Raw genomic sequence first — 144,179 nt, forward strand, 5'->3', positions numbered from 1 at the left:
GACAATACATGGAAATCGTAATAGTCCAACAGTTTGGGTTTGAAAACATGCAGTTGAGTTTAACATTAGAATTTCAGTTTTCATTTTCAAGCTATGTTTCAAGTAAAGGATTTCTAGATGACCCTACAGGTTGACCCATTCACTAGTTTGAATAATAACTAGAATTACCTTCTCATCATGTTTAAAATCAATAATATAATTTTACAATTTTATCAAATAATATCCATTATTAATTAACTTTAATTAAACTAATTTTAATTAAATTAATTAATAATTATTGATCGAAAAACTTATATTAATATTTTCATTAATTGTCAATTTATTAATATTTAACCAAAAATTATTAATAAATTAATAATTACAAAAATAATAATATTAAAATGCATTAATATTTTAATTGACAATTAATAAAATATTATTAAGTAATAATAAAGTTTACATTATAAAACTTATTAATAAAGTATCATTACTTAATAATAAATTTAATATTAAAAATCTATGAATAAAAATTATTAAATAATAATAAAATACATTTATAAACCATATTAGTTAAAAAGTTATCTAATAATAATGACTTTATATTATATAGCTTTTAAAAGAATAATACGTAACAACATAATAAGTTATAAATTTTAAAAGAAACTTTAAACATAAACCACCCCTACATATATAAATATGGCTGTGGCTTAAATTAATGCAGGGGTCTATACACCAGTGAATGGCCGCACACTTTATATGCTCGGTTATATCAGCCGCTAAATATGGTAAGGTGGGTATGTTTAATTTGTTATTTTTTAAAAAAAAATTTTAAACTTTAGAAGCCCCCTCCATAATAAATTATTATTATTATTATTAAAATTTCTAACATATATAATATGCATTTTATAATTTAATTTACTCATTTTTAAAATTTTTTTATAAAACAATAACCCCATTTCAATTTAAATATATATATATATATTTTTAAAACAAACAATTTATTATTATTAATATCATAGCTCGTTTTTAATTAATTTATTTTATGTAATATTTAATAAATTTTAAATCTTAAATCAAGCAAAATTCTCCTTTTTAACTAAAAAACATACTTTTTCTTCTTCATTTTTTTAAAAAAATGATTTCTTCTATAGTCTGATGGAGAAAATATTATCACCGTCCAAATTTAGAATTTCATCTTTAGATTCAACCCCTTCCCGATTAAATCCTATGTTCTTTAATTTAGGAAACAAGGGTTTTTTCGATTTCTTTTATGATCCCTACGTATACAGAAGTTAATTGACAAGCATCTAATAATTCACAATATTGAAATGTTTCAATTTCCATCACAAAGAATTCAGATTTACAATCCATAGACACGAAGAAGACATGAAAGAATTTTTGCATAATTAATCAGTGATCAAAACACAAGACCCTACCTGAGCCTGATGCTAATATGCAATCCCCAAAAATTGTGAGAAAATTCGCTCCTCTTTAAGAACTTTTCTCTGATAATCTTTCCTATCATTCTTCTTCTGAATTTGCTTCCAAAAATTCATCTCCAAATTCATGTCCCTCAAAAATGAACCCTCTAATTGTGATAAAGAGTTCTCTCCTTAAATCGGGGCACTGATTGTGCGTTCACCTGGGAGAACTCCGTGCTCACAAACCTTAACTCCATATTAACTTTTTATTAATCTTTTATTTTATTTTGCATTCATCTTTTATGCACATTAAGTTGATTTATTAAATAACTTTATTTAAAATTCTACTTGACTTCTATTTTAAATTAATTTATTACTTTAATCTCATGTGCACTTTATGAAATTAAAATAACATTATTAATTTCTATAATTTAATCTTTTAAATTTATTACTCAAATTTAAACTCATGCTTAGATCATGCGATCTAAAATCCTTTAATAATTTAATGTCTTTTCCACTTTTAATTTATTTACGAAACTTTAATTGATAAAATATTTATTAATTCAATTAATAATAATATTTAGCATTTATTTAAAAATGAACTCTAAATATATATTATTATTAAATTAAATAAATATTATCACATTCTAAAATTATACTTAAAACTTTTATCTCCAAATTTAATTCTTTTATTTAATTAATTTCTCAATTAATTAAATATTAAAGGTATCATATTAATTCTCTATTAAATTAAATCATTAATTAATCTTTTTAATTAGATTTTAATTAATAGAAAATACATCAAGGACTCATAAAGAAACATACGAAAACCCATCATAAAAAAACACATACTAAATCAAACAAAAAGGGTTATAATCACGAAATTACATCATTTGATGCATTCGGAGGGTACTTAACTCAGACACTTGTCCTAATTATCAATTAGGACAATTGGCTAAAGGGTTTAGGAATTTGGACTTAAGAGTTTATCTCCCCTCTCTTACCATTGAGACAATGCGATAGGGTACGCTCATCTTGGCAATTCAGGGAAGTCGATACCCGGTACCTGCAACCTGCATAAAATCCATGCATGTACAAACACAATATTCTAAGCTAAACAGACAATGGTAGGAAGTGGTGCATCGTGTAGATCTCGACTAGCAGGTGACTACGACTCCCTTCCTTAACCACATCAGAAACACCATACATAAATAAAACAAACACGCACACCATACACATGCAGTATGGGGTAAGTATCCATAAGAAAACACGTACAATAACCATCTAGCTAATCATCATCAGTAACTGCAAACACTGTGATAATCATCATACATACATGAAGTATAGAGTATCAAGTAATCTCATCATATAATCAACTGAATGTAAAACAATATCCGATAATCTAAGAGTAATGCTACTAGACATCATGCATAAAACTAGTCTAGAAGAGATCAACAATGATAATAGAAATGCGAACTAGGGGCAGGCACTACATTTGTGTACTAGAGGTGGAGGGGAACAATAGAGCAAGCCTTTCGAGAGGGGTGATATGCTTTGAGGCACTCAAAGTAGATGTTGGATGTGAGGCTATCTTGGTGGATGCATAGAGAGTTCGGGAGGAGCTGATTATCCAGTTGAAGGCAGTACTGCAACACTTGGCTTAGTGTACCCAGGAGTTGCAAGCAGAGAAAGCAACATGGATGGCTATCAAGGTCAGCTAAGGAAACAATATTGTGTTAGGAAAGGTTGCAGATGCAATATATTTTGGAGAACAATTTGATGTAGGCACAAAATAAATGTGAAAGTGGTGTGATGGAAACATATCTATCTTGTTATAGTTAGTTAGTTAATGTATCCCGTTTTGTTAATTTGTCTCGAATATTTTGTAATTGTCATATGGAGACAACTTTTCTTTCTTTTTTTTTTTTTTGGGGGGGGGGGGGGGGGGGAGGATAATGTTGTTGATGATAAAATTATAAAACAACCTACAGGTAGATTAGCATGTAATTGGTAATTGTTATGTAGCCAACGAGCCCCTTCGGGAAGGTATATGTACACCATCTAAGATGGTTGTAATCATCATTGTAAGCACTATGTAATCTCTCCAGCATATATGCGAATAATAAAAGGAGTATTGTTGTGTTACATGTTCTTTTCTATTGCCTGTATGCATTAAAATATTTACTCCATACGATAAACATTGTCTAAGTTATTCCTCACTTCATCATAAAAAAGTCTTTATGAAGTCCACAAATTCTACTACTTCAACACTATCCTTTACTTCAATGTTCAAGTTCCTCAACCTACTAGTTCCTCTAGGGTGAATGTCATTTACTATCTCAAAAGGTGTCTTCTTAGTACTTTAGTTTATTGTGTTATTATATGAAAAAACTACTTTGTTTGTTGATTAATTATATGAAAACTCTACTTGTACCAAAATCAAGTCCCAATTTGTAGGCTTATCTCCAATTAAGCATCTCAACAAGTTACCCAAACTTCTATTCACAACTTAATTTTGTCTATCTGTATGTGGATAAAATGTAGAACTAAACTTAAGCTTAGTATTCAACTTCTTATAAAGTGTCCTATAAAAGTAACCAGTAAACTTAGTATCTCTATCTATAACTATAGTCTTTGGTAATCCATGTAGTCTCACAACCTCTTTGAAAAATAATTCTTCTACGTGTACTTCATTTGATGTCTACTTACATGGTATGAGATGTTCCATTTTGGAAAAAATGATCAACCACCACTAAAAGAGAATCAATACCTCTCTAAGTTCTAGGTAATCCAAGAATAAAATCCATATTGTTATCTTCCCAAGGTTTACTAGGGATAGACAATGGTGAATATAAACCCACATTCTAACTAGTTCCCTTAGCTACTTGACAAATTATGTAACTCCTTATCATTTTTTGAACACCCTTAAACATATGTGGCCAATAATATCTTTCAAATATCAACTTCATTGTCTTATCAATCCCAAAATGTCTTGCAAGTCCACCACTATGTTTCTCCTTAATAATGTTATCTCTCATAGATCTTCTTGGTATACACAACTAAATTCCTTTGAACAACATATCTTCCTGAATGAAATACTCAATCCATTTGTTTTTCTCATCTAATAGGTAATTCTTAAAAGCCTTCCATGGTTATGAAAAATTAAGATCAATATTATCAAAGCCAAGTACTTCAACACTCATCTCTGTCAACATGCTTCTTGTTTTGGTCAAAGTTTGATTGTCCACTTCTATGTTTCAACACAGAAGAAAAGTTCTACATATGTTCTACCCATTTCATGTGTCTCTGATTCAATTTGTTTTAACTACCCAAGTGCTACAGAGCCTTGTGATAAGTGTACAATAATAATTTCTTAAACATCAAATAATGTGTCCATTTCTTCAAAGATTGAACAATTGCATAAAATTCTTGATCATAGATTTGATGTTTCCTTTTATCATCATTTAGCTTTTCACTATAGAAAGCTATAGGCTTACCTTCTTGACTCAAAATAGCTCCAATTTCATTTCCACTAGCATCACAAACAACTTGAAAAACTTTGGAAATATTATGCAAAACAAACATAGGTAATTCTACTACCTTTTGTTTTAATGTTTCAAATCTTTTGTTTGCTCCATGTGTCCATCTGAACTCATTTTTATCTCCTCTCATAGTTTGTGTCATAACATTGCATGGTAAATTGAAATTTCTAATAAACTTCATGTAGAAAACTTGTCCATCCATAAAATTATTCAACTTCCCCAAAATTCTCAAGTGTAAGCCAATCAAGTATAACTTTTACCTTTTTAGGACTCATCTTTAACCCATCAACGAAGATCGAAAAACCAAGATATAAAATCTCTTCTGTCGTGAAAGAACATTTCTTTAGATTTGTCAAAAAAATTTCTTCTTTTAGCTTCTGCAACACTTGTCTAATGTGCATTAGGTGTTCTTCTTTGGTCTTATTGAATATTAGTATGTCATCAAGATACAAAATCACAAACTTGCCCAAAAATTCTTCAAAACCTCATTCACTAATCTCATGGAAGTAATAGGTGCATTAGTTAAACCAAAAGGTATAACCAACCATTCATACAAATCCTCATTAGTCTTAAAAGAAGTCTTCCACTCATCCCCTTCTCTAATTATGATATCCATGGTGATATCCACTTTCAAATCAATCTTTTAGAATTATTTTTCTCCATTTAAACAATCCATAATATAATTAATTCTAGGAAAAGGAAGCCTACACTTCACAATTATTCTATTTATAGCTATGGAATTAGTGAATATTCTCAATTCTCCATTCTTTTTAAGTGTCAATATTATAGGTATTGCACAAGAACTTCTTTTGATTAAACCCTTCTCAAGAAAGTCTTGCACTTGTTTATTCAATTCTTCATTTGTTGCAAGTGTTAACCTATGTGGTGCTTTATAAGGCAAAATAGCTCCAAGTATTGAGTCCATACAATGACTAATTCTTCTCACAAAAGGTAAACCATTAGGTACATTATCAAAATTAATGTCTTGGAATTCTATCAACAAAAATCTAATCTCAGGTGCATGCTCAAGATCATCTTATTTCTCTATCTTTCTAGGGATCAAAGCAAAACATATATTCCATTCATTTACATCCTTGACAAATTGATTTCCTTTAACCAAACGAATTCTAACTATGGTACAATTTTTTTTTTTGGGTTTATCTATCAAAGGTAGTAAGACTTCCTACTTCCCATTATCCCAAATAGTATATTAATTTAATCTCCCATCATGCAAAGCTTATCCATCACACTGCCAAAGTCTTCACAAAAGAATATGACAACAATCCATAGGCATAATATCACACAAGACTTCATCATAATAATTTCCAATCTTGAATTTCACAAGGCATTGTTCACTTACCAGTAACTCATGTTCATCCTTGTTCCAAGCAATGTGATAAGGCTTTGTATGCTTTGACCATTGCAATTTAGAAACCAATTCTTCTGATGCCAAATTATTTGAACTACCAAAGTCAATGATTACCTTGCGATATTTCCCTGCAATTTTATATCTTGTCTTAATTTTTTTCCCCTCAAAATAGGATCCTCATCCAAATTTTCATTCCAAAAAGTTCTTTTTATCATCAGATTATCTTTATTTATTTTTGTTTATTAGGTGAATAAATACCCTCTTCTTGATTTAAGACATTTTTGCTAGTGCTTCCTATATTCTTGCTATAATAGGTACATTCAAAGGACTTATTTCCTTCTTCACATTTGAAACAAGTTCCCTTAAACAAAGAGTTACCTCCCTTTCTGCCATTATTATTATTTTGAGTAACTAGTAAAATGACCTCTAGTATAGTTACCTCTTCCTCTACTAGTATTTTATTCCTTTCATTTTCATTTTCCTTTACCTTGTGTTGCATTTTTAGGTCTACTACCTTCTCCAAAGGATCTACCTCCACCTCTATGAAATCTTCCTCATCTTCCTCTTTGTCTTTTCTCATGCTTTTTGACCAACTTTTCCTCAGCTTTTAAGGCATATTGATATGCTTCCTCCACACTTTCTATCTTCGTAAATCTATTTTTTTCTTGAATTGAAGTCCTTAATCCATTCAGATACCTAACAACCTTTTCAACCTCATCATCAACATGTTCAAATCTAATCTCTAACTAATAGAATTCTTTAGTGCAATCTTTCAAAATCATGTCTTTTTGCCTCAAATTTCACATTTTACCCAACAAATTAACTTGATAAATCAGTAGGGAGAAATCTAATTTTCAAATTGCCAACCATTTTTGCCCATGTCTTGATATTTTCCTTTCCTCTTCTTTGTCTATCAATTTGTAAATGTTCACACCAAAGAGAAGCACAACCCTTCAACTTGGCGATTGCTATCCTTACTTTCCTATGATTAGGGGTACTTTTAAAATCACAGTACTTCTCCATTTCAAAAATACAATCCAACAAAGTATTGGTAGATCAAGATTTCCCAAATAACTAGGAAGTTCAATAGAAGGTATGAAATTTCCCCTAGTCACAACTCTCAAGAGTCTTTCTTCATCTTGTTATATCTTAGGTTTAGAATGAGGTGCAATTACTTCTTCATAATTATTAACATCATCGAGATGTATTCCTCTCTTTTGGGTTGTCTCAATAGCTTCAAGTCTTGTTGTAATTTATATAAACATGTCCATAAGAGCATTATCTATATTTCCTCTACCTTGAACCATTTTAATAATAGTTCTTGAAAGAATCGTAACCCTGTACAAGTTATAGGTTAAAACCAAGTCTTCTACCCTACAACTAATCCAATTTAGGGTTCTCTACAATCCCAAATCTTCATAAGATAAGAAACCTCCACTCTAATACCACTTGATGCAAGGATGGTAGGGAAAAGGGACCAAATACCACTCTCCTAACCACCTTTCTAGAGATACACATAGAAGCTAACTCAAATATGGAAGAACATGTAATTATATGTTGATTCAAATGAACATATGTTGAAACAAATCTTCTTACAACATGGTAGGCATACAACCTACCTAGTTGTTGCCATTACAATATAATTACAATCAACAAGCTTAGAAGCTCTTCGTCCATGAACCAAATTCTTTTTATCTAGATTCTATCAACCTAATTGCTACCAAAAACTATCATAGATCTAAAACTTATAACCATCAAGACCCTGCCTCGAAGAAAGATTCAGGAACCATATAAATAACAAAATAAATATCCACGCTCTTAGGAATAGGTCCACACGTGATCCAATAAGAGACCCCCAAGGTCACAAAAAGCCACAAAGTATATAAACTTTGCCAAAGCTAATTTCCACACACTACACATCACATCATTTAGGAACACAACCCGAGAGAAGATGAAATATATATTCTGTGAGAGATGGAATTAAATTTTGTGATCATAGGGTAAGAATCCAAGATAGGTCCTATTAAGACATCAATTGTGTCAAAACAGATAACGCAAGAAAAAAAAGGTTGCCCCACAAACATTAGATTGGAACAAAAACAAAGGAAATAGTTTTGGTTGGTGCAAGGTTTCCAAAAAACCCAAGATGCTCTTGCATCATATAAAAATCTTCTTTGTCACGACTATTATTTATTTAGAACCTAAGAGTTTTTTGGGGAAAATTAACACAACCAATGTAATTATGACATCACTATCTTCTATTTTGAGCCATAGAAACTACTTATTTAGATACTCTTTTCAATTTTTATAATACGTCCCACTCTTCCTTGATTAAAACTACAATCTCCTCATTTCCACTACTTATTTCTGACCCTTCATTCCATACAAAGATATTAGTGTAACCTTCAAATTCTAGAACTTTGCAACTCTCATGTTCATGTATTTTTGTAAGAATGATGATGTTTTTCCCTTTTGCTACGGGCCCCAAACTTGGTCCTCATCTCCATGGGAATCCTCTACACTTTTATCACATGTAAGTACCCTCGTGAGGCCTCACATCCCTATTTATTGTGAAAATCTATCATTGATTTGAACTTTGTCATTCTTTAGTCAAGCTCATTCCTCCTATTGTTGTTTTTACTTTCTTCCATTCTTTTCTTCACTCTTTTGGTTGTGCAGATGCCATTCAATACTCTTCAAAGTAAAAATGTAGGCCCCTTAGCATTCCATTCTTACTTAGGATTGCATTCTTATTTTCCAAGCACTTTAGTGACCCTTTCATGCCTAAATCTATTGACATTCATCTTCTTTCCAATCCTATTTGCCTATTGAAATTATCTAGCCAGTTCAACTGATCCCTAAGAAAATCTCTTAGTAAAATATTAGTCTTTTCTTTCTCTCCAAAATCCTTCAATCCTTTGATTAAGAAATTAGTAGCCTTATCTTGTTTGTCCTTATTTTCTCTTATTTGTTTCATGATGAGTTATTCTATGATTTCTATTGCTCATTTGAAGGAGGACCATTCATGATTTCTGCCCAGGATTTGGTTGCCTCTATTTGATCCTTTAAACCCTTTGTTTCATCCTACTGTTCTCCATTGTTATTTATTTATCTATTTTTCCATTTATTTTGTGCTACTAATCCTTGTTGACTCCAAACTCTCCTTTGCTGATCTAGTTTTGTGTAACTCTTGTTTTATAGAAGGATGCCCCTCTTGTCCTCTTTCCATGGTGTTTTGTAATTTTACAACTTCCTCTTTGAGTATCTTGTTTTCTTCTTTGAGATTTTGATCAACTTTTATGATTTCTTTCATGTTAGATTCCTTGATTCACTCCTTTGTTTCTATAAGATCTACCTATTCTTTCAATAACATCAATTATTTACATATAACTCACAGGGCTAAAAAAGTGGAGAGGTAGTAGGACTCCATATGCCTTCATGATCATAATATCTATTTTCCATTTCATTCTTGTCCACATTGGTTATGTTGCTTTTACTTTGCTCTGCCATAGCCTCCTCTTGAATTGAGAAAAAACTTTTTTTTTTTTTTTGTATCTTTAGTTCTCATACTTTTTTGATTGACCATTTGCAACATGAGATGCTTTTGGAGTAACATTAATGCTACTTCTAATTGTTTTTGGGAGGATCATAAACATTTTACTTTTTGGTTGTTTTAACTTGTGAATTCGCCTACGACTTAAGACCCCTCCACACTGCTTTGGATTTATGAAGATTGACCTCTCTTTCATTACCACCACATTATCTCCATTAAGCTCTGTCCACCAAGAGCTTGAGGCCCAAGGTTTAATTGTGCTATTTGTTTGCACATTAGGATAAGCTTGACTGAGTTCATTTGTGATCTAATATGTGTGACTCTCAGACTTCATTACCCCTTCTTGACATAACCACCTCAACCAAGACTCAAGGGTTTGCATGCTATAACCAATTATAGCTAGTCCAAAGCATACTAGACGTGTTATTTACTAACACCCTATCTTTCCTTATTAGAAAAGGTGGTTTTATTGTTGAAAAATCTAGAATGTTTTTGGTTAAAGGGTTTGATAGTTTTACTTGTTGCATCATTAGAACATGCTAAGAACCATTATCAAGATACATAGATTATAACAACATAAACCATGTTCAAAGCAAAAGAGGAGAAATAGGAAAAATAGATGTCAACCATGCTTATGTCTGTTAGGACCCACCAATACTTTGTCTCTGACTTCAAAATCCCTCAAAAGACCTTTCTCTATGACAAACACCTTTAAAAAATATTTGTCAGTTTCTATAAAAACCCTAAAAAAACTCTACCCTTCTATTTGCACAAAAGCTTGAAAAACTCTTGCTTTCTCTCTTGATAGGTAGAAAAGAAACGTCATCTTCACCCTCTATCAAGCAAAGACTTTGTACTCCCTATAGAAAGTATTCTTCGAAAAAGCCCTCAATTTTTTTTTTTTCTCTTTGTCTCTTCATACGTAGAAAAGAACATCAAAATGATTATTGGATGAAATGTATTCCTTAGATCTGAAAAACAACAAATCATTTGATGCCACATTAACACCAATTAAATATGTCATAATAAACAATTATTAGTCTTTAACTTTTTTGACATCTTTGTATAGAACATGCTATGTAGTACCATATGTAGCACAAGGAACTTTCTAACTAAACTAGTATTAAAAATTGAGGAGATTCCCATGAAGACTGATAGAAGCACAGAGATAACGATGCTCAACTATTTATCCTCTCCACTAATTTATGATTTAAAAAAAATAAATAAAAATTGGTCACATCAAATTTGAAATTAAAATTCAAAAAATCGGAAAGCTGTACCAGCTATGTAAGGTTTGGCGTCATCAGTGAAAAGTCAAAAAACCAGTAAGCGTGCCCTTGAAAAACCCTGTGTTGAATTATCATGAACTGTTGTAACACGACAACTATGCAGTTAGCTGTGCTGTTCCATAAGACACGGCAGCGATTAATGCCAATCTCGCCTTCAATGGTGTGTGTGGTGAAGTCTATTCCCAATCATTATTAGCAGCTCATTAAGACAAATTAATTTTTCACCTAATATGCAGACGTTACCATTGAAATGATTGTTCCGACATCGGCAACGTCGCTCCATTTGCCGAGCAGCGAATGCAAATGGAACCCCTCTCCAGCCCAACCCAAAATGGGATACACGAGGATGGGAACCCGGATCATACTCACACTCAACCCATTTCCAATGAAGACAGGAACTTGATATCGTTGATGAGAGGCGTGATCGAGAGAGAGGTTCCCAATTCTAAGGTCTGGCTATCCTCCTGGCGCTTTATTTGAAGAAATTTGTGTTTTTTTTCAACCATGTTGGAAACTGCCTCTAAAATGAATGCAACTCAACGGGTATTACATAGCTTTGTAATTGAAAGGATTCAATTTCAAAGCGCTTTTGTAAAGTTAAACCTGACAATGAATTAGTTGGCTCTATCTGTTTGAATTGAGGTAAGGAATTTCTCGATAGGAACCATCCCTAGGATTTTTATGTCTTGCCTCAAAAGAAGAGTAGGGATAGCAGTGACTTTGCCAGTGTCAGACGGTATTTATGGGTCTGATTTAGTTATATGTGTTGGTCAAGTCTTCCATTATAGGAGAAAATCCACAGATTGGAGAAAACCTTCGCTTTTCTGTTGTTTTGAATGGATAAGCTAAGACTCGAGCTCCGGATCTTCTCGTTTGTATTCCAAGTTACATGCATATTTCCTGTGTGGAGCCCAAATTGTTCTTACAACATTTTGTACGTCCCTGAAAATCATCATTTGCTATTTTGGTGTGGATTATGTGTACAATTGAAATTGTCAGAACTTACAATTCTGTCGGGGCCCAGCTAGTGGTTGATCACTTTTGCTTTTTTGTTGCCCCAAAAATGCTGTGGTGGTTTGACAAAATTCAACTTTCGCTTTTAGACGGGTTACAATAATTTAACCAATTCAGATTATATAAATAAAGGTGTGAACTTTGCCCATAGGCATCACTCGTAATGTATTGGAATATAATAATATTTGATATCCTGCTTGAGATTGCGAAGCGATATTTAAGGGCATTTCAAATTTCAATGTATGCTGAGAGTAGAAAGGATTGTTTTAGAGACTTAAGCATAAAAGTTGCAGTTTTTCTTGATAGGCCACTTATAGTTGCAAGAGACGTCGATAGAAGCTCTTTTATTATCAATTCTTTTTGAATTACCGTAGACAAAATCTATGAAGTGGAAAGCTTAAAAACTCTTGAAAAGATTTGTTTTAGAGACTTCAGCTTAAAAACTACAGCTTCTATTGATAGGCCATACATAGTTGCAGGAGGCTTCAATATTATTTCTTTTATTCAAATTTCACAATTCTTTTGTGAATTACTTTAGACTAAAAAAATGGATTGTAAAATCCTTAACACTCTTAAAAAGATAATGTTTTTTGACATCTTGTAGGTTTTGCCTGAGTATCAGAAACTACTCTAAAAAATTGAAAACATTGAATGCCAAGGCAAAATTTAAACTTGGTATGACAATGGTTTCAAGCTTTTTACATGCTTAGTTACTAAACCCGGCAAATATGGGGTTTTTGGACCGGCAGAACTCATCCATTGGTCTAAAGTTTTAAATTTCTATGGAAAATCCACCTAATGTTATTGAAAATTCCAGACATTCAAAGTTTCTTGGCTTCCTGAATAAACTGATTTATTTGAATCGGGTAACTATGGTTTGCACATGTCTCTGTCAATTTTCATTGGAAATTCTGGAGATTCAAAGTTTCGACTTCCTGAATGAACTGAATATTTAGAATTAGGTGACTATAGTCAGATGTGTCAATGCCAAACAAAAAATTCAATAGTACAAAAAAGCGTAGTAGCAATTGAGAACTTCTATATGTCAATCAAACATTCAATTTAAAGTAAAACATAGCAGTAGTTGAAAGCTTTTCCATACTTTGCACAGAGATTTGCCCATCCAGAGAAAAAGTTATATGTGCCTTAAAAACCCATCTTTTGGACGTTTGGCGTGTTTTCTATATTTATTAGTAAATTAAATTGAGTTTGCATTTTGTTTGGATCCATGGATATAGTTATCATTAATTCTTTTTATGTGCATAATGTCTACTGAAATGTTTGAAAATAGTACTAAATGAAATCTTGACCATAAAGAAATCCAATCAGGAAGTCTTTGGTGTCACTGGATAGGGAATCTGGAGGTTTGCAGGCCACCAATATATTGTTGAGTATTTGCCCTTAAGTTGTAGATTGTGTGGAGCTGATATAATCAATAAATGATTGTTACAGATGCTGGCTCTAGAAATATTGTAGCCAATAGGTAGAATTTTATAATTGGTTGCAGATTGTTTTAATCTTTGTGAGCAACACTTGCTGAACCTTGAGACAACTATAGCAAACTCCTTTAGGAAACTCTGACCAATCTCAAGTTGAAGCTAGCAGTTCCAGCTACATTACAGCTTTGTTTGATTTAAAAGAAGTGAACTATAGTGGAAGGTCAAATGCCACACAAAGTGATGAAAGTTCTGTTAGATATTAGTTGGAATTGTTGCTGTTTGGGATGTCCACAGTCAGGTTTTGTCATTGATTTGAACATATGTATCATATATATATTGTTTTTTTTCAGTCAGACAGTGATTCTGGTTGTTACAGGCAGTTGGACAGAGTTGTAGGAACAATGCTCGGCATTTCAGTGATCTGGCCATTGTTATATCAAGTTGAGAGAGTGTTGACCTTATGTCTATGGGCGCATGGCTTAATGTGTTGATTTGTGAGAGTTACAGTTCTTTTGGTTAAGACTGGTTACAGGCATGTGACAGGGAAGTATGCCCGAGTTAATCACTGTAATTTGAGAATCAGTTGGTTGCTATCAGGAATTATGGTATGCAAGCATCAGTCATGGAAAAAGACTTAAATTAGAGTACAGTATGGAACTTATGTCCTATTTGGTCATACTGTAGTCAACACTAGCGTGTGGCAATTACATATTTGTATTTGGGAGCCCACTAGGTGTTGTAACGTGTGATATGGATTGGCGAGCATGAATTAAGCATTGTGGCATGTGTTTTAATGTTTTAAATTGCTATACAATTGTATTTGATACTATGGGTATCATAGCATTGGTTGATGTGATGATATATGTATTAGGGAAGTCCTAATAGGCCAACCTAATTCGGTTATTATAACCTTTATAAAGGAAGTAATTCCTTTGTTGTAATGTATGTATGGATGGATATAAGGCTGTGGAATGATGCGAGAAAGGTCATAGTAGAGCTGAGAAGATAGATCTGATGCTTTGACAGAGGTATGAGTGGAATCTATAATAGTTCTTCAATGGAACTGTAAAGGCAATGATGTTGTCATCAGTCAGTTCATCTTTGGCACAGTGAGTCCTTTATATTGATTCTCATTTGGACAGCGAGTCCATTGAAGGTGGCTTTAACCTTCTCCTTTGAGAATTGTGCTGCAGGCAAGTGCCTTTTGTTCTCATCAACTCCTAACAGGGTTGAAGGTTGTTTTAATAGGGGTTCAGTCCTTTAACAGGGATTTGTCTTGTAACAAGGACTTATGTGTTGGATGTAATTGTATCGACTCTTAACAGGGTCAGGTCTCCTAATAGGGACATTTTTATACTAGTGTATGATCTTGTGAGTATCGACCCCATTGGGTTTTCTTTCCTTAGCATGGTTTTCCTTGAGAACAAAATCTTGTGTCTTATGTTGTTGGTTTATATCTTGTTCTCCACTTCTTTAATTCTTGTTGGTGATTTGGTTGAAATTAAAAAGTTTACGAATATTACGCATCCAATTCACGAACCCCCCTCTTAGTTGTGTTGAGTGGATTGTTATTCCTAACAAGTTCATATGTTTTGATATGGCATTAGGCTGTGCCAAGGATTGATAGAGAAGCTATTTAGAGAGGGAGTTGGTGGGTAAAAGTGGAAGAAAGACCTTATTGTAGATAAAGGAGGTGGCTTAGTCATGTAAGGGGCAACAAAGGAAGAGCCATTGTAGAAATAAGAAGATAGTGTGGTGTTAATAAGAAGAAAAAATGTGAAGTGTGTAGGTAAAAGAAATATACAAATGTAGGCAAATATGAAGAGTTGAGAGGCCATTGATGTATTTGTAAATATCATTTTTGCCAATTTGATATGAATTGTTATGGTTATGCCATCTAATTGTTCGTTTAAATGTAGAGAGTCTCTGCACTTGTTTAGTGTCTTTGAGTTTTGTGTTTGAATGTGTATAGCTAGTGATGTTTCTATCTTGCATCAAATGATATTAGAACTAGTGGTCCTAAGCATGTGGACAAGTTGCGAAACATGAGGTAGTCTACTCTAGGACCTGAGGGTGAAGACTAGAGTTGTGCAAGCATTGGATATGAGGCAACATGTGCTAGGACTTGCAAGTGAAGAGTGAAGTTGTATGAATAGGTTGCTGATTGTGAGGCACTTTGCACTCGAGAGTGTGAAGCACTTGTGGAGGGTTTAAAAGGATCACTACAAGTATGCGAAATCTCAATTGGTTTAGAGATTGAAGCCACAAAGAAGAGAGTGAATGTGTGAGAAAGATTGCAGTAGATGAAAGGATAAGCTCGAAGAAGAGGAGTTGGGTCATGAGGAGGCTTGTGTTGATTGTGTTTTGGAAGTGATATTGGGAAAGAAGCTATGGGATGTAGGAAATCCCGATGCAGAAAAATAGATACATCTAGAAGGCGAGAGAAGTGAGAGTAGACCACATAAATGAAGAGAGAAGAGCGAAGGAAGCAATCACAATGGATTATTAGTTAGTGAAAGAAAATGATGGAGGTGAAAGTACCTTGTGGGTTGAGGTAGTAAGAGGAAGTAGTTGGAAAGGTAGAGGTTGTCACAAAGTTTTGTGAGAACTCAACATTTGAACCATGATCGAAAGAGGATGACACATTTCTTGGAGAGGAGATCACGGAGATTGAAGAGTTCTTTAGATTGATTGAAGATTTACCTGAGCAACATAAGGAAGTTACAGACGCAACATGAGGGGATGAAGAAGATGGAAAGTGGGAGAGAAGGTTGCAACAACTAAGGAGGTAATTGATTTTTCCTAGTTTTTAAAAACAGAGGTGAAAAGAGAAGATACTGCATATTGGCATGTAGAAGTTACAGAGTAAGTGCAAGTGAATGTTGTAGATTTGTAAGGGATTATGGTGTGTTTGCATGTAGAATTGGTAGAGAATGTTGACAATGAGGTGGAATGTTCAGTCTGTGGTGGGTTGGATCCCATGAAGGAGAGGAGAGTAGACAATATTTGGAGAAGAAGAGAGAACCATTGGTGGAGGAGGACAACGTAAGGTGTATAGAGCCCACAAGAAGGAAAAGGAGAAGGCAGAGCTATTGGTGCAGGAAGTCTGACCACAGTGGGCTAGAGTCCATAAGAGGAAACAGGAGAAGAGGATACACTTGGTGGAGGAGGTTGGCAAGTGTCCCAACAAAGTGTTGGAAGAGGTGAAGGAATAAGACTTCTCATGTACCTAATGCAACAATGGTGTATGTTATAGGTTGTTTACAATCTAGAAGAGTAGTTCTAAAATTGAACCCCATATCGTTAGCCTATGATCACACATTTCTTACCTAACGTGTTTGGTGCAGGATCACCCATGTTGATAAGCAATCAACACCACCCAAAAATAATGTTTCCAGTTTGTTTGTTCGTTGATTTAAATTGGTTTTTGCTGTGTTACTCAGTTTGCACCCCAAAATTATTTCTAGTTGCAAATTGGGTTCTAGTTTGCACAAGGGTCTAGGCTGGGTCTATGTAGGGTTCTCACTCGAACTTGTGAGACCTCTATTTTTGACACACAGGCTCGTGCGGACCCATAGGTCTTGGTGCAAACCCTACATAGACCCAGTTTGGACCTAGGAAGACCCTTCGAGAACCCGCTTGAACTAGTGGCCCAAAAAGTTAAATTGGGCCCAAAATACATTATATTTATTATTATTTCCTTTCTAACCCTAAAACAACCCCATATGAAGCCTCTCCAAACACATTTCATTTCACATTTGTTCTCTCTATCTTGCCAGTTTGAACTGGGGTGATTCTATTCAAGGAGATTGATTGTGGAGTGCCAAATACCGTCCACAAATCCGATTTGAGTGTTCAAGGTGTGCATTTCAACCATATCCTTTAGTTTTCGATAAATTGTTTCAAGTTTTTGATGAGTTTTATATTTTTTTCATGTTTCTGAAGAAGTCTTGAAGTAAAATTTTTTTCATTTTTTGTAGATTGCAACAATGAATACTAAAGCTCAGTGGGTGGGCAAGGTTCTAAAAAATTTAAAATTGGCAACGCGTCTCCTTTATGGAAACACACTACAAGAGTCTCTCACTTTTCTAGAGGTGGAGGGCTTATTTGGAAATGTGATTTTTGCAACTTACAATATAGAAGCTCCTACTATCGAGTCAAAATTCATTTTTCGGGCTCTAGGGGTAAAGAATATATGTGAGGCCCTAGGGTTAGACAAGAGGGGGTTCTGAGCTGGACAAATAACACTCATAAAAGAATACGATGTTGACAAATTGGTTGCAAAAGGGAAACAAGGTGGTTATAGTTTCGGGAAACAACAAAAAATAACATCACCCACTCAACCAACCTCTAGACATCCTTTCTTGCCTATGCCTTCTAGGGAGGTTGAAGATGTAGACAAACCAAAAATCACCACTTGCAAGAGAGGTCCATTAGATAAGACATTTCAAAATGAGGCGAGCAATATTAATGATGAAAACATTGCTGGTGCCTCTATGTGAATGGAAGACTGTTCAACTTAGTGAGATCATCTTATTAGAGGGATGGTGACATCACTAAAATTCACCTTCTGGTTACATAGGTCCTAGATTTGGAAAGGGGTGCACCACGTTACTCCATAACTGCATAAAGAAAGAAAACACATGGAGGCCCAACTAAAATCAATTAGAGATCCTTGGGTTCAAACAAGTGTGCCTATTGTTTCTGATGGATGGGAAGATTGCAAAATCTATCCATTAATCAGTATAATTGTGGTGTCCCCCAAAGGGTCAACTTTTTAAGGGTAGTTGACTATGAAGGGGAAGTAAAAGATGCAGAGTATTGCCAAGATTCTCATTGATTCCATAGAGGAGGTTGATCATGATAATGTTGTCCAAGTAATTACAGACAATGCAAAGGTGTGTAGGGCTGTAGTTGCTTTGGTAGAGGCTAGATATAATCATACCTTTTGGACACTATGCATCGTCCACTCAATCAATTTGGTGAAGCAAACAAATGACACCCAAATGGAATGGGTAAACAAATACATGAGGGTGAGGAGATTTTGATGTTTGTGACAAACCATCATATGTCACAATCAATTTTCAGATTTTTCTTGAGATTGGAATCATTGAAGGTAAATTTAAAAAATTAGTTTATTTAGTTTCTTATCTCATTTTATGTCATGTTTTAGATAATTGAATAAAATATATTTTTGTGAGATGTGTTAATAACTTACTATTAACATGTTCTTAGGTGGCTGAATCTTAGTTTGCATCTCACACAGTAGTTCTTAGATGACTTGTGAGGGTGAAAGAGGCATTGTCATAGATGGTTTTTAGCAACCAATGGGGTATTTGGAAGCAATCCAATATAGTGAGAACCCAAAAAGTGAAGACAATGATTTTGGATGATGATTGGTGGGTTCTTGTGGATTAGGTATTGGAATGTACCAAATGTATTATGTCTATGAGTTGGTTTGCTGATACTGATGCACCATGCTTGGGGGATGTCTGTGATAGCATGGACACAATGTTGGAGAAAACAAAATTGGTAAGACATAAATTATAATGCATTCCTCTGTCCTTGTTTATTGAGAGGTATCTTGAACTATCCCAAACTAGATATTTACTAGATTTCTCTTTCAACAATAAATTTAGAACTAAAGCATTGCAGATGTATTCCAGCACAATCAAAACCAGTATAAATCCCAATAAAAATTTAACCAACTTTTTCTTAAATATAATATTCAAACTCAACATGGACAAATATAATACAATACACCAATTAACCAGCAGATTCTCCACAAGAAAATAATTGTCTTTCCAAGATACTATTCAAGTTTTGTACATATGAAAGTATGTCACAAACCAATAATATAAAACTAGAAAACTCTTGTACAACTCCGTAACACGTTATTGCATTATACAACAGCAATACAATAACCAGCACTGAAAAACCCAATCTTAAATACAGATTAACAATCAGATTGGAATACTAGAATAAGAACTTGTAAGCGCATATGAAACACCTGAACTGATGTCTCCCCGAACAATGGGTTTGCGTCCACTGTCTTCTAGCATGAGGGGCTACGTACTCACACTAGCTGAAAGCTGAAGCTTTTCAAATACTCTCACAAGAGAGAATTGAAATCTGGAATAATAAATCAAGCATGCCTCGGAATGAGCCTCTTTCCCTTTTTTATACACAAACTAAGACTCATCAACTTCCCTCTGGCTTTCGTCTTATTTCTTTGTGACTCTTCAACTTCCCTCTGACATTTTGTCTTATTCCTTCTTGACCTTTTGCCCTCTTTATAACATTAATTGACCTTTTAATATATTGAGTGTATGCTCTCATAGTCAATTTTAACATTATATAAAATAAGACTTCAATATTTCTAATGTACCAAAAAGGGGACATTACAAATCTCCCCTCCTTAAAATTGCTTGTCCTGAAGCAATCATACCAAGATCTCATACGAGTCTGCAGGTAGCCCTGTAGTCCAAATTGAAAACAATTCCAGCCACACTGCAAAGCAAGATGTTACTCTGCAATCTATCTCTCAACTAGATCCTTGGATCCCATATAATTCTCTAAAAAAACTTTGCACTTGTAAACTAAACAACTTTGATCATCATTGTATCCAACCTCAAATTGAGAAGAATTGCAACAAGGTCCTCAACAAGCCATAAATACATATGATCAACACCTGGATCCCAAACCCTGTTGTCATAACTAGCCGATATGATACGATAGAAATGTATCAGTGAACTATGCATAACCTAGCAGGTCATTATAACCCAACCTAAATAGATGACGTAATAAACAAGCTGCATAAAAATTGAGTGGAACACCGTGGGCACAACAAATACCAAACTGTCATCTTCAATCTAGAGAATCTCTGAGAACATAGATACTATGAATAAGAATGAAGTTGAAAGAGCATTCCCTATGATCAACATATAACTCTCCTCAATACTACACCAAAAACTATCCAAAGGTTGATGTATGCAATCGAACCAACTCTTGTACGGTGTGAAATCGGGAACCCTACTAGGACTGATCCAATGAGGCACAACCGTAGCCAAATCACCACTCCCATCCTGTGACTAGGTTTCGCTATTAAGAGTTGTAGCTTGATTCAAATTCCTCAAGTCAAGATCATCCTCTTCTTGGAATCCAAGAGTAACTCTCTCCTCTATCTTGAAAAGTGTGTTATCGGAAATCCAAAAAGCGTCTACCTCAAATAGAGGGTTGTCTATAAGCTGAACGTGTTCTGAAGTTTTGGAACTTGATTGTTTGGGGCAACTATCCAAAGCATATGTTTGTTGAATGCTATCAAGTTCATCAATTACCTCAAGGAAAATTCCTACCTCTCTTTATCCTCCTATTCCTGAGAGTGATTCGTGATCCTAATTTGATTTTCTGCTTCCTGAAGTGAAATCCAAGCATCATTTAATGCATCTTGGGTTTCCTTAAGCCCTCTATTGAGCTCCTTAATCTCATTCCTTTTTTTATTCAGCTGATCGACATGTGTTTCAGCAATTTTGAGAATGTTATCCTTGTCGGAAAGCAAATGCAAATATTCTGATTTCATAGTTTCAAGAGCTGTTTTGATCACTTGCAAATTAGAAACAAACCATTCTTCTTCCGCTCCCTTTTGAACGTTCCTGTAGAGATCCTCAACCATCTTGTGAGTGCTGTCATAGCGTACTAAAGATGCCACAACCATTTCTTCGTTAACCCTCAGCTGGTTTCTAAATGCATGCATTTTATTATCATGTTGATACAACTCAACATCTTATAGTGTCATCTTGGATTGTTCTTTTGAATTCCTGTCATGGGCGTAGGAAATATATGGTTCATTACAATAAAATTCCAATCTAGTATTACCTTGTGTGCAATTGTCCTCATCAGCCTGCTTGTCAACACTAACCTCCAATTCACCAAAATAAAAACTTGCACCCTGTGTAACATCTTTTACATGGTCATTGGAAGGTTGTAAACTGGTGGTAGTTGACTGATCTTCTTTTCCAAGAACCTCTATTCGCTGATCATGATTTTTTGGAAGTTCCGCGTACACATTTGTGCCCTAGACCCTTGCAAGAAGATCCTGAACCAATCCCGAATACTCCCTCTTTGCCATCTCAGTCTTATTTTGCTGCTCTAGATGCAAATCCAAGTAATCATTGAATGATAAATCATTATGATTTCGGGTAGGAAGCTCTTTATACTCTCCATAAATGTAGAGTATCTCTACTCTTATAATGGATTCTGAATTCTGGGTTAAGTGCTCTTGTAGTTTCATAGTGCCTTTCAAGATTTTGTTCAAATCTTTTCCCATTGTTGAATGTTGTTATCCTGTTACTAAGAATCTAACAAAAAACTATATTCTACCCTTGAAATATACATGTTATCTAGGATTTGATGCATCCTGTTCTTAATCAGATGTACATTTGCTGTTGTAGATTAGTTCCTTATAAGATTGTGATCTATGTTGATCCACAACATATATTGATAGTTATGAATGCATTGACATCTATATGTTGAGACTAGTCAAAGACACTTGCCACTATTCAAAAGCAATCTGTCAGTACTACACTCGTAATTACTCAACCTCTCCACTTCATCAGACAACTCAATCAACGATTCTTGTTTGCTCAGAAAATCTTTCTTTCTATGACATCAGCTTGTTCTCTCTACGTCATTCAGTGATTCCTTTATATAGTGGAGAACACAATCTTAAAGATTAATAGGACTCGCTGACACAACAAGTTCACTTGCCTTAACCTTTACAACCCTTTACTTCAACTAGATTCAAACTCGAGCAATGTCATTTACAATTTCTAAGCATAACAATATGCTAGAAGCTATTGGTCTTTTGTATAAAGTGCGCTCTTTGCAATGAACTGCGAATGACCACAACCAAAATTCTATGCTAGAGTTTTGTCAACTTTTGACTCTATACTAATCCCTGGTATCCTTGAAACTAGCATAGTTCATTCAATATGCTCCGGTGTTGCACCACTCACTTCCTCACAGTGTTGATAGATGCCAATGTCTGAACCTCCGTCCAAAGAATCCATTACTGTTCATAATTTGCGTCTCTTCTCCTAGAGAAACATTGACTTGGCTGCACTTTGTAAATGGCAATATGCTTGCTTGAAGTCTACAACTGCTCCCATTCTTTCAAAACTCGTTTGAACAGATTATTCTTCCTTTTGTTAGTGGCATGAATACTAAGTTGGAAACATTGTTTTTGGAATTTCATTCAATAAAGCACAAATAGATGCCCAGTCCAAATTCTTCCTGTAATTATTCTTGGCACTAATTCTGTCACTAGCAGGAGAGATGCTTTAGTGGCAATCTTCAATGACTTCACCCAAGGAATACAAACACGATACTCTGGAAATTGCAGACAACAACAGATACCTTCACCAAATGGACACCTCTACTTGAATATAGGAATGATTAAACATATCGTTCTACACCAACGTCGGGAAGGCTAGCATTTTCACCAACACAAGAAGCTATGACATTAACAAGTTCACCTCTGTAATTTTTTAAAAATAAGACCTGTTAAGCATACAATAATGTTGACATAGGAAATCCCACCAGTTGCATTGGTTTCAAGGAAATCTTGTTTTGAAACCAACCACCACACTGTAATGACACAAAATCTGACCTTATATTCATTGCCCAGAGTAATTCAGTGACTGTCACCATATATTATCACTCCACAATTGTCGTCTACTGCTGGGAGAGATTATGAAACAATTCTCCTCATTTTTCAGTTGCATCATACATGAAACATGCAAAGGAATTACCGAGTAAATATTAGTCACCACCTGGTAGAATATTTATTCCCTGTTGGCCTCCCAATTGGCATCCTTTTCTGACTAGATTCTTGTTTCCGCATTCACTTGCAAAAATATTCTTTGATATAGAATGCGTCGTCTATGCGTGATTACTCCACTTGTCTTGTGATTGCCAATGATACTCTCATCACTAACTCTAAGTAACGATTAGATTATTGTGCTCAATGACGGAGAAGAAATGCTGCTTAGCGCTTCATTTGTGACATGCTGGAATAATTGCTCAATGTTGTTGATGTTAGTTTTGTACCACTACATAACATATAGTAATTGAATACTTGATATGGGATATCAAACACTCAATTCCTCTCTTGAAAAGTTAATACTCATGAAGACATGAGAAAAACTCCAATGTTCCTTACACTTGTGGAAACTAACTCAGTTATATCAACACCTGTGGAAACTAACTCAGTTATATCAATGTGATTTGCTAGTAATCACGTAAGCGGCCTTACATTGTTCACTCAAGGATGACTTGGATTTTTTGTGCGATGGTGATGATATTGTATGAGTGCTAGATGATGTTGATAGTGGCGGTGATGGAGGGTATAGTGCCAGATAATGTTGAGGGTTGCGATGATGGAGCAATAATGTTCTTGTTACTAAAATTCTACACATGCTGGAATTTTACTTTAAGTAACACTGCAGAAGGAATTGCAGAAGAAAACATTCATTTTCTATTTCATTTACATTTCATCATTTTGCAATTATAAAAAATCATGAGCAAAAGGATGTACAATGTTCACTATATAAATCATCAACTAAAATGTACAATTTTCATTTTTACAAAGTATGAAATGAATGGAAAAATGGTGGAAATGAAATATCCCACACAAGTCGTGAGTCTAACTACTGTCTTTCATACATATTGAGAACAAGAAAAATATAACACAGGAATGAAGAGTTAGAGGTAACTAGTCATTGTCTTTTTAGTGATTGACTAGTTATATGATCTTCGATGTTGCCCCTGGTCCAGCTCTCGATCTGACAGTTCCGAGTTTTCATTCTCCTGCATAGGGAAAAAGTGGGGTTAGATCTTGAAAGATCTAAGCAATGACTGATTATCTACAACTACATACCCACACATGCAATATCTTTCCTATTCTGAATACATATAAAAACTAGTAAAGTATATTCGAAGTGTTCAAGTGAGGAAAAGTGCAGAAATATAATGTTAAATATGAAATCTTTCATTATAATTAGAACAAGCATGTTGATTTCACAAGCAGTAGGTGCAAATCATAGGATAGTAGCTTCATGAGTGTCACGAGCCCGTGCTTGAACCTCATGAAATACTCCTTCAAATATCACGAAAGTGGAGGGTAGTGCAGCAGTAACATTAAAAACAACAAAGAGCTTTTAGTGCTATAACAAAAGAGCAAACTTCAAATTTGCATCAAAAATCAATGTCCAAATCAGCAGGCAAAGCAAGATGAACTAAGCTTGAACGACTCGGCAATTATTGAAGTTCCCATAAATGGTTTGTCTAGCATGGTTGATAATAATAATACTCTTGATGGTCATCATGAGGAAGTTAGCATTAAACTGAAAAAGTGTGAAGACTAAGCATCTTCAGTTATTGTATGAGTCCAAAGTAAACAGAATGCTGCAAGGTGGAGGAATATAAGATGGTTTGGTGTTGAAGGTGATTACAATGTTATGGTACTTGATCTACTTGGGCCAAGCCTTGAAGACTTATTTAATTACTGTAACAGAAAGCTCTCATTGAAACTGTATTGATACTTGCTGATTAGCTAATTAAAAGATTTGAATATGTCCACAACAAGAATTTCCTTCATCAAGATATAAAGCCCGACAATTTTCTCATGAGTCTTGGACAGGGGAAGTGGAGTACTTAGATGATTTAAAACTTGGAGATGGACTATATGCAGTTTTTGTTCTTTCAATAGTAAACAATGAAAGCTGTACCCAAGAAAAATTTGACCCCAGCCTTGCCCAAGGAGATAATTAGTACAGAGGGTGGGCATTATCAAGTATGGTTGAGCTCAGATGTCAATATGCTGTCTGAAGGGAGAATTGGAGCAGCCAAACTCATTCTTAGCTATCTTAGCTTTTCCTTGCCAATGTTCTCTGACTCTTCTAAAGGTCTGCTATGTGCTTGGAGTCTCGGGACTTTTGGTATAGTTTTGGCCTGAGGGAGCCCTGGCATGATATGCACTGCAAAATAGAAGGTCCTGCTGCATATGATTTGCTTACAAATTTTGAGCAATGCTGGCGAAAAGCAACAAAATGGATTAATATTGGTAGGCGTTTTAAAAGTATTGCTAGATGGTATGATGATGCCCTCATCAATTTGAATCAAATGTCATGGATACGCAGCCCAACAATGGACACTCCTGATTATGACCCTCATCTGTGGGTTTCAGATGGAGATGACCCAGAAACTTGGCATGTGCAGGTTTTTTGTTCTACTGACTCTGGATTAGTCAAAGGTTTTCCAAAGTCTGCTAGAGAAGCAAAAATCCAGAATCTTGTTTGTGGAAAAAGTCTGGTAATTGATATGAGCATACATATAGCTAGCTTATGTTAAGGCTATCCGATTGGCACAACACTTCATCTACATTGAAAAACAATATTTCATAGGGTCTTCTTACAACTGGTTATTTCACAAGAATACAGGTGCAAACAATATGATTCCTATGGAACTAGCTTTAAAGGTCGAAAGTAAAATCAGGAAAAAATGAGAGGTTTGCAGTTTACATTGTGGTACCAATGTGGCTAGAAGGTGTCCCTACCAGTTCAGTTGTGCAAGAAATACTTTTCTGGCAGGGTCAAACAATGAAGATGATGTATGATATCATTGTGAAAGCCCTTCAAGATTCAGGGATGTCAGAAATGTATCATCCACAAGATTATTTGAATTTTTATTTCCTTGGCAACTAAAATTTCACAACAAAGAAACACCCTTAAAAAATTACATCAGTGAGCAGTTGCTTGTCCTTGGAATCATCATCACCAAGGACGTCTTTACTTGCTAAAATTCAAAATTCCACCAATATTTCTTTAGGACGTCGCAGGAGCCTGCATGAAAATCCTTTGCTTCTATCAGGACCCAGCTTTACTGATATTAGGAAAGAGAATACAAAGTCTTTGCATGGAAGAACCAATTCCAATTCATTAGTTCAAGGAAAAGGAACCATGTCTCGTGAAGGGCTCAAAAGCAACAGCAAAAGTTCTGGTAATCGAGAACCCTCTCATATTAAACATATTGAATATGGTTCTATTCCACAGTTAGCTTGCAATAAGGAAGCAAAGAAACACCAAAGTCAAGCAGCATATGCATATGTTAAAAACAGAAGCAATAAAACTTTTTAAGCAAAACGAAAAATATTTTAAACACAAGCTTCAGATTACAGCAAGTTCAACAATGGCAGTGAACAATAAAGGAAAACCCAATATTTGTAAAAGAAATTCATCTCTAACAGTGGCAAAACAATATCAAATGCTTCAGGATACCTTCCAGCGAATAACAATGGTGGCTTCAAAACTCTGTCGAGCTTCATTTCAGCTCCAGCAAAGATTCACGTGATGGTGGCTACAGGAATATGCATTAAGAACTAGAAACCCTTATTTTCTCCCTCGCAACCATTCTAGATACTTCGAATACAAATGTAAAAAAATGAAAAGGAGTTTTAGGCTTGTGAAACCATATAGCGCCATTTTTCCATTTTTCATTAGTTTTGGAGTCCGCGGGCTATGCATGGGATTTTAATCCCTTTTGAGAAATTTTTGTTTTGTATTGAATAGTGAGGGGGGGGGGGTGTTTATGCAATGCCTTAGGATATGGGTATTTAACTTATTTATTTTCTTTCGCATAAATTCTAATATTGTAAAGGAAAAATGTTTTAATGATAATTTTATAAGTCATTAAATATTTTTTCTATTTTAATGCAAAAAGAGGGTGGTGATTGAATTAATTCCATGTATTATGGTCCTTGAATGGAGTCAATGAAAACTTTAGGAGCCTTTTTAGGAGGGAATTTGGGGGTCGAGTTTGACTTCATTATGGCAGTTGAGGGGTCTTTATGACCTGTTAGAGCATTTTGGGGCGGTTTTGAGTGAGTCATGGGGTTCATTATGAGTTAGTGGAGTTTTTTCAGGGATAGGACTTGATTTCATGAGTTATTAAGTCCTCATTTTTGGGCTATCTTTCTGCATCCGACCGAAGTGCTAGGATTGTATTTAGGGAGCTTTTTGAACTCATTTTAGGTAGTTCTGATTATGCATAGAAGTGTTTGTGGCTGTTTTGAGTCCTTAACTTTTATTTGTAGAAGTTTGTAATTCACTGTGGAAGTTTAATACAGGTGACAACAGTGGTGTTTATGCTATTTTGTGTCAATTTTTGAACTTTTTTTCTTTCTGCAGTTCTGTGTGAAGTATCAGAATGATTTTATAAAGCAATTAGTGAACTGTTCTTGTTCCTTATTCTTTTGTCTCATTCCAGCTCCTAGTTGTAGAGGAGTAAGTCTATTTGCAAGTTGTAATCTGTGTTTTTAAAGGTGAAATTGGTAAGAGAGAGGCATCGGTATTCCTCTGTTTGCTAATTCATTCCTCAAACCTTATTACAAATTACTTATGCAAATATTTACAAAAAAGAAGTGTTTTGTTTGTACTTCAAGTAGTTGAATAGTCCTTCTCTGTCATTTTGTCCCCAAACTTTCATCACTTTTGGCGTATCACCCATGTCTTAGTTTAGACTGTAGGTTTTAGGTTTATTTCGAATAATTTCTCCCCTTTTTTGACAAGTTTAAATTAGGATCATGGAATATCACTGAATACCCAATAGGAGCCGGCTTAGAAATCGGAGGTTTCACTTCAATCGCTTGTCCCACCAAGAAGTGATTCCCATGTTATGCCAGATTTACTGAACTTTTTTAGTTCAGTACTGGGTGCAAATTCTGGTACTTAACAGTTCCAATGACTTTTACCTTCCTAACTTTCTTAAAATGAAATCCGACCAATCAACTACTTGCTTTTCTACTCCTACTATGAATGGGAAGATTAGCAAATGGACAGGGATCGAATCTAATGAAAGCTAACTAGCGGCTCTATCACCACAGATGTAATGATTCAAGGGAAAATGACTAGATTACCATGCAAGGCTTCCTAACCAACCACTAGGATGCTAGTGGCCTAGTCTAAAGATCCCTACCAAACATCCACTAATATCACCATGCAACTAATCCATCTACTCTTACTCTTACTTAGCAACTTTTTCAAAATGAAATCTACTTTAACAACTTCAAAGGAAATCTAACTTTAACTATTTGGAAGTAGAAACCATGCAATAACACGAAACGTTCTTAATCACCACGCAAGTCACAACAATGATAAAGAGAGGCAATTTTGGTATTATTTTAGCAACAATTTTCTTCGACCCTTTACAAATGAGAGCGAATGGCCTTATATAGAGGCCAAAATTACAACCAACAGTAGAGATTAAGAGGCAAAACCAATGATCTAGATTGGATCCTAGAAACCCTAATTAAGGTTGCCACCCCATCGGCCAATGAGAAGACGCCACCTCATTAATGGATCAATGAAAAAAAAGAAAAAGTGGCAAGCAATGAGAAGGCACCAAAATGGTAGCCAATCAGAATCAGACACCTATCCTAACCAAGAAGGAGAATTTGCCACTTGGGCTTACATCAAATGATCTAATATTGTTCTACCCCTTTCTTTCATCTTTTTAGCCAAAGCTATGAACTTGGCTAGCTTGTCATTGACTTCCTTCATGGGAGGGCAGAGTGTATGTTTGATCTTGAGCTCAGCTGAATTTATTATGTTGCTCGCTGCTTGTAGTGTTTTCTCATGATCCTTCTTATATTCTTTCGCATATCCGATAAAGGCATTGAGGGAGGCAAAGGTGCCCAAATGTTTCTTCTTGATGACAACCTTCCCCAACTCATCCAATCTCGATCCAAGTTTTGTCTCATTGACGTTCTCCTCTTTGATATCTTCAAAATCAAGCATAGCCCCAATATCGCTCATCATGGTTGAAATGGAAGTGTCAATGCTTGGGTTGTGCCGTGTAATCTCGTTCTGTACCTCTTCAAGTATTCTCGATTTGATAGTCAAGGCAACAAACCAAGACTCCATCGTACTCAATCCTCCTTCATCTACCAACTTGGCTCTTTCCAAATATTTCTTCGGTAGCTCAATGAATGCTTGTAGCCTGGGAATGGCTAAGTCCTTGACTGGAAGGAAATCCTTCCATTCACCTTCAAATATTCTATATCTATCTCTAATAGCCACTAATGACCTGGATGTCGAGACAAAGGAAGGCAAGAAATTTCGCCCATCTTGGATTGTATCATGGATCCAATCCTTGACTTCATGCAATTGAGCCGATATCTCTTCTATGTTGCTTCCGTTGTCTTGTGGAAGGGCTTCTTGGTGCAACTGTTGGATAGGCTGGCAATCTCTCCAATACCTATTTTTGGCCTCCAACTTCACATTCTTTTCGTTTTCCTTCCTCAACCTTTCTCTGATTGAAACCATGCCTTCCTGGATCTCCTCACATTCCATGTCATGTGTGGTTCTTCCCAAGTTATGTTCAATTATCTCATATTCCTGAGCTACAATCTCATCCAATGCCTTGTTAACCGTTGGTATATCAATTTGAACTCTTTGGTGACCATCATTGTCGGTCTTGATTACCTTTGCTATCGTTTTTGCAATTGGTTTTTGGTTCTCGCTATCACCTTTTTCCATTAATCCTCGGATATCTTCAACTGTTTGGGCTGTCACTACCTCGCCTCTTGGCATAGGCATTTACCTTAACCATAGTGGTGCAGTGCATCTCCCCAAATTTGGATTTGGTTCAATTAGCAAGGCATCACCAATGGCCTCGGGTGCCTGGCTTATTTCCTCAATATCAGTTGGCCTATCCTCTTCTTCACTAGAGACTGTCACATCTTCTCCATGTCGGTTCTCTGAGAGAGGAGAGTACTCGGTGTTGTCACTGTAACCACTTGATTCTGAATCAGAGCTCACCTTTACCACAGCCCCTTATCCACTTGTATTATCTTCTTGGCGTCTAGCCTCAATTATGCTCTCCCTTGATGGTGCTACATTCTGTTTCTTTGTTGGAGGTTCCTGATGTTCTTTACTTTTCTCAACCTCCAAACACCTCTTCTTGCTCTTAACTGTTCTTTGTTGCTGGCTATTGCCTCCACCTTTCTGTTCGACTGACTTTGCTGGACCTTCCTTTGTTTTCATCTTCTCATAAGTAAGGTGTATCCTTTGACTTTGTAATTTCCTCAACTTCCCATTGTACCACAACTTAGTGTGCTGATCCACTGCCCTTGTAACTGCCTCCAAGGAAGGGTCCTGATGATCATCCCAATGCATTGGACTCAACTCCGTTCCATCCACTGTATCATAATCTTCTCTTGGCACATTTTCATCATCTTCTAGTTGATCGGGAATATCAAGACTTCTCCATTTGATTGCCCTCATCATGTTCACTGACAATCTTGAGAAAGCTAGCTTTCTCACATGAAAGTCACCCTCGACATTAGCCCAAAAATCTTCTATAGTAGGAACATGTTTAAATGTATTTTTCGTGAGATGCCTTGATAAGACCATTAGGATCAAATCCTTGCCTTGGTTTATACCATGCTAGATGATACCATTCTAATTCTTTCTCCGTAGCTGCAAAGGCGACAGGATTGGGGCAACTATCATTGCTAATTCCAAATGAGAAGGTAATCCTTGTCTCACCTTTAAGTTTCATCATTTTCTCATAATGCTCAAGTTGCCTAGCCAATTCCATCAAAACTACCTTGTCAGGTGTGTACCTTGGAAGTCTCGTGGGACATATTGAGCTTCCTGCTACTTTAATATATGTGAATTGCAGAAATTGGATGAACCAAGTCCCATACTTATTGACTTTTTCTTTTGCTTCTGATGAGAGCCTCTTAGCAGGTGTCCCTTGTAATATCCTTACCATTTTCATGGCAAAGGTGTCAGGAAACATCTTATAATCTTTGGTGTTGTGCAAATGAAGCTATGGATAGCACTCATACACCAAACATTGCCCCGACCCATAGCCAATTACTCCTAAGGCGTTAAGTCTAGGATTTTCATATAATCTTGCAATCAGATAGAAAAGATAGGACCCCATATAGAATTGCTTTTGATTTTGCATGGTCCTAAGTTGCAATTCTAAATTTTCGCTTATAATCCTAGCCCAATCAAATCTTCTCTTTCCATTTTCAATTTCATCAATAAAGAAGTACATCCAGTTTTCGAATTGCAAACCTTGAGCTAAGCCCATGATCCGACTGAGAAACGAAATGAGATCGCCATACTTTGATTTGAAATTGGACTTGGTGAGCTTTGATGACCTGGCATCTCCCTTCTTGCCTTCGTGTAACCAATTTTGCTTTAGATGAATGAAGAAAGCATCCTAATTATCCTGAAATGACTTGGCCGCCTGATCCATCATTACCACTGTCATGCTTTTGTACTGGGGGATATTAAATGCTTCTTCGACCACTTGTCCGCCAATGTTGGCCAACACTCTCTTCCCTTCATCAAAAATGATGGATTTGGCAACAATATCCAACCGAGATGCACACTCAATTACCAATTCTGGACAAGGCAAGCTAGGAGGAAAGGTTACCGTGTGTATAATTCCGCTTCTATAGATTTTCTTTGCCATGGGGGATTGCTCTTCCTTCAATTTATCTTTTAACTGTATCATGTTCATTGTACCGATATTGGTGTCACCTATTCCCCTCACTTTCGAGAAGAAGGTGGTCTTAGGCATCATGTCTTCCTTGTCTTTTTGGGTATTCATTCCCTTTGGGGTTCTTGCTTGCACTAACATCTACCATCCTAAACACTTATTTTTGCCCCTTCGTTCTAAATGATATGGACTACCCTTATCGATCTCCAACCTTCTTTCTATCGATGGAATCTAGCTTATTTCTACCTCACCAAGTCCTATATCTACATTTATCAATCTCCAACCTTCAACCTAAGGGTAGGACTACCACTTATTTCTGCCTCTCCAAGTGTCCTATCATGAAATCTACACTTATCTCTCCAAACTTCAACCTATCAATGGAATGATGAAGCGGTGGATGATGAATGCAAGAAGAATATAAGGGAAACGAAACCAAGCGAGAACAAAGAATAGAATTCGCCTTTAAACCAATCGTCACCTCTAAAATGAATAGAATTTTACCTTAATTTTGTTTTTACCAATAATCGGGCCCTCTTCGAATTTGGATCAGATCTCAGAAATTTCAAGCCTCTTTGCAAATAATGATGCCCTTGCAAAAATCAGAATTTTGTCTCCTTAAAATTGCCCATATATTTGCCAAACATCAAACCTTGGATCATTTATCTCCTTTACCACATAAAATTGCCCAAATCTAGGGCAGAAATTCGCAGCCTCTAGCAAAAATCAGACTTCAAGAAATTGCGCAAGCAAGAGAAAATAGTCAGATCTGCTCCCAAATTGCCTAGGGCAGAAATCGCAGCCTTTATGGAAGAAGAGAAAATGACGCCAAGGAAGGAAAAATCTGCTCAAGAAGAAAATCGGCTAGGCTGGAAATTACCTTTTCAAGAAAAATCGCCCAACACATGAGGAGGAGGAAGGTGGAATGAGGGAAAGAGAGAGGGGGGAACCCCTATTATACCAAATTTTCCTATCTCTCCAAGTTGGCCGACTTGCCCTGGAGGAGAACAAAATTAAATTAGCATCTTTATTAATGGCCTAGATTTAAATGCTAAAATGTATTTTGATCATAGTGAAATTAACCCATTTAATTGCCGATTGTGATAAAAATTTGCAAAATAAAATAAGGAAAACTTAGGAGATGCCAAAATTTTCATTTAAAAACGTTTTAGTAATTAAAATATCACTAAAATCGAATTTAGCAAGCTAGAATCGATTTTCAACTTTAATTTACCAATTTCTTTCAACATTTAAAAATCTTCTAGGCAATATTTAATGAAATTTTGCAATTTTAATCCACCTTCAATTTTGCAATGCAATTTCAAATTTTTAACCAAAATAAATCATTTCTCTAGCATCCAAAATTGATTTTCCAATTTTAATTTCACTATCAAAAAAATTCTCTTTCACCAAAAAATTCAAGATTTTTGAAAACAATTAAATTTAAAAAATTTCATTTTGAAAATGTTCAAGTCTATATAATTGTTTTCAATTTCCAAAATCCGTCTAAGTCCAAAATTTGCCATTTTATCCTACCGAATATGGTTTTAACCATCGAAAAAAATGTTATCTTTGAAATTTGCTTGGCCTAAAGATAAAATTACAAGTTCCGAAAAATCAAGTTAAGACTGGGTGAAGAAAGAAATCCAACCACATCCCTCTTGGCCTGAAGGCATCCAAAGTGTAAAATTTTCAAATCGAAAACTTTTGGACAACTCTGAAAAACTCGCTAGAGGCAACCCAAAAAAAGGGAGTACCCAAAATTTTGGGGTGATTGTGTGAAAACCTCACAACAAATGTTTCCACTTTATTTCCAAGGTTCAAAATATTGGTTGGAAAGCTCTTCAAAAATGTTTCCAAAGGCTCGCTAATTATGCGATAAGAGATCGTGGAGATAGTTCACAATTATGGGAAAAATAAAGAGATGAGTCGCTCTTGCAATGACTTACTTTGTAACTACTTTGAGATTATTGAATGCTCATTGTACTTCTCCTGCCATCTAAACTTCGACTTTCTATCAATCTTCTAAGTCTCCCATCGAACTTTAGTTCTGGGTTCTCTAGCATGAGATTGCCGCGGTTTGAGGTTTAAGCCATATTGCCATAACCCACCCTCTGCCTTTGCCACTGTTAACAGTGTGAGTACCGATATGGGAGTTTGAATATGCTCTGAATGTCCTCTCAGTGCTCATGTCCAGTTATTTGACTTGGGTGATTGTTTACGGCCTGAAATATGTTGACTTCGACTTTATTTATTCTCCTCTGTTCTCCCTCCAATATTCACTGTAGCTTACGTGCTCTTGGTATGTGAGCTTGCGGAATGATGATGATATCTCCTAGTACTTGGTTCACTACCAATATAAATATACGCTTGTCCTTGCAGATGTCTCAACTCCATAAGCTATTATTGCTATGACCCGACTTGCTACTTCTGGGTGAGATGAGCCCTTGTAGAAACTATTGTGAATAGAATCGATTACTGTCTAGTTCCTCTTATCTGCTACGCATTCAGTCCTAAAATTTGATGCTAGACAATGCGGTTACAACCGACTGGAATGGGGAATGTACTCACTAGGGAACTATACTTTTGCTGAGAAATGACTGTTCTCTCCCTTAGGTGTCCAAACTTAAAATACTAGTATTGACCTATACATATTACTTTCTTGAAGGTCTTCAAACACCTGTATCCTCTCTGAAGTTGAACTCCCAATTTTTAACGATCTTCAATGCGTCAATCTGAAATCATAAATCTGAAGTATAATTGTGAGATGCTAGGTTTGATAAAATCTATAACCTCATAGGATGGCAGGATGCACGGCTCTAATACCACTGAACTATCCCAAAATAGATATTTACTAGATTTCTCTTTCAACAATAAATTCAGAACTAAAACATTGTAGATGTATTCCAGCACAATCGAAACTAGTAGAAATCCCAATAGAAATTTAACCAACTTCTTAAATATAATATTCAAACTCAACATAGATAGATATAATACGATACAACAATAAACCAGCAGCTTCTCCACAAGAAAATAATTGTCTTTCCAAGATACTATTCAAGATTTGAACATATGAGAGTACGTCACAAACCAGTAATATAAAACTAGAAAACTCTTGTACAACTCCGTAACACATTATTGCATTATACAACAACAATACAATAACTAGCACTAGAAAACCCAATCTTAAATATAGATTAATAGTCAACTTGGAATACTAGAATAAGAACCTGTAAGCACATATGGAACACCTGAACTGATGTCTCCCCAGACAATGGGTTTGCATCCACTGTTTGCCGGCATGAGGGGCTACGTCCTCAAACTAGCTGAAAGTTGAAGCTTTCCAAATACTTTCACAATAGAGAACTAAAATTTGGAATAATAAATCAAGCGTGCCTTGGAATGAGCCTCGTTCCCTTTTTAATACACAAACTAAGACTCATCGACTCCCCTCTGGCTTTCGTCCTATTCCCTTGTGACTCTTCAACTTCCCTCTGACATTTCATCTTATTCCTCCTTGACCTTTTGCCCTCTTTATAACATTAATTGACCTTTTAATAATTTGAGTCTACGCTCTCATAGTCAATTTTAAATTTATATAAAATAAAACTTCAATATTTCTAATGTCCCAAAAAGGGGACATTACATATCTAAATTGACATAACTTACGTGAACACCATTCAATATCCTAGGTCACATAAAGGTGAGAGAATGATCCTAAGGACATCTTACAAAAAGGTGGAAGTAATTATTCTTCATTATTGGAACAGGATGATCACACCTTTGAACCTCCTTGCATATGCTCTATCTCCGAGGTACTATAGCACATAGTTCCTTGCTGTTACAAGTAGAGTGCCACCATCTAAAGAGGCTGATGTTGCTAGTGGGTACAAGAGGGCATTTAGTAGACTCTTCGACAATCTAGAGGTGAGGGAAAATGTTAGGAGAGCACTCTGTATTGTTTATCTCAGAAAAAGATGCAAACCCTACTGCTGCCAATGACCAAAGTAGAATGGATGTTATTACATGGTGATACCTTCACGAGCAAGACTATATGTACCTCCAACCTCTTGCAATTAGATCCTACCACAAGTAAGTTTTAAGTTTTATTTTGCCACTTGCATTGGAGAATTTAATATTTAACACTCTTGAATTTATCTTGTATTTTAATTTTTTTTTTGTTGGTTTCCTCTCTAGTTTGCGAGCTCTTCAGCTGTTGAGTGGAATTGGAGTGCATAATCCTTTATCCACTCAGTGAAGAGTAACCAGTTGGTTGCACAAAAAAAACAATGACTTGGTGTTTATTTATACTAATTTGTGCCTCGTAGCACGTAAGTATTCGAAACACAAGAAGGGGATAGAGAAGCTTTGAGATGTAGCACTTGATTCTGACTGGGATTTGACCATTCAGGATCTTTCTAGAGCCACTTTGCTTGATGTGGATGATGATGATGACACAATACCCTCTAGTGCTAGTGGAACTAGTTTGGGTTCTAATAATGATGTTGATCTACCACTTGCAGCTATTGAGGACCCTAATGCTTATTTTTTTGATAATCCATTTGATGGTTGATGAACACATTCATGATTAATAAACATTAAATCATGTTTCAACTTTATCTAAGTATATTTTAAATTTTCATTTTGTAATTCACTAATTCAATGATGATTTTCTTTAGAATCGTGAACATAGGTCAATGATCAAGTATTAAATTTTTTAATGCATTTCTTTGACATTTGGCATTGATTATTGATCAAGCATCATAGGTTCATACTAAGAAATGATTTACTTGTACAATTTGTATATTCCTCTTTTTTTTGTATATATATATATATATTTATGTATATACACACATGTACCCATACATACCATTATGAAAAAAACTCACGTACCCACGTACTGGGTTCTCATATCCGAACCCATCTCCAAACCCGAACCTAAACCAATAACTTAAGGTTTTTGTGGTCTAGCATATCTCTCAACATTGTTGAAGATTTATTCCAACGATGACCTAATGCCTAAATATTTATTGCCAATTGTAGTTACAATTGCTTAGGTATACATGTTTGCAGTATATGGAAGTATAAACAAAACACATGCTAAAGTGGCTCATAGGTGGGAGAAAATGGCTTTATGAAAATCTCGAGCAAATAAAAATTGGTAGGTGCAATATTCTCCTTATCTTAGCAAAAATGTGAGCTTTGGGAGAGGACATGACATCCATCTAAGCATGTTGGACATGCTTGCAAAGTGTGGAAGCACAAACGTGGCATGTGGACAATTTGATTCAATGCTCCACAAACATTTGATCTCTCGGACTGCAAAGAATGCAAGATATGCACAAATAGGATTTCTTGAAGAGCCTTACAAACTATCAAGAAAAAACAAGCAGGTGTAACACCCAATTCCAACCTTTTCCAATGTCCTTCAACATGTGCTAAGGTGTAAAAGAGTTTATTAGAAAGGCTTTGAACAAACCCAAAACCTTACAAATGTGATTGGTAGGTGAATGGACATGCCCATGTGCTCTATTGGAATATATATCCTATTATAGGTGTTCAAAATGGAAAGGCATAGTTCATTAGGAGAAGATGACGAGACAAGGCATAGATAGTAATGTGAAACCTAGGCATTAAGCTTCCAATCCATCAAATAGTTACAGGCCTTGCCAAAGGAAAAAAAACTACAAGGGAATGTGAAACAAATGAAACTTTGAAAGGCATTGATTCTTCATGCAGATTCAGAAGTGGTGAGTTAGTAAAGAGGGGAAGCTGCATAGAGCGTGGGTTGGGAACAGAGGGGGCCCTGAGGATAGAGAGTCTGCGTAGAGATGGGGCGGTGGGTAAGAGGGGAAGAGGGACCTTGCTTTGCAGATGTAGGAGGTGGCTTAATCCATGTAAGGGACAATACAGGAAGATCCATTATGGAAATAAGAAGATAGTGTGGTGATGGGAAGAACAAAGTATGTTTAAGAGGTAAGAAGAAAGAAAGTTAAGAGTGTAGGCAAAACAAATTATACAGATTTAGGCATGTATGAAGAGTTGGGAGGCCATTTGACATATTTGTAAATATAGTTTTTGCCAATTTGATATGTGTTATCATTTGTTGTGCCATCTAATTGCTCATATAAAAGAAAAGAGTCTTTGCACTTGTTTACTGTCTTTGAGTTTTGTGTTTGAGATTTTATAACTGGCAAGCAATCTCTATCTTGCATCACAAACACACAAATAGCAAGTTAGTTTCAAGCCAGGAAAGGTAAATGCAAAGGTAAGTCTATTTATGCAATGAAAGAATGAAATGAATATTAGAGGTGCCTATCTAATGTATGTATTGTGAAACTTGGTGTAATTGTGGTTTTATGCTAACTTATAATTTTTTCCTTCCTGAAAAACCATTTGTACTATCCTATGATATAGTACACTTGTCATCATGCTATGACAAAACTAGCATACTTAAAACTTTTTTTCTTGTCCCAAATAAGGTAATTTTTTTTTATCACACCAAATACCTAGATTCAATCTAATGCTCCAAATCTGTCCATCATGGACTAAGTATCCCATCCAAGGAATTAGGGGTACGTAGCTTTGCAAAAAAGTTATCGATTAATGATTGTTGATAGTTTGTCAATCTTTACACTTTTCTATTCGAGCTGAACCTAAAGATGTTGATTAATTTAATCTATTTATCTTTCCATTCTTCTCCATTTTTATATGATCATTCATAAGACAAACTATAGTCTGGTCAATTAATAGTAGGAAATCTCCTTTTAAATGTAAAAGATGTAGTCTAAATATCTCCTCATACCATTGATATAGCTTGACTTACATTTTAGCCAAAATCACATTCTTCTCTTTATTATAAGTGCTAGCATCTTTGCCTTAAAGTTATGTGTAGGCAATGTCTTATTGGACTTGATTTACCCTTTGTTACAATCTCACTACTATCAGCTGGCCCTTCAAAGGTGGGATTTTATGGCTTAAAAGAAAAATGTTATTTGAGATTCCTTTAGATCCAACACTTGAAATAAGTTCACAATAAGACATGCCGTGAATGAATCAAATTCAAACTGAGAGTATAGGCACCTTAAATAACCTTTTCTACAAGCTTAAATCTGAGATGAGATCACAACAAGACATGCCATGTATATTTTATATTCAAAGTGAGAGTATAGGCACTAAAAGAATTCTTGAGTAATCTTTTGTTCTAAGTCATGAACCCACAACTCATATATATGTATATATATGGACACACACACACACACACAATACATGGATGTGTGTGTGTACATATACATATATGTGTGTGTACATATACAGATATATCTGTGTGTGTACATATACATATATACATGTGTGTGTGTGTGTGTGTGTGCACGCGCACATCTATCTATCTATCTATATACATTCCTACATAGCATATACACCTCAATATTCAGCAAACTTAAAATATTTATATAAAAATTGCCAGAATTTGGCTTGGCATTTGTACTGAGAAATGTGTCTGCCATATTTGCTGCCTAATTTCATCATTTCCCACGTGTCTCTCATTTCCATCAACTACTTTCACCATTTCTTGCACTATTGTGCGTGCTTATTGCGAGCTTTATCTTTCCGTTCAAGTTTGGAGAGGCAATCTTGTGGTGAACTCCATCTGCAACTTCCTGATCTGTGTGGTGTCTTGGTAGCCCGCGAACTTTTCTTTTGTTTTCTGTTATTTGTTTTTTGTATGTTTTTTTTTAGAATATGTGAGATTGAACCTATAATAAAGTTTAGCAGATTGGGTGAAAGTTATATTTAAAACTATTTTATGAAAGTGTACATGTTAGATTAATAATGTTTTAAAACATATCAAGTTAAATTAAAAACTAAAGGTCATATTCAATATATTAAGCATATATTACTATATGCTTAAAAACCAGTATACTATCTAATCCACCACAGTGTTTGCATGAAGTCCTATACCAAAGTCAAGCTCTTGTACAATTTAGATCAATTTGCAGTCTCATTATGTTGTTAATGTATATGTAAATGCTAATAATAAGTCTAGAATAGATCCCTTTTTTTGTAATTGATCTGATTACATAAGAAAGAACTACATACACCTTTGATTACATATAGAAGGAATTAAAAATGAGGGTCACATGTTCCATTCTTAATACACACAACATTCACCACGCTTCTAATTCTAATCTTTATGTGTGGAAAACACACCCTTGCTAATTCTAACACTAGTAAATTTGGGCTTATTTTTTGATGCCATTTTTGTCGCAATTTCGACAATTACTCGTCGAAAGACCTCATCGCTAAACTATCGTTGGAAGTTCGATGCATTCGATAGGCATTGATGTTTTGACAGCCATATTCATCGAAAATCAGCCCGATCTATGTTGCGCGTCGGCGCTAGACGACTAGTTCAACACGTCGAAGTATCAATGCCAACAACAGATGATTCAACGAGATTGTTATACCAATTTTGTCAAAATTACGACGACAGGTAGAGTTTTCAAAAAAAAAAGTTATTTGGTCGCAATACGCCTTCGGCGCATTTTGAGAAGTAAGAATGAACTTGTTCGAGTGAGAGGGATTCGATCTGACACTCGAAGTTTCATTAGAGGGTATTTGACCTATTGATTTTCTGTTTGTGTTTTGAGAGGCAAAGCAGACAACACAAAGAAGTAAGAATGAACTTGTTTGAGTGAGAGGGATTCGATCTGACACTCGAAGTTTCATTAGAGGGTATTTGATTTGCTGATATGCTGCTAAGGTTTTGAGAGGCGAAGCAGACAACACAGAGAAGTTTTGGAAGATGTAGAAAATGGTGACCGCAGTGTAGCACTTGCAGGTAGCACCGGTGAGCTAAAATGCTTGTAGAGCTTTTGAAATCTCAAGATATTGTTGCTGGTGATGGCATGACAATAGTTGTTGTCATCGTCGGTGCGATTTATAAACAATGTGTGAATTTGTTGTCTAAGGATGTTCATCCTACCATTATGTCGGAGGCCTTTCATAGGGCCTCTGAGAAGGTCGTCGAGGTTTTAATTGCCATGGTTATTCCTGTCGAATTGATGGACCATGACTCTTTGGTGAAAAGTGCGAGCACTGCTTTGAACAGTAAGGTTGTCAGCCAATATTCTACCTTATTGGCCCCACTTGCTGTTGATGCCATCCTGAATTCATTACAAAATTCATTGTTGTTGATGACTTGCCATAAATTTATTACAAAATAAATAAATAAATACATAAGTACAAATAAATAAATACGGGCAGATAAATACAAATAAATAAATAAATACATAAATACCAATAAATAAATACGGGCAAATAAATACAAATAAATAAATAAATACAATAAAATACAAATAAATAAAAGTTGTCAATCAGTATTCTACCTTATTGGCCTCACTTGTTGTTGACACCATCTTGAATGTCGTCGACCCTGCAAAGCCTGACATTGTGGATTTGAGGGACATCAAAGTTTTGCAAAAATTGGGTGGGATTGTTGATGATACAAAGATGGTTAAGGGTTTGTTGTTTGATAAGAAGGCAACCCATACAGCTGGAGGCCCCACCAGGATTGAGAATGCGAAGATTGGCAATATAATACAGTTAAATACAAATACAAATAAATAAAAGTACAAATACAAATACAAATACAAATACAAATAAATACAAATACAAATAAATAAATAAATACATAAATACAAATAAATACATACATACATACATACATGGTTAAGTGCTACCTAACTATGCCCAAGGCATCTGCACACTGGAGGCATACTCCGCCTACCAGGCTGCCTACATACCCGTATACACGGGATCAAGACCTTGAACTACTCACTCTAACGAATATGTAGTTCTGGTTTCTAATTGTTTTGATGTAGTTGTATTCCTATAACCATTGGTGAACTTTACACACCTAATACAACTCTTCGCCATCATACACCCACTCGGGCGAATCAGGCAGTTTTCTATAATTACAATCCTGTAATACTCTGGTGCAACCTTCGTGTTTTAGTTTACAATTAATGTAAGGTTAACCTATATACATCCTAACTCACTCCTTATATAGTTATGTTTTAAAACTTGTGACAATAATCAATGGGTCTAAATAGACCATGAGTCAAGTTAATGGTAGCTGGGAACAACTGATTGTTCGTTTTATTGTACCTAATCTGATGACAGTTCTATAGGAATTTGTAATCAACCCAGCTAATTAACAACTAGACCAATTGACTTATATACATCCTAACTCATTCCTTATATAGTTTTGTTTATAAACTTGTGGCCATGCTACCTATTGAGTGAATTTTATTGTTCATATACATACATACATACATACATATATACATACATATACACATATATATACATATACATGTGTACATATATGTATATACATACATACATACATAAATACATACATACATACATATACATCGATCAAAAGGGCATGGCAACGAAATCCTAGATCTTGGTGTAGGGGCCCTAGGTCCTAAATAATGTGGTCAAACACCAAGTAGGATAGTATAGAAGGTGATCAATAAGCGTCCAAGTTGACACAAGATAGTTTAGACAATCTCAAACATGCATTTAGGGAAATTGTTTACATGTTGTAATAAGGTTATAGGCAAGTCAATGGTTGGTCAACAATTGGTCAAACATTGTGAGTTGGCCAAAACTCTCCATTTTTATGTTTTATAATCTTTTTGCATATTGTGGTATAGTTTTGAAGGCATGTGGAGTATTTTATTTGAAGTTTGTGTAAAAGTTGTAAAAATTGCAAAAAATGCAATAAAAGTTGTCATGCAACTTCCCGCAATTTTTCTTGCAATCTGGAAGTGTAAGAGTCAGATCATTATTTTGATCGAACATGGAAGGATGAAGTTGTAAGGTCAAGAGTTGTGACCTATAAATTGATGCGCTTATTGCTGGAACTAAATTCTGTAGATACGGATGCGCTTATTGCTACTCATAAGTGTAGAACCAGATTTGAGTGGAGAATAGGAAGAACATAGCAGATTTGTGAAATAGAAGATATGATTGATATGTGAAGGTAATAGCAGATATAAGAAGAATATGCAAGTGAAGGCAGTGATTACCATAACAGTTTCTCTCATAAGAAATAGCAGTAGCAATTAGGAGATGAACAATGAAATTAAGGAATGTTACAATGAAAAGTATTACTAATAACAGTTGTTGAGAGGTGATCACAATAACAACTTTTAGTTAGGCGCAAAGGTCAGATGAAAAAAGTTACCACTTTCATAAGGAGGCTGGTCCATGGAAGAGACATACCCTTCTAGCCAATGAAAGGGACATATAAGCATCAGATTAAGCATCTGAGAGAACAGAAAACCTGAAATGGATATCTATTATCTTATTATTCGGTGAAGGAGACAGCATATAGTACAAGTAGCAGAGAGAATCATCGAACAGCAATATTATCTACTGCAGATTCAGTTGTGGTAATATCTGCAGACACTGAGTTGTGAAGGGATAGTTGTGCATGCTTAATAAATATAGATAGATAGATATGGCAATATCATGTATCTACAATAACCAACTATATTAGGAAGGAAAGGAAGCACAAGGAGTGGGAAAGGTGAGTTCTCTAGGTACAACACCTCATGAGATTGGTTAAGAACTAAATGAGGCTTCTGATTAAGAATCTTGTAATCGCTTATTTAAAATTTTGCCTCAAGTAGAACACTGTGGGAGCGATTAGCTTTAGCCCACTTACATCAGAGTCGATTAGAGAGAGGTCGATATAAGGCCCATGTCTTTAATTGCGTGTCTACAAATTCGATAATAAATTATATTGTTTCATGGCATTCTAATTTAGGATTAATAGATGACCATACATAAATGTTCTGTTTAAATTCAGGGTAGCACAATACAAATTCTCCACAATCAAAGGGCAAAAAATAGATTGCAGAAAAATGTATATTTGGTAGATATTATTAAGATTTTTAGCAGAAGAAAAACACAATCTCGAAACACGGGAAGAGACAGAGAAAACATGCATTTATTAAATGTAACAACCAATTTTTCCCGGTGTTAACTAACAACTAACATATAGAAATACAGTTATTACTTCATTTTCCTAGAAAGATAGTTATATCAGTTACGTTCATGTGAATGAGATTAACAATTACAATCAGTTAAACGGAAATTTCATAACTAACAATTGAAAACACTATCAATGAATTTACTATCGAAATTAAAATCTACATTCCATGGAATTCGAAACCAAAATCAATTTAGGGATGCTTCTACAAACACCCATGTTAGTGCACAAATACCACTTAGGATCAAATGATGATTACCATCCAATACCACTATATCAAAATCAAATGACAATTACCATCAAATACCACTATATCAAATAGGGCATCTATTGTCATTGGATCATTTAGGGCATTACATACCACTGTGTTAATTAGGGCATCAATTACCATTGGATCATTTAGGGCATCACATACCACTGTGTTAATTAGGGTGTCAGATACCACTGTATCATTTAGGGCATCAGATACCACTGTATCATTTAGGACATCAGATACCTCTGTTTCATTCCTTTTCTTCCTATTGCTAACTATGGCAATAACATAAGATTAGAAGATATGCTCATAATCATTATTCTTATAAATGAAAGACTGAAATAACAATCCTATAGATATATTCCATATTCAGTTGGAAGGTCAACCGACCTAAATGGTTATCAAATACATTGACAAGAAAGGTTGCTTTCATCAAAGAAAATAACCAAATTCTACTATATAAATTAATCCATCATATCTTCTACTTGTATAAATATCATAAAAGTAAAAATACCGATTACCAATAAATGTTTGAATGCTCAACTTATCTTTATCTGATGCATGTCTTGACATCTTGTGGAGAGGGGAAACATTGTCAGGGGCTTAACCTTCCAACCACAGACCTCAAACTTATCCCTACACTTTCTCTAACTAGAAAGGCCCTCGCTACCCGGAATAGACATGGAGTACTTGGTCAGCCACTGAGCATCTTGGTTCTTAATCACACCACTCGACTTGACAACAAGGAATGAATTGGACATGAATGTGTTATCAATTGATTCCTTTTAAAATAATAAATAATTATTATGTCACATCTGATTTAGTTTCATGTTATTGCAGATCTCACCTCTTCACCCTTTTCCTTGGCCATACAACCGGGTGAGTTCCAAGTATTTAAATCTCAGAGTAAACCAACTCAATCTGCTGATTCCCAGCTAGTGTATGATTAATTACATGTTCAATATATCTCAGCTTTTATGGCTTGAGGAAACAATTTTAAGACTCGCAAAAATACAATTCAATTCTGACTTACAGCAATAAAAGAAAGATGTTTGGACTCAACATGACAATTTGTCTTTACTCAATAAGGAAAGATTAGTCTCTTTGATATTACAATGCAGACTTCTGATGGACGTAGTTCATTTTTGCTATAATTTATAATGCAAAAATAAAAGAATGAAGATGTATCACTTAGAAAAGAAGTGACCACTTAACCTAGTCTAACATAATAAAGAAACGTGAGCCTTGGCTTGATGTTTAATAGCTGGCTTCCTCACAAAAGTAATTTGCATGCAATATCGGATTGTGTTCGATTTTCGCCTTCAACAAGGGTGTAGAAACAAGGAGTAAAACTATGGAAAGAAATGTAGGAGTAAAATTGTGTGGAGGCAAAATACATATCCGACTTCTCTCGGCTTCCAAATATAAATTGATAAGGAAAATATATATACATATCAATCGATTATGGAAAGTCGACCACATAACCTGGTTGTTGAAAGAAGGAAGAGCCTTGGCTGGGTGCTAACAATCTAGCTCTTCCATTGGAGAAATTCCGAACGCACAGCTCTAAGTGATTAATAATCACATCTTTTAGCAGAGGTAGAAAAGAGAAGGTAAGGACGTGACAAATATTGTAGAGATAAATCAAAAATAGAATGGGGAGAGAAAATCCATTCCCGTTCTTGGTTTCTCACGGCTTCCAAATATATGTAAAGGTATTTGATTTCTCAAAGGCTTCCAAGAACCCATAACTGTTAGAGAAAAATGTTTTGCCTTCGTGGACGCCAATATAATATGCCAAGTGTACATTTTAGTTTCAAGTAAAGAATTGAATAAATAAGGAAAAGAACTTGAAGGTTATAAATCAAAAGAATATTATAAACATATTTATTTATTTGCACGTAAATATATCTTATTAAGATGGCACATAGTAAATGTTTATCCAAGGTCTTACCTTTTAAATATGTATATCTAAATACATGTTTCATCTTGGAAGATTTATTTTATCTTCTTGTACGTGTATTTAAATGTACCTATTAAATAGATAAAATCTTGTGTAAAAATAATATTATGATGTCACCTTTAACTTAAATCTGTGTACATACATAAATATGTATTATAATGATGTGGTGAAAAAGTCAACCAAAAGGCATTTGAGGTACATATTAATTAAGCTAAAATGATTAATATTTTAAATTAATATTTAATAGCTCATGCATGTGTAATGTGTGTATCTTGTTATGTAGTTGTTAGGTCCTCATCCATGGTGATTCATGATTCATACCCATTTGCCCAGTGATGGTGATGCTCTTGTGCCGAATTCTTTTTTGATAATGCTTCCACCCCTTTGACGTGCTCCCTACAAGGAAATTCTCCGCAGTTAAATCATATTACCAGAATAAGTTATCAATCATAAATAATCATAACCGCTGACCATCTTTTCAATTCCACGAATTCATGATAAATAATCAACTAGCATGTTATCTTCATATGAAATCATAACGACTAACCATCTTAGCATTTCGCAGGATTATAACAAATTTAACTGTCAATTGACTTCATGTGAACCTCAACGGCTATATGAACATTTTAATTTGGGTCGAAAATTGGGATGTAACATAAAACACACAAAAAATCTCTATAGTATTGATTCTAGGGAAGAATTACCTCGTGCCTCAGTTATGAGGACTTTTCTTTGCCTTTTAGTGAAATACTCCTCACTTATTACCATACATGTAATCAGAGCCTTGCTAAGGTCATGTCGAGCTTGCAATGAATTTAGATACTGAAACACCTGATAACACGGCCTTATCCTTTTCTCTACGCTTAAGTTTACTAATATGGGATATTTTACCACAACATTGGGTTTTAACCCTAGATTACATGTCAAGAACTTCATGTTCTTCTCTATCTTACCTATAGAGGCACAAAGGAATCGAGGATCCTTCTCAAAAATTTCTTTAAATCTCATGCTCTAGGAGGCCTGCTTTTTCAAAAATCTTCAGTTTATCATTCACTAGTTCAACATCACAGGACAAAATCCTACCCTAGGTGCCTTTCTAAGAGCCTTAAATAGGTTATCCAAAAACAAGTAAGATTTTTGAAACAAAAACTTGATCAGGAGTAAGATTTTCGAAACAAAAGCACTATCCAAGCTGTCATTAAAAATTCTGGGATGGTCAGAGACGATATAGTTTACATCTTCTTCAGCTAACCCTAATGTTTTCAAGCATTCAATTGTACGCTTCAAATGGATGGTCTCATGAGTAAGAACATTTGGGTTTTTGAGAATTGTTTTTCTTACCTGCACTCTAGTGAACCCACAGTCATTATACATATCCATTACTAGGGTATCAACGCCTCCATGGAAGATTCCTCACTAACACTCTCACTAGGAGATCAAGGAAGAGAAATATCTTAATGTCCACAAGTCTCTAGAATTTTTTCTAGGGTAATTATACGTTCATATCAATTAGGCAATCTCTTCGAAATTGGGCAATATGAACAATGTCTGAATCGCCATAATTGATAGCCAAAGTAAAAATTACCTTGAATCCTTACCTTGATATTAAGCATGTTGCAAACATAAATTACCTTGAACCTTCACAGCAAAAATGAAAAATACCTTCAACCCTTACATTGGAATTAAACAAGCAAATAGAAGAGGATGAGACCTTACCTTGAAAGCAAGTTCCAAACAGAAGAGGACATGGATCATGCAAATGAATCCATCAAGATTACCTTGATGGTGCAGAAAATCTCTTAATTGGTCATGCTTGAAGTCTCCTGCCCGCACTTTGCCGCGTGATATATTGAAATGAAGTTTCACATTTTTTTTTGTTTATATCTTGATAATGTTGAAAGCTTGACGCCTATCTTAACGGTCATCGAATTTTCGACGTTATCAGGATCAAATTTAAAAAAAAGAAATTTGACAAGCTAAATTAGCCTGTTGTCGAAAATTGCCCCCAAATGTACTAGTGTAAGAGGTATTTGTGTCATGATGCAAGTGAGAGAAAACTTGTAACATTACAGACCTTGCATATTTCCAACATTTGGTTGAGATATCTCACAATGAATTATATATTTGACATTGCTTACAGACAAGCAATTTTGGGAAGGGCATACTGTAATTCCCCATTTTTGGAATAGGATTTAATAGTAAACATCAATCAGTAAAATTAAAATATAATGAATAAAAATAAAATTTAATATTGAAGAATAAAATTGGGCATTAAACATAACTAGATTTCAGCTAAGTTTAATGAATGGTCAAAAGGCATGAAATGAAAAGTTGTCACTCCCTCAAACATGAAATACAGAAGGGAGAAGAGAACTTCATTTGGAAAGGGGAGAGGAAGGAAGGGAAAAGAGAATGTGACAATCAAGAAAGAATTAATAGAGAGGAAAATAAGTAAGTGACTCCTTCAAAAGGCAACAATTATCAAGGGTTGTATCTCTTTCAAAGGGGTGTACTTATGAAAGGTTGTGACTCTCAAAGGGCAGAAATGATGAAGGGTTGAGACTGTCAAAGGGTGGTAACTGTGAGAGGTCACGACTTTTACAAAGGGCAGACATGATGAAGAGGTGTGACTTTTCCCTCACATTGGAAGACATAAATGGGAGAAGGTTTCATTTGAGGAAAATCCAAGGGAATTTTGGGGAATAATTTATTACTCTCAAAGGCAACAATGCAAAGTGGTGGCTCAATTCTTATGAAAGGTGGTGACCCTTCTATCAATGAAATATAAATGAGAACTCATTCTAAGTATTCAAGGGAATTACCCATCATCACTCACCATTCACCAAATCAGCATCTACTCTATCATCAATGAATTCCCATGTATTCAATCACCATTCCCTAATATACCAATTAATCAAATCAGGGAAAATCATTCAACCTTCCATCAAATATCAATTGGGAATCAAAAAAACAGACCAGCAATCAATTCTTCCATAAATTCAATCTGTCGATATCAATCATTTAAACATTAACCACGTGAGAACATCAACAAGCATGAGCAATTGCACAACATAAATCAGGACCAAATCAGAACCTGCCATCAATTAGAAGGCAATAACATTCTCATTATAATGGTACACATGACTATATGTCTATGTGTGCATGTCTGATATATGCAGTAATATAATGTAAAACTCTTTATATATTAATGTAGGCACATAAAATTAATTTTATATTTGATATAAGTAATAATACAGATCTCCATATAGAAATAATCAATCGTTGCATGGCGAGGGAGTACAAGGAGGCAAAACAGCTATAGGATACCTCACTAGGCACACCACGACATATGAGATGTTGAAAGGTCACGAGGCCAACAGGGATGGTATATCCGCTCTTAGGTCTATAGGGTAGAGGATCACTTGGGTACTCTATTTTAGTTTCTCCCCAACACCTCTACATCAAGCAAGTGTTGGGATGGATTTCAAAGGAGTCTCCTTCATAGGGGAGAGAATAAGGGTGACACAATTAATGAAGGGGAGTAGTAATACGATTCTTCACTAGGTACACCACCTTATATGAGATGGGTGGAGGTCACATGAAGCCAAGAGGGATGGTATATCTTCGCTTGGGCTTAGTATAGAGGATATCTTAGGCATCGTATCATGTTTCCTTATCCAAACACTGTTTATGGTTAAACCCTAATAACCCGTTCATGTTTCATTCGTAGGGGAGAGAATAAGGGTGACACAATTAATGAAGGGTAGTAGCAATAGGATTCTTCACTAGGTACACCACCTCATATGAGATGGGTGGAGGTCACATGAGGCCAAGAGGGATGATATATCTGCTCTTGGGCTTAGGATAGAGGATATCTTAGGCATCGTATCATGTTTCCTTATCCAAACACCGTTTATGGTTAAACCCTAATAACAAATTAGATATTTTATATGATTGCAATGATTAGGAATACATGTTCTTAAACACTACTACTAATTGATCTTATGACTAGTATCTTCAATAATTTGTTTCACATGATTGTAGGATGTCAATTTCTATTTCGCTTTGCATTCTTTGGGTAAAGTTACATCTCTATCCATATCATGTTCCATGTTTATTGAATTTGTGATTCTAGGGGAAAATATAGGGTAATTTCAAAACGGGGCATTGCATGCTCACTACATTGCAAGCTTCCTTCACTTGGTAAGTTCAACACTTCCAAATTCTGAAAACTTTTATCTAATGCTGAATACTTTTTATCTTCATGGTTCTTGTTCATAATAAGTTGAAAGGATAATTGATAAGGAAGATGAAGCATTTCACCTTCCAAATTGTACATCTTGGGCATTGAGTTGAAACCTAAGGCAGAACTACTGTAAATCGATAATTGAGCTGCATGTTGTATTTTCCCTTTTTACATGTGTCCAAAGTCAAACATCCACATGCAATGCAAAGTATGTAGTTGAAATTTGACTTGTGAAAGTTGGATCTTGAAAATGTTAGACATGGATTGTACATGATATAGTTGTCGTCGCGACACACATTGTTCATGTCATAGAATGTCCTTGTTCATGGAGGGCTTTTAGTGTAAAATTCGTGTCAATCGCAGCTCCAACCTACCCCCACTCCCCTATTTTCAACTGTCTAAATTTGGAAGTGATCACAAATGAGTTAGGGCCAAGGCTTTAATCTTCGTTCAGCATTCTAGATTCTTCCTACTTATAATCATGTTTGACTCCACCAAATCTTATCTTAATCTTGTCACATGCTCGACAATTATGCCACCTTACTATTGCCAACATAATACTCCCCACTATTATTAATGGGAGAGACTTAATTGTCGTTTGTGGGAAAAACCACCCAATTCACCTTGCTGTCCATGTGGTCATTTTGAAAATTTGAAAATTTAAAATAGGGCGCCATCTATTAGCCATACATCAACAACCCCGTATGACCATCAGAGTTTGGAGTGGTGCAACTAAGGTTCTTGTGATGGAGATTTTATTGTTAAAACAATAAAACAATATCAAACGGTGAGTATGATTGATCAGGCTGCATTAGAGTCAAATAATAAAGTCAGCAATAATAGAAAATCTAAAATGCAATTAATCAAATGAACGAGTATTTAAATGAAGAGGTACATTCATTAATAACTAATAGGTCATGTCTCTTACATCTGAAGATATAAAAAGAGCATATGTCATTTGCAAAATAAATGGGTGTGTGTGTATATGCACCGATAAAAGAATAAGGATATGGGAAGATAAGAGCAAAAATAAGATATATCAGAATAGTAAGAGAAAAAGAGAGAGCATGAATAGCAAATTGGTTGAGCAGAGGAAATGAACTATATAAGGGTGAAGAAATATAGAAAAGTGCAGATAATAAAAATAAATATGAAGATTTTTTGAATCTGATATATTAATGAGCAAGTGAGAAGAAGTAATATAATAGTGGAGTACAAGAATATGAATGGCATTAATGACATACGTTGAAGGAAGTTGAAGCAAGTTTATATAAAGATATTGTAAAAGGTATATATTTATTTGTAGAAATAAGATAAGAAATATTGCTGCTCTATTGAAGACAATATAAAGAAGGGTATTTGCAAAAGTCAATGTGGCTATAAGTAATAGTTTCAAGGAAACAAGTTTTGAAATAAAAGTATCCATCATCAGTTGAAGGTAGCAACATTCTTAAGGTGGAAAACAATTAATATGCAGTGGGTTGGTGCCCATGAAGACAAGTAGTGGGAGTTGGTGCTTCTAGTAAGTTGGTGCTCATAAACATAGGGGTTGGAGCCTCTACAAGGTTGGTGCCTACAAATCATTGTAAAAGAACAAGTCAATATAAAAAGCAATTATTTGTCATGGTTTTCTCCCACATTGGGTTCCACGTGGTATCAAGCAAGTTCCTTCTATAAAGCCAAGTAGCTTAAGGTAGTTTTAGTGAGCACACATTGGAAAAAAGAAAGGAAAAAAGAGAAAAGGGAATTTGAAGAAGAGTATTAATAACAATGCACCAATTACTAGAGATGAAGTAATGGATAATGAATTCCTTGAAAGAGAAATCAACACTATATGTAGTGATGATTGTATTATTATAGAATCAAATACATGCAATGATATGGAAGCTAATACATGTGATTATATGGAGGTGAATATATGTAATTAGGTGACACTTGGAATACACATGGCAATAGAAAATGATGATGTGACAAATCAAGATGACCTTGTGAGTGATAGAAGAAGAAGATAAGGGAAGCAATGAATCAGCTACAAAACAAGTCTCAAGTGATGGAAATCTCAAGGACGGATCTACTACATATAAAGAAAATGAAAAGCCTTTCCTCCAAAACAAGAGCATACATCTGAACTCCAACATAACTTCAACATATATTGTAACTAATGCAGTTATTTTGGTTATAGAGCTAGTGAATGCATGACACAAAATGAAAGCTTTCATGGATGGAGAAGTAGAAATCATTATAGGCACTTAGCCAGCGTTGTAGATATGGATTCATGGAATCACATAAAGAATATAAGAGAAGTTGTACAAAGAAGAAACAAAAAGAACCAATCTTTCCATGGAGAAAGAAACTTGGCAAAAACAATGAATAAAATGAATCTTTATGGACTTTAAGGAAAAACAATCATAAGAGAAGAACTACAAAAGTTTGGAGAAAGAAGATAACTAAAGGAGAAGATGAAATTAGTGCAAGTGCAACTTTCAGTTCATACACCTCCTAGTTTGTAAAAAGATGAACGAACTCGGAGGAGATATGAGATTATACATTAGTCCCTTGGAGAAAAGAGTGAGATGGTTCTAAAGTGAGATAGTTGATTACATCAAAAAGATTGAAAGGTGATTGCATTGATGTCAAAGTTTGCAAGAGGAACCTTCAGAAAGGCAAATGCATTGATGGAAACACTAGACCATGTAGGAGCATTGAAGAATTCTTCTTAGAGGGAGTACTAGAGAACCTTTAGAAGGGGAGAGCTATATATCTGATGATTAGTTTGTAGATGAAAGTGTGATAATCATCCCTTTGCTATTGATGTCAAAGGGGCAAAGATATTGAAAAAAATAAAACTAGAAGAGAAGAGAAAGTATTGCCATCAATGACAAAGAGGGCGATTGATGGAAAAATTATCATTGATGTCAAAGGATTCCATGAGCATGAATATAACTATAAGTGCATCAATGTCAAAGGTATGAAGAACAAGTCATCATTGAAACCAAATATAAAGAACTGATTAATGGACAACATAAGCATTACTATCTAAGAACCAGACAACATAAATGTGCTATACTATATTTATTACAACTAGACATAATTGACAGCAAAGAGATGAATAGAAGATATTAAAGTTTGAATTGAAGAGTCAAAACTTTTTTTGGCCAACATACAACTAAGATAGTGATCATGTGCAACTTGTAAAGAAACAAATAAATTATTGATTACTGGAAACAACAACATCACTTTAGATGATTAATTAACTATAGCATATATTATCAATATATGCAGATGATAATGAAAGAAGCATTAAAAGAAAGGAGTCAACTCTCCATCTTAAACTTGATAAAAGACATAGCAATGATCAATTAAATAGCAAGGAAAAACAAAAGTTAGGATATATTTGTATGCAGAGATCGTACACAATGACTACATACTATACACAGTCAATTATAATGTATTGAATGGCCAAGCCGGATGAAAGCAATATATATTCAGAAATTGAAATTTGTATTAAAGAAGACGGGACTAGATGAAAGAAAAAGTCAACTTTGAGAGACGATGGCATCCAAACTTAAACACCAAGTATGCAGAGAATGGTAAAATCTTATACAGGTTCAAAGTATATCCTCGATATTCTTTTAAGGTGTGATACATCAGTAGAGATACCTCTATGATGGCAGAGATAATAACAACAGAGAATATGAGCATTGTTTTTGTTTGATTATCCAAGTTGACAATGCGGAAGATGATATGGAAGGTGAGTAAGGAATAATAGAGGTTTGCAGAAAACAAAGTCATTCAACCAAAACTTACGGCAACCTCAACAATCAAAACAATGACGATGAGTATACTAAGGCAAAGATGGTAATATGAAGACAAAACTAATTCACATGGGAGAAGAATTGCTGGCTGTGTATTGAGAAAGGAATAATATCGTAAGAGATTATCATGATCAAAGCTTGTTCGATTAAGTGGAAACGATGATCAAATTAATTATGATGAAGATATCGACAATATTATCAGCATCAGAGTGACCATTGAAACTTGAAAGAACTTGTAAGTTCAATTTGATAAAGCCGATACAATAGAAGCCTTTAGAGTTTGGAGTGGTGCGACTAAGGTTCTTGCGATGGAGATTTTATTGTCAAAACTCAAAACAATAAAATAATACCAAACAGTGATTATGATTGATCAGGCTGCATTAGAGTCAAATACTAAAGTCAACAATAATAGAAATTCTAACATGCGATTAATTAAATGAACAAGTATTTAAATGAAGAGACACTTTCATCAATAATTAATAGGTCACGTGTCTGTCACGTGTCTTATATATGAAGATATAAAAAGAGAATATGTCATTTGCAAAATAAATGGGTGTGTGAGAAGAGTATATGAATAGCTAAAAGAGAGAAAAAGAAGGAATGAGAAGATAAGAATAAAAGGAAGATATATCAGAACAGTAAGAGAAAAGGAGAGAGCATTTAGAGCAGATCGGTTGAGCAGAGGAAATGAACTATATAAGGGTGAAGAAATATAGAAAAGTGCAGATAATTAAAATATATATGCAGATTTTTTAAATCTGATGTATATTAACTTGAGTAAATGACAAGAAGTAATATAATTTAGAAGTACAAGAGTATGAATGGCATTAATGACTGATGTTGATGGAGGTTGAAGCAAGTTTATATAAAGATATTATAAAAGATATACATATATATTTATTTGCAGAATAAGATAAGAAATATTGCTACTCTATTGAAGCCAATATAAAGAAGGGTATTTGCAGAAGTGAATGAGGATATAAGTGTTAGTTTGAAGAAAAGAAGTTTTGAGATAAAAGTATCCATCATCAGTTGAAGATAGAAAGATTCTCAAGGTGGACAACAGTTGATGTGCAGTAGGTTGGTGCTCATGAAGACAAGTAGTAGGAATTGGTACCTCCAGTAGGTTGGTGCTTGCAAAATGTGAGAGTTGGTGCTTCCAATGAGTTGGTGCTCATAAAATAGGGATTGGAGCCTCTAGTAGGTTGGTGCATACAAATCATTGTCAAAGAACAAGTTAATATAAAAAACAATTATTTGTTGTGGTGTTCTCCTGCATTGTGTTTCCACATAAATATTGTGTTATTGTGTTCTTGTGCATCATTGTTTATTTCTGTTATTGAGCCAATTGTTTTTTATTAAAGTTTAAATTGGGAAATGTTATTATTATACTGATTCACCTTACCTCTTAGTATAATCGTGTGCTCTTCCCCCACATCAAGTCTATCTAGATAACACAAACTTTCTAATTGCAATATTTACCATCAAATTGATTGGAGACATAAGACTCCTAACCACCATCTTCCTTTGGCAAGCAGGTTGCCAGTTTGTTAGAAGGTGTTGTTCTCTTATAGTCCACGTTATTCTTTTGTTGGCTCATTTGTGACAGTTTAATGCTAAATTGCTATTACAAGGATGAGAACTAGCTAAACTAGTATGGGCATTTCAACCGGTCCTTGGGTATGGTTTGTTTGGGTATATGCGCATGTATTTGTGTATATATTATATGTTCAAGAAAATTAGAGACTCAGAGGATTGTAAAACTAAATTCATTTAATAGTATGATACTTTATCATTGATGAGTGCCAAATGACAAAATGGTAGTGATATAAATATATATTAAATGCCAATTGATAGTTCAAAATTTTAACATTATGTCATATGCCATATATTATATATCATATATGTATAGTGTATATAGTCATGATATAAACAAAAATTATTACAATTAAAAAAATGATGATAAAAATACTAGCTGTCTTCTATCTTCTTCAGTCATCAAAGGGATCTAGATCAAGACATTATTATTTGCTTCAAGTTCAACATCATTTGAACCCACAACAGTACCACTTCTATTGGGTGCATTATGTGCAAGCTTCTCGTCTTCATCATCATCCACACTGACTCTAGCAAAAATCTTGAATAGATGCATCCAATTTGGTACACTTGGGTTACATCCCAAGGCTTCATTGACCTTTCCTTTTAGTGGTGTTGCTTATGTGATAGAAGATGCACATTGGAATGAACATAAACTAAGTCTTCAACTTTTTTTTGTAGCCACCTGCTTATGCTTCATTGAGTGGATAAAGTAGTATATATTCCAATTTTGTTCTATAGAAGAACTTGTAACTTGTTGAAATTTCAAAGAAACTTAAAAATAAAAAGTGCAAAATAAATTAAAAAATGTTAAGCACTAAAGTCTAAAATACAAAATAAAAAATGTAAAAAAATTTAAAAAACTTGTGATAGAATCTTGATTGCGAGAGGTTATCAGAATAAATAATATTGACCATGGAGGTGCAACCATGTACAGGCATCTACTTTGGATTTTTTGTTAATAGCACAAATTATGATCTTTTCTTGAGATGAACATGCCAAACTTTTTCCTAACATGTTCCATCAGTGCTTCCAAGCACTCCATTGGTTACTAATAACTATAGCACCCAATGCTTCTTGTACCTTCAAAAGTCATCTCAATACAATTGGATGTGATGCAAATCAGGTCTTAGCAACCTAGGATTATGAGAAAATGCCAAGATAAAATATTTGCGCGTTATTGGAATGAGTACATTTGCCTATCTATTTTCAAAATTTTATGTTTTCTATGGAAAACCTTACAATTTTTTTTTTCATATTTACAAACATAGATTAAAATCTCTCCGAGAAGTGGCAGATATCTCTACTTATCATGAAAACTTTTCCAAAACAAGAAAACATAAGGTTTTGTGGCGAGAAATTCAAGTAGAGAAGACCTCAAATTCTTGCCAATAAGTTGGTCACTTCTTTGTGATAAATCATGAACTTCTCGCGATAACTTAACTACTTCTCTTGGGCGACACCAGTAAAACTACAACACCCTGCGATTTGCCCATTCATTGTTTGTTTTGCAAGTTTGAGTGTTTGGAGGAGAGGAGAAGGGTTTCGGTAGAGAGGAATAGTTCTTGGCAGCCTTGTAGATTGATTACAAGTGGATCCAAAGCACATTCCGAATTCACAAGTAAGTTTTCTAAATTCATTTTCTTTTTAATGGGAAGGGGAAGATGAAGATGTAGATCAGTTTCATATTTTACTTCACATTAGTATTTGCTTATCGTTTTTCAAAGACAATTTTCTATTTCTAGTTTGCTTTAGAGTTCAGAGTCTATGAATATGGCTGCTAGCCATTGACATTCCACATGAGGATGCAACTTTGTTACATATTGCATTTATGTGTATCTAGATCAGCTTGTTTGGATTGTTTACCCATTTACTACCTCATTAGATGCATATCCTTAGTGAAATTCGCAAAATAATGCATTTCTAATTAAATTTACGTCATTTAAAAAATTCCTGATATTTTCCCAAGAAGTTGCCGATTTATCTCCAATATTTGCCGAGAGCTATTTTTTGCCTTGCCGATAAGTGGCAGAGAACGAGATTTTGTACTATGTTTATAACTGTAGTTTTCGTGCATTCTTACATAAATAATATCCAATTTTAACATGCTATTTATTCATACTCCACAATATAATTAATAGTGTTAACTTTTATGCAGGTTGTGGATGACACTACTTTGTGGCGTTTCTTATATGCTCGAGAATCAAATGTGCAAAAAGCTAGTGAGCTATATCTGAAGTACAGAAAATGGAGAGAAACTTTTGTACCACTTGGCTATATCTCAGAGACAATGATCTCAAATGAACTTACGAAAAACTTGATATGCATGCAAGGATTTGACAGAATAGGAAGGCCAATCGCAGTTGTTCAGTTTGCAAGGCACAAACCTTGCCATAAGACTTTAGATGATTTAAAACGTAGGTTACATTCTCAATTGCTGCTAACATGTTTCAGCGGCTAGTTAAAATTTTAAGATCTCTAACATATGGTTAAAACAAATTGAGTAACCTTTACCCTGTCACATTTACCTGCAGTAATTTTTCAAGTCATTTAATAATATATTGTTCCTGTATAGTTTTAACTTTTTAATAAATGTTGTGCAGGTCTTCTTGTCTATAGTTTTGACAAAATGTCTGCTAGGTATTCCTCTTTTCAAGTCACTTATTTCTGTTGGTCAATTAAATAATGTAATACTAGTCTATTCCAATTACTATTTAAATGTTTAATAAGATATTTGTATTTGAGAAATTATACAGCACACAAGGAGGGCAGGAAAGCTTTTCCATCATAGCAGATCTTGATGGTTGGACGTTCAGGCATGTAGACATTCGTGGAGGCCTTGCAGGTGTTGAAATATTACAGGTTGTATTCCAGAGGCTTAGATGCCCACATTTTTTACCAATATGCATTGAGGTTTTTATTCTATCAAAGACATAATGAGATTCCTCTGCAAAATGCCTGTATTCTGTATGTTTTTACGGGGTGTAACTATGCCCCATTGTTGCCTGGTGCCTATTTGTTTACTCTCCATATTCTTATTATAAACTTCCTGTGCATGCTTGCTTTAAACTTAAGAAGGCATCCTATTTGAAGCCTTAAAGTCAATAAACTTGATGCCAAGATCATAACCTGTATATTCAAAATACATTGTTGTATTGGGCAGTTTTATTCATGCATTGCTCGGTCATAATTGCAGTATTACACCAGGTTCATCCTATTGAACACAAAAAAATAGCCGTTGTGCATTTATTCTGTTATGCAATATACATAAGGAATAATACAAGCTTGAAAATGTATAAGATGGTTATATTCTATGTGAGGAAAAGTATAGAAGTCAAACCAATTGATGTATGGACACCATATTCAAATCTTAGTGTATCTATATAAATTATTGAAGGAAGTCAGAGAAAAATTGAAGACTGCATGTTATGCAGCAGACATCCAAGGTCAAATCAAGGAGTATTTTGATCATCATATGTTACTGTTTAGAGAAATTAATTATTCTGCTCCATATGATACTATGCATATCTTAATGTCTCCCATAAAAGAATGTAACTAGTGTTAATTACACATGGCCAAACATGTACAAAACACCACGAGTGTAAATATCAAGCTGTCTTTATAAATCCCACCTATCTCCAATATTATGTTATGTATTGAGAAACAAATGCTCCAGTGCAAGAAAATGCAATTGTCGACTGTCATACTCTGACAACTCATGGAGATGTAGGTGGAGGCAATTCTGATTGTCACTTGTACATGGGAGGTTGCTACTGCTTCTTTGTACAAGGATGAAATTTCAAACCGTGGGGGTCATAAGGCTAGTTTGGTTGTGCTCGTGGGTGTGAATAGGTGGAAGTTATTATCAACTGGCCAAGGTTCCATTTGAGTGCACTCTGGCAGTTCCTGGCTTTTACTTGAGAGCTCCTGATGTGACCCGTTCCCTTGATGGTTGGCCACAATTGACTGGGAAATAGGGATTTGTTGAACAGAAACAATAGATTGCTTCACATCTTGCAGCATTATCTTGGATTATACAGATTACTATAGTTTATAAAATTGCAACTTGCAAAACTCAAGGGGCCCATTTTTTAACCCATACTCAATAACTTGGCAAAAACTTTCCAAAACTTGGCCAATGACTGTAATCTTCTCTACTTGATTGAAAATGTTCAACATCCTTCGGTCCACAAAAAACTATAGAGGTTTAATTACCCTCCCATGTTCACATATGTCCTTGACTGGAAGGTGTGCCCTATCTGGGCTGTGACTGGAAAATGTGCCCATCAAATTGCCTTTTATTGATACTTGGCATGTACATGGTTGAGGGTGTCTTGGTACAGTGTAATTCCTTCAATGTAACCACAGCTTTGAGCGAGTATTTTGTTGGCTTTTGCCCTGTTTCTGCGTGTTAACTTGCTGATTTTCTGCAAAAGTGTCCCTGAGTTTTTGGGTGAGTGACATGAGAGTGATTTCTATTTTTGGAGCACACTGCATATGCGAGGAAATTGTCATGCTTTGGGAAACTACAGAAGATTAATGAAAGTGGCAGTGGTATAGTAAATTGTCATATCTGCATGTTTTGGTTTATGTAGTATAGAATTGTCATATCTTTGAATGGTTTGCTGGGTCAAATACCAATGGAATAGGTGTCATTAGGTTTGAAGGCATTACTAATTAAAACCTAACCAAGTAACTTGGGAAGCACCACGATAAAAGTTGCTAACTCCATAAGAGAGAAAGTAGTCAACTCCATATGATAGAAATTAGACATGCCTTGGAAATTACAAAAGAGCTAGATGCAAGTGTTGGTGATGTGACAAATTGTCACACATGCATAGTTTGGTTTATTGTATTTAATATAGTTATTTCAGCCTCGATGATTTTTCTTAACCTTACTTGAGGATATGCAAGTTTATGATAACATAGAATTAGTTCTTTCCCCTTGTATTAAATTTTTTGGCATCAATGTTCCCAAACATAGCTAAATTGTGGGGTCAGAAATGGGGAGGAGGGGCAGGGGTGAAGAGACATTGGGAAGACATTTTAATTTTGTCACTTGTTTAGGATGGGAGGATAACTAGGAACTTCTTGATTATTCTTGTGGTCCTTTAGCATCTCTCATGTTGATAAATCTAGATCTTTGGGATGTTCTAGGGGATTTTCATGTCTGTTTGAGATGCTCTTGCCTCTTGTGTAGGACATTTGGGGCTCCTATAGAAACTTTGAACCTTAATGAGGATGTTAAGGTCACATTGGGAGATTCATGGGATACCTGGCTTGCTAAATGTGTTTGTCCAGCTTGTGTTAGCCAACTGGATGGTTCCGGCGATATTTTGTATTCTGTAGCCGACGGTCCGGTGGTGTTTCTGTAGCCGACGGTCCGGCGGTGTTTCCGTATTCTGTAGCGGACGGTCCAGCGGTAAATAGTTTGTAGCGGATAAAATAATTGTGGCCGACGGACTCCTTCGGGAAGGTTCGGCGGTAGTATTTATATCCCGTCTGGGATCATTGTAAATATTGAATCTACTATTGCGAATATAATTCTGCTGTTCGTGTTCATTGTCTGTATGCATTCATTTGCTTTACCTGTACGGTAAACATTTGGCGCCGTTGCCTTATGAATCTGGAAGGTGGGAGGAATGAAGATTAATGCCAAATCAGCTTAACAAGGATTGGAATAAGGCGAAGGGAAAAGATGGAATCCGTATTGCGCAAGAGAATTTAATTCTGGCACAGCAAGCTGAACGCCGACGAAGATTTCGGAAGATTGCCGACGGAAACCGAAGTGCAGAGGAATTGTTGGAGGAGACTCGGCAGCGGGTGGAATTGGTGGAAGAAGCACGGGAGGAGTTCTTGAATTTGTGTTCGCCGAGGGAAGAAAATTCAGACGGGAGAGCATCAACTCGCACGGCTCGCAGTGCCGACGGAAGACGAGCGTGGAGTGACCTCTTCGTCCAGGATAGACTTCCGCGGGAAACAATTTCGGAGGATCCTTCGTCTTCACCAAGGTTCGCAGCTGTCGACACCTCCAGTGTAGGAGTGCAGACCGCCGGTGTGGGAGTGCAAACCTCCGGTGTGGGAGACCAGTCCGCCGGTGTGGGAGTACAGACTGTCGGTGTGGGAGTCCACACTGCCGGTGTGGGAGTGCCGACCATTGTAGGAGTGCAGATCTCCAGAGTTATGGCGCGACCCAAAGAAAAATTACCGAAATTTGAAGGCGATGGTACAGCCGACCCCCTCCGACATTGTAAGACATGTGAGATGATCTGGCGGGCAAATGGAATCACAGATGCCGACGAATGGGCCAGGCAATTTCCGGCAACCCTACGGGGTGTCGCGATTGATTGGTTTTCGGATATGGATCCGCAGAAGCTGGATACATGGGATAACATTAAAAAGGAGTTCTTGGCGGAATTTAAACTCTTACGGGATGATAATGAAATTGCAGCGGAAATTTTCAATACCAAGCAAGGGAAGCACGAAACTGTCCGTGTCTACGCCAGGAGATTGAAAGACTTAATAAACAAAATGGAAAGCAAGCCAGCGGACGGATTACAGAAAAGATGGTTTGTCGACGTCCTACGCTCGAAGTTGTGGAGGAAAATGAAAATTGTGCCATCGTCATCATATGTGGATGCGTATAACAGAGCATTGGATCTTGAAAGTGAACAGAAGACAAAGAAGAAGAAAACTAGCTCATCTGATTCTGATGACGACGAGCCTGCCGGAGATGATAGCAGCGATGACGAAGGCAACAGTAAGAAAGTTTGGGCCCTACAGAAGGATATGATTCGCATGATGAAGGAGTTTAAAAATATGCAGAAGGAGCCAAAAGGAAGTGAACTGTGGTGCATAGAATGTAAGACCGACGGCCATACTAAAGGATCGTGTCCAAAAAACCAATTTTGTGACATTTGTCAGATCATGGGCCATTCAACAAAAGACTGCCCCTTTAACATGAAGACAAGAGGATCTCCGCAGGTGTTTCTCACACAGGAGGCTTCCCCGTCGGGTAGTAGCGGAAACACGAATACTGCCGGTGCTACATCTGGAGGATATAGGAATAATAATAGAGGGCAAAATAATAACAATAATAACAATAATAATGGGAGCCGAAGTCGAACTCAGTATGATGCAAACGGACGGCTGATCATTCAATGCCGAGCGTGTAATTTGTGGGGTCATTTTGCGCGGGATTGTACAGTGGCAAACACACCGAAATTATTATGCAGATGGTGCGGACCCGGCGATCACGAAGATTCCAAGTGTCCCAAGGCTGGAGTAAACTTGATCACTGTTGGCACGGATGTAGAGGAGGTTCTGGCAATTACACGGAGGCAAGCGGAGGAAAAGAGAAAAGTGGGGGAAGCGCAAGCGGACATTGCAAAGGCATCGTCGGCGGGAACATCTTAGTTGAAGGATATCACCGGCACCTTGGCAAGGAACTTCGCAGAACAAAACATTGTACGACAGATCTTACAAACGGAGATACCAGTCAAGATAAGTGACCTTCTTCTCACAATGCCCCAGTTACGGATGGCTATTTTGAATCATACACCGTTTTCGAAAACACCGAAGGACACAGGAAGGAATAGTAGGGAAGTGATGACAACAGACCCAATGCTGCTGGCACTCACCTCCGGACGGCATCCGACGGTCGTCAAGATGGGGATTTTGGGAAATGTTTTGACAGAGACAATTGTTGACGGAGGGTCCGGCGTGAATGTGTTGCTGAAGGATACTTGGAAGAAGTTGGGAAAGCCGACGCTGTGGCCACCTGCATTTCAGTTGCTCACGGCAGACCAACATGGAATCAAACCGTTGGGAATTCTGAAAGCGCAACCGGTAACAATTGGTACGCAACCATTTTTATTGGATTTTGTGGTCATTCCATTAAAAAGAAAAGGCTATGATGCTATTCTGGGACGGGATTGGTTGGTGCAAGCAAAAGTAAAACATGATTGGAAACGCAATACCCTATCAATGGAGCGCGGAGGCAAAAGATTCATAATTGACCTGCACACGCAAATGGTTAGCGAGGAGGCAGCATTGTCGGATTCTGACAGTGAAGGCGAGAGTGATGACGAAGGAAAGAGGAGAATGGAACCGGATGAAGGAGTATTGAGACTTGATGGAGGATCGAATGACGACGACCTGGACTCGGTGAATGGCCTTTACCATTGGCAGATAGAAGACTACGAACTCTTTCCGAGTTGTAATATGCTAAGGGTCGACGAAGATGAGAAAAATGAGGAAAACGAATGTCCGGAGGAATGCAGGGAAGTGGAAGAAGGAAAAGCTGCCATGGTTGAAGCTGAGGGGAAGAACATACAGTCTGAACACAGAAAAACGAAAAATCCCACTGTCCGGTACATGGTGAATGGACCGCGTGGAAAGAAAAGGTTACACCGCAGCATAAAATTAGTGGAAGGGCATCGATAGCAAGGAAATAATCTAGTTGCGCGACGACTGCAGGCACAGTGGGTGACGGGGGTGGCACAGAACAAACGTAAGGCATACGACGGTCAGAATGAAATCAAAGTGGAAAAGTTTAAGGGCAGATGGGTTGGGCCATATCAGATTCGGAAGGTCGGCGACAATGGAGCGATCAGATTGTCAACTTTGGACGGGCAGAAGATACCTCCGGTAGTCAACAGATCCAAATTCAAAATATATGGTGCCAGGAAGACTCCGTCGCTGTCACAGGACGGCCAGCTGACTCCGTCGTCGTTGCAGAATGGCGACGCCTGGAGGCAAAATGGAGGTACCTCTGTTAGTTGATTTCTTTTAAATAAATAAATTTAAAAAAAAGAAAAAAGAGCAAAAAAAAAAAAAAAAAAAGAAAAATTGAAAAAAAAAAAAAAAGAATGAAAAATTAAAAAAAGAAAAAGAAAAAAAAAGCCGCGGACAGAAAGGCCCCGCGGGCAACAGTTGTCTGTGGCCGATGAAAGAAAGGCTCCGCGGGCAAGTATACCTGCGAGCGTCGAAGTTGGAGGCCTCGCGGCCAACAGCTGTCCGCGGCCGGCGAAAGAAAGGCCCCGTGGGCAAGTATACCCGCGGGCGTCGAAGTTGGAGGCCTCGCGGGCGTCGAAGTTGAAAGCCCCGCAGGCAATAGCTGGGCCGGGTTAATATTTTTTTGCAAGAAAAAACACGGAGTAAAATAGCAGACTGAAGAGTAGCTGTGGTGGCATGCAATTCTGCAATCGGGGGCGTGACAAGGAGGAAGTGAAATAGTAAAGGGCGAAGGGACTAGTATGGGCGACTGCAGAGGATTTAGTGCGCAATAAGCCTGCCGTTCTGTCACATTCTGAGGACATTGAACTCTGGAGATTTGCCTTTATCATTGTCTGCCAGGCACCTGAAGAAGGCAAAAGCTCGAGCCATCTTCAAGCTCGGTTCAGAACAAGATTCTTTGCATAATATTGCTGATCTCATGGACGCTGGCTACTTTACACTTTCTTTCCTTCACAAGGGCCAACTTCCTCCCCATAGTATTATCTAGTATTTGAATGATTCAACAGCACGTCCGGATCAAAGTATTATCTTCAAATTTCTTTGCATCAAGCAATCAGTTTGAAAATTTCTTTGCGGGCGTAGAAGTTGGAAGCCCCACGGGCAACAAACGGTCTACGAGAGAAGAAGATAAAGCCCCGTGGGCTCTCAAGCGATCACGTCTTCGCCACACAGGCCGCGGGTAGAAAGATTAGCCGCGGGTCAAGAAACTTCAACTTCCTCCGCCAGTCAGAGTTTCTCCTCTGCGGGGAAATAGAGACATAAAGAAGAGTTCTTGTTCTGCCAGAAGGAGTGTGTGCAGAGGGATTTGTGGTGGATTGTAGAGGAAGCAGTAAAAAAAAAAAAAAAAACGATGACAGAATCAAGTTGTTTAGAATGAGTGACAGATGATGCCAAAGGGAAGGGGACACATCCGTGGTTGCCAGAAAGAGTGCAGAATCGGCAGATAATGACAGAAATTGTGTGTTTCGTGCATTTTTGTGTGGGTTTCGAAGTGCTAATTTGGTCTTGGCGGCGAGGGGCGCTGCCCCAGGACCCCGCCGGGGGCGTTGCCCCCTGGACCCCCAGTCGTGGCGGATATCAGTCGTGGGAGTCTGACCAGTTGAGAAGAGTTGAAGTTGCTACAGGCATGGACTTTCTGTGTACCAGAGGCAGTGGGAGCAGGTGTTGGCTGTGAGGCTGTCTTGGTGGATGCGTGGAGAGCTCGGGAGGAGCTGATCATCCAGTTGGAGGCAGTGTAGCGATACTTGGCTTAGGGTACCGAGGAATTGAAAACAGAGAAAGCAGCGCAGGTGGCTATCAAGGTCAGCTTGAGGAGACAATATTGTGTTAGCAGAGGCTACAGATGTAACGGGATGAATGTGGAAGTGATGTGACAGAAGCAGATTTCTCTTGTTGTAGTCACTCTGTTAATGTATTTTGTTTGTTAATTTGTCTCAGATATTTTGTCAGTCGTCAGGAGACGACTTTTCTTTTTGGGAAGGATGGTGTTAGCCGACTGGATGGTTCCGGCGATATTTTGTATTCTGTAGCTGACGGTCCGGCGGTGTTTCTGTAGCCGACGGTTCGGCGGTGTTTCTGTATTCTGTAGCGGACGGTCCGGCGGTAAATAGTTTGTAGCGGATAAAATAATTGTGGCCGACGGACTCCTTCGGGAAGGTTCGGCGGTAGTATTTATATCCCGTCTGGGATCATTGTAAATATTGAATCTACTATTGCGAATATAATTCTGCTGTTCATGTTCATTGTCTGTATGCGTTCATTTACTTTACCTGTACGGTAAATAGCTTGCCATTATAAAACCCAACACTACTAAACAAATTTCAATGAGTTAGGGGAACTCCTATGCCTTGACCCCTGGTAGCCCTCCTTGTGTCATCTTTTGAAATTTGGGAGTCCCTCTAGCCATCTTTTTAATATGATTCCTTATCCCTTTGCATCCTTATCCCAAAAAATTGATGAGATATAGATTTCACCGTAACTTTATCCTTTCTAAGTGGCTAAGTTGTGAATTCTTCATTCTTAATTTGTCAATCTAGGATTTGCATGATTGATGGATTCAGTGTGTGACTTTCTTCAATCCATATGCTTTTCAAGACATCTTGTTCAATATTCTTAATGCTGCTCTAAACCCTTAAATTTCTTTTGTAAAGTTTCTTATATAGTTTTGATCTTTCACAATTATATAAGCTCTCCTATACCTCCATCTCAGGTTTTGCTAGGAGATTGACACTTAACACTATTCTATGTGAACTCACTATCATGGAGAAAAGTTTCAACTTGTCAATCGAGACTAGGGTAACTTACTTCTGTTGTGCTCTTTAAGTTGTGTATACTTCATCTCTTTCTGTAAGAGATCGCCCTCTCAATTCAACATGATTTTGAGAATGATTTTCATCTTCAAATGCCAATTTACATGAGATATGCCTGCTTGAGGCTTAAAATCTTAACATGACATCCAATGTTGCGATTCCTACCTATAAACATCCTATTGTTGACCATTTTTTAGTTTATTTCCATTTACCCATATAATAAGTTAACTAATCTGCTTATATTAGTTAATTGATAATTGCACGGTTCTTGTCATTTCCTCCCTCAGAAGAAAATCTCTGCATGATTTTGATAACTCTTAGGAAAATCTGACTTAGATAATCACATGATTTCTCTCAGTAGGGTGCCTTTGTAGCTACTGTTGGCAGAGTGCCTTTGTGGTCAGCAAGGTAAATATTTCCTTTTGTGATTGACGTTGAACATCAACCATGTTGTATCTTCCATACAGTTGTTGAAAAATGAGAATATTAGTGAAGGATGATTGATAGAAATCACCTCAAAATGAGAAAGTTTATACAACTCGAGCTTGCAGGAAGACGAAGGCTCAAGGGAATTTTCCTAGTCACTTGGATAATAATATAGGGTTTGTACCTGATGGGCATCAACTTTTGATATTTTTAAAATTTTGAAACCTCTGTTTATCCAAGAAAAACCTTGTGAGGTCACCTAATTGGTAAGAATGAGGTACTTAATGATGATCATAAAGCATGTTGAAAAATTTGGCTTAGAGTTTGCTGTAATAATATGAATTTGTGACGCTTGACCAAATGTTGTACAAATGAAGAATTTCTCTCTTGTCCTTTCTTTTTATGGGATGTGCTTAGATTCTAGATCTCAAAGAACTGCAACCCATTACAAAACTGGATAGGAGAGCACACTTACGAAGAAGAGCAATTGTAGCATGGAAAAATTTGTAACTAACTAGGTGTAGTTTGATCATCATTGTCTGAATGAAATAAAATGGATAAGCACAATTGTAATCTGGAAGTCAAAGGTGGCCTCTTTCTTTGTATTAAATGATCCTTCTACTTATTTTTATTCCTACGTATGAGGCTGTGACACTCTTTTCCATTTAAGGCACTGGTTTTTTCAACAATGACATGTATCTCTGTTGGGTGGCATAATGTAAGGCTATGTTTTGCTCACTGAGGACTTGTTTGTTTGCTTCTGTGAGGGACTTCTCAGTAATGCACGTGTATATTGTGGTATGTGTTATGTTTTAGTTTCTTAATTCTGCATTTCTCTACTTGCACTTGCTTTGATTTTTAAAAATTAAGTACACTTTCTTTGTCTGGAGAGTAATCTTGAAACAATTGCACAAGTTTATATTGGCCGTAAGCCTAAGGATATGGCTGGAAGTTTTTGATGAGATGATTTCTGAGTATATTATATGACATGTTTGGCAAGAGCAAGGTTGCTGATTTATGAAACATTTTCTGGCAGTACATGCAAAAAGGTTACTAACTGATTAAAATGAATTTTAATGAGAGCCCATTGATCACCAAAACATGTTGTGAGAAATTAGTGAACTGTTTTTGATTATAACAAATTGCATACATAATAAATCATAGCATTCAATTATGTAAATTGAGGCAATGAGGAATCAATCTCTTGATTTATCCCGAACAATTTTTGCTTCCTAATTTTCATATATTTGTTGCATGCAATAAAATGAAAAATCAATCTAATCCTATTGTGCCAAAGTTTAGAAAGACAAAACATGGCATATCAGTTTAGGCATTCATTGATTATAAACTAATGCACCTGAAATGTGACAGGATTACTATCCAGAGCGTTTAGGGAAGTTATACTTCGTGCATCTCCCATATATATTCTGGGCAGCATGGAATATAGTATATCCTTTTATTGACAAAAGGACACGGGAAAAGGTACCTATTACTTGAAACTATGCAATTAAATTGATGATCATAGCATTGTATGAGGAATCTCTCTTCTCTCTCTAAAAGGTATATCAACTTTACCAAAAATAATTAAGTCGTTTAAACAAATTATCATTAAGATTAGAATTGTGGAGTGAATTTTAGCTCCCAAGCATGAATGGCTTTTAGCCTTTTATAGCATCATAATGCTTTAACAAATTTTCTATCCTTGAAAGCTTTTCCCCTGGTAATAATGTCTGTTGCTCCTGCTAATTAACCAAGGGACCAACCTAATCTTGATTTTCAAAATTCAACCTAAAATATGCAGGGATTGGTGGTGGTCTTACCCATTTTTTTCCATACTTTATCAGGCATTATATCCACATTACACCCACTATCACTCAAAGCATTGAGAACCATGTGTCTAACCTTGATGCTTATCTTTGGGACACCTTTTCCTCGTAATAATGCATTCCATTCTCTGTCGGCTTTGTTATTTCCTCTGAAGATTTTTCTGGTCAGGCCATTAGTAGCTTTTTATTCCATTTCCATCAGTCAAAGATGCAAACTATTGAATTGGACCATTAAAAAAAAATCTTCTCTCATCTTTTCTAGTGTGGTAATCCCATCCAAGTTTTTGATGGTGGTGTGATTTCATAAACCCTCCCCATATTATCTGATTGATTGCTCGTGTCTTTTATAAAGTGAATCTCATTTGGCATTTTCTGTTTTTAAATTTGCATATCTAATGTGTTCTCTTTTCTGCCTCAGTAACCAGAAGCAATTGTTTGTCATCGTCATCTTGTTCAATTTTTGGCACGTTTGTTGCTTTTAGTTTTGGTTGATTGTAGTCTTCATTATTGGTTAGCCCACAAAGTACATAGCTTTGGTACTTGTTGGTTCATTAGGGTATTTGTTTGAGAAGCGTCCTATTTATTTAACCTCATATTGGGATTATGGGTTTTCCTTGCTTTATGTGAGTGGATTCTTGGCTTTCTACTTATGATGCTACTATTACATGACATGAGGTATGTTGGTAAACCAACCACTTGATGGTGCGTATTATTCTATCATACAGGTTTTCCTTCTGTTTTTTCAAAGTTGAACAAGCATCTTTTATTGAAAGTTTGCACACTGCAAATCATCCAATTTTGCAAGGGTATTCATTCTGCTTGTGCTTTTGGGTTAGATATTTTCAAAGTAAAACACTTAAGTATTGGCTTTTTTTACTTGTACCATTTTTTAATCTTTCTTATTCAATCAATATGTTTCTTTAATTTTTTTTATTCGATTTCTGGGATCTATTTATGATACCCCAGCAGCCGAAGAACATTTAAAAAGAGAGCAAAAAATATGACACCTATTAAAACAACCCCAATAGGGCAGAGCAGGCCAAGGAAATGTGCCCAAAAGCTTGATCACCAAAATCAGGCTAGGTTTTTTATACAAGATTGGAGGAATATATGAAACCACTAGATTTAACACCATATGAAAAACAATCTGAAGTAGAAGTCTATCGATTAGGGGAATGGATGATGAGTGCTGATGCAAGGAGGATGCTCAACAATTTCTAGAGACTCCAAAGGTAAATACTTCTTAATTGATAATTGTGACAAACAGGCACCCTTAAACCAGGGAGCCTTCTTCTGATTTTTGGTTTCCATCAAGGCAAATGCACCCCCACATGATGGACCTGGAAACGAGCTTTCATCTAAAATATTTGTTTTCACAATCAACAATTTGTTTCCAAAAGCGGTTCTCCACTCATAACCATGTTTCATTTTGGAGTTCTTCGTTCAGTTCCCTCTAGTTCCTCACAAAAGTGGAGTGTCAAACCAGCAGTTTTCAAGCCTAAAGAAAGGAATTGATCTAGAGTGTTACTGATACTATATTAACAGAAATGTACAAAACTGTAGATGAAGATAAGGAAGTTATGCCCAAATTGGAAGGACAAAAAGGGTTTCCTTCAGTGGGTTCAAGCTAGAACCTATTAAAGATTGTAGCTGCGATAGAGATCTGTATCTCTCAAAATCTAGACGTTATTACTGTGTTGATCACCTTCAGCTGAAAATGACATTGATTGATATATAAAAAATGACGTGTCATTCACATGCATTGAGGGATGAATTTTCAAAGAGTTGTAATTAATTATAGGAGTTATGGGAAATTGAAGAGACTTTCGATTGTTATGTGAAGGGTCTCTTTATTGGTTATATATTTTCACTTCAAGCGAAATGATTGTGCACTTGAACTTTTATGATCAGTAAAATGATATATTTTTGTGTGGCTGGGTTTTTCCCTTCATTCTAGAAGGGTTTTCTCAAGGTATTTCTGGTGTTTATTGTTTTAGTTTTGGCTTTTTATTATTGTTGTTTATCATCTTTATTTTTTGGGCTTTAGATTTAATAGAACCAAGGCTTTATGATTTAGACATTTTTAAGCTAGAACTAAGGGCCTTTTTACAATATTAGAGACATAACTTCTAGCTATTTATAGAGTACAACAAAAGACCCTTAAGCACTAGGAAATATTTCTAGCATATCCTAAAGATCAAAGTGTTAGGTTTGAGGATAAATGTGCAAATCAAGCTCAGTTGGGAATTCTTACTCTTCTTGCAAAACATCTTTACCTAGGGATAAAGTTGGATAGGAGATCAAGTAAGAGATGGGACCAATTCATCATAATTGAGTCTCTTGTGCCATAGAAGCTTTCTTAGGAAGAATCTTATGAAGATTTGAGTTTTTAGTCAAACCCTAGAAGTCAAAGGAGCCTCACCTAGAACTCAAAGACTGAAAGATCATGTGAATTGTTAGCTGAGCCTGGCTTGTGGGGAATGATGGGAGAAGTAGATGCATAATCTTTTTGTTAGGTGTGGCTACAGGACTGGAATCATTTTGTAGTTGCAACATTGGGGATGGAAGTGATTGGGGTAATGAAATCCATACAAGAAGGTATGTCATTAGGGAAGAAAGCTATAGTCTTATAGCAGAAGAAACAATCGGATTAAATTTGCACTTGTACAAGTGGAAGTATGTGTTTTCATCAATTTTGACATCACAAAATTGTGGTAACCCTACGCAATTTTCTCATGGATTTGTAGGTGCATCCTCTTTGTTTTAATGTAATAGTAAAGTGTCATGAAGACAATTCATCATCCCTAAGTTGTTTTTCATGTAACTATATTTGTGTGTTCTTTTTGAAAATTTCCGTAAAATTAAATCCCCAATCCTTGTTAGTAAGAGCTTTTTGTCACTTACTACAAGCACTTGATTTTTGGCAACTTCCTCATATTTTCTTTTTTTTGGTTGTAAATAGTATCGAGTTTCTATTTTGCCCTATGATAATAGCCCTTACCATTCTACTCGTTTTGAGCTAACATAGGCCTCAAACGGAGTTGTCTAGCTCAAGTTATAAAGGAAAAGGTGGGGTTTTCTTAGCGCGACGAACATGTCTCATCAAAAAAATCCTCCAAAAGAGGGCTTTTTATTGGCAGTTACACAAAATAAAAATATTTTTAACATCTAAAGTGAATTTTGACATCCATTTTAAAAATTCAGCAAATTCTAAGTTTAATTGACTAGAGTTTTTAATGTTTTAATGAAAATTGTCTTTTTCTAGTCTATTTTCATATTACTTTATTGAAAACTATAGTTGTTTATTAAATTTAATTACGCGGGACACTTAAAATGCATAAAGGTGGGGTTTAATCACCTTACAAAAATCCACCGCCAATAAAATGTGAGAGTTAAATATGTATAGGTTGGATTTTTATATTAACACATTTTTATGTGTAAGTGGGGCCTTTAATGTGCTTTTGCATATTATTATAGACTTTTAATAACTTGAAGGCTTATAAGTGGGGAATATGAACCCAAAAGCAGATGTTATCGCATTCTAAAAGTCCATTAATGTGTTTTTTGAACTTGAGTTATGATTTAAATGCATAATTGAACCCAAAAGCATGTGTATTTTAAACTACATGTGTTTTTGCATCTTAAAAACCTGTCTATACTTCTTCAATAGAGATGTTTGGAGTCTGGACATGTAAAAGCATATGGTGGAGTTTTTGAAGTGAAAATCATATGCTTTTTCATTCTTAGAGCATGTCTTTACTTCTATTTGCACTAAAAACTCCTAAAGTGGCGATTTGGAGGGCAAAAGCATGTGACGTAGTTGGATTTTTATATTAACACGTTTTTATGTGTAAGTGGGGCTTTTAATGTGATTTTGCATATTGAAATATTATTTTTATAGACTTTTAATAACTTGAAGGTGTATAAGTGGGGAATATGAACATAAAAGCACATGTTATTGCATTCTAAACGTCCATTAATGTGTTTAATTAAACTTGAATTATGATTTAAATGCATATTGGTGGGGAATTTGAACCCAAAAGCATAAGCATTTTAAATTACACGTATTTTTGCATCTTAAAAACCTGTCTATACTTCTTCAATAGAGACGTTTGAACATGTAAAAGCATATGGTGGAGTTTTTGAAGTGAAAAGCATATGCTTTTTCATTCTTAAAGCATGTCTTTACTTCTATTTGCACTAAAAATTCCTAAAGTGACGATTTGGAGGGCAAAAGCATGTGACACGTCTTTACTTCCAGTTGCATTAAAAACTCATAAAATAGCGATTTGGAGGACAAAAGCATATGCTTTTGCATCTAAAGAGTAGGTCTTTACTCATAATAGAGGTGTTCTTAGCTAAAATACTTATGGGCAGCAATTTTGAAGGTTAAAGCATATTAAAGAGAACAAATTTCCACAATCCATTATATTGTATATATGCTTTTGGATTCGATTGTGTTAAGATTTTTTTCATCAACGTTTTGAATCACACTACGTGATCCATCATCAGGATGAAGAGCAAGAGAAGAAAAACAAAGTAGCTTCTCTTGCTCTTCATCCTGATGATGGATCACGTAGTGTGATTCAAAACGTTGATGAAAAAATTCTTAACACAATCGAATCGAGAAGCATATATACAAGGTTAAAGAATATGTTTTGGACTTGTGAAAAGCCATCATTACTCTCTACAATTCTAAGTGAAAAGCATGTGTTTTGGTGTTGAAAGAACTCACTCATTTTGGGCATTTTTAGAAAAAATGGATTTTTGAGAAAAAGCACAAGATTCATCAAAACTTCAAGATTTGCTCTTCTGAGAGGGTAGTTTTTATTAGAATATTGTAATGTTTCTTTAATGGTCATCTTAGTTAGTCTTTAGTTTATTTAGTAGTTTGTATTTCCGTCTTTAGTTCATGATTGTTTCTTTTAGAAACATCGTCTTTGTAAATCTGTATAAAGAGCTTTCATCTTCTTTGTTTAATACAACTACAACACCATTGATTTACCATAACATGGTATCAGAGTATGTCAATGGGATTTCATAAAATTTGGCAGATTTTTTAAGAAAAATCTGAGCCTCTTTTGATCTAGAATTGTTTCTAGAAATTTGCTTTTCGATTTTTAGAAATAAAAATTGATAGAGGCATTTTGTGAAACTTTTGTGGTTTGTCTTCTTGGTTGCAGCTAAAGTCTGATTTTTTAGGGTTACATGTACTTGCATCCGTTGGTTTACCATGTGAAGTCTCGTGTTTTCCTGTCCTTAAAATTTTTGATGGGTTCTTATAATTTTTTCCCTTGAAAAATTTCTTATGAGTTTCTATAATTTTTCCCTTGAAAAATTCTGATTTTGTAATTTGCAAAGTTGCATGGGATTCCTTGTGGGTTTATAATTTTTCTCTAAAAAATTATTTGGTTGGTTTTTTTGTTTTTCCTAAACAAAAAATGAAGCTTTGTACTATTTGATTTTGATTGATTTTTCACCTCAAAAATCATGTTAGGTTTTGATCGATTTTTCACCTCAAGAATCATGTTTGTTTTTTCCCAATTTTCTCCTAAAAATCGCACATTTTTGCAATCTATTTTGGGGTATCATGCTCATCTGCAAAGTTTAGAGGGTTTGCTGATTTTTCCTCAAAATCGTTCTAGCTATTCTCAATGTTTGTCTCCATCTCCAGGGAAGAGCAACTTCATTATTCAACATCAAGTTGGATGTTTTGTGGTGATTTCTGATTAGATGTTTTTCTGATTTTGGGAGGTTTAGTGGCATACTTATCTAAATGGCAGGGTTAGTGGCATACTCTTGTCTCTTGTTGCAAAACATTCTAAAGAAGGGGGCGCCCTTCTCTATTTTGATTTTTCGAATGAATTTTGGTTTCTCGGTCATTAACATTTTGTAGATCCAAGGAGGGTCTGAACACCAACAAAACGTTTTTAAGAATTTGTGACCAACAGACAACTGTTAGACAATGACCATTAAGGGAGGGTATTAGAATATTGTAATGTTTCTTTAATGATCATCTTAGTTGGTCTTTAGTTTATTTAGTAGTTTCTATTTCTGTCTTTAGTTCACAATTGTTTCTTTTAGAAATATTGTTTTTGTAAATCTATATAAGCAGTTTTCATCTCCTTTGTTTAATACAACTACAACATCGATTTACAATAACAGTTTTTTGCATTAAATCCCTCAAGGATCATTCTTGGCTCATCAAAAGTGCAGATTTGGAGACATTTTATTCACATTACAACCTGTTTAAGGCACATTCTTGTACAAAAACACCTCATATTTGATCATTTTTCTCCATTAAATCTTCAAAGTGTTTCCTCAAGGTAAGTTCTAAGGCATTACATTTCATTTTCAGCTCGTTTATAATGCTTTTCAAGTTGCATTTGATGCTTTGGATGCCATTTTTGATATGTATTGCATATGGTATGTTGCTTGGTCAAAATGGTTGCTATTATCATGCATTTTTTATCTCCAACTTGCTACATTGGCAAGCTACAAATTTTGACTCAAGAATGCATTAATTTTTTCAAGGATCAAAGCCTATTTAACTCTTATTTATAAAATCTTTCTAAATCTGAAAATCTCATTGGATTCATTTTCAGATTTTGCTTAAGAGATTAAAGAGGCTTCTTCGTTTGCTTCTTGAGGAAAAAATGTAAGATGATTTGCAATTTCGTAGGGCTATGTTATATATATTTGTTCTTTTGTTTATGCAAATCATTTCATCTCAGTTTTCAGATTTGCAAAATGTATATGATGTGCTTCTATTTTCTGTCTAAATTCTCCGAGTTGCATGTGCAAGTACTTCACTTTACTTGTACATATAGTAGGGATTTAAAGTTGTGTTCTTGAAAGAAAATCTCATAAAGTGAGCTTAATTATCACATGCTTTTCTGTCCCAAAACCCCACTTCCATGCTTACATGCACTCCATTTCATACTTTACATACCGCTGCCACATGAGTTAAAAACGTGATCGTAGTTGCTTGTGTGCTTGCACTTTACTTATAATGAAAAGAAAAAAGCTCATTATAAGTAGATGCCTTTCCATTCATTTTCACGCATTTTCCACTTTACATCATCATTGTTCACATATGCTTTCATACTCCAAAAACTTGTTTTGAATTTTTCACCATTAAAATGCATGTTTTTGAGCTCAAACATTCCATTGATTGTTCGTCGCAATAGTTTCCAGCCATCTCCATGTGCGAAAATCCCAAAATCCATACTTGTACATCAATAAGCATGCAATGGACTCATGAATGCTTCATTTTCTCACCAAAAACTACTTGTCCATTCATATGCAATGCTCCCCGAAAACCCCGTTTTAAAGATTTTCTCCATTTAAAGAGTTGGTTTTGCTTTAATTCTTTCATCCTTCATTGCTTAAAAGTCCTTCAATGATGCATGCAAAGAAGAAAGATGGGCACAATGCAAGCATGATGACATGATGGAGCCTACAAGGAGGTGAAAGAATGATTACAAACATAGAATACTTTCAAGACAAATATGGTCAATGAACACTCAACAAAACAATCAAGGATGCATATTCATTTTCCAGTTTGAGATGCTTCCACCAAACTTGAACACATCATTTATGAAACATTCCTTTAGCAACATGAAGACTAGAAAAGATGATGTAATAGAAGTTGTGTCTTGTTAGGCACTTAGAATATTTTCATCATGTATTTGTAATTTGTAATTGATACAGTACAATGTAATGGAAAAACAAGATGTAATTGCATGTGATAATATCATGTGTAACACAATCGTTGAGATGGCGAGAGCAGTTGGTTCATGGGTGGGAAGATAATTTCAAAATTACAGATTTGCAGAGAAGCTCCGACATGGATGAAATGACAAAAGTGGGAAGAGAATAACATAATCACAACAGTTTCCCAACATCTTCTACAAGAAAGTAGTTTTCCAACCAGCCAAGCCCTTTTTTCTGAACCTCAAATTTCATATTGACACCCGCAATATAGGGAAGAAACCTCCTTTTGATATTCTCTAACTGTTGTGGCTTCACAACACACACCCTATTTTGAACTCAAAATGGGGACCCCCACTTTGCTTTTAGGGTGAGAGATCCCATTCTCTAGAACAGGGCACCTAGTCGGTTGCCTCGGTGAATAGGGTCTCCCTTTGGGTCTAGGTTAGTCTAAAATATCCAGTCGGTCATTCAAAACAAAGTCGGCAGATTAGAAAGTTAAATTTTTCCAAGACAAGTAAATGTGCGCTCATGCGCATCCACAACGCTTAACTCCAAGGGGCAGACATGTGCTTGTGCGCACCTTCGGAGGTGCGCTATGCACACCCTCAAGGCCCCGCACCTATAAATGCAAGTTCACCCCTACACATGATCATTAAGCTTTTTTGGAGATCCTATTACCGCACCTGCACACCTTCAAGATTCTGCACTTCCACAGTCACCATTAGCTCGTCTTGAACTACACCCTAAGGTAATCTCAACGCACACGTGTACCCTACCATAGTGCGTAATGTGTGCTATATGCACAGTATGCTTAAGTAATGAGACAGCCCCATCGCAAGTGAAGCACACATGCACACTTGGCAAGGTTGGCAACATGCACTTATAGTGCCTCGTGCGCAAGGTGCGCATGTGCACCTTTTTAGGCTCTATAGGCATTTGCTAGTTTTCGTGGTTTTGTAATTAGTTTTACGTCAATTTGCGTCAGTCAAGTCATACTAGTTAGCGTCCTTCAAAATTTGATATCAATGTACTGACATGTGTCTTTCGTGCAGGTCAAAATGGCATCATCCTCATCATCAATGACAACAAACATAGCACGATAATCGGTCACCTTCAAATTCCAAGGTGCTTCGAAGAAATCATGATTTGTGGACAAGCACGCAGAGGTTCGAGATATAGAGATGGGTCACATCGATTGGAACACATTCCTAGTATTGTGTAACAAGCCGAGGGAAAGGTTAGTGATGATTTTGTCGCTTATTCTGAGTGGGCTAGTAAACGTGGCCTCCTATCCTGCATTCATCCAATCTTCCGAAATGATTATGACATTGGCCCACCATTACGTGCCGACAAAGAAGATCGTAAGAAGTGTCAAAAGGGAGATGGTGTTGGATATAAGTCCGGATAACATTGAGAAGGACTTCCACCTACCACCATCGGTCCAATTCCAAAAGATCACATATGATATAGTAGACCGATGGTACAAAGAACATGAACAAGAGGCAAAAGACGTAGTGTAGGAGAAGTATCTTATCACCCAACCCCCTGCTAACAGAAGAGTCAAAAGGGTCGACATGATAGATGACATCCACTACAATATAGTGGTATTGAGAAGAGTCATGGGACTCCCAGCAGCCAACCATCTGGAAACTTGGATGGTTCATTTCATTGAAACCATCAAGAGGAGGGGATTATCGATTGACTAGGCAACTATCATCAACAACAATTTGGACGAGCAACTCATTTCAATGAAGAATGATCTATAATTCTACATGATCTCTTATGTCGTGTATCTTCTGGCAGCTAGGCCAAGAGATGACCCAGGGTTGGTAAAGATAGGGAGCATGCAAATTACTAATGCTTGGCTGTACATAGTGTACCCACAGTTGGTACAACAAAAGCTCCCATTCAAAAGGCTAGAGTACAGGTTGGTGAATGATGGCTTCATCTTTGCCATAATCCGGTTCATTGAAGACAATTATGTGAAGAGACTGTCCGTTGAAGCCATTGCACGAGTAGCACAATTCGATGTTTACTATATTTAGTTCAACACGTTTACATACATCTAGGTGGCCGAGACTCTCCTATGTCCAAAGAAGCTTCCCCACTATCTGTCTGGTAGGTTGGTACTGTTGTAGCTATCTAGGCAATTGGCCTCAGAATATGATAGGGTTAGGAACTAGCATAAGAAGACATGGGTTTGGCCCATCACTATTGGAGCTTTCGAGGTAAAGCAGAAGCAAGATATTGCCACATATGAGTTGGAGTGGGATCAATATCCATTGGATGACAACCCAATAGCCCTCCCATACTTTGACATCATTGGGATGATGCGACACCTCATGGGGAAACAATTCATACTTGATGCCGCAATCGAAGATCACTGGATGAATTGTGCAGAGGATTATGATGTTCGGATTAGGAACTATTGTAGGATGACTCTACAGCTGGCAGAGAAAGCCCTCAATTTGAATATCCCTTTGAAGATATGGAACGAAGATACTGAAGATGTATTGGATCCACCATACAACAAGGATAGAATCTTTGAGAGACCAATAATGAATGCTGAGATTGGTCGAGAGGAGAACGATGATATACAACAAAGGGCCAGGCATGTCATCTAGTTAACCAGAGATTGGGTAAGGAAGCCTTTTCACTTCAACCCAGTTCCAAATGCGCCAATGCTACAGGTAGAGGCCTGACCCAAGAAAGGTAAAGGGACCAAAGTCATTGTCTCGACATATGAAGAGAGGTCCCCAGTGCGACTAGAGACAGTCTACAAACATGAGTAGGAAGTGGCTTACTTCCACAGTGACAAGGCTAAAGGGAAGAAGAGAAAAAAGGTAGTGCCTGAAGAAGAAGCTCAACCAGAAGTACATGTTCAAGGTAAAGAAGCACAAGGTCCAAAGGAAGAAGCATAAGCTCGACCAATGGAAACCTTGGCCCAAATAGAAGCCTATCCATCGGTACCTAAGAGCGCTAGGATTGAGACGGTGGTAGTAGGGGAGAAAAGGAGGAAGCTAAAGAAGAAGAAGAGCACTTCATCGCCTCAAATTCTAGAAACTATACCAGAAGCAAAAGAGGAAGACCAAGGGGAAGAAATTGAATACCTCCCGCTTAACTAGAGAACCTGGTTGGCTAGAGTTGCAGAAGAGGAGAGACGGAGGAGTGCAACTTAGACGCCTCCTTCCATCCCAAAACAATCAATTTGACTTGAGGAGTCCATTGATCAGGAAGGGTGGACAGTATCTATAGAAGGGGATCACTTTGATGTCTTCAACCTCTCAGAGTTTGATTTCATGCCCACTGAGATACATTTGGAAGGTGGAGTGATAAGGGATACACCTCAAATGGAATCCTTAGGTGTAGACTGGAACTAGTTGCCTCCACTACCACAAGGACCAATGGGATTACTGCCTCCGCCACTAGAGAAGCCACCTTCACCTCCTCCACCAGAGCAAGAAATCATCCCTATGCCCCCACTATTCACTCAATTGGATAGTCAAGCGGCTAGCGGTGATGATTTTCAGCAACTGCATACTGATGAGGTTTCAGAGGAAGGACAGAGTGTCAGAGAGAGAGAAAGAGAAGACAATGTAGATAGAAAGATCAAAAACCTCTCCTTCGAGAATAATAACAACCACACCATCAATTGAGCCACTCAGTACAGTAAAAACCCTAGAAAAGAATGATAGGGGTAAAAGGCCAGCCTTTGAAACAACCTTGTCTTCAAGCCAGTAGATGTGTCCTATGGGTAGTACCCCGACATGGCTGAAACGAGAAGTGTTGACTCGACAAATAAGATATGTAGAGTACATAGAGGCCGAGGGGTTGGAGGCATTGACAAAGGCAGTGAAGACACCAACGCCTATGGAGAGTGATCCAAAGTAGTTTGTCTTTGTCTTTGTCATGAGGAATTAGAGCAATGATCTAATAGCACATATAGCTATTCCTCCTCCACATGCACACATTGAAGATATCGCCCCTAAATCTTACCAAATGCAGGAGGTAATACTCGAGAAGGCCACCTGTGACACGACCAAAGTTTTGACAAGAAGCTTGAAATAGGTATTTCAGCACCTAGATGAAGATGCAACCAAAATTTTAAAAATGAGAAAGCAAAATGATCCGCTTCGAGAGTATGTAAAGGAGGTAATTAGTCCACTGTACCCTAACCATCCTGAGCTTTAGTTGCCCTCAACAAATGAGCTCTGACTACGGCACAAGGGGATTCATTTTCGGACACATGCCAAAGGTGGCATCATAGTTTTGAGGAAAGAGGTGTCAATATAATTGAAGGTAATTTGAACCTTCTACATAGTATATAGAAGAATGTTGATAGGTTGGTCACAATAGTAGACCAAGATTTTGGGCTAATGGATAAAGTGCATACCTGGACCAACAATCTGGAAGCATTGAAGACCATTAAAGGTCATAGGTATTGGATGCTGATGGATGTATACATTGCGAAAGAGTTGGATAAAATAGATGATTGGATTGAGAAGTTATCGACTGACAATAAAGTCATGATAGGATTATATGAAGTGATCTAGGGTATGAGGAATAAGGCCCAAGAGCAGTTTTTGGAGGCAGATAAGTACTATAATGCCGCCACCTTGGAGATTTTTGAAGACAACTCAAGAACACAACTATGCTTAGTTGAAACAGTGGTACAACAATTCAGAGCATTATTCAAGACAGTCCTCTAAAGATGATGTTAGAAGAATATTCAAAATTGAGGAGGTACTGATTGAGTTGGACTCCAAGCTAGAAGATTTTGCGGAAACTAGAATAGAGATCAGCAACTACCGACAAATGTTGTGTGCTAAGTATATGTCCTTAGATTTATCTAGAATTCAAGATATTACTACCATCATCCAAACGTTTAAAGCGATGCATCTAGACATCATTTTGGTACAAGGGTCACAGAACCCAAATGCTGGGAATTAAGATTTTGACACTTCGAAAATTCTGCCAATTTTGGTCCTCTCATCTAGAGGTGCGCTAGTGCGAAGGTGCATAAAACATTAAGGTGCACTTTTCATAAGGTGCACAAAACATAAAGGTGTGCGTTGCAACAAGGTGCGCCAAACACAAGGTTTGCTGACAGTTTTGATCAATAACAGTAACACCAACAATTACTGCTAGTAGCTATTTTTGAGCATTCAAAATTCATTTTGATGGTAGTTTAACTCCTAGAAATGCCTAGATTAGGTCGAGCTTGCGTTTTTAGAAGTCCCAGTGACTCCTAGATCATCTCATGGCTTCTCTCTTCTTATCTTATTTTATTGTTTTAAGTCATGTAAAGTCTCATGCACCCATTATTTGATATAAACAAGGATGGAGACCTACTTAGCACCTTTTAGAGAGTTAGTTTGTATATAATTAGCTTTATTTTATTTGTTTTTAGCATAGTGCTTGCATTAGAAGAACTCTCACTTCAACACAAAACAAGGAGGATTTCTTATAAATACATGGATGTAATATGTATTCCAAGCTGATATTTTGATGCAATAATAAATGCTATTGGTGCTTTCATTTTGAGTATAGTAAATCTTGCCAGAGTGTTATTTTTAATGAATTCATGTTGACGAATAGTAATGGATCTAATAATTTTATTGTGTTATGATAATTGTGCAATCTTTTAGTTTTGGTGTTTGCCTTATGTTAACAAATTCCGCTGTTGTGACAAATTGGAGAAAGGACCAATATTGTTCTTGCATAGCATTGTCTTGTGTGCATACACTTTCCGTGGCTGCACGATTTAATGAATTATGAAACATCTTTCGGTTTTCATCAAAGTTCCCATCGATGATTGCATTAGGGTAGTTGAGGAAGCATTGCTCCTAATTTCATTGGTTTCGTATTGGTTTCGTACCAAGTCCTTTTGATAATTTAATTTGTAGATGTGTTGTTGGTCCTCTCATCCAGAGGTGCACTAGTGCAAAGTTGTGCAAAACATTAAGGTGCACTTTTCATAAGTTGCCAAAACATAAAGGTGTGCGTTGCAAAACGGTGTGCCAAACACAAGGTGCGTTGACAATTTTGATCAGTAACGGTGACGCCAACAATTAACTGCTAGTTGCTATTTTTAAGCATCGAAAATTCGTTTTGACGGTAGTTTAACTCCTAGAAATGCTTAGAGAAGGTCGCGCTTGCATTTTTAGAAATTCTAGTGACTCCCAAATCATCTCATGGCTTCTCTCTTCTTATCTTTTTTTTAATTATTATTTTAAGTCATGTAAAGGTTCATGCACCCATTAATTGATATAAACAAGGGTGGAGACCTACTTAGCACCTTTTAGAGAGTCAGTTTGTATATAATTAACTTTATTTTATTAGTTTCTAGCATAGTGTTTACATTAGAAGAGTTCTCACTCCAACACAAAACAAGGAGGTTTTCTTATAAATTCATGGATGTAATATGTATTCCAAGCTGATATTTTGATGCAATAATAAATGCTATTGGTGCTTTCATTTTGAGTAAACTTGTTGTAGTGTTATTTTTAATGAATTCACATTCATGAGTAGTAATGGATCTAATGGTTTTATTGTGTTATGATAATTGTGCGATCTTTTAGTTTTGGTGTTTTCCTTATGTTAACAAATTCCGTTGTTATGACAAATTGGAGAAAAAACCAATATTGTTCTTGCATAACGTTGTCTTGTGTGCATGCACTTTCCGTGGCTGTACAATTTGATGAATCATGAAACATCTTTTGGTTTTCATTAGAGTTCCCATCAACGATTGCATTAGGGTAGTTGAGGAAGCATTGCTCCCAATTTCATTGGTTTCCTATGAGGTCCTTTTGATAATTTAATTCGCAGATGTGTTGTTGCTTTGGCTTATGTTTGATAGGAATTTCCTTTTTTAGTGATTCGCTTTAATCTCCCCTATCTTCGTTATTTGCTTTTCAAAGACATGGTTAAAATAGGAATTCATATAGTTGCATTGATTAGAAATTGCATTTGTTATAAAACAAAAAATACAAAAATACAGTGGTTTTGTGGTTATGTTGCATCAAAGTTGTGCAGAATTGGTAGATACCAACAATGACCTGCTTGTGAACATTCACATTTATCTTCGACTGAGCTATCCAGCAGGTTGAAAAACAACCATCAAGAACCTTGGAGTTGGTCATTGATCAACTTTTCAAGAGAGAGGTTCATGAGAATTTCTGTTGTTAGCATCGTGCAAAAGACCACTCAACACAAACCTTTTGCATCTGGAGAGACCCATTCCCTTTGGCTTCCCTATTGCAGCCACGAGTAAATAGTTTGAACACAACTTGTGAGGTTCTTCAAAGATTTTCTGCCCTAAAAAATGAAGAAAGCTCTGTAGCGGGAGCTGAATGGTTGAAATCAAGAACATCATTCCTCTAGAGGACCAAACCCCCTTCCAATCCTTCTACGAAGAGGTCCCCACCATACCTCTTCAGTCCCAATAGAGGAGAGAAATCTAAGATCTCATCCAAGAAGCACACTAAGTGGGTCTAGAGAAAAAAGACAAAGGTCACGGATCGACAACAAGTGAGGAATGTGCTTCCTTCTCCATGTCCTCACTTGGGGGTAGTCACTCAGCATCAAAGCCAAGTTGAGTTTACCCTTCCTGAAAGCATGATGTTGCCACACATTTCCTTAAGAAAATGTCTCTCATCTCCAACGTATCATTGTTCAAGATGCCTTCACTATTTATTTACTCTCCGCTTCCTTAGGGTATTTTAGATTTGATTGCAGGGGTTCTCCGTGGGATACCTTATTAGTTTGTGAGGATGACTGCACTGACCCATCTAAATGCTTGCATAAAACTTAGAGCCAGTTTTCTAAAGAAAGGATTCTCTTGGCTCCTTTCGGTTCGGATGAGGATCGACAAGTTCGCTCATTTTGTGAGCAAGTACTCCATGAAGAAAGCAAGTTATCTCCAACAGCTTCCCCCGTTGGTGTCTACGAGGACACCCAAATCTTTGTATCTCCATGTCCATTGGTCATCCAGGCACATGCTCTTTAGGTCGTTTCAGACCCTAAGGCGGTTTCGTTGGGGGAAGGTGGATTCCCACGTCATTTAGGTCCTGTGGTCGTCTCTTTTGATCACTCTGCCGCTTCTCTCCTCCCTTTGTGTGAGGAGGATTCAGTTGATCCATCTCCCTCCTCATTGTTGCTCTGGCCTTGTGGCTCCTTGCCGCTCTGTGCTTTGAAGATTGGAAGACTCATTTGTCGACACTTTTGGACTCGAGCAGTGAGATGCAAGGCAACTCTTCGTGTTACTCAGATTTCACTGCTAGTAGCAACCCCTTGGGCCAAAGGTGTGTTTTCAGGTTTATTTCTAGCCTTCCTTTTAGCTATAAAGATCAATTTTGTCTTATGGCATTTTTTGACTCTACCTTTAGCATTAGAATCTCACCTAAGATTGTTCTGTCAATCTCCCTTTGGGGATAGGGTCGCAAGCCCCTTCTTGGCCCAAGAACTTTCATGATAGCATTATACAATGCATTATGTTTCATGATGACCTATAGGAGATTTTGGCCCTAGGGGTTTCAAACTTGATTAATGATCTCTCTATGGGTGCTAAGTCTGACCAAGATCTAAGGGAGATGGCAAATGCCTTGCTTGCCCAAGTGGCTTTCAAGTAGTATGATATCATTGCTCAAGAGGAAATGTTTGGTGATGTAGCCTTTATCACCTTGCCCATAGATTGATCTATGAATCCTTGTATGCTGCCAGATCCTAGTTGTCTTGATCAAGTTCTGATCGCCTCAAACAACTGGTCTTGCAGTAACTCTCTAGTTTCGAGTCCCCTTTAATCACCCTTGGTTGCTCATGACCCCCAAGCTCATTCCTTCGACTTCTTCCAATCGCTATCTTTCCATCAATCCCTGGTGCTTTCTGACTCTCATCCCATCTCCCCAAGCCCAGAGGTAGAAAGTCTAAAAATGCAAAAACAAAAGAGGAAATTGTGGCTCGCGTCCAGTCTACTTTGGAAGAAAAATTTAAAAAGGCAGCAATATCTAATGACCACTCCAAACAGGTAGTTCATTCTTCCCCAATTAAAAGAGTCTTGAGGTGTTTCGAAGGATATGAAACTCATAACATGGAATGCCTCTGACAAGAGAGGGAGGGTCAAGAATCTTCTTGACAGCTCGTGGTGATATTTTGCTTCTTCAAGAGACAAAGTTATTTGAGGACTCCTACTAGAAATCAATGGCTAAATGGTCCAAGTGGGAATATGCCCATCTCTATAGTGTGGGAGTTTCTAGAGGCTGCGCTGCATTGTGGAGCCCTAAATCAGTTGTTGGCAATCTGGTTAGCCAAGGTTCGGGTTGGCAACTTCTAAACTTCAAGCACTATGATATCTCCCTTTGCGTCATCAACACATATAGCCCTTCTTCATCATTGAATAAGAAGAAACTCTGGGACAATTTATTATCCATCATTCATTCCAGGCCGGATCATTAGTTTATCATTGGGGGTGACTTTAATGCTATACAAAATGCAAGTGAGAAGCAAGGAGGAATCATTCCTCCTGCAAAAGCAATGGAGGATTTTGATTCATTTATTTAGGCCAACCATTTTATTGACCCTCATCCTTCAAATGGCACTTTCATTTGGAATAATAGGCGTGTCTCCTTTCCAATTGCCGAAAGACTGGACATGTTCCTTGTCTCTCATAACTGGAAGTTGCAAAGATTCTCGATTAATTTTGTGATTTTGGCATTTCCAGGCTCAGATCACTTCCCAGTCTAGCTAGACTTGTTTATAATCGCTCCCCAGGGCTTATTGGTTCGTAAACTTGCTTTCAAATTTGATGGCATGTGGTTTAGATATCTACATTTCTTGCCTCTCATTAGACAATGGTGGGTAAGTGCTCCTTAGGTTGTTGGGTCAAGAATGTTCCACAAAATGCTCAAATATGTTAAAAAGCAAATAAAAACTTGGAACATCAAGGTTTTTAAGAACATCTTTGCTCAAAAAGAAGTGGTGAAAAAGGTTTTGGAACTTGGAAGATATTAATGAGCATATTATCAAAAATGGCTTAGATCCTCTAACTTTTGCAAGACATAATGAGAAGATGGAAGAATGGAAAGAACTAAGGTGCAAAGAAGAAGAGTATTGGAGGCAAAAATCACGTGAACTTTGGCTAAAGGAGGGGGATAGAAACACAGAGTTCTTCCATGCTTCAGCCAAACTCTGTAGATCAGCTAACACTATTTTCAGCATTAATAATGCTGAATCTGGAACCAACATTTCAGATCTTGTGGCAATCCAAAAGGAAGGAGTTAAATTCTTTCATAACCTTCTGCATCCCCCTCCATGGTACTTGCAAGACGAGAAGAAAATTCAAGAGTTATTTGATTCTGTTCCGACACTTGTCTCTCAAATTGAGAATGACTCAATTCTGGCCCTGTTTTCTCTAGAGGAAATCCAAGGGGTGGTCTTCTGTCTCCCCCCTAGTAAGGCACTTGGCCTAGATGGATTTACAACTCTTTTTTTCCAAAAAAGTTGGGATGTTATTTGCAAGGACCTATTGTTGGCCATGGAAGAGGCTAGAAGGAACACTACTATGCTCAAGCACTTCAACACCACCAACATTGCTTGCCTACCCAAGAATCCGATCTCCCTTTGCAACACCATGTATAAGATCTTCACTAAAGTCATCTATTTGAGGGTCCAACATATTTTGAAGCAAATTATCTCACCTAAACAGGGTGGCGTTGTCCAGGCAAAGAGACTATGGAAGGTGCACTTTTAGCCCATGAAGCTCTTCATTCTATCAATTAGAATAAACTCCCTGCTTTTGTGATTAAGCTTGACATGATGAAGGCTTATGATAGATTGAATTGGTTCTTTCTTTTGAAAGTTTCAAAGAAGTTCGGTTTTGTTGATAAATGGTGTAAATGGATAAAGGCCTATATTTCTAGTGCCTTTTTCTCAGTCATCATCAATGGATCACCGACGGGTTTTTTCACACCATCTCAAGATGTTAGATTGGGTGACCCACTATCTCCTGCGTTATTCATTCTGATGGCTGAGGTCCTCAGTTGGATTATTTCTCTGGGCACTCCCAAGGCCTCTGGATTGGTGTTAAAATTGAAAGAACAAGCCTAACAATGACCCACTCCTTGTTTGCAGATGATACTCTTCTATTTGGATTTGCTTGTGTCTTAGAAGCGAGGCAAATCAAATCAACTCTAGATATCTACACGACCTCTTCAAGTCAGAAAATCAATGCTCTTAAATCTTGCAAGATTTTTTTCTTCAATGTTAGCAATGATATTGCCAATAGAATTTGCAAATTTTTGCATTTTTCAAGGGATACTCTTCCTTCCACATACCTTGGCATTCCCTTTTTCATGGGTCCCAGTAAAGCCATATATTGGAAATCGGTTATTGACAGAATCAGGTAGTGTACCCTTGATTGGAAATTTCATTGGTTGTCTCTCTTCGGTAAAATTCTTCTTAGTAAATCTTCGCTGTTTGCCATCTCGAACTAGTACTTCTCTGTTCTCCAAGCTTTGGTTGGCATTATTTCTCGAATTGAGAAAATTATTCAGGACTTCCTATGGTCCAATAATATGGTTGGTGAACCCAAAATCCCCCTTATCTCTCTACAAGAGATGGCATACGATAAACATGAAGGCAGGGTCGGCCTCCATGACTTGTCTAAAAGAAACATGGCATTTTGGGGCAAGTTTGTTTGGTAGTTGTATGAACACCCTAACAATAAATGGTGTCAGATTAGACAATAGAAATATCTCGACTCAGAGGACCCTGTGAGGATCTTTACTGCCTTGGACCCTCCAGGGGGCTCAACAATATGGAATTTCATGGTTGCCTGAAGAGATATAGTTTCAAAATACATCACATAGAAAATCAACAATGGGGAAAAAGCCTAGTTTTGAGAAGACTCTTTGAATGGTCGCCCTTCAATCTCCCCTTTTGATATTCGAAGAAGAGTATGTCAAGACCTTTCAATCTCATTGGGGAAAATATTTAGTTGGTTACATTGATCATGTGGAAATTTATACAAGGAAAGTAGCTTGGAGAGATCCCTGTCTTCTTGCATTACTTGAAGGCAGTAAAGATTCTTTCCCATCTATAGTCAAAGATAGGATGGTTTTCTTGTCAAATTAGAAGGATTTTTTTATTTGGGCTCCAACTAAAGATGGAAGATAATCAAGATGGGGTACAAGGCTGCCTTGAAGTGGATAGAGAATAGGTCCCAATGCAGAACATTCAAATTTTGCTAGAGCACCCCAGTCCTTCCAAAAGTCCGTTGCTTTGCATGGTTAGTGCTTGAGGGAAGAATTTTGACGAGTGATAAACTTTCCAAATTGAACATTGTGCAACTGTTCCAAGGAGTTCTTTACAATGTAATGTTGGAATCTACCGATCATCTTCTCATGGAGTGTGAATTTGCACAACAATGCTGGTCTTATTTTCTCCACAAACTCAATATCTGCATGCCTCTTCCTTCAACATTATGAGACGTGTTTCAAAGCTGGCCGGTTCTATTTCTTCATTCTTTCTATTCATGCATTTAAATTTGCACCGCTGCTCCAATTGTTTGGGCTATATGGTGGGAAAGAAACAAACATATTTTCATGAAAGTCTCTTCACAACTAGATGTGGTCTTGAAAAATATTGAATCTTCTATTGTTGAGGTTGTTGCTTCACACACTAGAAACACTTTGGAGCACCTTGTTATTTCTACTTGGGAGATAAATCTTGCCAACAGGTGGGAAAGTCTCCCCTTCCCCTCAAATCTCAACAATAGGCCTATCTTCCAGACAGTCAAGCATAGAAAGGGTGTGAAATGGACTTTGCCGGTTGAGAATGTCATTAAATTGAATTTTGATGGTTGTTCTCATGATAACCTTGGCACATCTGGAGTTGAGGCATGTGTAAGAGATCACAAGGGGGAGTAATTGCAACTTTGGCACAAGTAATCCCACCTAGAACAAGCAACATGGGTGAAGCTTAGGCTTTGCTCCAAGGATTATCTATGGTAAAGAAATTGAAGATTGAGAATGTACAAATTGAAGGTTGAGAATCTACAAATTGAAGGAGATTCAATGGTTGTCTTGAATGCATGTATAAATAGATCAACAGGCAACTAGAAGAATGCCTGTATACTCCACCCTTCTTGGGCTTTGATGGAATCTTACACTTTAGTGTCCTTTTCTCATACACTTTGCGAAGGTAATGCTTTGGTGGATGCTCTTGCAAATATCGGGTGCAACAACAATCCACTAGATTCAACAATTTCAAGTGTAATCAGTGAAAACTACCCTCGACTCCAAGCAACTATTAACTTGGATAATCCGGGACTCGCTCGATCAGGTATCGGTTTGTTCCCACATTAATTTTGTTATCGGTTGTCCTCATTCCTATGCAGGGTAAATGGCCTTTTCAACTTGCGACCGATTGTTCCTTAAGGAACATGCAGTTGCTTGGTTGTCTTCATTAACTTGCTTCCAACCTACCCCCGGTTATCATTATTCTCTACATACTAGGGTAGTGGTCATCTTCCAACTTTCAATTAGTTATGATATCTTTGATAGCTAGTATTGATTGATTGTTTTTGTACATGTACCTTGGTGCATTCAATTAGTTTAATTACTCTCTTGCATACATCACTTTTTCCATTACTTTTATTGCAAGTACATTGGGATTATGTGAAGAAGATCACTCAATTTACTCTGCTTGCTTATCATCCTTAATTGCAATGCTGCTTGAAGATGGAAAGTACAAATATTGTGAATAAATTTTTGAAAGTCATTTATGGAGTTTGATGACTGGCATGCGGGTGATGCCTTTTCACCCTCACATGGTAACTTGCTTGATGAAGTACATTTTCGACATGTCATGCTGCATTTCCCAATGCCATTTTGTGGGTTCTATTTGTACCCATTCTCATTGGGTATTATTCACTCTTAATTGTCTTTTTCCTCTCTCCAAAGATGAAATACGGTCCAAGGAATTTCATAATTCGATTGTCGTTTGTTGATTAGGGAAGGCCCTTCTAGGACCCCATCTCGGACACCCGACCAGCTTAGGTGTTTACATGCTCATGCCCATTCTGCTATACCTCTATAAAATGCATCATTGGGGAGGAAGTTCTTGCTCCATCTGAAAAAAGGTTCATCTTCCCAACTCAACTAGTTTCAATCTTTTTATCTCACATCATGGACTTCGTTTGGTGCTAGGAGGATCTTGAGTTCATAATTGACTGCAGATTGTGTCCTCAAATAAGGATCTCCATTGTGCTTGTGGAACTTATTAAACAATATGATCTTTTTTGTGGATGTAAATTGCTTGCTAGCATTTTCTTGCGGGAACCTGTGAAAGTTAATTGGAATTTCAAGCTTATTATGGATAGTTTGAAAAGAGCTATTCACATTTGTCACATTCACCCACTTGGGCACATGCTACAAAATGTGGCTCAGGTTCTTTCTTTTGAAATGCATCTTGCAAAGTTTTCCAAGCTACAGGCTATTCTGACCATCCTTGGTCACGAATTCCATACCCAACCATTCACTTGGTTGGGTGTTGCTTTGTTTGAATCTTGTATTCCTGACATTGGCTCCTTTCATTCTTATGTGGTTGTGGCACCTTCCTTGGTTACCCCCCGGTCTGCTGGTTTTGTTGGTAGACTGTTTTCTCACCGAAATGACATTATCAGTTTAGTGGCGGCGTTCTCCAATTTGAAATTGGTTGAGGATGTGGATGGGTACCATGTGATCCCAATGGAAGAGTAGACTTGCACTTGCGGAATTTTGGTTTTTGCTACGAGGCGCTAAAGAAGTCTCTATTTCATCTAATTATTGGATGCCTTGTTTTTTGCCTATTGTGACCAGTTTTTTACACTTTTGCAGACCTTGTCTCGTGTTGCCAGTATAGTACTTGTTTTGCCTATTGACGCTTAGATGTGTCTTCTCTTTGCATGGGTTGCTTGTGATAAGGATGATATATTCCAAATGATGTTGCCCCTCCAAAATTTGGTTGTTCCATGATGTTTTTTGGTTCCTTGTGGCAGCTTCCGATGGTGCCCCCTTTTCCCACTTGCTACCGGTTTGGTACTTGCTCACACTCCTCTATGAGTACTATTATGTTGACTGGTTCAACTTCGAGATTACTGGACGTGGGCTTTCCTATCGTGTGCACAACCTGTGCTTCATTGCAAATTCAACATGGTGCCGATCAAGATTCAATGTTATTGGTCGTTGGTTTTGGTTATGCTCTGAGTTGTTTGCACAATTGCATTGAATTCTCATAATAGTTTTTGAATTGTTCGACTATTGGCTGGATTGGTTAATAGAAGCTTTGATACATTGATTTAGCTCATCTGATATGAGCATTCTAGCTTTGATAATGACTTCTCTCCCTTGCTTTCCATTATATCAGGTTCATCTAGGAACCAAGAATTATGTAATTTCTGTATTCGGTAGAGATTGAGGTTTTCTTGCTGGTTCTTTCCCTCACGAACCTTGAAGCAGTGTTATTTATTAATATAATCACTGGCTTGCTACTTTCGGCAAAAAAATAAAAAAAATCACATGTAAAGTTGTAACATGTAATCAGGTTGCAAGTGCCTTAGGCATGCAAATTTGAATAATCCAAAGTTAATTAGAAGTTTGTTAGAGAATAAGCCAAGGTGTTTAAGGGTCTTCCCCTTCTTTCTCCACTTTCCTCCCCACTCTTTTCCTATATAAATGAGGGGGCTCATTGTAAATAATCATCTTTGGCAAGGAAAGAAAATTCTACTAGTTTGCGTTGTGTACTAAGACTTTCTGCTTGTTTGTTAATCAAATTGCTTTCATTAAAAGAGATAGATTGTTTTCTAACTTTGTGCCAATTTAAACTGTTAGGTGACTGCATTTTCTTGAGTTGATTGCGATTTTAATGCTTTGATTCAAGAGGGGTTCAGATTCAATTGTGCAGACCTTGAGCTGCCTGTTGCATTTAGAGCCTATATGAACTTTTGAAGACTTTGTGCTGTAGAAGGACAAATCATGATAGATGGTAGTGGCTGCAATTACTTAGAGATGAATACTTTGAGTTTCAGTTCTAAGTGTTTTTATTAAAAGAGGATCTAGGAAGAGAGTTTGTGCCTTGCTGGCTATTCTGCTTGAATCTTCATGAGACAAGTCAAAGAGACTTTGGGTTCTCGTATTTGTTTTACAAAAATATATAAGTGAATTGCTGTCTTTGGCGTTGTTCTTACGTCAAACCCCAAGCCACTGATATTATCGTAGTAATAGGACCTTTTTGTTAAGTTTGAAAATCATAGTTGCTTGCAAATTATTCCTGTAAAAAGAGGAATTGATTGAGAGAACCACCCTTTTTGTAATTTCTAGTTAAGTTTCTCTTTTATGGTAATAAGGGAGCCTCCCCTATTGCTGAGTGGAGAGAGAAATCTAATGAAATGTTGCCTAAAGTCGCAATATTTTAAGTTTTAGTCAGTGACTTACAAGATTCTTAGCTAACAACATGAACCATCACACCTAAACTTTCTCAGCTAGTGATACCTTAACATATTTTTTCTAGCTTAGATCCTATTTGATTACTATCTCCATTGTCTTGTTTAAATATTGCTTCTGGTCAGAATCCAAGATTCCTTGGTAAGCATTCAGAACTTGGCATGGTTCACAGGCTTTTGTGAACTCTTTAATAATTCATTTACAAAATGTGGTCTTTTTAATTGCTTCCGACTGGGCTATCTCCGATCTAGTATTCACATGGGGTTTCATATTTGTTTATCAAATTTGTCAATAGACTCATCCTTAATAAGTACTTGTATTTTCATAAGTTTATTATATTTGGACATTAATGTCATTTTAAAAATTGTTTCTTGTGAAGACTCTGTAACTTATTACGATTTATTTTCATCATTTTCATTTAATTAGTCAAACCATTTTATTTTTGTGAAGGCTATCTTTGGCCAATCATTTTTCTTATTTTTATTTAATTGATCATATCATCAAACCGTTGAATGGTGTAATCTTTCTTATTTATCTTGGAAGTTATTTCAAGCTCTATCTTCCTTAACACCTTTCGATTTTGATAAATAGTCTTAGCTCAATAATGTGTTGTTGCACCCTAATTTGGCTAAACACTGAACTTTATCAGTTTGCAAATCAGTGATGGTTTTGTTTCTGTCGTCTGTCTTTTTAAATGTCTTGATTAAAGCTGACTTCTGTTTCGTTTTTTGGATTCATCCCTTATATACTTGTAACTTTGTAAGTTCATTGAGTTTTTGGATGTTAGCATGCCACTTCTTAATTATTTATGTCAAGGCTGTTTTTTAATTTTGGCCATGTATTTTACTTACCATGATTTAATTGATCAAACCGTCTTATGGTGTAATTTTTATGGTTCTTGCAAATCAATTGATGCCTTATCTTCCATTATACTATTAGATTTTGAGTAATAATCCCTGTTCAACAATGTGTTGTTGCACCCTTATTTGGTTCACCACTGCATCTTAATTAATTTGCAAATCAATGCTTGTATTGACTCAGCCCTTTCATATTTTATAGGTGCTGTATTGAATTTGATATTTTGTTTTCTTTAGACAGTGGATTAGTCTAAGCAATCTCTACTTTTCCTTTTGTCTGGTGCAAATTATTACTTCAATATCCTTATTGGTAACTGATGTCCCTTCTAATATTTTCTCTGGATCTGCTTGTTATATTGCACGTTGTTTGATAAAGCATTGATTGGTGTTTCCAAAATGGGGATTTATGGCTGATATCAATATCAGTTGGATCGTTTCTCTAACATATTTGAGGAGATCTGATGTTTTGTTTTCCTGAACTTTGACATTGCAAAATAAATCAACTTTAAGACCTTTCTAAAGTATTCAATATCCTTAAAAAAATGTTTGGTAGTTCAGTCAACAGTAGTCTTTGTGCTGAGTATATAATAAATGCAAACAGGTTCCCTCTAAGCTACTCACACCACACATGGTATCTACTTGAGTTCCATTGTTGACTTCTATGTAGTTACTTGAGAGGGTAGATTTTATGGCCACCAATATAGCTAAACCTAGTACTTAAATAGGAAAATGAGAATTGCTAACATATCAACATAGCTTTGGAAGAAGAGACAAATTTACTTTTCAAAGCACATAAAAATTTGACACCTGTTGACAAAAAATAGATCTTTAATTATTACTTGATATATTTTCACTGATTCATGATTAAGTATAGTTGGTTATTGTTAGAGAATGTGTTTTGACAATTTAAATTCAAACTAGCATGGCACAAATATCAGCATGTTATGGTAAATCGATGTTGTATTAAATAGAGGAACAAAAGTTCCTTATATAGATTTACAAAGATGTTCCTAAAAGAAACAAACATTAACAAAAGACAAATTAGGAAACTTTCCTAAACAAACTTAAGATGACTAGATGACCATTAAATAAACATTCTATTATCATAATACCCTCCCTTAATGGTCATCGTAACTACCCTCCAAAAGACTACATGTCTTGTGGGCATAAAATTTTCAGAACATTCTGCTGCTGCTGAGACCCTCATTGGATTTGTAAAATGTTAATGACCAAGAAACTTCACAATCTGATGTTAAAACAAAGGTATTACTCCCTCTAGACAGACACTGAAATTAAACTGAAACCATGATTTTGAGAAAAATCGTGAAGCTTTTTTGCGAATGAGTACTACGCTCCAAAATAGGCCACAAGATTTTTCCACCAAGAACTTTTGCAGACGAGCTCTACAACTCGAAACAAATTGCCATGATTTTTGTGCAAAAAAGTCAGCAAAACCCTAAAATTGAAGTTTAGAAAGCATCAATTTTTGGAATAAATAGGAAAAACCGAACAAACAAAATCTCATGTGAACAAACAACTTCGCGAATTAGAGAACCCAAGAATGATTTTTAAGGAGAAAAATCGAAAAAGCAATACGATTTTGGAGGTGGAAAATCGAATAGAACTGGAAACAAAATCTGAGACACGGATCAGAGTATAGGAAACCTCGTTTTTGAGGAAAAAAAGGTGGAAACCAACAGATAACTTTTGAGGAAAACATTGCTAAAACCCACTTGATAATTGTTTTAGGAAAAATTAAGCAAGAGCCTACAACACAATGGTAAATTGAGCCTCTCATCTGAGAGGTCTTGGGTTCGACTTTACTCCAGCTTAATACAATAAAAAAATCATCTCAATAAAAAATAAAAAATAAAAAATAATCTAGGCTTCAGGTCATTACCTATCAAAAAAAAAAAAGAAGGAAATTTTATGGAAACCGTCTAGACAAATTTTTAAAAGGGCAAAATAGAAACCCCATCACATGATTTTGTTTGAAAAATTATAAAAATTCAGGTTTAAAAAAAAAAAAACTCAGATATGTCCTTGTCATGAGCTGAAAAAATGGCTGGAACATTTTGCTGATTATGCTTTAGCATCTCTTTTGGACCAAAAGCTACATGCACAAGAGCCAGCAGAAAATCCTTTAAAATAGTTTCAAACCAAAAAACTAAAAATCTTCGCTAGCCATATTAAAAATTAGGGACACATTTTAGTAACATCTTCGCTGGGTATGCAATTCTTCATAGGCAATGGCAACTTATCCCAGTAATCAACATGGTCATTGAGTACTGAAAAGAAAGGGCATTCGTCCACCCCTGCATTTGCAAGATAATGAATGAACTTAATGAAAACAATGTTCCAACACTATCTTCTCAAAATGACTACACAAAATATTAGCCTCTTTAATGAAATTATTCAAGCTCTAGTTCTCCAAAAGGTCCTCACTTCTTGCTTAAACTGTCAATCACAGCAAGTGAGTCCCCTTCCACTTCCATTTGTTGAAGGCCTTTCAAGCCTGCCACAACTTTTTCTTTACTATTGGTTTTGATTCCTGAAACAAAAATAGAACCTTTCACAAAGATTCCATTAGAGGCTTGAAGCCCCACCACTGCACTTGCTAGCTCAGTTACCTCAAGCTGCTGCGGTGAAATTCGTTATGTAAAAATCAACTTTAGGTGTCCAATAGGCAGCATTATGCTTAGAAGCTTTATGGTACCCCATTTAAGTACATAATTGGAACCTATAAGGACCCCCCAGCCAGCAACCTAAACATACCTTACTGAATTTAATCTTAATATGCAAGCAAGTAATATACTGCAAAAATAACCTCTGCTCTCCTACATAGAAGAATACATGCACAACTATACAACCTAAAAATACTGGTAAATTAATGCATGAACAGCCGTCTCTGACCAAAAAGAAGGCATACAAAGCAACGAACGAGCTTACAACCAAAAAGAGAGAGTGAAATAGACCACTGTCAGCATTTGACACTGCCACATATAAACATAAAGACTATCATGCTTCCAGGATATGTCGCTCCCTCGATGTTCTGTCTTCTACCTTTTAGAGACAATTGTAAATACCATTCCCTGACATTGGTGTGATGTTCAACATGTGTCCAAACCTATGCTCCATGGGGATGCATCCCTTGTGAAATCCCACCCATACCCGTCCCGGAGATGGCATGAAGACAGGAATTTGCCATTGTCAAAGGTGTTCCATTTTTGCCAAATTATACCATTCCCAAAATGCCACTGAGAGCAGCAGGGCACGGGGGAACAACTAGAATTCCCTTGGATGGCTAGGGGATGTTTAGAAGTCCCCTACCTGTCCATGGGATTTCTGGTCGTCCTCTATGGCTCAAGCCATTTTTGGACTGCCAGTGTTAAAAAACAAGGCATTTTTAAATTTGAAAAAAAGGCTGGCTGGCCCACAAGGATGCCAAAATCACATTTAATAATACCGAAACCTAATATAAGAATAAAATAACCAAAAAGAAGAAAAAGAAATTCATTTTCACATCTGCAAAGAGGAGCAGCAGGTGGTCAAGGAATGAACAACAGTTGAAAGAGGCAGTTATGGCATCAAACTTGCTTGATTTAGACTCATAGACCTACCATTTTGTGGATAGTTATATATAACTGAAAACTTCTATGTTCACCATTTAATAGTTTAGTTATAGTATTTACATTTTAATCTTATTATGGACAGCTGATTATGGAGTTAGAATTATATGTTATTTCTTTCTGTTTGATATTTTAGTTATAGACTTATAATAGTATAGTATGTCTATTGTTTACATTTCAATATTTTATGTCATCTCATGCACGAAACATAGAGCCTTTTGACATTTGTGCTATATGTATGCCATATGTTACACTGAAAGTATTTAAACTTTTTCATTTCCTATATATTGAGCTTCTAAATGTCTATGGTGAATGGTTTATCAATGTTATGATATGCATGATTGAAATCTCTGTATATAAAAATTAAAATTTCCCCTATTATTTCAATAACCTTCCCCTAAAAATTGACTTTGAACCGTACCCATATTGGAAATACGTCCCCGTCCCCTAAGACCACCTCGTCGCTGAAACTCTGTGGAGCATAGGTCCAAACACTTTAGTAAGTATTGTCGCTTCATGAACCTTAAAACCATTGAATAAACCCTTCACCTCATGTACCTATATAACAATTCATTCTCCAACATTGCATTTTGAAAGCACTAGTCATTTCCAGAGCGCCATTAAGATCATAAGCCGCTATATCTCATTCCCATTTGCAACTAATGCATCTCCTCTTGCAATGCATTATTGATGCTTCCAACACATCATCTGGGAGTTGATACATGCTCTCACTTCCTAGGTGCATGCATAGTTTCACCAGAATACATCTTCTTATCATTCCCCTCGGTACCTGCACTAGCTTCTTAATTATACCATTGTTGATTTCTGCATGCTTTACTGCTTGTTTAAATTTATAATTAAAATATGCTAAAATCATCACATGATCTGAAATGGCTATTCTCATCCAAATCCTCCTCAGCTAAATAAGTCTTCACTTTCCATGAACTACCTGCCTGGTCACAGTTAAAAATGTGTTTAAGATGGTGGTCTGAGACTGGACCTTCTGCAATGGATCCCTAGGCAATTCATTCTTTGCCATGGTAAGGAGATAACTCATAAAGACCCAAGAACCTTCCTTGATAGCCTGTCACACTTTCTAGAGTAAACTGCAACAAGTAGCAAAAACTAGCATGGCACCACAAAAGATAATATTTTTGAGCAACTCTCATATCTCCTGTAGTGCACTACAGTGTGTGAGATGCGTCCAATCTTGTAATTATATTTCTGCCTGCAATACGAGCACATCTTATCATCAAAACATATTTAATAACCACCGAAGATGGGAAACCAAATGTAGGATAGAGGCAAAATTATCCTAGTCTTCAATCTCCATTCTTTCTAACAAGAGAAAACCCCTTAGCATTGACCATTGATAAGCCATAAAATCTGCAACATTGTTTTGCTAACAATAACAATGAGAAATCTGAAAAGAGAGAAACAATGGATAAAATAATACTTTCAAGATTGCTATCAATTTTCAATTGGGATATTAAGCCCTCTTTACTATATTAACAACAATTTGAGTAACTTCAATTTCCACCTGTCTTAAACCTGCCCCCTTGGTTGCTTCCAGTAAGCAACACATCCTGTTCCACAGTTATTGGTTTGCTATCCTAGGAAGATAGAGCAGCCAAACACAAAATTATCTTTTAAATCATATAACACACAATCAGCTTGTACCCATCCCAGGTTGCCATTTAAGGCTTCATCAAAATTCAGTTTTACCTACCATTTTTAATTTTTTCATCCTAACTCTCCTACACTTTCTTTTCCTATTTGCCCTTGAATGAGATCTTTTTAGTAAGTTGTGGTATTGGACCAAAAAGTAACATGAATGGGATCTCTGTTGTGGTATCGGACCATAAATTAATATTTGAGGAAAGACTTGAAGGAATTTTTTTCTTCATTATATTTCCTCACGAACCTTGTGCATGGGAATTGTGGAAATAAATTTCAGTTTTGAAGTTTGATTTGATGACATGCAAATTCTATGATGCACATTGCACATACAAGAAAATAGTCGGTGAACCACTGAATAGAAATAGATTTGATAATGCATGAATCCTACAGTGCTTTGAGAAAAATAATTATATTGATGTATATCAAAGACCTATGCTCAATGACATTTCCGCAATATAGACAACATGCTAATTTATGGTTCAACACCACAATATATATAGTTCTGCCACTAATGAAATAATATTTGGCAGAGCAAATATAAAGTTTTAATATTTAGCCAACACGATAGTTTTACTGGTACTGAAATAATATTTGGCAGAGCAAATATAAACTTTTCCGAAGGAGATGTTAAAATCTTTTCCAACACAAAAAAAGAGCAAATATAAAATTTAATATTAAGTCTTGATCCATGGCAATACTTTTTCCCATGAAATATATTGTTAGACCCAGAATAGCTAGATGAATGTAGATCTTACTATATTCTATTATATCGAACAGTAATTAACTTATTCCTTACACAGATGCTGCACTGGGGTCGATATCAGCTTATCCATGATTTATAAAATATTAGTTCTCTAGAATAGAAAACATACTTTTTCAAACTGGGGAAACAAATGAAATGTCTTTAAATATCTTTAGTATTAGCTTGAGATGTTTTTAGTTTTAACTATGTAAATTTTTGCATCAACATTTTCGGATCACATCCTGTTCAATCCAACATCAAGATGAAGTGATCATGGATCACACTCTGTGATCCATCATCATTTTTGTTATTGTAAAGATTTCGCAAATTTGTGCAACCAACAGATTAGGGCACAACAGATTTGCTAGCATGCAGCTCTGTGCTCAGCAATACTTATCTTAAAAAATCAATAGACACTATTTTTTTGATAGGTATTAAAAGACACTTTTTTAAAACATGGAAAAAAAGAAGTTTAAAAAAGTTTAAATGATGTCTAATTTCACTCCGCCAAATATCATTTTCTTCCTTTATACATTTCTTTCTCATTTAAAATTTATCCTTATTGATTAAAATAAAATATTATACTATCAAATGTATTTACAATTTTGAATATCTCCGGTCAGTCCTTCAAGACTGAAAAATATTTATAAGATGACTTGGATAAAAAGGAATGAGACATGCTTAGCTATGCCGGAAGTTCTAACATAGATGGTTTACCCACTACACATGCCATTTGTATTGCTATGTTTGTTTATTTCATTTTCAATTAAATGATAAAAGAATAATCAAGGGCTACTTTGATGAATTGTCTTTCTTGTTTTTCTTACAGATAGTAATGATTGATAACAAGGACATAAAATCAACTCTGTTGAATGATATCGATGAAAGCCAACTTCCTGAAATTTATGGAGGTAAATTGCCCTTGGTACCAGTTCAGGATGCTGTTGTACCGAATTGGCCCCTAAACTAAAAGTCATAATCTTTAGAGGATTGAGAAAGCCGTAAAACATTTGGCATCATACATAGATGTGGATTGTGATTAGTATCTGATCATATGATAAGAAATTTCAGCTTGTAGAGGCCGACATTTACTGGTTTACAACCCCATTGCCGACCACCTCTTGCATATTAGTTTTCCAAATCTCGGGGTTGAAAAATCTCAAAAGAATATCATATTACATAACATTCTTTTCATATAAGACATTACCTTGAGAGTGGATGATGATTAGTTGTCCCTGCCTTATAGGCTGGAGACTATAGTGTTTGCCCTGGTTATATTATTATTACTTTTTTCAAAAATCTGAAAACATTACCAAATGTTAAATGTCTCTTAATATTATTATTAAAATATATTTTTTTCATGCTATTGTTTTATTGGTTATTACTATTTTTGCTAGTGGTTTAAACATTTTTAAAAATCCATTGAAATTCTTTTATTGCCATGTGAAAGCAAAGTGGCTTAAATAAAGGACCGGCATTTAATTTGACCTTAGTGGTTGCATTATATTTATTAAACTTCCACCACCATATATGTATTTTATTGAGCAGCCATATATGCATTTTACTTATTGGATTAAAACTTATTGTTTTTACTAGTTTTAATTTAGCATTTTCAAATTTAATTATAAAATGCATATAGTTAGATACAAGTTTTTTAACTACATAATTTCTATTAAATATTTTTTTATGATTTGATTGGGTGAATCATTTTGAGTCATATATGTGCAGGATTGAAGTTAAATATTTTTATTTGTGAGTAAATTAGTTTAGATGTTTATACTTTTAATATTCTATTTTTAAGAATTAATTTTTTTCATTCAACTAAAATATTTTAAAAAATATTATCTACACTAATATTATATAATATTTTAAGAAACACTATTATATATTATTATTAAAATATTTTTATTTTTATATTATAATTTATTTTAATATTATATATTATATATGATATATGAATAGAATTTAACTATATAAGATTTGCGTTGATTAAAATATTTTATATACTATGATAAATTTATTATTTTAACATTATATTTACACTAAAAACTATTAAAACTAAGGCAAGTACTAAGTCATTATATTGCACTTGTTTTATATTTCATACTTGCTTTTTGGAATACTCACAAAGCTTTGGTGTTTTTTTGAGTTGGGTTGGAGATAAGTAAAACTAGTGTAGTTGTCTTTCTCCATTTTCTCCATTATATTCTATGGCTCATTTTGCCTTATGGCTTTCTTGTCTTTTATATTATTTGGGTTTTTTTTTGTTCATATCACATCAATATTGGATTTGTATTGTATTGCAATAGCTTTATATATTTTTATAAAGGGTTTGTATTTATTGCAGGGATTCCATTCTCAATAACGCATCAAAATAGAGTTATACAGAATTCATATTCTTCAAGTAATGAAAACTCCAAGTCAGAATGGTGTGTTATGTACTCCTTGGATAAAAATGGTGTTCAACATTATACTTTAGGAGAGGATGTCTACTCTCATTATGAAATTAACAGTGCATAGTTTTTGTCATTGTATGGAAGACTCCAAACATCTTCATTCTTCTTCTTTTCGCAATTTTCTATGTTCTGGGCAATTTTTATATTTGTAGTTACTAACTTTCAGTTTGTGCTACCATTCAATGTGAAGCTCCTCCTTGGCCACGTATCTATTCTCCTTAGCCAGGTAGATATTCTTCGACATGTCTTTTTAAAAGAAATATTTTTTTAAAGATAGGGCTTTATTGTCATGGTGAATATTCTAGTGTTTGGCCCATCTTGTAGTAAATTTCATAATTTCTTTCTACTATTTGATTAATCTTTTTCTTGCCTTCAAATTTTTAGACTAATTGTTAGATGTGATATTCTGAGGGACAAATTGGTGTATTCAGATATCTTTTCTCTAACTATGAATATATATTGAAATAAGTATATACAATTATTTTATTATTGTCTATCTTAAAATAAATTTATTTACAATAACTAATATTTATTTTGCTGCCATAAATTTTTTTGCAAGAAATGCATTGGATCTTATCCATACTATATATTTGTATAGAAATTAATTGAAGAACTATACCTTGCCAGTAATTGGTTTGGGTAGTTTTAACATATAATTTATTTCAAACATGGAAAAAAAGATTTGTGCATTATTTTTTAATATAAGTTCCATCATCGTACAAGTTCAAATGATTTTTTATAGTTTAACGTAAAGAGGGATACTTGTGTGCCTCTGTAGTCATTCTAAATGAAATTGGTACTATCGTATATAGTACTATCTAGAATTTTTTGTTTTGTTTCATTTTTAGGGCACTTGTTTACGTTTTTTGATTGCTAAGAAGACCAAAGTCAAGATTCATTAAAACTATTATGTGTTGTGATTAATTATTATTATTTATTAACTTCGAGTAGATTTGAACCCAAGACCTCCCAAATAAGAGGCTCATAATTTACCATTGTGTTGTAGGCTCTTGCCTACTACAGAGGCTCTCATCTTGTTAAAGCTTTTTTAATGATTTTTTTCTGCTCATATTTGTTGTCCTTACAATTTTTTCTTCTTCTATTGATTAGCTTTTTAGTCTTGTGAGCTGTTCGTTTAATTTATTAAATCATTCTAATGTACATCGCTTGAATTTCTTAGAGGATATATAAGAAGCCTTTGTTTAATGTCAAATAACACAGGACATAGCAAGCTACCCTCTGATTTCATAATGTAAACTGAATGTTGTTGTCACGTCGCTGCTAGATGAACTAACCTTAAACCAAGTATGCATTAAAACAATGCATAACATTATTTATGCCATGGATGGAAATTGCCATATAAAATTATTTTTGATGTATGCTTCTCAGGGATATGAATTTACGAAGATCTTTGCTTATTTAATTTCTCCTAGGATAATTAGGATAGTGTGAGGGAAATAATAAATTCAAAAGTAATGCAAGATTTTGAAGGTCACATTTGTAGTGAAAATGTAGAATTATCAATAACTAGCACTTGCAATAGAAGGTGGTGCAAGGGGTATGTCGATAGGTCATAGAAGTGAAAGCTATATTCACCAAAATATGATAGTGTAAATGTCATGTGCAACATTTCAATTAATTCAAACACATTAGAATGTTAAATTGTAGTTCAGTCAAATTGATATGATCATGAGACTCATTATAAATGGTAAATCATTATTAGATAAATATTCTTTATATATAGATATTATTTTATATATATATATATATGGTTAGTTATATTAAAATATACTAAACAATGATAATTAACTATAGAGACATGTCTCCTCATATTTATATGAGATGCAAATCTGCAATTGAAATACATCAATAAAAACGACAATGCTATTTACATTTGCAGAAATGATCCATGTTACTTAACATGATATCAGAACCAGACTGCAAATGTATCGAAGGAATAAGTAAGATGCAATAGAAAAATTGTACCTTCATTAATACATAAGCTCTGCTATAATCAAATCAGATATAAGATTTTGTATTATCAAAAGTAAGAGGGATTTGGATACACTAAATGGAGCAGACACATAATCCGTAAGAAATATACCGTCGACAAAAATTACCAAGGAATAATGTATTAATATAATAAGTATTCATGTATGTGCAAGGCAAACAGACGGCTTATAGACAATTGGTCTTCTAGGAATTATATTATTTACGTGCACTGATTTTCTTTGCGCTCAGCTTTCTTGGGAGACTTTGTTTAAAGAAAAAAGATACTACGACGATAAAGATGAAGGAGACGTCTGCAGATGGGGTGAGCCACGTTGGAAATAGGGTTGAGGCAATAGTCAAATTTGTTTGTACACCAACCTTACGTCGTCTCCACCACGATGCTTCTTTGTACGAAACTTCCTTGGAGTTGATTACACTTTTGTTCATGGCATGTAAATGAAATAATTTGAACTTCGGGATCTGGTATTGGTTGCCCGTGTGCTATCTCGATAGTTGATAAATATTTGGGAGTCAAAACTAACCACGGTTGATAAATAGAGCTGCAGAGTGATCAACATGCAATAGTTAGTCGCATGGTTGGAGGAGAATACTTAACTCTCTCCAAGACACAAACATCTTCCATATTAAGGTACGCAGTAATATATATACCAGGAAAATAGGAAAAGGACAGGTTGATCAAAACAGTTACTGTACAAGTCATCATTGATCGACTCATCTTCAGAAGTCGAAAGAGCAAATAGGAAGATAAGAGACCAAATCCTAGTTATAATCATCTGGGTCTAAGAGTGGCTAAAGGAAACTTGGAGAGGACGAACACATTTTAAAGATAATAGAATACTACCTTGCATGCATGGTAGATGGTTGGTATCTATGCATTCCAAACAGGAGGAACCAATCCCAAACATAGTCTGCTTTTGCATGTTACCCGATAGCCTTAGTAGGACACAAGCCTACCACATACGCTCCTTTGGTAATATTGGCCACATCGATTGACAAGACCAATAAGGAGACCCAGTCAAATAAAAACACAAACTTCTCCACTCTTTCATCATGGAATTTCTGCCCAAACAAACAAAATGTAGACTTTGGAGAGTTCTTTTTACAACACCCAGATGGCTCAATGGAGTATTTAAGACAGTCAAAATCTCTGAGGAAACTCAATGGCATTCCTGGAGGAAAAAGCGGTGCAGTGACAGTCATAGTTTTGGTACTGAAGAAAATGATGCGTCAAAGCATGTATGTGAGACAAATGCACAATAGTCTACTTAATAATTGTCAAGATGGATCAGGAATTCGTCAAGCACCTCAACTTTTAAGGAGACAAGACATTAATGGAACCACTGAGGAAATTGTGAGGACATTACCTACTGACAAGGCCTCACCATCTTGCTAACTACAAAAGGTAACTTTGGCCTCTAGGGTGATCTGGCAACATAACTATTAAGTGTGAAGAAGAGAATCGATGGGGCCCACATCATCCTAAGGAAAAGGTAAGTAGGCATGACATTTGAGATATCTATAAGTATAAGAGTTATACTATTTTAAATTTCCTTTTCACATTATTGTGTATGAGATATATAGTTTGAATATGGTAAGTATGTAGATATTGAAATTAGGTTAATGATAACACTAATAATATTACATATTAGATATCAAATAATATGTTTAATTATAGATTAAAATATATATTGCGGATTGAATATATGCATATATGTTGATAGCATATATTTCAATTAGATCTTATCTATATTTTATTGGAATGGTGTTATCATTATGTAAAATATTTTTTTGTATTTCAATACATACTATAAGAACTATGTTCCTTTATTTTTTCTAAGAATATGCAAGCTCATGTAGTAATGTAACTGCTAAAACTCCATGTTTTGGTCATCATTTGAATCAACACTTCAAAATGGAATGAGTGGGAATTTTACATTGTCAGGGGGGAATAATAACCAATGTTTCATTCCCACTTTAATAACAAATGTTTCGTTCCCACCATCTTTAGAGGGGAGATGTGTCATTCTCAAATAATCTAAGAATGCAAGACTCATTATCACTATATAAGAGATATGGTTGGTAGAGATGTTATCAGTTTAAGTTATATTAGTACAAATGAACAAAATGCTGATATTTTTAGCAAGCCTCTTACGAAGTTGAAAATTGTGTACTTCAGAGGTAAACTTGGTATGACATTTTTTTTTTCTTCTGTAAATGCATTTTTAATTAATTTATTCATGAATATAAAATTTTCTTGCAAGCTTGTGTTGTGAAAAGTGACGACTTTTCTTGTGAAAGGTGACGACCTTTCTTGTGTTCTGATCCTATTTAAAGTGACAACTTTATTATAGTTGATTTGTCTTCGAACAAAAATGTTTGAAGTTAGGGTTATCCTTGTTCTTTGGGTCGGATTTTGCTGGACACATTGATGACCTTCATGGTTCTTTGGGCTGAATTTTGCCGAACACCATGAAAATCCATTTGTTATGGTTTCTTCGGGCCAGGTCTTGCTAGACACCTTAACTTATTAGACCACATTTCAAGTGGAGTTTTATATCTACTTTAATTCCCCCTTTGCTAAAAAGGGAGTGTTGAGGATTCTAGCCTCATAGTGAATTGAAGTAAATTTCATATGTTAAATATGTTAATTTACATATGTGTGTTAATGAAACTATATTGATATGCCATTCTAGGGATATCATAGTGAGATGATATCTCCTTATACTCAAGAACATAGTATTTTCTATATCAATCCTTCCTAATTAAGAGGGAATGTTAAATTGTAGTTTAGTCAGATTGATATGATCATGAGAATCATTATAAATGGTAAATCATCATTGGATAAATATTCTTTATATATACATATTATTATATATATAATATATATTACACATCCCTTCCCCCCCCACACACACACACTGTTAGTTATATTAAAATATACTAACCAATGATGATTAACTATAGAGACATGTCTCATGTAGACATGTCTCCTCTTCCTCATATTTATATGAGATGCAAATCTACAATTGGAATGCATCAATAATAACAACAATGCTATTTACATTTGCAGAAATGATCCATGTTACTTAACATAGAAAATATTGTATATGTAAACACAAATGGAACAAGCACAAAAGAAAGAAGTTAGGAAACTAATGTTGGTTTTTGAATAACAATGATTGCAGATTAACTTGAATCTTGTACAAAGAAAGCATTGTTATTTGTAGTTCATAGGGTTTAAATAGGTGCATACTAAATTTAATGTAATTTTACATATTTCACTATTAGTGTCCATGTAGAGTAGAAGCGGGCTACAAAATACAAGAAAGATGAAATACAAAGCGTAGGAAAAAATAATTTTTTTTTTTACATAGCACAAACTAAAATTATAAAATAGTAAAATAACATATAAATAATTGAGTATATAAATCAAAGAAGAGGACAAACCTTAATATTCAACTTTCAATCAACAACTTTCATAGATGCAACTTGGTACATGCAAGAGAAGAAACATACACAAACAAAGTATATTGTGCAATGGTTGAAATGAGAAGTGCTTTCCATAATCTTCAAAAGTTATTCAATTTGCAACACAACACCATTTGATTATGTTAAAGTCAATGTAAAAGTAAAATTGAATGTTTGCAAAATATAAGGAAGTTATTAAAGTGTTGTATGTCAAACTGTTATTGTAGAAAGTCATTTTGTAGAGAGCAACATCCAATTAGGAGAATATAAATTACATTATTGTTGGGAAATGCCAAATTGGTAGATTTCTGAGAAGAAATTATGTAGCAATGAAATAATTGGAACACAATAATTTCATTTGGTTCCTTAGTCTTCATCATTTTGAATCTATTTATGTACTATCATTGACCAATAAATTTTTTTGATGTGGAGTCTAATTAGACTTAGAGGTTAATTTTCCCTCACATTATTCGGTGCAGTTTTGCCCCAAATTTTACTACAAGAGTTTGGGGGTAGTGCCCCCAAGACAAGGTCAAGGTGTGGGTTGCTATCTTTCTATTGGATGACTTATTCTAGGTCTAATTTTGCAAGCATCAAAAAGTTTGTATAAAATGGCTTAGTGTTAGGGATTTCATAATGTATGATGAGATTGTAGCTTCTTGAAGTGACATTGAACTATAAGGGATTACATATTGTAATAAGGTTGTAATCACTCGATAATAAGAATATTGGACTCGTTGTTGGTGGACGTAGCCTAGGGATTGGGTGAGTCACATTAAATCTTTATTTCTTGTGTTATCTTTTGTGTGATTTCTAATTTTTTAAATATCTGATATTGGTTATATTTGCATATAATTATTATTTCAGTCTTGTTAATCCTAACAAGTTGTATAAGAGCAAGATTGTTTTTAGTTATCTTTTGTATGAAAGTCTCACGGTTGAGTGGGAGTCTCAAGGTTTAGTGGGAATGATGGCAGACAAGGGTAAGTGAAGGTTGAGAAGTTTAATGGGTAGAACTTTTAGTGATAGAAAATGCCAATGGAAGACTATCTTTATCAGAAGGGTTTATGATGACCATTACAAGGAAAATCAAAGAAACTGACTGCTATGACAAATGAGGATTGAGATATTTTGGATAGAAAGGCACTTGAAAGTATTTATTTATGCTTGACGCAATCAATGCCATTTAATATTACAAAAAAACCGAAGATGACTAAAGAGTTGATGCAAACCCTAGCAAAGCTGTATGAAAAGCCCTTCACTTTAAAAAAGGTATTTCTCATGAGGCATTTGTTTAATATGAAGATGACATAAGGTGGATCTGTTACAGATCATTTAAATGTATTTAATAGGATTACCACTCAATTATCTTCTGTAAATATTAATTTTGATTAAAAAATTAGGTCTCTCTTGATTTTGGGTTCTTTGCTTAAAAGCTAGAATGACTTGGTAATGACTATGAGTAATTCTGCTTCTAGATCTAATAACCTAAAATTTGATGATGTAATTGATGTTATTCTGAGTGTAGAAATTCGTAGGAAAAACTTAGGTGGATCTACATCAGGAAGTATTTTGAATGCACAAAGTAGAGCTAAAATGAATGAGAGGAAACAATTATGAAAATTGTGAGAAATCAAGAGGAAAATAAAAGGGGAAGACGTTTCAATCAAGAGGACCAAGAGATTGTTGGTACTATGGGAAAGTAGGGCATAAGAAGAAACATCGTTGGACTTGAAAGAGCAATGAAAGAGACAAACGAGAAGGGAACACAGGGACAAATATGGTAAGTAATAAATTCAAAGAAAATGCTTTGCTTCTTTCTTTAGAAAATATTGATGATTCACGAGTTTTAGATTCAGGGGCTTCATTTCATGTTGCTCTTCATAGAGGTTATTTTTTCGATAATGTCCAAGGCAATTTTGGGTTTGTTTATTTGGGGGAATAATGAACCTTATCAAATTGTTGGAAAGGGTGAAATTAAGATTAAGTTGCAGAATGTAAATTATTGGCTACTACAAGAGGTAAGACATGTTCCAAGGCTGAGTAGGAATTTAATTTTAGCAGGGAAACTAGGTGATGAGGGTTGTACGCTTACTTTTAATGATAAAAATATAAGGTTTCAAAAGGTCCCCTTGTAGTAGCAAAAGGGGTGAAAGTAGGCACCTTATACCTCTGTATAGGTCATACTGTTTCTTCTACTTTAATTGTTCCAAAGAAAAATGAATGTCTAGGAACAATTGCTGTAGTTGAGCAGGGAGAATAAACAAATGCTATAGATTCTGATATAACACTATGACACAACAGATTTGGGCACATGAGTGAGAAATGTATGAAATTACTTCATTCAAAGAAAGTTTTACTAGGTTTGAAATGCATCAATATGGATTAATGTGAAAAGTGTGTATGAAAAATAAAAAAGAAAGTTTCGTGAAGAGTGGGAAGGAAAAGAAAAAAGAAAAATTAGAGCTTATGGAGTTAGTTTTGTGAAGAGTGGGAAGGAAATGAAAAATGAGAAATTAGAGTTTGTAAATACAAATGTATGGGGACTGACTCAGATTTCTTCCCTTGGTGGCTTTCATTATTATGTTACATTTATTGATGATGCAACCAGAAAAGAATGGGTTTATTTCCTTAGACGAAAATCTGATGTATTTGTAACTTTTAAGAAGTGGAAATGCTAAGTTGAGAATGAGATTGGTAAAATATTAAAATATCTTAGATTTGATAATGGTGGTGAGTATTGCAACAATGAATTTGAATATTATTGTTCCACTAATTGTATTCGTAGGAAGAACATTGTTCCAAGGACTCCATAAGAAAATAGAATGGCTGAACACACAAATAGGATAATAATGGAGCATGTAAGGAGCATGAGATTGCATGTTGGGCTGCCCTTAAACCTATGAGTTAAGGCTGTCAATACTGCTGTATATTTGATCACTAGAGGTCCTTCTACTCTTTTGAGTTGTGATATTCCAAAGGAAGGATGGACTATTAAGAAAGTGAGTTATTCTTTTCTCATAACCTTTGGTTGTGAAGCTTTTGCATATATAGATTTTGAAAATAGAACCAAGCTAGAAGTTAAATCAAAGAAATGCGTCTTTGTTGGATATGACATTGATGAATTTGGTTATAGGCTTTGAGATTTTGAAAATCATAAAATTGCAAGAAGCAGTGATATTATATTCAATGAGAAAGTGTTGTACAAAGATCTGTTGCAGTATTATAAGAAGAAAGAAAATAATTATATAGCGTTGGATGATACTCAAAATGATGATGTTCCAACAATTTCTCATGCTCTGCATTAACGACAACAACAAATACTACACACCCTAGTGAATGTTAGATGGTCAAAAAGTCTAAATAGACATCTATAAAGGTTTTCTCCCTCTTTATATTCTATTTTATTAACAACAGTTGGTGAGCTTGAATGTTATGATGAATCCATGTAGGTGGATACAAATATTTAATGAGAGTCTGCAATGACATAACAAATGGACTTCTTGCTAAAAAATATCAGTTTTGGGATTTATGTTACTTACAGGTAAAAGGGCCTTACATAATAAATGAGTTTATGATTGAAAGAAGAGGATGGAGCTAAGAAAATATTTAAAACTAGGTTATTTTAAAAGGATTTGCACAAAAAAATGACGTTGATGAGATATTTTCTCTTATTGTTAAAATGACTTCTATTCACACTATTTTAAGTATAGTGGCTACCAAAGATTTGTATTTGGAGCAATTTAATGTTTAAACAACTTTTCTTCATGGTGATTTGGATGAAGAATACATGATACAACCACATGGATTTGAGGTCAAAGGTAAGGATAATTTAGTGCGAATTGAAGAAAAGTTTATATGGCTTGAAATAAGCACTTTGACAACGATATCTTAAATTTGACAGTTTTATGTATGAGCATGGATACACTAGGCGTCATTTAGATTATTGTGTTTATTTTAAGAGGTTGGATGATAAAAACTACATTAATTTATGTTTATATGTTGATGATATGCTTGTAGGTGAGTTTGACATGGATCACATTAAGGGGTTCAAACAATAGTTAGCACATTCATTTGCTATGAAGGATTTGAGGGCAACAAAACAAATCCTTGGTATTCAAATTTTCACATATAGGAAAAATAGAAAATTGACATTATCTCGGGCAGATTATATTGAGGTATTGCAACGTTTCTCTATGGAGAATGGAAAAGCTATTAGCACACCTTTCCCTGGTCAATTGAAATTGATTAAGGAGACATGTCTAAAGACACAAGAAGATGAGGATAAGATGTCCTAGGTACCTTATGCTTCAACTTTATAGAGCTTAATGTTTGCCATGGTATGCACTAGGCCAAATATTGCACATGTAGTGGGAGTTATTAGCAGGAATATGAGTCATCGTGGGATTGAGCATTGGAATGCAGTCAAATGGATTCTCATATATTTGAGAGGAACATCTAGTAAGTGTTTACATTTTGGGGGCTCTACTACTGATTTACAAGGCTATATTGGCTGAGATTTGGAAGAGGATCTTGATACCATACAAAGTACTACAGGTTATGTATTTACTGTTGGTGGAACAACAATGAGGTTGATTTTTTGATTGTAGAAGGTTACTGCTTTATCCATTACAAAGGCATAGTATGTTGCTGCTATAGACATAGCCAAAGAGATGATATTGCTTCAATTCTTCTATAGACATAGCCAAAGAGATGATATTGCTTCAATTCTTCATGGAAGAGTTGGGGCACCCTCAAATGGGCAATTATTCGTTTATAGATAGCTAGGGTGTCATTCATCTTGCAAATAATTCTACTCTACATTCAAAGACAAAACACATACAATTGTAGTACCATTTCATTCAATCTATTTTGAATGATAGTCTATTAACACTGGAGAAAATACATATAGATTATAGTCCAATCGTGTGAGGCCTCGCCCCGACCCATTGTAGCATAGTGATACATTACTCTTATTTTGTTATCCGCGACTCGAGATGTCGAGACATTATCTGATGCTTAGAACATATTTTATTATTTCATGTTGTGTGATGTTATTTCCAGATATATTTGATGATTGTCATTTAATGTTCATATATATGTATGATTGACGAAATTAGTAAAATTGAGATTTGATTTAAGATATTTCAAATGGTTAAGAATTATGTAGGATGAAGAAAGTCTTATTGATGTATGTTCTAATTTATGAAAATTTCTGATACATATACGTTTATATACATGTGATTTTACGGGACTACTGATGTGTGCAATGAGTGTGCAGATATTTAGCCGAGAAACCCTACGGAGGAACAAAACTGATCTCCATGTGCTAAAATTTGGAAACCCTATTATTCGTAATTATGTTCTTTCAGTGTCGCTTGACACTCGTAAAATGTTTATGTGCTTCGGTATGCTAGTTAGGGTTAATTGTTTAACCTTTGGATTCAAGTTGGTTCAAGTTAGTGTCAATTTTCTATTAGGTTCTTAATTAGGGTTAGTCATCCCTATTTCGGATTTTGTGCTTGATTTGCAAGTTAGAGTTGTTAGATAGACCTATTTTATCTCTAGATTTTATTTGACTCTAACCTCTTCCCTAAGGCTTTAAAACATGTTTTTTTTCTAACCAATGGGTATGGGTATGGGTTAGGGGTCTTTTCCAACCCCTAAGCCCCTTTTTTTTACTTTTGAGGTCACACAAAAGTCCCGTTTTTGCCTTTGTGCGAAAATTGCAAGTGGTTGTCATGAGTTGTCTTACCCCACCTTCTTTTAGGGTTTAACCTTGGTGTAGGTAGAGTTAGGAGTTTCTAGTGTGGCTAGTGGGTGGAGATAGTTATTGCTCCTTTTTGGGTGGTTGAGTTGGGGGCTTATTTAGAGGCCTTCCTTGGTCTAGTGGTTTTGTTGCCCAATCTCTACATTTAGAGAAGATTTCTTGAAGCTTGAAGGAAGGAGGGATACTCTACTCAAACTGGTTCATTGCCATTACCTCTTTGTGAAGGTAGGAAACTCCCATCTCCCTTATTCAGTTTTTATGTTTTGTTTCATGTTCTTATTATCTTGTTGTTGTTTTACTGTTGTATGGTTGTGGGTATGTTGGGAAGATTTGCAAACCATGTCTTTTTTTGGTTGTTTTCCTTTCTTGTTTATGTTTGAAATTTTGAGTTTTCCTTGCATGGGTGTTTTGGTATTACTCACCCTAGGAGAGGGCAGAAGTGACCAATTTTGGGAGAGGTCTGTTTAGTTGGACTCCAACCTGTGTAGAGTCTCTTCTCAGGATGAGAAGAGGGAAAAAGGGTAGGGTGTTATGAGCCTCTACCCGTCAGCACAAACCTGGTATGAGTATGGCAAGTTTAAATGGAAGAACGGAAGTTCTTGGTTATTGGCCCCGATTGGGCATTTGATTTGGTGTTGTGTTTGACTTCTCCAGTTGGAAGAATCCACCTCTCCCTAGTCTTGATTCATTGTGAATCTTATTGTGTAAACCATGTGTGATTATGCATGCTTGATGTTCTTTGATTTTGCTTGGTTGTCACCCGATCAGTTATTGGTATCCTCCATGGTTTTTGAAATGAGATTTAGAAAATATTACAAACTCCTTGTTTTGATCATGAGGAAAAATTTGATGTAATTGTTGAAATTTGGGGTTGAGATCCTATTGTAAATTGTATTTTAAACCTTATTGTAAATGGCAACGAAGCCGGGTTTTCTTCCTGGTTCTTTCCCGGCTGAGCCCTTGAATCAGGTTGATAATAAAATAAGTGATTGAGTAAATTTTGCTTCTCTTAAAATTTTCGTATTCTATGTTGTCATATGAATGTGTATCAAAGATAAGATGGAACAATGATATCCAATTATGCAAGATTCAAATTATAAATGTATGGTATTTCCTTGAGTTTGGTATGATTTAGTTTATGTAAGGTTGTGTTGAAAGTGAATTTGCAAGAACATGAAGGAAAGAATTATGTCAAGATATCCAACTTAAATCTGAAAACACAATAGCGGAAAGAACTTGGTGTGTTTTGATACTCCCATCATAAATGATTAGAGCATTATCATTTTGATCTCTTTATTGTTTCAATTGCCTTAAGACTAGTTTCGTCACTATGTTATTTCAATTTTGCTCCATTAGTTATAATAGATAGTTAAACGAATTATGTAGATGATTATTTCATGTAATGTAGGTATCATTGAAATACATAGCATCTGAGGTTCATGAAATTTATTGAGCAAGAATTCATAGGAAATTTACGTAGATTTTGATGATCTTGCACTAGTTGATTTGTTGAGCATAATGCATAAAAAGGTGGTAGATTAATATCATTTAAGAATTAAAACACCAATTCTATAAGACTATATAGTAAGACCTTAACCATCAAATAAGTTTCAAAAATACATATAAAAGAGGCCTGTAGAAGCACATTTTCATTCTGGAAATTGTATGGAAAACTCAAAATTGGTTGATGCTATTACAGACTATTAAAATATTCACATCACAATAAAATAAAATAAAATCTAAAACCAAATTCTATTCATTATGGCAAAAATAATATAGTTTTAGTAGATATCCTTAATATCCTAATACTCACCTATAAAACTTTAGCATTGAATATTTGGAGCAAGTCAAACGGTCATCCCACATGATGACATCACCATGTCCCATCACTATCTTCCTCCAAATTGGACGCTTAGATTGGAAGGAAGGCATTAAAGTTATGTGTTTAAAATAACAAAAATTTTACAAGTGATTTGACCTTGTTCCTTCCACTTGCTACCCTCTTGGATCGCATGTTATTGGGGGAAGGGGGGGGGTCTGACACGCCTCCCTTGGGCAGAGCGCTGTCCCAAGGACAGCGCTTGGGAAGCACTCCTTGGGAAGCGCTTGCCCAAGTGGGGCATGGGGTTAGGATGGACTTAGTGTAGGGTTAGTGTAGGGTTAGTGTAGGGTGTTAGATATGTTTGGTAGTATAGGTTAGTTTTATGTTAAGATTGTTTATTTTGGTTAATTTTTGTTTTAATTATTTTCGTTAGTATTAGTAATTTTTTTTGTTAATGATGTTGTTAGTGTTAGGGGTTAATGTAGGTGTTAGGAGTTGTGTTTAGTCACAATTATGTTTGTCTAAACTTTTATACCAATTTAGATTTGTGTTAGATGTTTATTTTTTTTTAGTTTGAGTAGTATTAAGTTAAGTATCTAGTTTAGTAATGAGTTATAATGTAATTTAATTTAGTTGTTTTTTACTATTTATTAAAGTTTTAAATTAACGATTGGTGAATTAATAGACTTTAATAAAATGATAATCAGAATGATTGTTTTAAAATTATAGCTAATAATGTTTCAATTTTGTTAAAATATTATAAAAAAAAAATTGTAGATAACGTTTCATGAAATACTTTTATTATCTTAATTTAAACTTATATGGTCATTATGTTAGAAAGGTTGTATTTGATTTTATAAAATTTCGATCGGAATTAGATTAAGTATAGTTTATATAGGTGTATGGGTGGATGTGATATGTCTTTTAATGAGTTCTTGATTAGATATTGCAATTTAATTTAACCGTACTCATTTAGATTGCTATTTAAATAATTTTAGTATGTTGTTGTGAAGTTAATATAATAACGTGACTATGAACGATATCAATCTTATAACAAAAGTTTCAAAATCTTAAGGATGTAACCATCCTCTTGGTTATAATCTTAAGACGTAATATAGAGAAACTGACTTAAACTGTAATCACAATCATTTTCAAACTTAGAGTAATTTTATCGTTATTCAAAAAAAAATTGTTGTGTTCTTGCCCTCATAGTTTGGGCATGACAAATAGGTATGTTTACAAAGGTAGTGACAAGGGAAAAGTTGAACTCCTCTTCAACTTCAGTTGGTCTTTTAGATTGAACACAATAAAAGAACAACAAAGTTAGGGATAAGGTTAAGGATTTCATATGTATGATAAGATTATAGCTTCTTATGGCAATATTGCGCTGTAAGGGATTATAGATTGTAATCAAGTTGTAATCATTGGATAATAAGAATATTAGACTTGTTGGTGGACATAGCCCAAGGACTAGATGAACCACGTTAAAAATTTGTGTTTTTTGTTCTCTTCTATGCAATTTTTCTTCTTCTAATATTTTTTATATTTGCATATAATTGTTATTTTTGTCTCGTTAACCCTAACATAAATGGTACCGATATTATCTATGTTATCAATGGTGAAATAATTTTATTATTTGGAATGCAATGATAAATAATTATTAATTGAATATTCTATAATAAAAAAATAATTATTCAATTCATCATGCATGACAAATATGCATAGAGTTCATTATTTCAAAAGCAAATATTTAGAATTTCAAATTAAAACTCACTAAATTCAAGCTATGCTAAAATTCCATTTCTTTCAATACTACACTTAATTTACTAATGCTTTAATCAGAACTTATCTACAAAGTATAAGTCATGTTTGATTATCATTTTAAGTTGTAGACATTATGAATTGTAATTTTAATTAATTCAAAAAGAGACACAGAGAGTCAAAGTTCTTACCAATAGGGTAATGTATGGGTAAAGGTAAATGAGAAGTTGGGAGGAGCAATGGTATGGTGAGAAGAAGAAACATCTTATATTTTTTTAGGGAATGGAAGGAGGGGTATGTATGCATTAATTAGTTTATGGGCATTTAAATCTAATACCAAATGTAATGCCCTGCCAGGGAACTCGAAAGGATGAGTCTTAATGTTACTAATTTTGGTGAATAATTATTTTTTGAATATCTTTTTCTTGCTAAGTTCACTTAATCATAGATGTAAAAGTCATAACAGGTTCCCTAATGTCACCCTTAGACAACATTAGTCAAATTCCAAATTCAAGAGTTAACTTTTGTCATCGTAATCAACTCAACAGGCTTTCCTTATTTGTTGCTTACTTAATTTCCTTTTCAATATTTCATTCTTGTTACTTAAGTTAATCCATCTATTCATTTTATGTCTACTTATGATTTGATACATTATCCATCCTAATATCCATTTCCAAATTAAAAACTACTATCCTAATCCTTATAATTAAATGTATCTACTTAATATGCAATAAAGATACATGAAATATATTTAAACCATTGACCATACATGCAAAGAAAATCATCTTCTATTCACTAATTACTTAGATTGTTAATTTGGTAACATTATGAAGAGTACATGATTCTTTTATTCATCATACATAATATCATTATCATAATCTAAATTCAAGGAAATATACATGTCATGACATCATTATAACTTCAGGAATCATCTTTTGAAATAATTAAAAATGTTCACATATCCCTTTCATTTCTCCTAGCGATACCCTTTACCCTTTTACATATTTTTTCAATTTATTTTACATGAACTTGTTCTTTATCCATATAGTCTACATTACAATATTGCATAGATTTCTTCTAAGGAAATGCATCATATAGACTTCAAGAGATAATCTTCAAGTGCTACTCAACAAGGATACATATAAAGCCATCCATGAATACTCTTATAGTACCTCAAAATTATTTTACCCCCAAACACGTGGAGCCATACCCAAGTTAGAAGATAATACCATGATCTACATAGAATCTAAAAATAACCTAAGGCTTATACCCAAAATTAGGTACAAAGGTATCATTAGGCCACACAAAAGCATAATGCCCAATTGAAATCACAAAGAAAATGGTCAACCAGAGGCAAAATCAAAGTTAGGGGTTCAATTGCATCTAGGTGAGTGTCATTGTACATTCCCATATTGTTGGGATCATTCTCATGAGATGAAGACCATCCTACTACACATAATGTCTCCTCCCTGAGTACTCCAACATGATATGTACATACTAGTAGTGTTGGGACCATTTTCTTGAGTTAGCGACCAATAAACTGCGCAAGATGTCCCCTCTCTGAGTACTCCAACACTATTCTTTAATCTCGTTTAGTGTGAGAAACCAAAATCCAACCAATAAGTTTATTCATTATATTTTCACGTATTAACCAACTTACATATAGAGCCAACCTACACAAGTCACTGGCCTTTAGGAATAGGATCCCCTGGCAGCCACTTTTGGCAACCAACACCTATGGTGAGCCACTCACCTAAGGTCTCTACCCTACTCATCAAAAGAATCTAAAAACATAAAGAATTTTAGGGCATAATAAGCTAGGGTCCCATACCCCTAGTCCCCAACCCTAACTCATACATTAAAGCATATTTACATGAAGCAACATCATAAAGTCAAAATAATGTAAGAAAATTTCTCTTCCAACAAACCTAAAAATCCATAAGAATGTGGTGACCAAAATAATTTGATTTTAAATCCAAATCAATCAGTTGAGAGGGGAAACTGGTTTAGGGCACATTTCTAGGGCTATCCATTAAACCCTATTCTCCACATAAAAAATAAAATGCAACAAACACATAAAAAACACTATGTAACAAAGAGTATCACATCTCTAGAAAGTAAAATGCCTCAGATGGAGAGACAAGGTAACAAAACCTAAAAAGACAAGCCAAATTGTCAATTCTTGAAATCTAGCTAAGTCTAAAATTTCTTACAACCTCAAAAATCTAGAATCTTTATTTTAAGTCCTATGAGGCTGAAACCTATCTCAAAAGGTGCATTATGTACAACATAAAATGTAACTTAAAGTTTAAGAGATGAAAATAATACCATGCTCATTTTTTGTTATATCCCGACGTTGGAAACTGACTCTAGAGGTCAAATTGGCAAAGTTTCCTTATTGCTAACCATTTGTTTATTATCCATGTGCATTTGTTTAATAAAGCTAGACTTTTATTCCTTATTCCTACATATTCATCTAATATACCTGCACATTTGTTACACATATTTGCACATTTGTTAATTTCACCAAATTTGTGCATCCATTAAGAAAATCTATGCATCTATTTATTATAGTTGCAATTTTATTTTCTACAGTTGCACATTTGTTTCTTATGATTGCACTTTTGTACCCTAAAGCTACACATTTGTACAAAGTGACTAACAACAAGCATACAATTGGTCAGGTGTATGGTTGCGCATATGTTCAATATACATGTGCATGTATGCATTATACATGCACATCTATTCTAGAAGACTTAAAAAAAATAAGGAATACTATAAGTTGAATTTCTAGATTTGTTTTGCATATAGGAGAGCTCTCTATACATAGTCTTGGGATGAATCATCAAGATGGTAACTGTTGATATTGTGGTGACTAATCATGTAGTGGGTGTTGATGTTGTGGCGACTACTCATGTAGTTGCTGGAGGTGAGGGGCCCTAAAACTGACATTGTAAAACCCTAAATTGGTCAATTTTAGAGGTTTCCGTTAAATGGTGTTATAAGTAGCTAAGATGCATAATGCATTGTAATGTTGGTGTACATTTTTACTAGATAATAGAAAGGTTGAAGACTGTGTAGGTGGATGTAGCTCAAGTTTTTGGGTGAACCACATTAAATTTGTGTGTTACCTGTGTTCATTCTATATTTGTCTTTAATTTCTGCATATAATTGTTTATTCTTATATTGTTTCAGATCTGTCAAACCCTAATAGGTAACCTTGCCGATATCCAATCCCCAAGAATTTTAAACCATAACAAATCATCCAAAATCAAGAGTAGACTTAAGAGGAAAAACAAGACATAAAAGAGATACAACTATATTTGTTGAGAAGTAAAACACACATATTCTTATAGAATACTAAATACATTTCCTACAATGTTCACACGTTTTTCCATTGCAGTTTCCATGATAATGAACAGAGAGAGAGAGAGAGAGAGAGAGAGAGAGAGAGAGAGAGAGAGAGAGAGAGAGAGAGAGAGAGAGAGAGAGAGAGATTCTGACCTACTTGTTTTGTTTTCTTGAGAAAGTTGTCGGTGATAACAAGCTTTTTCTACTCTCTTGTAGGTAGAACCCTATGGCTCTAAGCTTCCTTGGTTGTCTACTTCCTCCTAGATTCTCTAAAAAATCCTTTGTGCAAGTTTCCTTCATAATGATAATTTTTAGTATTAGTTTTTGCATAAATTTTCTTATGTTTTTTTTCTTGGGAAGACTCTTATTTTATAGGGAGCTGTTGGAAATAATTGAAAAGCTCATGATTGAGGAGTAATGGAACTGATAAAGAATGTTTTCAATCATTGTTTTGTCATTAATGTCAAACTTGCTACTTGTAGGAATGACAATTGCTTTAGTAATCCAAATACTACAAGTTGGTTGATTGACAAGGAGGTGGCAATCAATAAGATGTAACTAGAGTACATAGACAAAGGTTGAAGTTATGATGTTGTAATGAAGTATAAGGATCAACTAAGCCATTGATGAAATAGTGTATTGATGACATACTGTAAGACACAAAGGATAGACACACCAAGACATATCAAAGATGTAAGGTTTAGCTAAGTCATTTGTATAGCCTAACTAAGTTCATAAGAGAGTGCCGAGCAAGCTAGTTAGTGCTGAACAAATTCTTAGTTGAAGTCAAGCAAGTTCGCCTTTAGAGTGTGTCGAGTGGTCTTTAGGTGCCGAGTGAAGGACAAGTGCCGAGTAGCGAGCAAGATACAAGTGCCAAGCAAGATACAAATGCCAAGCATAATATAGGAGCCGAGTAATACAGAGGGTGTCGAGCATCAAAAAATCAATAATGTCGAGTTGCTGCATTATTTTGAAAATCGAAGATTCGCCAAATCTGAGCTAACATGGTTGTTATCTAGAATTCTGTGAATCAGATAAAAGATAAGAATGATGAGCTGGTGGCACAGAACATGATGTAAACCATTTTTGGCAAAAACAATTGGATTCTAGATGAAGTTTCTAGATAAGAGCAAAATATGGGATAGATACATTGTATCTTACCTAATTTGTTGAAACCCTAAGGTTGGAAAGGGAGAATCGAGCAGAAAAGAGATTCCAAATTTCTATTTAAGGAGTCATAAGGTCATGAACCAAAGTGTGGTGTGGTGGTCAAGCATGAAAGTATGAAGTGCTGAAGAAGGTGCAAAGGAGGAAAGAGAGCACAGATACTCTGTTTCACTAGATGACCACAAATATGATTGCATTGGTATAATGAGGAAGAAGACTAAAGATGATGAAGCTTGAGATGACAAGTTTTCAGAGCTATAGTGATTAAAGCCAAGCAAAGGATTGAACTGAAGTGTGATCTGTAATTTGCAAGATATGTTGTAAGTTGTGTCAGAGCAAAAGTCATTTTTCTTACTCTTTAGCAATTGTAACCGCTAAGATAAACCCTATGGACTTAGGTTGGTTTAATAGCCATGTTGTAAATCCTTTAACAGGGTGACATTCCAAGTGAATGTTCCAAAGTCCTTTAACCAGGCCCATTCCTAATAGTATGGTGAAATCCTCTAACAAGGTCACATTTAACAATGTGTTGTAGCCTTTAACAAGGCAGACCATCAGAAGTGGTTGAAATCAAATTGTGCAGTTATTTTGTGGGTATCACCCCCTCCCCAGTTTTACTTTCTTATTCTTGGAGGGTTTCTGGGTTATCAAATTCTCAGTGTTATGGTGTGATGCATGTCTACTTTTCATAGTTGTTTAAATGTTCAAATTACATGCATGATAGTTTCAGTTATGTGCTATTGAGAATTGGAGAAAAAAGTGGCATTGGACCTTGAATAACTGCTTCACCAGCCCTCTCCCCCCCCCCCCCACTCTCAGTTATTCTAAAGAATTATAACAATTGGTATCAGAGCGCTATTGCTGACTTAGTTTAGAAGGATTAGAAGCAGAAAAGATCAAAATACCTAAAAGAGAAGTTCCCCAGCTCAACAAAGACAACTTTGTTGCATGACAAAGCTTGATAAAGCTACATCTTGGATCCATAGGAGATTATGCCCAAAATTCAATTATTACTGAACATGTTGATCCAACTAGTACTCTTACTGCAGAAGATTTGAAAAATAAACAGGAACACAATCAGACAATGCTGGAAATTGCTTCTACACTCAACTATGCTGAATTCAATGACATCAAAGGATGTGACACTGCATTCAAAATGTGGAAAGCCCTAATAGACATTTATGAAGGAGATCAGAATGTTCAAAGAGAAAAAAGAGAAAGCCTCAAAGGAAAGTTCGATGATATGAAAATGGCAGAAGGTGAGAATGCTGTTCAATATGCCACAAGAATAAAGAAAGTGGTAAGTGCAATAAGATGCTTGAGTGGTCAATTAGATGATGATACTCTTAATAGTAAGTTCCTAAGAACCTTGCTCCCTATCTATGCTATTAGAGTATCAGCTATACAAGAGCTAAGATGTCTGCTAGGAAACAATCTAAGTTTTGAAGGTATAGTGGGTAGACTCACTGCATTTGAATTATCTAACTTTGACAACTACAAACCTGAGAATGTTGAATATGCTTTCAAGGCCAAGCTATCACTGAAAGATGCTGATAAGGGGAAATCAAAGAAGGGAAGAAAGATGAAATATGTATCCAGTGACAGTAGCACTGATGAAGAAGATGTGGAAAAATTGGAAGCTTTACTAGCTAGAAGATTTCATAGAGGCAAAGAAAAATTCAAAGGTAAGCTGCCTATCATTTTTTTCAATTGCAATGAAGTAGGACATATTGCTATGAGGTGTACACAGAAAAAGGAATACAAGGAAGGTAACAAGTACAAAAATAGAAGAGAAAATGATAAGAGAGATTACAAAGACAAAGGAAAGAAGTGCTATATTGTTGAAGAGGATTCTGATGATAATGATGATGAAGTTGTCTATGTGGCCATGAAGGACCAATATGATGAAGAAGAACCTAAAACACTAGTAACATGTATGAACAAGAATATTAAATGGATCATAAACAACAGATGCTCACATCACATGACAGGAGACAAAAGTAAGTTTGTTAACTTTACTCAGTATGATGGAAAAAGTGTTAGATTTGGTAATGATGCTCCATGTCAAATCAAAGGAAAAGGTTCCATTAAGATTACAAAGAAAATCTTATGTGACAATGCATACTATGTTGAAGGACTAAACTACAATTTGCTAAGTGTCTCACAGTTAGGCAATGTAGGGTGCAAAGTAAAACTTGAAAACAAAATTGCAAAAATCTATGATACTGATGGTAAATTGATAAGAAAAGGAGATCAAACAAGAAGTAATCTATTTTATCTTGATATGAAAAATGTTTTTTGTCTTGTTGCAAAATTTGATGATGTAAGGTTATGGCATAGAAGGCTATGTCATGTTAACTTTGATAACCTAATCAATATCAGTAAAATGAAGAAAGTCAGAGGTTTACCTAAACTGAAGAAGCCTGACAATATCATGTGCAAACAATGTCAGCTAGGAAAGATGACCAAATCAAGTTTCAAGAGTAAAAATTATACATCTAAAGAAGTGTTTGAGTTAGTCCATACTGACTTATGTGGTCCAATAGAAGTATAGAGCTACAAAGGAGATAAATATATAATGTTGTTTGTTGATGACTATTCCAGGATGATGACTGCTATGTTCTTAAAAAAAAAATCTGATGCTTTTCAAATGTTTAAGTAGTATGTGGCTAGAGTTGAAAAGGAAACAAGAAAGAGTTTGAAATGCCTGAGATCAGATAGAGGTGGTGAATTCACATCAAATGGATTTGAGACATTTTGCAATGACAAAGGAATCAAGAGACAAACATCAACTTCTAGAACTCCCTCACAAAATGGAATTGCTGAGAGAAGAAATAGATCTGTGATTGACTGTGCCAGAACATTAATGATGGAAAAGATTGTTGCTCTGAAATATCAGAGAGAAGCTGTAAGTGTGACCGTTCATACACTGAACCGAGTACAAGTCAAGAAAGGTAAAAATGCAACACCTTTTGTATTATGGTATGGTCACTCACCCAATGTAAAGCATTTCAAAGTATTTGGTTGCAAATGCTTTATCCTTAAAGATGCTAGAAATGGAAAATTTGATGCAAAAAGTGATGGAGGCATATTCCTTGGTTACTCCACTAGAAGTAAAGCATATAAGTGTTTAAATACTAACATTGACAAAATTGTGAAAAGTGCAAATATAAACTTTGATGAGCATGCAAATGTTCAAGTTGAAAAACCAAAGAGAATGGATGAATACAAAACCTTTGTGTATTCTTATGAAGGAATGCCTATTGACGAGAATACCACCAATCAAATTGGGATTCAACAGCAAATTTCAGTCTCAGCCGAGTCACAACCAGTGAATGCTGAACTGCATTCAGAAGCCAAGTTACAGAATGAAGAAAATGCTCATTCTGACTCTGAAGTCAATACACATGACATAGATGTAGAACTACTTGACAACGAAGTGTATAGTGATCCTGAATCTGAAAGAATAAATATGGAAACAACAACTGAACCGAGATTTTCCAAATATGTGAAGAGGCATCACCCTGCTGAACAGATAATTGGTGACAAAGATGCAAGGCCAATGACAAGGAATAGACTAAGAAATGAATCGTGTTTGTTAAGAAAATTTGAACCTAAGACAGTGTATGATGCATTACAAGATGATGATTGGTATAAAGCTACAAAAGAAGAGATTGATCAAATAAAGAAGAACAAAACTTGGAGTTTGGTTCCCAGACCAGTTGACAAGAATGTGATTGGCACCAAGTGGGTATTCAAAAACAAGCTAGATGAGAGTGGAGAGATTACTAGAAACAAAGCCATACTAGTATGTAAGGGTTATGCTCAAGAAGAAGGATTAGACTATGGGGAAACATTTTCCCTTGTTGCAAGAATGGAAGGAGTAAGAAATCTACTTACATATGCTGCATATAAAGGTTTTAAAGTCTATCAGATGGATGTAAAGTCTGCTTTTCTGAATGGTATATTGGAAGAGGAAGTCTATATTGAACAACCAAAGGGATTTGTTGATGAAAATAATAGGGATATGGTTTGTAAACTACATAAAGCACTTTATGGTCTGAAACAAGTACCTAGAGCATGGTATGAGAGACTTCACAAGTATCTAGTGCAAATAAGATTTGAAAGAACTGATGATAACAACATGTACATCAAATTTGAAGAAGGTAAGGATATTATTGTATCTGAAATCTTTGTGGATGACATAGTGTTTGGAGGAAAGGAAGTGCTTTGCAAAAGTTTTGCAAACAAAATGAAACATGAGTTTGAGATGTCTATGTTTGGAGAAATCAATTTTTTTGTTGGTTTGCAAGTACATCAACTAAAACATGGTATATTTATGACACAATCAAAGTACATCAAAGAGATACTTAAAATGTTTAGATTGGAAGACTCCAAACCAGTTAGCACACCTATGGAAATAGGACACAAACTATCCAAAAATGATGTATCAGCTGAAGTTAATCAAAAAATGTACAGATCCATGATTAAAAAACTACAATATGTTGTACATAGTAGACTAGACATAGCATTAGCAGTTGGAATAGTGGCTAGATTCTCTGCTAATCCTAAAGAAAATCATCTCATAGCAATAAAAAGAATAATGAGGTATCTCAAAGGAACTGATGATTTTGGCTTATATTATAAAAAGAATGAAAAGTTTGAGCTCAATGCATACATAGATGTAGATTGGGGAGGCAACATTGATGACAAAAAAAACACAAGTGGAGGAGCATTATTTTTCGGTAAAAGACTAGTTACTTGGACTAGCAAGAAGCAAACATGCACATCTCAATCCACTGCAGAATCAGAATATGTGGCAGCAGTAGTCAATTGCATAAACATTGTGTGACTCACACATCTATTGAAAGGAATGAAAGAAGAGGTAACCAAACTTGTGATATTGTATTGTGATAATACAAGTGCCATAAACATATCCAAGAATCGAGTAATGCATGCAAAAACCAAGCATATTGCAATCAAGTATCATTATGTCAGAGAATTGGTAGAAGACAAACAAGTGAAGATGGAGTACATTCACAAAAAGGAACAAACTGCAGATATCTTCACCGAACCATTTCTCAAGGATGCTTATGAATATCTTAGAGGCAAGTTGGGGGTAATACCCCTAACTCAAGCAGTTTAAAGCAATAAAGAAGCTGCCCTGCATCAACAGGAACAAATCATTGAAATATTAGAAGAATGATGCAGAGGATGACAGTAGGAGCAGGAATTCCAAATCAGTCACAAGCATGGTGACAGAGGGAGAAAACATGAGATGCAAAGCTTATATTTCGCATGTTAAAGATGCTACATCTTTGGCATTTATGTCAAAGAGGGAGATATATGTAGAAAAGTGATCAATACAAAGTAAGAAGGAGATACTCATGAGGGAGATATATATGAAAGAGGGAGATTTATGAGAAACCAAAAGGTAAAGATATGGAGATATGTGAGATCAGTAGTAAAGGATGCAGCAGTCAAGAAGGAAGCAGAATGTAGCAGGAAATGAATATGATTTTGGTGGTACCTAAGTTAATCAAGTGATCAGTTTGGTTTGCCATCAATGCCAAAGATGGAGATTGTTGAAAATAATTGAAAAGCTCATGATTGAGGAGTAATGGAACTGATAAAGAATGTTTTCAATCATTGTTTTGTCATTGATGTCAAACATGCTACTTGTAGGAATGACAATTGCTTTAGTAATCCAAATACTACAAGTTGATTGATTGACAAGGAGGTGGCAATCAATAAGATGTAACTAGAGTACCTAGACAAAGGTTGAATTTATGATGTTGTAATGAAGTATAAGGATCAGCTAAGCCATTGATGAAATAATGTATTGATGACATACTCTAAGACACAGAGGATAGACACACCAAGACATATCAATGATGTAAGGTTTAGCTAAGTCATTTGTATAGCCTAACTAAGTTCATAAGAGAGTGCTGAGAAAGCTAGTTAGTGCCGAACAAATTCTTAGTTGAAGCAGAGCAAGTTCGCCTTTAGAGTGTGCTGAGTGGTCTTCAGGTGCCGAGTGAAGGACAAGTGCCGAGTAGCAGAAAAGATACAAGTGCCAAGCAAGATACAAGTGCCGAGAAAGATACAAATGCTGAGCAGAATACAGGAGCTGAGTAATACAGAAGTTGTTGAGCATTAGAAAATCAATAATGTTGAGTTGCTGCATTATTTTGAAAATCGAAGATTCGCCAGATCTGAGTCGACATGGTTGTTATCTAGAATTCTGTGAATTAGATAAAAGATAAGAATGATGAGCTGGTGGCACAGAACACGATGTAAACCATTTTTGGCAAATACAATTGGATTCTAGATGAAGTTTCTAGATAAGAGCAAAATATGGGATAGATACATTGTATCTTACCTAATCTGTTGAAACCCTAAAGTTGGAAAGGGAGAATCGAGTGGAAAAGAGATTCCAGATTTCTATTTAAGGAGTCATAAGGTCATGAACCAAAGTGTGGTGTGGTGGTCAAGCATGAAAGCATGAAGTGCTGAAGAAGGTGTAAAGGAGGAAAGAGAGCACAGATACTCTGTTTCACTAGATGACCACATATATGATTGCATTGGTATAATGAGTAAGAAGACTCAAGATGACGAAGCTTGAGATGACAAGTTTTCAGAGCTGTAGTGGTTAAAGCCAAGCAAAGGATTGAACTGAAGTGTGATTTGTAATTTTCAAGATATGTTGTAAGTTGTGTTAGATCAAAAGTCATTTTTGTTACTCTCTAGCAATTGTAACAGCTAAGATAAACCCTATGGACTTAGGTTGGTTTAATAGCCATGTTGTAAATCCTTTAACAGGGTGACATTCCAAGTGAATGTTCCAAAGTCCTTTAACCAGGCCCATTCCTAACAGTATGGTGAAATCCTTTAACAAGGTCACATTTAACAATGTGTTGTAGCCTTTAACAGGGCAGGTCTTTAATAGGGCAGACCATCATAAGTGGTTGAAATCAAATTGTGTAGTTATTTTGTGGGTATCACCCCCACCCCAGTTTTACTTTCTTATTCCTGGAGGGTTTCTGGGTTATCAAATTCTTAGTGTTATGGTGTGATGCATGTCTACTTTTCATAGTTATTTAAATGTTCAAATTAAATGCATGATAGTTTCAGTTATGTGCTATTGAGGATTGGAGAAAAAAATGGCATTTGACCTTGAATAATTGATTCACACCCCCCCCCCCCCCCCCCCCCCCCCCCCCCCCCCTCTGAGTTATTCTAAAGAATTATAATAGGAGCAAGACGTCATTGAAAATAGTTGCATCCGACATTATAACAAGGTTTAATTATTTAAATCAACCAATTTAATTATTGTTTTATAAATTTTTGTCTAGTTCTCCAGCTAGTTGCTAGCTATCTATGTTATCTTGGGGTTCAAGCTCAAGGTTGTCTTATGGTGCAATGATTAAGTCTTTACTATCTCATCTAAGAGGTTAAGGGTTCAACTCTCTTGCCATTTTACTACTTCTTATATGTCATCTTATTGCTTATTTTACATCTTAAAACTTATTTGTCTTACTAACATTCTCAAAGAGTATGAGTAGTGAAATGTTGGATAAAGGGTCTAGTAGGTGGGAGGTCAAGTGTTCAAACCTGAAAGGACATTTTTAGAGCACTTATTTTTTTCTCTTTGTTTCATTTATCTTTTATTTCCTTTCAATGCTTATTATTATTTTTGTCCATTTTATTTTACTAGATATTTTTTCACAATTTTACAAAATTAAATTAAGACTCATAATGTATCCTAGTTAAAGGAACACATGCAAATAATAGTTAGGATGACTAAATATAAGTCTTGACAATATTGAATAACTATGTGAAGGAAGTGTCAACTACGAGGAAGCTAATACTGCTATTATAGATCTATTAAGCAAAAATAAGGCACAACTTGAAGAGGTAACTAAGATGAATAGAGAACAAGAAGGTCAAGCCATAACCTCTTTGATATTTTTTTTTGACCTCCTATTTATTCTATGTTGTCCATTGCCTTTCATTCTTGCCTAAAGCTAATTAGGGTTTCATGTAATTTCCTCTCAAATATTATTTAGTATGTTTTGACTTTAGGTTGGCTCCATCAATTCTTTCTCTGTCATTCCCAAGAAAAATAAATTTTATTTTCATTCTCTAATCCTTCTTCATATTCATCTCTTATGTCTTTGCACAAATCTCTATAAATTGTTTCTTCTAATTCTTTGACTTGTGTACTACATTATATCTTTTGTCCAAATTCAATGAATCTCTCTCCTTGATGATCATGCATCTGATTAATCAAAAAAGTTTTTTCTTTTACCTATTCATCCTTTTTACTGTTTTCTGATTGTGTTAGTTCACCAATGTTGCTCCTTTATACTTTTCTACCGATAGTGTTAGATATCTAGTTTAGTGGGAACAGTCTCCTTACTACCTTTATTGATAGTGTCTTTTGTCTTCTGGTAAAACTTGTTTGTTTACATGTTGGCTTAACTCCACACAAGTGATCTTTTACCTCTTCATGGTTTTCGAACAATGACAATCATGTTCCAAAATATTCATCAATAACCTATAAATGATTTTGTCAATTAATAATAGTAATGTCACATGCATGAATGTTGTACTTAGATTGAGTGAATTGAGTTACTTGTTGTTGCAAGGAGGAGATGGTTTGAACCAATCTATTAATGGCAGGGTTAGTAGATGCAATAGTAGATAGACACATTAGATGTGTTAGGAATTTTATTGTAGGAAGCAAATGGAATATGAAAGTATATGGGTGGAGGATTGGAAGAAGTGGGAAGAGGATTAGAAAATGTGAAAGGTGCAATGCTGTATGAAGAAAATGAAGAAGGTATGAAAGTAGGAGAAACACCCATGGGAAGTGTGGGGTTAGGGAGACCACCACTTAAATGAATACAGACTTTCATATAAGTCATCACATGAGGAGTGTATCCTAACTCTTGAGCACATTCTATCAAAGGCCTAGCATGACTACTAATAAGGTGAGTTATGCCATGCATGATGTTAATGTTATTATCAATACAAGTAATAATTTTCTTAATATCCTCATCAAAGTCAACATTATCGAGATTTTGATTCTCTTGCACAAGCCAATTTTCCAATTTATCAAATTCATGATTGAGCTTGTTAGCTTGGGAAGGGGCTTGAGACTTCATCGTCATCACATGAAGAGTGAGAATAGTTATTCTCCATGATATGATTGAGATAATGAGTGAAAATGTTGGTGTCATCATGGGTTAAAGGGAAGAAAGAGGGGTCATGGGAAAATGATACCATAAGTCTATGACTTCATCTAACATGAATTATATATGTTGGGTGGATATTTTGCAATAGGCCGCTTTTGAAAATTCAATTGCAAAATAGGTAGACCAACCACAACGTGTGAGACAAAGTATCATCTACCTTTAAGGGAAGACTCCCCCTTCTCACCATTCCATGGTTACCCTCAAGGTAAGTGAGACGTCCAGAGATGCATTATAGGGTGTTACTAATATTCTTCCCTCTTTCTTTCAGTAAATAATCCACTTACTCACGAAGTGAGTAATGAGCAAGTTGAATATGTTACACTACACTTCTATCTTAAAGCTGGAAATAGTGATACTAATACCAAACACCACCTCACAAGCTAATTGAGAGTGCATCGACTTAGATCTACATTTAGTTTTATTTATTCTATTAGAAAAATCTCTACCATTGAGGCACACATACTTCTAGAAGTAGATAATTTTTAGCTATATGTGTGAATTTAAGATAATAATATAAGATATAGTCACAACTTCTAGTCTATATATTACCACAATTGCTCCTAGTCACAACTTCAACTCCAATTGCTTCTTATGTTCACTGTGCTCTATTTAAAGATAAAATAATAACATGAATGAAAAATAATAGAAACAAATCATAGTAAAAAATTCTAATTTTTTCTATTGTAATTGTTTCTAATCACAACTTAGAGTCCGAATGCTTCTTTCTATTTTATTTTAAAAAAAATTGTACTACGCAATCACAATCATGCTTGCACAAGTTTGGCAGAGTTCTCTTGCATATAATAAAAGATGATTTTTACAATTAGGAGGGGGGTGGGGGGAGTCCTTATATAGGACAAAAAAGTGAGAGACAAAAGAAGAAAAAGATGAGAGAAACTCAATCACCTTGACTCAACCAAACTAGGAAAGAAGATTATGGGATTACATGCACTGAAGGTAAATGTAATCAAATCACACATAATTGGATTACATGTAATCTATCTTATGCAATCTATAAAGCTAAAAATGATAAAAATTAAAGAAAAATATGAAGAAAGTTGATTCAATATTAAATATTGTCAATAAAAGCCTTATACTTGGCAATACAATCATGAAGCATTGGAAGATCCAAACTCTTCATCTTCTGTGAAATGACATCAAACTTGACTACATTGGCATGAGATGTTTTTACAAATTGATAGTTTTATGCAAGAGAATCCCACAAGTGTTTTGCTGCAAATTTATATGTTGAGAACTTGTTCATGGTAGGTGCTCCAAAATCCTTTGAATCAAATTCAACGTTAACCCTATCAGTGAATTATGAAGTCATTTCTTCTTTGGTGAAAAAGTTGTCATCCTTCATGAGTACCTTGCATCCTATCAACTTTAGATTGTTCATGATCTTACACTCCATAGATTAGAAGATTTCAAGGGATTCTTGTTTCTTAGTCAAACGTTTCTTCATTACCTACACTTTGTGACCCATGAGTGCCTGATACTCATAGAACATATCCATGGATGGAATGATGTTGTATGTGATCAAGACAACCAAATAAGCCTTTTCAATTTAATCCCACATGCCCAAATCTTCTTTCGGGACATTGGTCTCTTAGTTGAAAGAGGCAATCATATCATGAAACCTTTATTCAACGCCTCTGATATGTTCAAGGACTTTGAGTACATATTTAATCGATTGGACTCCCTCTATGATAATCTCCTCAAACCAAGCCTTAGTTGCATCAACCCTCCAATTCACCTGAGCTTTTTGTGATGTGATGGGTATGAGTTACAAATATTCTTGGTGAATGATCTCATGAAGATGAGAATTATCCAACTTCAATTGAGATTTATTCTCTCTTGAAAAGCTTGTCAATTCTTCTTTGAAAAGATAGAGACCACATCTTGGGCATCCTATTGATATCCCAAATTTGATTGTTTTTCCCAAGTTCAATTTTGGTGAACTTGTAATTAGAGAAATTAAGCTCTTTGACTAGTTTATTCACCATAGGTTATGCAATCTCAACATATTTTGTTATTAAAAATCAACAAGGATTCTTGAGATAACCAACTCTTAGGTAAGTGAAACTTGGAAATTATAGAAAAATACACTCGTATTGATTTACTTTTTCACATGTCTCTCTGATACTCTTTTTGCCGCCAACTCTTTGCTGAAAAGACACTTAAAATTCCCCAAAAAATGTATCCTGCACCTTTCTATAGTGATTCTTTCTTTGTCTGAGAGTGAGCTGATCATAGTAGTTCTAGATGAGAACAATAGACCAATCTCCCTTGGTAGAGAGCCATGAGAACGTCCCCATAGTTGCATCAATATAGACCAAGTATGAATTCATGTGGAATGAGGATGATTTCTTCACTTGAATCAATTGCTCACATAATGTTGTGCTTAATATTTCCCCCCAATAGATAGGTTCTCTGTGTTCAAGAATATGATAGATGAATTTGAACATGCAGATCTCAAAGTGATTGGATTCTTTGAGATCACAAATTCTTCTTAGAAGAGTTATCAAATCGCTGATCTCTTTAGAGAAATCAAATTTTTGTATTGTTCTTGGTTATCTAGAGAAGTTTGATCTTTTATTGATCAACCATTTATCATTTATAAGCTTTTGATAATCCATCTTTTTTTAATACCATAGCTGCAAGGATATTCCCTTGGGTAGATCCACACAATTTGGAATTGTAGGAACTTAAAAAAAAATTTCAATAACATTTCGATCCAAAGTGAAAAGTACCTTCTTGTCCAAATCTTTAACAATTTTTGACTTGACATCAAAGTGATTTGCATATTCCCAAAAAAACTCAGGTTTGAGTGCTACCATAGGAAATGTGGATACTAGATAAATGTGACTTCACTTGACTTGCTGCATATCATGACTAGAAGATGTTTCAACCCTTTGCAAGAAATTGGCCATATCAACATGACCAATCTCTATATCTGAGATATGATCAAAAGTAGATGAAAATTGTGATGGAGTTGCATGAGCTAGCTAGTTATCATACTAATATTTCTTTTTCCCTTTGGCTATTAGAGGTGTGGATGCATCTCATGTTGTAACATGGAAATTCCAAAAAGTGAATACATCATCAGATGTGATTGGACCCATGAAGGGATTGGGTTTGAGTTGCAATGCCAAATCGAGGAAGGATAGGTGTTCGAAGTATGGATTGGATACGTATTGAACACATTTGAAGGTTGGAAATGAATGAGACAGCTTGTATTTTGGGAAAAAATGACCAAAATTAGGTTTAGGATGATGGATTACATGTAGAAAAAGTAGGCCTTTGTTTTAAATGGCCAAGAATGAAAGTTAAGTGCATATGGATGTGTAAAAAATGAGATTTTTGATATTTAAAAATATGATATTTTACCAAAATTGGTTTTATGATGTGTAATTATGTGTGGTAAAAATCTATCATTTTTACATTATTTAAATATGCAATCAGTTTTGTAAAATGCGATTGCATATGAAGAAATATAGAGTTTGGATGTATTTGGAAAATGAATTAACATGAAAGCTAAAATAATGGATATCCACTTGCATTCTTGGGGGAAAATCTCCAAGTTTTCTCAAAAAACAAACCAAAAAAAGAAATAGAGTATGTAAAAACAAAAAGAAAGACATACATCTTTCTTTGACTCAAACTATGAAAAACTCCAAAACTTCACTTTGCATGCAATTTCATTTTTGAGATGGAAGAGCTTTGAATTTGGATGAAAATGAGGACTTCAAACTTATTAAATAACTTGATGCAAAACTCTAGGGATACATTTGAAAAAATAGATAATAAAGATCTAAAGAATGCAACAAATTAGCAAAACAAGCACAAAATGTAAGTAAAAGCGAATCCTTACACTTACTTGGAGAGCAATAATGGAACAAGACAAAGTTTAAAAAAACTTGTTCTCTCCAAAATTGAGTTCTCCAAGTGCGATTTCTTGTAATGACCAAAAGCCTTTGAAAGATTCAAACCTTAGCTTCAAATCAGGCTTAGAAGATCCAAATGCATCTACAAGATCTTGCCAAACTAGTTGCAAATGCAATCCTTAGTGCATATCGAACTTGTTGAAGGATTTGAATGCTTGAAAAAGTCCCCCTTTAGAAAATCATGGTCTCCAACATGCATTGCATGTTGTTTGAAATACAATAGGGAAAGTAAAATTTGAGAGGGCAGAGGGGGGATGAATCAATCCTTCAAAACTTTAACCGTAAAATCATTCACCGCACATCCATCTCACAATTTGCATGTAAAATGAAATGCCAAACTAAACATGTTCATCCATAGCATGACATCAAATAAACACAACACATATATGATACAAGATATCTGGTTACCCAGAAACCCTCCAATGAGAAGGTAAAACTAGGGTGGGGATGACACCCACAAATCTTCACTACTGTAGTTGTAAAGTGTATCCAATGAAGTTTACAATGTTTAATCATAAACTATGATCTACCTTGTGAAAGATCTGCCCTGTTAAAGGCTTACAAGATTGTTAGATCTTACCCTATTAAAGGATCTCAACACCTTGTTATAAGCATGCTTAATTAAAGGACTTAAACTTACAATAAAGTAAGCACCTTTTTAAAGGATTTACAATAGCCTAATTGGACTACCTTGTTAAGAGATTTAACTAATTGACCTGTTAGAATGTCTCAGCAATGATCCTACGGTTAGCACTCTACTCCTAGATAAAAGATCACCTCTTTGCATATATCCTTGATCCTCTTTGATTAGATCTGTCACTTCTGTCTTTTAACTCCTTTCCATTGTTCTCCTCTAACTGATTCAGCAATGCATATCTCAATTCACAACTCCTTAACCACCATAAATGCTTTATTTGCGCATGCAAGCTTCTCTCTTCACACATATAATGTTTTAGGCCTGCTTTCCTTAAGAAGACCTAGGTGACTTAGGATTAGATATGAATCAACAATTGTGATTCACCCATTTTTCCACTTAATCCATCCTTTTAACTAATTGGTAGCACGTACTACATAGGGATCCTCAATATAGATTTGTTCTTATCATCTAGAATCACAAAACAATCCTTAAGTCAGCTAAAAAATGCTTTAAATAGGAGTTTGTGCCATTGCAAACAACAATGTCCAAAACTATTTTACTTGGCACTTGGAGTCTCTAATGCTCGACATCCACTGTATCTTCAATGCTGTAACTTGGCCTTTGAATGACTCGACATCCATTGATCACTCAACATCTAAATCACTAGGCATCAACTATCTGCTCAACACTTGAGTGACTCAACACTTAGTAGTTACTTGGCACATATTTTATATCTTGCTCGACATACACTATTTGACAACTTAAGCTCAACATACATTACTTGTTTGGCATGAACTAAGTTTTATGTGATAAATGATTTAAGTGTATTGTCACTCATGTGTCAAAACCAATCTAAGATTAACAATCTCCCCCTTTGACATGAGGGACAAAAATACCTAGTCATGCATGAATAACCTTATGAGAATAACTTAGATAATCTCTATTTAGTACTTGATTTACATAAAAATTTCAAAACTTCAAAATTTTGCAAAACTTGTGACTTATCAATCATACCTCAAAATTTTATAACTCCCCCTGAGTTGATTGTCCTTTTTTGAATTTGAATACTCCTACTGAGTAAATCTATTGTACTACTGTGTTGGCTCTATTTTTGTACGGACTCCCCCTTTGTTTGGTCTCCCCCAAAACTTATTCATTTTCCCCTTGCTTAAATACTCATTCTCCTCCTTTTTGACACTTATGTCATGGGTGGTACACACAAATAGTGTGTTTTTCCAAGAATGATTTATGGACCTCTATTATGAGCTTTAGTGTTTCATCCTAGTTGCCACACACTACCTATAGAGATTTGATTTGAATAGCTAACTCGACAACAAGGTTAACTAGGCTTTCACGAGTAGAAAGATGGGGATCATTCTTTGTCAATTTTTCTGCAAAGGCTAGTTCATTGTGTAACACTTGCATGTGAGGGGTCAACATGGATTGGATGCTGATCATTGGAGCTTGAATGTTGGCATCTCGAGCTTGCAATGCTGCTAACTGACCTTGTGCTGATAACAAATTTCTGAAATGAGATTGATTTTAACTAGGAGATTGTTGTAGGATTTGACTTATTGTCTTCAAATATCCCTCCAGGTGGTCAATGTGTCTTTGCACTTCTTGTGTGAACAAAGGTACATCACACAACTTGGTTTAAAGAGAGAAAATGTTCTCCAACACTTTCTTCACACCATTAATTTTGGTTGCTGACTCAACCTGACTAAGTGTAATGTCACTTGATATTTTTTCTATTACCTTGGCATGGAATTTCTTCTCAGACCATTCTGGTAATTTGACATTTGTGTCTAGGTCTTCATCACTTACCCTCTCCACAATATTTTCCAACTGCTTAATGAATGGCTTTGTTTCATTAGGTGTAGGTAGGCTGAATGCATCAAGAAATATGTCCTTGATGTCATGTAGTGCTTGTTTCTACCTATGCTTCCTTTTGAGTAGTTCTTGGTGTTTATTTTTGGCTAAACCATCCTACAATATGACCATTTTCCCTATGGTGATTGATGCAAGATCAAACTTTGGCAGCTCAATCACCTCATCTAAGTTGATATCACCATAAGATGTAACTTCATCAACCTTAGATATTCTAGGACTAGGCCTTGATGACTGTAATAGTGTAGCTTCTACACTTGGCCTATGAAGTGTTGGACTAGGAAGAGGAGTAGTAGTATCTGGTAGGGTAACTAGTGTTAGAATTGCTATCACTTCCTCTGGTTTTGTAGTCAAGACTAAATATTTAATCCTATCCTTCTCCTTTGTGGTGATCTCTGTATCACCTTGTGCTTGTGTTGTAGGTGCAGGACTGGCTTCCTGACCTATTTGGAGTGGTGTCCCATCTTTCTCAACTATTGAAACTACATGTACTAAAACATTTTGCACCAATGTGCTGACATGTGATGATATTGTGTCCTTCCTTTGATATACTACCATGGGCATGGTAGATTGCACATTTGTAGATTGTGGGGGGGGGGGGCGGGAGGCAATAGATAATTCTTGAGTTCTCTCCCCTGCAAATGCCAATTCTGCCTTCTCAATCTCATCCACACTCACCAATACATGATATCTACATAGTTTAGCCTTGGTGGTGGTATCAATCAATATCTTCTTTATATCCTCCTCTGTTAAGGGTTTGATGTTCTAAGTGGTGTTGTTAGAGACATCCTTGATCTCGACTATTTTTTCTTGTTGATCCTCTTTGTCCACATGAGGGGTGCTGACACTTGACATATGTACATCTGCCACATTCTAATCTTGTTGTTTCTCTTCCTCAGCTGTAGCTTCTGTATCTGCTTCTTTTATAGTGCCTTCCTCATGTCTTTTCCTTACATATTCATACTTTGTTACCTCAACTACCTCTTATTTGACTTTGTCTCAACAACATATATTGTTCTATAAAATGTTAAAGGCTCTGTATTTTGAAGAAAATTTTATATTTATTAATGGCATTTTCCATTGCGGACTTGTCCAAGTTTGGCATCACTCTTGCTAGAGTAGTCTGTCTGATATTTCTTTTAGTTAACAGATTGTATTGCCACCTTTTCTCAACTTTTTCATATAGACTTTTGGGTAAAGAGTTGGCAATCTCAATTGGAGTTTTCTTAAAAGTTGCCATCATGGCATACACATACTCTTCTACCTTATTCATTTCTATCTTCTCAAGTTTATCAAATTCAACATGTGTGAACCCTGATAAATCAACATTGTTCTTGATATTATCACACAAGTTGTCCAAATTAGAAGAGGGACTATGACATACCACTTTGAATTGGCTATTGTCATCTAACTTGGTCCTCTCCTCATTTGATTCAGATGGAGCTATATATTTCCTTCTTTTCTTTTGCTTAGGTTCATCTTCCTTGGTAGTTGTACTACATCTCTTGCCTTTAGGCTTCTCAACTTCTTGAGTCTTCTTAGTAGTAGCTCTTGTATGAGCCCTAGTGACAGGAACTGTAGGCTTTTGTTGTGAAGGTTTCACAACTTTCTTGAGTTTTCTTGCTGCTAATTTCTTTGCTTTTCACCTTTTATTTTCTATAGAAATAGGTGCTTTGTTGGCTTCTTCTCCCTTGACACCTTCATCAAATTTTTTCTTCTTCTTCTCCTTGGTCCTCTCCTTGACATTGTGTGAGAGAAAGTGGTGCTTGGGAAGGTGTATCTTCTTCATAATCTTCATTATCCTCTTCTTCTTCATCTCCTTCTACCTCTTCACCAAATTGTTTGTTGAGCTTTTTCACATTTTTTCCCTTTTTCCTCATCATAGAAGTTGTCTTCAAGTCCATTGTGATTTTAGACTTGGCTACATCATAGTTTCCAAATGTAGTAGCCTCCTTATCTACTTCCTCTTCCAGTAAAGCAATAATGGCTGTAGATGCCTCATCCACACTAATTTCATAAGGAAATGGCCTGACCCATCTAACCCTTGGAACAATAACTTGAGCATAAGTGAAATCAACATCAACTAGAAAAAAAACATCATGGAAATATTTCTCTACTAGTGATACTAGTATTCTTAGTCTTTGTTTCATTGACTTCTTGAAGTCTTCAAAATAGCTTGTCATCATAGTATCAAAATTATCTCTAAGTTTCTCTATGTATTCTCCAATCTATATTGCAACAAACCTGTTGGTCTTCCAAGCAACTTTGCCAAATGAGGGAAAAATATTTTTCACATAGAAAAATATACAAACAAGTATTGAACCAAATTTGCATTGTGCACTTTTTGGTTTTCTTATGGCTCCCAAGTTTTGTAATAATTGTTAGAGTTGTAACTTGGCAAGGTCATAAGAGTGGTCCTTCTTTACTATCTTATAGCCTAAATCCATAGCTATACATGGTATACTATTTAATCTACTAGATCGAGAGAAATTATGTGCAATGACTCTAATTGCAAATGCAATTAGGGGATTAATGATTGTATCTATGGTCATCCCTCTCTTGTTCTACACTACCCCTATATTATTTTCAATTTCTTTGCATCACTCCTCATAGTCTTTGTTCTATCTAGGGTAGGATACCCTGTTACTCTTTGAATAATCCTCTTTGTGATCTTGATAGGGTTGTCTTCTAACCATACAGAGTTGTCATGTATTATGCTAAGAACTATCTTAATTCACTCTGCCTTGAATAAACTAGAAAAATATAAGGCACGAGTTAACCCTTTTCTCTCTACAATTTTGTTTTCCTCTTTTAGCACTTCGTTTTCACACAATTTTTCATACAAGTCTCTGATTTCCATGTCTCCTATACTCCCTACCTTACAAGTGTAGCAACACCTTACATCTTGTATCATTAAAACTTGTGGCATCATAGATAACGCACCAAATAGGTCTCCTTTGTATGCAATATAAGGAATTGCAAAAAAATGTGGTTGTTTAATCTCATTACTAATCAATTGAACATTTAAAACTTTCTTTCCTTCCTTAACCACAATATCATAAGAGATAGACACCATAACAACTATCTAGGGTTTGCATAAATTCAAACACTGTAGCTCGACACATGATAAATACCTTGAAAAATATGACATTTAGTGGCAAGTAGCAGTTGAATTTAGTATGCAAACACTTGAATCGATTTCTCCAATTCACCTTATCCTCTTGATGCTCTTTTCAATCTTGAATGATTGTAAATGAGTAAGAAATCGACCATATAGCCCTTAAAAGTTCACAATAAATTCTTAGTGCTTACACAACTATAAGCTCGATTACAATAGAAATTTTGACTCAGTCAGCTTCCATGTAATTCCAACCACACTCAACAACCACAGTGAGCTTGGCCAACACTATCACCTTGGATAGCTCAGCATCAACTTAACTTTCGCTTGACAACAATAGTGAAACTTTTCATGCTCGATAGCAATATGAAAACTTATAGATTTCTTCTAAGTTCTAACCAATACTTTGCATCTTACTTCATTCATATATGATCTTTTTAGAACCGAATCCTTGGAATCGATGTATAATTGAACTTTAAAATATCAGTCCCACACATACCTCTTGATTTCTTAGTTGGGGGTGGTGTGATCACTTGATCCATTAGATGAAGTGATCCCATCTGAACTTGATGTGTTGTGGTCTTTCTTTTTCTTCCATGTCTTGTTCATCTACACTTTAACCTCTTCAACATCAACCTTTCCCTTTCCTTTATTGAATTTACTAATAGGTTCTTTTCACCTTGTTGGACAATTTCTACTAATGTGGCCAGTCTTCAAACAACTAAAACATGTAGTTCGACTCAACCATCTATTTTAGTCACTTCTAAAATGTGTTGTAATGCAATTCTTAGCAACATGTTCATACTCTTGACAATAGTGACAACTATACCTTGTATTGTAATCCCAATTGTAGGATCTTTCATTATGCTTTACCTTAGCTTTCTTGTTTGATGACCAATTAGGCTTGGATTTGCACTCATATGGTATATGTCCATACTTCTTATAGTTGTAGTAGTAACCTTCAAATCTTTGTGTGCTTGATGTCTTGGTCTTGCATTCATGTGCCTGATGTCCTTGATTGTTGCACTTATGATAGTTATCCATGAATTTCTTCTGAGAGTTCTGATTTACATTGTTGCTCTTGCAAATATTTGTTGTATGTTCTATATTTCCACAATTATGACAAGTAGGTTTGTAGTTCTTACCTTTGTTGTTTCTTTGTTCACCACTTTTAGATGATTGTCCTTCTCTAGTACTAGTGTAACCCAATCTAGTAGTATCATTGTTGGATTTAGGAGATCTCATCAATTTCTCAAAGTACTTGATGGCTTCATTAGGTTTGTTGAAACTTTTGGCAAATTCTTTTTCTCTTCTTAGATCGTTTCTCAATTGTTCATTCTGCAACTTCCCAGTTGTGATACCAATATCCTTTCCACTCAATTCATGATTGGAAATCATCATTTGATTCATTATTTTATAGTTGTATGTGAGAAATCCTATTCACCTCTCATGTCTTCTCTTCCGGTTTGTTGGTTAGTATCTTTTTGTCATCTTCAATCATGACTTTCTCTTCTTCAAATTTCTTTTTCTAATCAGTTACTTCACATAGTAATACTGATTGGACTTCTTATTCTATCTTAAGATTTATGACCTCTTCAATTAGGGCACCATTCTTTTCCATCAGATCTGCAATTGCAGCATCAAATTCACTTGTGTTTCCATCTGCAAACAATTCGGTAGTGTCTTCCTCTTGGTAATGTGTGTCGTTCTCCTCAATATCTATCTCTTTACTTCTCTTTAATGGGCACTTCAACTCATCTCTTGCTTCATTTGGATGATGTAGGGAAAGATGGATTTCAATCTCTTAATTCTCAATAGTCTTTTCCAACTTGTATACTTCCATCTTCAAGATCTTTTCTCAAAGCTGCAAAGCTTTCCTTTTCAAAGAACTATGCTCTAATACCAATTGTTAGAAATACAATAGAGAAAGTAAATTTTGAGAGAGGCGGGGTTGGGGGGGGTGGGTGAATCAATACTTCAAAACTTCCAAACTAAACATGTTCATCCATAGAATGACATCAAATAAACATTCAACACATACATGACACAAGATATTTGGTTACCTAGAAACCCTCCAATGAGAAGGTAAAATTGGGGTGGGGATGACACCCACAAATCTTCACTACTGCAGTTGTAAATTGTATCCAATGAAGGTTACAATGTTTGATCATAAACTATGATCTACCCTATTAAAGGTCTTCCATGTTAAAGGCTTACAAGATTGTTAGATCTTACCCTGTTAAAGGATTTCAACACCCTGTTAGAAGTGTGTCTGATTAAAGGACTTAAACTTACAATGAAGTAAGCACACTGGTAAATGATTTACAATAGCCTATTAGGACTACTGTATTAAGAGATTGAACTATTTCACCTATTAGAATGTTTCAGCAATGATCCTGTAGTTAGCACTCTATTGCTAGATAACAGATCACCTCTTTGCATATATCCTTGATCCTCTCTGATCAGATGTGTCAAAGCTGTCTTCTAATTCCTTTCTTTATTCTCCTCTAACTAATTCTTTAATGCATATCTCAATTCATAACTCCTTAGCCACCATGAATTCTCTATCTACGCATGCAAACTTCTCTCTTCGCACATACAATGTTTTAAGGTTTGCCTTCCTTAAGAAGATCTAGGTAACTTAGGGTTAGCTATGAATCAATGATTGTGATTCACCCATTTTTCCACTTAAACCATCACTTTAACTAATTTCTTTCATGTA

General features: G+C 35.4%; 1 protein-coding gene across 1 annotated transcript; it reads left to right on the forward strand.

The window, feature by feature from the left end:
- Positions 1-11,409: 11,409 nt before the first annotated feature.
- LOC149539247 (sec14 cytosolic factor-like) lies at positions 11,410-102,161 on the forward strand. Its single transcript, XM_089800574.1, has 6 exons — positions 11,410-11,603; positions 58,278-58,536; positions 58,723-58,759; positions 58,876-58,981; positions 69,244-69,354; positions 101,630-102,161. Exons 1-6 carry the CDS (start codon positions 11,451-11,453, stop codon positions 101,768-101,770), a joined length of 807 nt encoding a protein of 268 aa, XP_089656700.1. The 5' UTR covers positions 11,410-11,450; the 3' UTR covers positions 101,771-102,161.
- Positions 102,162-144,179: the final 42,018 nt, after the last annotated feature.

Source organism: Cupressus sempervirens, chromosome 9, assembly GCF_028749045.1.
Source record: "Cupressus sempervirens isolate cs-2001-9-10 chromosome 9, ASM2874904v1, whole genome shotgun sequence".
Taxonomy (NCBI): Eukaryota; Viridiplantae; Streptophyta; class Pinopsida; order Cupressales; family Cupressaceae; genus Cupressus; species Cupressus sempervirens.

Bases quoted from the DNA above. Each gene is read 5' to 3' on its own strand.
- LOC149539247 (XM_089800574.1), top strand. From the start codon at position 11,451: ATGCAAATGGAACCCCTCTCCAGCCCAACCCAAAATGGGATACACGAG. The intron at 11,604-58,277 runs GTCTGGCTATCC...ACTTTTATGCAG, and splicing joins GAGAGGTTCCCAATTCTAAG to GTTGTGGATGACACTACTTT. The intron at 58,537-58,722 runs GTAGGTTACATT...AATGTTGTGCAG, and splicing joins GACTTTAGATGATTTAAAAC to GTCTTCTTGTCTATAGTTTT.